At 41.2% G+C, this 105,587-nt stretch overlaps 1 protein-coding gene and 2 long non-coding RNA genes across 7 annotated transcripts; 1 reads left to right on the top strand and 2 right to left on the bottom strand.

Moving 5' to 3' along the window:
* The first annotated feature begins 1,990 nt into the window (after window positions 1-1,990).
* On the top strand, window positions 1,991-100,537 carry LOC119648103 (F-box/LRR-repeat protein 16). 5 transcript variants are annotated; one of them, XR_005249015.1, is made up of 7 exons: window positions 1,991-2,917; window positions 16,349-17,398; window positions 70,582-70,755; window positions 70,952-71,069; window positions 99,106-99,301; window positions 99,394-99,942; window positions 99,997-100,537. XR_005249015.1 is itself a non-coding variant. In XM_038049617.1 (6 exons), exons 2-6 carry the CDS (start codon window positions 16,478-16,480, stop codon window positions 99,689-99,691), a joined length of 1,707 nt encoding a protein of 568 aa, XP_037905545.1. In that variant the 5' UTR covers window positions 1,991-2,917; window positions 16,349-16,477; the 3' UTR covers window positions 99,692-100,537. The 5 variants fall into 5 exon arrangements, 4 of the variants coding, with proteins under 4 accessions (XP_037905545.1, XP_037905547.1, XP_037905548.1 ...); XM_038049617.1 differs by having other exon boundaries at window positions 99,394-100,537; XM_038049619.1 differs by having other exon boundaries at window positions 16,508-17,398; window positions 99,394-100,537.
* LOC119648104 lies at window positions 36,338-37,109 on the bottom strand. The gene is made up of 3 exons (XR_005249016.1): window positions 36,944-37,109; window positions 36,697-36,887; window positions 36,338-36,520 (listed from the first exon to the last, which is right to left on the bottom strand). It is a non-coding gene; the product is annotated as an uncharacterized LOC119648104 (long non-coding RNA).
* On the bottom strand, window positions 38,807-40,148 carry LOC119648105. The gene is made up of 3 exons (XR_005249017.1): window positions 39,547-40,148; window positions 39,379-39,489; window positions 38,807-39,303 (listed from the first exon to the last, which is right to left on the bottom strand). It is a non-coding gene; the product is annotated as an uncharacterized LOC119648105 (long non-coding RNA).
* Window positions 100,538-105,587: the final 5,050 nt, after the last annotated feature.

Consider the following 105,587-nt stretch of genomic DNA (forward strand, 5'->3'; position numbering starts at 1 on the left):
CGGCAAGCAATGGAAAAACTGTTAAAATATGGACAACAGTTGCACAATCTATTCATTGACTTTAAAGCCGCCTATGATAGCTTTGCCAGGGTAAAACTGTACACGGCCATGGGAGAATTCGTTATCCCGACGAAATTAATAAGACTGACTAGGCTGACTCTGACCGATGTGCGAGGTCAGATAAAAAGAGCAGGATCACTCTCAAGACCATTCGACATCAACAACGGTCTACGACAAGAAATGCCCAATCATGCGTCCTCTTTAACCTGGCTCACAAGAAAGTGATCCGTGATGCTGACGTAAATGCAAGACGTACGATCCTCTTTAAGTCCACCCAACTACTGGCCTATACTGACGATATCGACATCATGGGAAGAACCACCCGAGACTTACAAACTGCCTTGAATCCTGATTGAGCAGACGTCGCGAGATCTCGGGCTGCACATCAATGAAGGCAAGACAAAGTATATGGTGGCAACGTCAGCACCGAAAAACAACCAACTAACAACATCAAACCGCACTGGTCAAACGGGAAGAATAAAGATAGGAGAATACAACTTTGAGACCGTTGACAATTTCTCCTATCTAGGGTCGAAAATCACAACCGATAACAGCTACGATGATGAAATCCGCGCACGGTTGTTGGCAGCCAACATCGACTCGAAACGTCTCACCATAGGGTCAAAGCTCTTACTGTACAAGACTATGATCTTGCCAGTCCTTATGTATTCCCCGGAAACTTGGTTCTTAGCAAGAAAAATTGCGAACTCTTGGCCGCGTTCGAGAGAAGAATCCTCCGAACAATTTTTGGCCCCCTACATGAGGATCGACGATTCCGTAGCCTACACAATGACGAAATCTATGAGCGATACCATGATAGGTTACGGTGGGCGGGTCACTTAATCCGTATGGATGAGAATGACCCCACCCGGAAAGTCTATAAGGGCAATATCTATGGTAGAAAAAGAAGACGAGGCAGACCCTGCCTAAGATGGAGTAGGCCAGGACGCCAGACAACTTTTAGGGATGTCGAATTGGTGGACCTCGGCGCAAAACCGGGATGTCTGGAGTTCTGTATTAAGGCAGGCCTAGACCGGTTGTTGCGCCGTTGATGATGATGATAATCCTCAGACTATTGAGAAACTGATCGGAAGGAAAATCAAACAACACAATCGGTATGCCTATACAACACTATTTTCGCAGCAGAAGGAGGCAACCACCAGACGAATAAGTATCCCGTATTCCTACTTATTTAACAACATCAGGAATTGTATAAAAAAGTTCCAACTGGAAGTCGTAGGTTCGAATCGATCGCCCACCTTGCGGAATTTACTGGGAAGCGTCAAGGATCCTTTGCCAGTGGAGGAAAAAAGTGGGATCTACTGAATAACGTGCAGCGACTGTAATAAAATATACATAAGCCAGATTAAACGCCTGATAATTACTAAATTTACTGAACACATCAAGGAAGCGGTAATTAGTGTTCAGAAACAACCGTCGTGCATAAGATCATCAGTGGCAGCGCACATATTCGAAGCCCATACCATTCAACGGGATTGATTGGGGGTAAAATTGATTGATTTTGTAAAAAGATGAATGGCTACTCGAAGATAGCCTGAGCTTCGAGCAACGAAAGTGCATTTAAAAGCAACTTCTTGAACCCTTAGATTCCTGTAATAGAATAATCTAAATCCAAATCCTAAACCCACCTACATAACAGCAAGCAGAAATATGAACGCTCTCACCTCTGTCCGCTGGTCAACCACACATAGATTTCATTGCACCTGATTCCCACGTACATACATACCAACAACTGCACAAGGGGGAAAATAGTGGGAAGTTTATTTTTATATCTTCGCCACTGTTTACATGTTAGCCCGAGAGCGGAGTCGTTCCTGCGCGACGCCAGTTCGTCTACTCGTAGTTGGTGGCACCAAAAGCTTCCCCAAAATCATAAGAATTTATATGCACTCTCTTCAGATATCCCGAATAGATTGTAGATACATTCAGTCCGAATTTTATCATCGTACTGAAAATACTTCCTTCAGTCATCATCCCCGTCGCGGTTGGTGTCGTTACTTGGAACGTTGAAGGAAGAACGGTTCAACGCTGTATTCACTAAGTGAAGTGCTGGCAGGCGAATAATATGTAACACAAAATTCTGCAGTAAAATTTTTGAAGAATTTCGTTCTCCGCGTTGTATTCCTTGGGTTCATACATGGCAAAACACCATAGTTCCAGCACGGTAGATACAGACGAATGCTGTCTGCGACAGCACTTTCGGGGGTGTTAAAAATACTTTTCCGTTCGAGACCAAAATGTATTCGTTATCCTTTGCAGCCATCGACAAAGGCTTCGTCACCATGTTTTTGCAATGAATTCGATTTAAATCGATTTTTACCCGAAAAGAAAACGCGGAAAGGAATCAGTCGTTTAGCTTGAATACATACGTACTCATGGGGAGTCCTGTGCGCGATTAGTTCCAGTGTCGTTCGGCTGAGACTTGTAAGGATCCTTTTAACGTAAATGAAAGCCATAAAATCGAATTGAGTTACTTATTCCGTTCCCCCTTGCTCGTGAAACGGGGTTAAAGGATACATAAAAACCTTGCACCCTTAGTACATACTTACATATGTATGTAAATGCAAATGAAAGCCACTTTGGTCTAGTGAATATTTTCAGTGTGTGATGCAAAGGTGTGAGCCCAGCGCTGGCATCAGCAGAGAGAGTAGTGTTGATAGTAAAAACGGGGAATCACCCTTCAATTAATAGACACTTTGAAAATGAAACAAACAACATTAATTGCAAGGATGCAGGCGTATGCGTAAGGTCCCAGCATAGCGCGGTCGTGAATAGAATGCAAATGTGAAAAATCCTGTGCAATAACAATGTGTAATCAGCAATCGCTTTGTTCGAGGTAGAAAAGAGAATCATCGATTTTTCCCATAGAAATTTTTCGTTTGAACTTTCTCCATTTCTCCGTAGGAATAGTATCCTTTTTGTCTCGTCTATTGCTTTTCAATGCTATCGTTACAGCGTTTTATTTTGAATGTTCGGATTTCCTTTTTTTCCTTTTCTTGCATGAAATCCCTTTTATTGCTGAGGTAGTTATTGTGTTTCGTAAGATGAGAGGATGGAATGGCGAAAGGAATGGAAAGCTGAAAGCTAATTTTCCAGCAGTTTGACAGTGCCTTCTTCCACCGGAATGTGTGAAGAGTATGAGCTTGTTTCGTGGCAGAGAAAGAACAGAACTCTTGGAGGCCGCCTGAAAGGGAAAAGAGAGAAAGATTGAGAGGAATCTCGGCGAAAGTACCTCATCGTTGTGTTTATCTTCTGAATCAGATTTATACCTACATACAAATGTATAAATTTCTGCACCTCCATCTGCAATGAAGGAGTCTTTGTCGCATCTATGTCTGCATTCCTACAATTTAAAAATTTTATTCTTTCTTCAATGCTTTCTTTTGTTGTATTCTCTTTTAATCCCATTTTCCATTTCGCTCAGTGAATGTATACCAGGCGTTCCTTTGAAGCCTTTATGTCATCTTCGTCCTGAGCTTCTTCTGAATAAGTGATGTTTCCAGCGTATATAAAAAATATGGTAATGCAAGGTGAAATGTGATTCCATGCCATTATCACGAGCGCTACCATTATATTGAAGGATACGTTTTTATAGCAGCAAGTTTGGGTTTTTCCTCCATGAGATCCCAAAAACAAAATCGCAATTGGAGTTGAAACACATCAATATTGTGGGCGGACGATAGGAAAAGCAAGGAGGTGAAAGGCAAGGAAACACACCGTGATGGAGCGGGGAGAGAAGGAGGAGAGGAAGGCTTAGAGTATTATGTAGACAGGTTTCAAGAAGAAATCAGTTTACCTAGCTTTCAACATTTCGTTCGTCCTGGCCGAGTAACAACAAAAGCGCTAGAGGAGTCCACAATCTCGTCATTCAAACTTTAAAATGGTTCACTCAAGTTTAGTGTTTGCATTTAATTTAAAGCAACGGAAGGATTGGCCTATATTTTTCGTTCATCATCGCTCGGTGAACACGGACGAATAATAGTTTATTATTCCGTTTTAAAGAAAGTAGTAATTATTGTGACCCAAATTGGGAGCAGTGCAATGGAGTGCTGTGCTAATGTGGATTATGGAAAAATGAAACATTCAATACACGAACATGTTATTGCATAATATAAAGGGTGTGTAATGATATTCAGGAAAAATTTATGTAAGTCCTCAGGTCGTGCCGAGTACGAGTTGTAGTTTCGTTGAAAGTGTCGTTGAGTGTAAACATCGTGCGAGTTTACGTCTCCTAATATACCATCCATATTGATGTGTTGTGAATTAGCAATCGGTGCGTCCGTTTGTTGACTCTAATAGTAAGCACTTTTCGGTACCCTTGTGGACGCTTCTTTCCCGACATATTAGCCTGTTTCGTGCCTTATATTCCCACTTAAAAGTTCTTTCAATAGCTTCAACAACATTTCATCATTCAAGTATAGTCACTTTTGAAGTCTCCCGAGTATTTCCATTATTGGATACGTGTCTCAGTTTAGTTGATACACGTACTTAGTCTCCTTATGGATACTTCTTCATATTTAATTTTCGTTCATTTTCGCACGAACCGTTAGCATTGAAGGGGTTTTCCATCCTACACGAAACTTCAACGAACATATTAAGAATAGACCCCTGCCTTTTCCAAACAAACGTGGGTAAGTTGATGTTTACATTCCCAAGAAAATCGGGAAGAGTACCATTCTCCTGTTCCTTTGTATCTTGATTAGCCACATATTTATTTCTTTTACTTCCGCTATGTGCTATGGGAATTTCAGGGCGAGCTCTCTATGCTTATTTCCACTATACAGAACTGCTCATACCATGGCTATTAAAGAGTGTTTTCCGTTTCTTTATGAAAAACTTTAAAGAATACCAATAAAAAGCGCTTTTCTCAAAGAATTCTCCATTTGATGTTACAGATTTTCCTTCTTTCCCCAATTGGTGAATTCCGCCCCACAAAAAAGTTTGTTTTTTTAAGTGAATCAGCGAGGCATACATTTTTAATATAAGTATATCGTTGTCATTATCTCTTAAATGGGACATAGCGCGTCAACTCAACCTACGCAATGAAATGTGCTTCAACACTCTCCTGGTTCTTCTGAGAAACCTACACTTCTTCTCCTCTGTTCTTGCTCAGGTGTCTCTATTTTCCTGGTTCTATATGAAACAAAACCTTATTAACATCGTTGGCTGTCTTTTTTGTTGAAATTGAAGTTAAAAAAGTTTCAAAAGCAACCACTGACCCTTGCCAGACGGTTATATAGGATTCTTACCCATTAAAACCATCTCGTTCTCCTTTATGTTTTCCTGTGGGCCTTTCTCGTCCGTTTTTCTGACTGATCTGATCTCCCTTCCCTGTGTTCAGTGCGTCCTTTGCAACCTTCGAGCATTTTGGACAATGGTGAATTATTATCGTGAGAGGTAAGCTCGATAATCTTCCTGCCCGGTTGATAACTGCATGAGATGGAAGCCAACTTCGCCTTGGCGAAATATTCCCAATCAATCTGTGGGAGCAAAGGACTTTCTCTGATTCGTTCCACTCCCCTGTCTCTCAACGATAGTTTCACTTCGCATAATCTGCTGGTGGCGTCCAAAAGATCCTCCCATGATGATTGTCTTTGATTCATCAAAATATCAGTTGGGATCACCTTACCTGCGGCTTCCTTAGATATTGCTCGGCAAACACAGCATGTTCGGGACACAGTTCAATACATAGCTTCTATTTAATACGGATTTGTATAAAACAAAATTTTCCGTCCGTAGTTAGACCCTGGACCAGCCTCTAACGACGGCTCATTGTTGTTCTCTCTCTCCCTTTTTTGTTTTCTTCCGAATTGTTCATGCATATGCTGTTCCTGAATAGTTCACAACATATTTTTGACGTAGTTCCAAGGGTCCGTTAATACCAGCATGAATTCCACAATATTTTCAGGCATTACGCGCTTCGCAATCTTGTTCGGTACATAGTAAACCTGGGGCAATCAAATTCTATGTGCTCTATATCCTCAACCATGCTAAAGCATCCTGGATAGTATGGTGAATCATCAACGGGGCAACAGCCGTTGTAGGGTCTCGGTCTGCCTTAATAATGAACTCCAGACATCCTGGCTTTCCGCCGAGGTCGACCAAATTCGATGTGCCCAAAAGTTTCCCGATGCCCTGACCTACGCATCGCACCATCTGAGGCCGGATTTAATGCGTTTTCTGCCATTGATATTGCCCTTTTCGGGTTGAATCACCCACGTCCAAACGAATTAACTGACCCGTAACCGCAAACGACCATGGTGTCGTCCATAGATTTCATCGTTAAATAGCCTACGAAATCATCCATCCTCCGCGCGGCCAAGAGTTCGCAATTTTTCTTGCTAAAAACCCAATTCTCCGAGGGATACATGAGGACTGATAAGATCATCGTCTTGTACAGTAAGAGTTTTGACCCTATGGTGAAACGTTTCAAGCGGAACAGGCTCTGTTGGCTACCAACAACTGTGTGTCAATTTCATCGTCGTAGCGCTTGTGATTTTCTCCACTAGATAGGAGAAATTATTAACGATTTCAGAGTGACTATTTGATGCTGTTGCCTGTTTAGTTTTTGTGCTGACTTTGCCACCATATATTTTATCATTGATTTGCAGCCAAAGTTTTCGCGCCCCCTTTTCGATCTGGGTGAAGGAAGTTTGTACATCTCGGGTTGTTCTTCCCATGATGTCGATATGATGAACCCCGATGAATTGCATGGAATTTTACATCAGCCTGATAAGGTATTGGCTAGCTACTGGGCAGCATTTGATCAGTACAGAACACGTTCCACGGGTTCGTTCTTGCAAAATTCATCCATCCGGCTCCTTCCAATCCATCTTCAAATGTCTAACGAGCAGTTTATGACTCGTTCCGTCCCCGACTCTGCTGCCGACGAAATTTGCTAGACTCCATGATTGCATACGGTTTTATGGTAGAGACGTCAACCTTCATTCGCCTGGATGTCCATAGGAAGTTTCCCTGCTAATAGGTATGCACTTTCCCCCTGATGTTGTCCAGCTAGCACGCTATTGTTAGTTTCCTATAATAGTTTAGTTAGTTTAATTAACTGGGGGAGCCGCAGCCCCGAGCACTCAGGCCATTATTAGGCCCATTGTACTATCCCCGTAGTTGCCTATTCAATGGCTTCCCGCATACGGTGTTCGCAGCCTTTAGCGAATCTGAGAACATTCTCCAGAGGCAGAGAGTGTGCAGATTCTTCATTGAAGAAAACCTTGCCAAGGTGTCTTCGTCTAAGATCTGAGGATGCCGGGCAGTGGCATAAAAAGTGCAGGGCTGTCTCCTCCTCCTCCTCACATTGGCACACAGCCGAAACCACTACCCCAATCTTTTCCATATGGTAGTTTAAGGAGCAGTGTCCCGTCAAAAGCCCTACTAGGGTTTTCATGTCCGACTTCTTAAGAGACAACAAAAATGCCGCTCTAGTGGCCCTAGGCTCCTTCACAAGGATTTTCGCTTGCCGGCAAGAGTCCAAATTTTTCCACTCGGTTGCGTGAATCCTTGTAATTTCACTCTTCAGAGTAGACTTGACAGTAGATGGTCGGATTCCAAGAGCTGGTTCTGGCCCCACCATTGTGGATCCAGACCCTCGGCGAGCTAGTCTGTCAGCCTCCTCATTGCCGGCGATGTTAGAGTGCCCCGGCACCCACATCAGGAATGTTTCGTTCAGTCGGCCAAGTTTCAGCAGCACCTGATGACAACTCCACACCAACTTGCTTGATATGTTGTTGCCATTTAACGCTGATAATGCCGCCCGACCATTTCTGACGCAGACATTCTTCTGCTGCCAATGAAATGGCATATATCTCCGCCTGGAATATGGTCGTCATTTTTCAGCTCTATAATCGGATTCTCCGAGAACACCCCTGCACCTGATCCATCCTCCATGACTGACCCGTCGGTGAAGATTATTAGGTCTGTAATCTGAAAAGACTCATGGCCACTTGTCGACCATTTTTCTCTTTCGGTGATTACGACAGTATATGTCTTTTCAAAGACGAATCTGGAAACCATATGATCGGTCGGCATCAGGGCTACCGGATGTTTTTTAAGGAATTTCCAGATAGACGCATGCCCGTTGGATTGGCCGCCTTTCCACGCCCCGATGGTATCGAGCCTATATGCGTCGTTGGCCGCTTTCCGTTTCACCTCCAAGTGAATTGGGGGTAAATTTAGGATAGCTTCAAGTGCCGCAGTCGGCGTAGTGCTCATTGCTCCAGTAATACTTAGACAACCAAGTCTCTGAATCTGCGTTAGCAGCTTCCTGCTGTTAGCAAAGTTCAGTCTTGGCCACCAGACGATGCATGCATACATCAAAATGGGTTTTATTATGGATGTATACATCCAGTATATCCGTTTAGGTGAAAGTCCCCAGGTTTTACCTATCGCATTCCTACAGCACCAGAGCAATCTGCATAATTTCTGATATTGTTCCTGGATATGATGCTTCCACGTTAACGTGGAAATGTACTCCTAAGTACTTGACTGTTTGCGCCAGCTGGATTTCCGCCCCTGCTAAGGTGGGTAGCGTATAGCTACCCCACCTGACGTTCCTGGTGAACATAACTAGTCCAGTTTTCCTAGCGGGTTCATTACCCACATTTAGGATCTGCAAATCGGTTCCTACTAGATACTCCAGTAGTCTCGATCCTCTTGCATTGATGTTCGAACTTCCCCAGCATATGTGGTGAGCGTTGACATCACATCCTGCTATTACCCCCATGCCTCTACTTTTGGCATATTGGATTGCTCTGATGAATGTTCCACTGGGAACATCTTCTGCGTCGTAGGGGAAATATGCAGAGCACCATAGTATCTCTTTATTTCCCTGTTGACTTTTTACGGTTAGCTTAGCCGATGTGGTGTCGCCATCACATAGGTCGTTAACCAGGTAAGCCTGGAAGTCTTTGGAGACTACCATGCAGGAATGGGGTCGATCGCTTCCATTGGCATACCATAGGTAAGCATGTTGGAAGTTTAGGCCCCTGACTGCCCCACCAACAACCCACGGTTCTTGTATGAGGTATATAAATGTCTTGCAGCTATTGATCCGACGACTGATAAGTGCAGTCGCCGCTTTACAATGCTGCAAAGTTTCCTATAATACAATTTAATACGTTTTCCAGCACAGTTGCTCAAAATATAACTGCGTAGAGCAGCAAGGAATTAATTACCCTGGAAATAAGACGTCAGCTATGTAGAGCCCATCAACCCTCGAAATCGTTACAATGATGAAAGGTGCTCTATTTGCTGCACACTGAATGTGCCTTTTGAAGTTAAACCTTCTATCAACTTATTATTCCCAAGCATTTATGCGCTGGTTGCGAGTAAATTAGAAATTTGTATGTCGTCATCGTCGAGATTCTACAGGATGTCCTTTCTCCAATCATCTCGATCCATCGATCGCGCGCTCTAATTTTGAAATCAGAGCGGCAATGGACCGCTTTCGTTAACAGAATCTGCTTAGCCCTTGTAAGTTGGGGTTTAAGAATATACTCAAAGTCTACCCTGCTTGTCATCAAAGGTCACTAAAAGCAATAGAAATTTGTGGGCTAGCAACTGGCAAATGTTGAAGCTTTACTGCTACCAAAACATCAACAACACCTTGTCGTTGGTGGCACATGGTTCGGTCACAGAGCTTGTCATAAGATCAACTATGTTTCATTTGATCAACACCGTACGAACAATCAGATTGATCACTTTGCGATTAGCAGTAGGTTATTAGTATCAACTTATCACACTTAAATGATACAGTTGCCGTCCGATAGTGGGAGAGCTATCTTGTTGATCGGACGACAGATACACTGATTAACTCGCTTGAAAATATCAATGAACAATGGACTCCCATCAAAAATGTTTTTTTTTTTCAGGTGCTACATAGATCGTCACGGAAGCGGAAGATCCCGGAAAATGTAATAATGTTAGAAAAGTTTCCTGCATGTGCCGTAAACCTTTCAATGGTTCTGAGAAATAAGTTATCGATTCCTCATGACAAGCTCCTGATGAGGTGGAAAGAGTACTTCACCACGGTTCTTAACCGTGTCACATCCGGTCCAGGTCCTTCTCTTCTAGATGAAATGGACGTAACATGCGGATGTGGACTGTTCCTGCAAACAGAAGAGAAATCATTTTGACCATCAATGCGCTCAAACGGAGTATTTATCGCTACACATGCAGTTACTGCAGATCTGTTGCTTCTATTCGTACCCCAATCCTGTGAGTCCGAGTCTTTTCCCAGAAAGTGGAAAAAGGGGATAATCGTTCAGATTCCAAAGAAGGCCAAACGTTTTGAGTCAAATTGGACGAGTATCTGCGTGCTACTGCATGCGCAAATATAATGGCTAAAATAATCCTGGAACTCATTAAAGAATACCTCCAAAGCTGAATCGACAGAGAGTAGGCTGGTTTCCGCTGCACCTAGGTAAAATCTCAGAGGTATTTTAGGTCGAAGGCAAAATCCGCCAGGGTTGCATTTTATCGTCGACACTCTTTCTTCTTGTAATCGTTCTTCACTTTGCCTTATGTGGAGGATGTGAAGCAGTTGAACGAACTGTGACATTTTTCCTCAAGCACCTCGCTTATGTTGACAATATCTATTCGCTCTCTCACCGGGGATAGACCTTGACCAAATGGCTCTGGAGTTAAAAGGAACTGAAGATAAACACCAGCAAAACCAAGGTTAACGGTCTGACGGATTTTCGCAATTTTCTCTCTTCATCCTTGTGTTTGGCTTTATATATTCTCTGCATGATGCGATTTTTTTGTCAAGTATGTGTCTTCTTCACAGTCATCATTAAATCAATCAATCCTCCTGCGACGGGATTCATACCCAACCACTGTTATGCCACTGTTTTGATAGCGCGTATCAAGTGTTATCTATGGGCTTCCTCGTCAAATTCTGTAAAATTGGATTAAATCATTCTTCGAGTTTTCCCTTGTATTCTCCCGCTATTAAATCATTTTTTTTTGGTTTTCCTACCTCAAATTTTCGAAGTGGTTACTTTTTATTTGGCGGGTCGTTGAAATTCGGCCACAGACGCTCTTTACCATGTAGAGGTCGGTGTCACAAATTGCTCTTCGATATGATCCCACGTTGAGGAGGCTGGAAGACCACCTTTTGATAATGAGAATGTGGTCTATTTTGTTGAAGGTAGTGCCATCTGGGGACTCCCGTGCCCTTTTCTGAATATCCTTGTGTGAGAAGCAGGTCAATTTTATGTTTAAATTTCTGCTTCTTGCAAAGTCAATGAGGCTTCGGCACTGTCATTTGATATATAAAATGACCCTGAAAGTGTCTCCGCGTTCTCAGCCTTAACATTCAAATCACAGAGTTACATCTTGGCGTCATTCAGAGGTAATGTCACGTATAGTCTTTTCAGTCTAACGAAAAATTTCTCTTTGGCTTCGTCAGCTTTATCTTCAATTGTTGACAAGCCGTACATTAAAAAACTTTGATTTTATACGTATATAAATTTAAAGTCAATAACATTTGCCTATCGACAATAGAAGCGACTCCAAACTCATGTTCCTCTGAAGATTGTGTGCGACCTCAAGTCGCTTATTTTGCAACTATTCCAATTCGCTTCTTGGACTACTAGAATCATACTCATATTCATACATACTTGTAAGGAGTGTTGGAATGCGGGATGACCATGGAAAATCCCGATTGACCAGGATAAACCATGGGGGTTGAACTCGCCCAAAGAGTAAAGAAAATTACGAAATTAACCAAGCGGATGTATCACTACCTAAATATAGCTCCGCTGGAAGGTTCTGCCACCACACACCGGCGAACCAGTCTGTAGTAACTTTGTTAATGTCATATGAGGGGCGGAAATGTCAGAAGGCAACTTCTGGTTCATCTGCATCTCAGCAAAGATTCCTATCAATTAGAAATTCGGTAATAATACACAACTAGGAATTCAGCCCGGTCAGTTTCAGTAGGACCTCAAATATTTTATAGCATCTCATGCATTCTTCACGTCAAGTGTTGTCATTCCGCACCTCTCTTTAGCCACCAAGTAAACTGCGTCGATCATAAATGTGGTCATTCGAACTTCGAACTATTTTTGGGAGAAGTCACCTCCCTTTTCGACAATCATAAATAATCTTTTATGGATTATTCGTTCGAATAATTTGTCAGTATTACTACGGCTCACAAAAAGATTTATTTGGATTGAGAATGAGTACTAGCTTTTCCTTCTTACGTTATGTAGCAAATAGCCTATCTATAAGGCAAGTCGCTAATGCTGGGCTGAGCATATTTGGTGTTATCTTGGCTGTTTTCTTAAGAACTTAAGAACTTGATATTGAAGATATTGTGTTGATCAGGCGCCTTATTTTCGGCTATCTTCTCTGTTTTTGTTGTGTCCTCTTCAGTTCACATTAAAACATTAACGAGGTCTACCTGAACGATGGGAAGATTGCTAGTAGATTTTGCGGGAAAAGTTCCGTCACTATATAGGGCAAGTATTCAATGGAGAGCGGATTCTGTTTCCCTGGCTGCGTCTGTCTATTATCTGCCCATCTGCCGTTCTGTTTATCTATCTTGCTTTAAACTACTTTATTTATTCGAAAACGGATACCTCTATTGATAAGAAACTAGTGAGGATGAAGGCCAGGAATCCCCATACCTACGCAGGGAGTGAATAATTTTTCGCCCAATGTAACCACGTCGGATTTTGTGAATTCTGCTCCTCGAGTGCGTGTTATATTAATCAAATCAAGTGATAATCAGAAAGAGTCAATTCGAGTAATACGCTTCCCAGCCAAATGCTGTTAATGGATTTTTCACTTTAATTCTTTGCTGGATGTGAGGACTCATTGTCATCACCATCATGAAAGGCGCAAAAACCGGTATCCGGTCTGCCTTGGTAAGGACATGTAGACATATCGGTTTTGCGCTGCGGATAAACCAATTCGGTATCCTTAAAAGCTGTGTGGCTTCCCAGCGTACACGTCCCTCCATCTCAGGCAGGGTCTGCCTTGTCTCCTTTTCTACCATAGATATTTCCCTTATAGACTTTTCATGTGAGTGACTCACACTCCGTAACTTATTGAGCCGAATTGTCTCCACCAACAGACGGTCATGGTATCGCTTTCGACATGATGTAGGCTACGGAATCATTCACCCTCATGTATTCGTTGGGGGCCAAAATTTCTTCCTAAAAACCTAAGTGATTCCTTGAACACATGGGACTAACAATATCATTGTCTTGTGCAGGGAGGCTTTAATCCTATGGTGAGATGTTTAGAGTGGAACAGTTTTTATAACCCGAAATAGGCTCTGTTGTGGTTTTTGACTCTAGAAAAGAGAAATTATCAATGGCCTCAAAATTGTAGTCTCCTCCCTTTATTGTTCTTGTTTGGCCAGCCCCATTTGATGTTATTGCCTCCTTGGTTTTTGGTGCTGTCGTTTCCGCCATATATTTCGCCTTGATTTTGTTAGTGTGCGGCCCAAAAGCTTGCGGCGTCTGCTCGATCTGAATGAAGGCAGTTTGTAAATCTCAACAGGATGGTACCTCCCTCTTGCATTTACCTCAGCATCACGGATCACTTTTTCCAACGCCAAGTTAAAGTAGATGCATAATAGGACATCTCCTTGCGTTAGACCCTTGTTGATATTGAACGGTCTCGATAGTTATCCTGCTGCTTTTATTTGGACTCACGAATTGGTTGAATTCTCCTATGGCCTTTTATCATGGCTATGTTACCAGTCGATAAAAAGATGATGCAACTGATGCCCATATTCCAACAATTTTTCCATCGCTTACCCCACAGAGAAATTCTGATCTATTGCTAATTTGCCTCTTTGTTGATTCTCCCAAGCTCCCTTTTCCTGTCTGTTAAGTCGCTTCTCCGCTCGACGAAGTTCCTTATAGGGTTCTGTGAACTAGTGGTTTTGACTGTTTTTATGACTGGGGGCAAATATGTATGTGCCCGTATCGATGACAACGTTCTTCAAGTGTTTGTGAAGATCACTTACTGATGCTTCATCTCCAGGACCTGTGTTTACTGCGATTATTGTGGTATCCATTTCCCGGTATCCTCACTTTCACTTGATTCTCAGACGGGATGCTAGACAGTGTTACGATTCGAGCCCAGAGCACAATACCAAGGAGACTGGGGTCCGAGTCTATATTGGCGCCCCTATATGTTTTAACATTCATCAAAGCTGAGATGTGGTGGCATTTAAGCAATGCGTGGTCAAAAATGATCCCGCCTAGGGGAACCGACTTACCTCTCAGCAGGCCACATGAACATTTCATATTATTATTTTAGTTTTAGACATGTTGCTCGAGATGAACTTTGCTAGAAAACATGATAGTATCCAGGCAAGAACAAAGGATAAAGGCAAAAGAGCGCTTCCTTGATTAATACAAATAGAAACACAGAGAGATTTTCATATACCTATCACCCTTTAAATTTCACTCTGCGGATCACGGTAGGGCAGCCAACTCATGAGTTCCTTGGTACTAGGTATTGTGGCGATGCATACCAAATTAGTTTATGCGGCACACGGTCAAATGACTTCTTTGTCTTTCATATTCTCGTTGTATCTTTTCACAAACATATCATAGCGTTGTCAACTGGCTTTGCTTGAAAATCACGAAGGGAGTTCTAATGTCGATAGTTACCACGGCAACTCATCTAAAATTATCCAACATCCCTTGAAGTACGATTATGCATCTCCGTATTTCATGCTGCAAATGGATGTGCACAATTTCAGATTAATTGACGTTCAAGAACGAATTTCTCTCAAGGATAAAGGATAATCGGTTATCGGTGTATCGAGCAAGACCACAAATCATATTGCGGATGTACTCATTCGGAAATGCGTACACCCACTACTGAAGAGCACAAAGCACCGTAGCCTCTACATAAGTTTGCTTGCGGGGGTGAAAATACAATATAATGTGAAAATAGCGTGTCAATTGAATAAAGCTGCTGGTAACGTTTTTCAGTGAAAGCGGATTTAGAGAGGGAAGGACTTCATGGCATCGTTCAAGGCACGTGTACTTTGGCGTTGATTAAGTCACCCAACAAATTTAACAGCACACAATCGAACACTACGCAATTTTGTTTGGAAACTAAAGAATTGTAGTTGAATAGTCGCATTCATTGCTACCATACGACATGTCACCAATGCGAAATGGCTTTCACTTGCCCAGAGGGGCTAAGATGTGTACTTGTATGTATTGCGGTTAACCAACCATAATTTGGTCTATAATTAGGAAATTAGGCCATTTTCCTCAGAACAGCCCTTGTGGTGTTATTAATGTGTACTCAATTAACTGGAAATAATATACAATGCATACAACAGAATGTGGGGTAATCCACTTAGGTAATTTCACGTATAAATAAATCCTTCCAATTTTCACCTTCTTAACAATCATCCTGATAAGTATCATTGTTCGATGGCAACTTGAACTCTTTCTGGCTACATGCGAATACGAACCTCTAGGCGCAGTGTGTATCTAAGTCGCACAGGTGAATAACAACAGAAAAGACGTGTCCTTACATACATAATATTTCACCCACTAATGGAAGTCCTTTTCAGTTTATAAAGGAAAGCCGATTTTCGGTTTAATCCTTATTACCATGATAAGGGCTTCGCCTTATAAGAATAGTATTGAAGCTTTATTCGCGATTGATACACCTTGAACTACTTATCGGATTCACCTACGTGATCTTTGCAACATAAACATTGCGTAGGCAGCAAACTCAAGTATGCCCATATAGCGGGAAGATAAGTCGCACTCAAAATGAGATACTTCACCATATCTCACCTTTGAAAGGTAGCACGTCCCAAGATAATTGTATTAGGTTGAATATCAGCAAATATTTATGGAGTTCGAACTCTTGATGTGCAGTAAACTGTGAGCAAACACTTTTAAATGCTTCAGGACAATAAGACAAGAGGATTCTTCTGTTCAAATAACACTCAAAGCTTGTTGGATTTTGAAATATTAAGCTCGTTTTCTAACAAGAGTGCTTGAAACATTTTTGGCTCAATCAGCAAATAAATGCCAAAAGGATATCTTTTTCTTAACGGAAAACACGCTGTTGTGTTCGAAACTGTTCCTAAAATTAGTGGAAAATTTAAATTTCAGCCCAGTTGCGTTCAATCCTCTCATTTCCTTGTAATTTCTCGTTCTTTAATTCAGTTATGATGTGTTTATTCGACTTTTTATATTGACGCATTCTCTTTTCTTTCTCGAAAAAAGTTATCATTACATAATTATATTTCTAGCATGCAAAAGGATACAGCCAATGTGTTAACAATTCATATATAACGATCATTTGCATATATGTGTAATCATTTGAGAATAGTGACATACAAAATCTAACATAAATACTAAAGAATAAATCTTCATAATAAATGTTAAAAATGTCATCAATATCGGCCCAGGGTGTGGTCGAACGTGCCTCCGCAGAATTATCGAAACGGATCAATGGATTGGGATTGCGATCAAAGCACCATCACGGCAAGACGTCGGTTATGGAGCGAGTAACGAACGCACTATGCGGCGGAAGCAGTAGTAACCACAACAGTAATTCCGGCAATTCAATAACGAATTGTCCCGAGAAACCCTCCCGGGTTCCAGTTCCCACAAGTAGTGCGAGTGGCAGTGGTGCAGGTGCTAACAGTCCGATAGGAACTACAAGTAACCAATGTAGCATGTCTAGTGGAAATAGCAGCATTAGCACGTCGAGTAGTAAACAATTGTCTTCGAGTAATCAATCAGGAGCGAGTGGCGGCAGCACCAGCAAGAGCCAGGCCGGCACCCCACAACAAATGCGGAAACATCATCAAGGACATCATCATCACACGTCCACCCACTCGTACCAAGCCTTAGGAACCAATCCGATGATGTCGGCATCGCATGCACCCCCTCAACCACAACTACCCCCCGTTCTTACTCTCGACCAACTTTTCCAGGACGAACGATTCCTTAGCAAATTCTTTTTGTATTTTAACTCGTATGACCGACGTGTGCTCGCACAGGTGTGTACGAGGTGGCGTGATATCCTGTATCGGAGTCCGCGGTACTGGTCCGGACTTTTGCCAACTTTGCAATGCAGGGAACTTCGGCAGGTCCCTAGCCAGGATCGCGTGAAACTTTACAATTCATTAGTACGTCGCGGGTTTCATGCGTTGTGTTTGATTGGTGCGCAGGATGAGGATGCTTTGGATATTGTACATTCGTTCCCGTTAGCTTCAAAGCATATACACTCGTTAAGCTTGCGATGTTCGTCAATAAGCGATAGAGGACTGGAAGCGCTATTGGATCATTTGCAGGTAAGACTATCAAAAGAATTTATGTAATTATCCTTAACAATGTTCATATCCGTGCAAAATTTCTTTCTTCCTGGAGATAAGTAGAAATATAGAAAAGATACTTTAAATGAAGGTGTAAAAAATGGAAAGGGGATGAGATTGAGTGTGAATGGTAGTTTTGGGAAGTTAGATGGTAATTGAGTAATTAGAGTAGCAGAAGAAAAGATTCCTGACAGATAACAAAAAGACATGTATTGAGAGTAGATAGGTGTAATTAGATATTTACCTGGAACATTTGATCATCTAGGAAACTAAATAGTAGCTTGCATAGACATGAATTAGATTTTCTTGTCTGATAGATCTTGTACGTGAGCCCATGCTATCATCCAGAATCTAGGTAAGCTAAAGATGTCCTTCCACTGAAATATCAAATCTTGAGCTGAAAAGATCACTCAGTTGACTGCTTAGGACACTTAGTAAGTTGTAAGGCGATATTTTGAACCTTGAAGATAAGATATAATAATAGGAAAATAGCTACCAGAGGTGTACTTCGTTTTGGGTCCTCCTAAAATATTTCTTCTTATGTGTGTCTCCCGTTTACTCTATAAGACATCCACACAGTCTGTTTCTGGTTATGTTATTTTATTGCAATTGACTTTTGCTTCAGTTTCGTTATCATTGCACTTAGTCCTCTGTAAGTTATACGCCTTAATTCAACAGAGCAGCACAAAGATGAGAACAAACCTCCATGACGACAACGGCGACGTGATTGAGGGGTTGACATTTAATCGGTTCGGCCACCGTACCGTCACCTCCCTATAGGTAGAGGTAATATAATGACTTCCCTTTTTGTAGAGATGCTATCGTAAAGGCAAAAACTTTTATATGGTTTAGAGACTGTAATTTATGACTTCTAAGTAGTGCTTCGTTAATGAATTTGCTTTTCTTTAGATGGTGGGCTAAGTCTGACTGCTGGTCCAAAATTATAATTTACTTGTTTAGTCCATATTATACCCTTGCTTTCAGAGACTTCTTGTACCGATTCTAATCTTGAGTTGAGTTTGTTGTCGGAGCTCTACTAGGATGTGTCAGTCTTCCCTCTTTTGGTGAATTCGCATTTATAGTGTTACTCAATTCATTTTCGATTCTCTCATCTTCTTATGTTTCTTTAGCCTTTGTCCCGTTCACAAGTGGGGTCGGCTCGTCGTGATCGATTTCGCCATTTGGCTCTATAAAGTGCCTGATCTGGATATAATCGCGAGGCTTTCAAATCCCCATCCAGCGTATATAGCCACCATTGTTTCGACCGTCTTTTGGTTGCTTACCATTGATTTCGATGTTCAGACCAATATTGGTAAGTGAATTCTCGTTAGCACGAACGCCTCACTCGCAATTTTTCCACGATCGGTGCAACCCCATATAGATCGCGGATATCCTCATTTCGGATGTGATCAAAACGTGTCAGGTCACCAGTGCAATGCAACATCTTCGTCTCCATTACCGCAAGACGCCATTCACTGTCTTTTATAGTCGGCCAACACTCAGAACTATGATCGATATTGCAGTAAATTTTAGGTTCGAGACGTTCGTTGATACGTCGATCACAAAGAACGCCAGTTGTGGAATGTGACTTCCTCCAGATTGCATTAATGTGTAAAGCCATTTCATAGCGCAATTCTCCATTGGTTGATAGCATTGACTCAAGGCATTCAGATCGCTCAGTTCTGGGCAGGTCACTGTTGCTGATAATGATTATGCCTGTTCCATGGGGATGGGTCGTCAAAAATTCAGTTAAAAAATTCAGTTTTATTCAGATTTAATCTGAGACCGTGTTGCATGAGGCAATCATTCCTTTTTGGACAAATTGCTCTAGATCATTTTTGCTATTAGACGCTAGGAAAACATCATCCGCATAGAGCAGTGTATAGGGCACTGGACGTTGGATATCCCGTGAACCCAGCGCACGAGTTCTTCTGGCCCTAAGTGTTGTCGTACAGCATACCAGATGAGTTCGTGTGGCACATGGTCACATACTTTCTCTAGATCCAGAAATGCAATGTAAAGAGAGCTATACTTCTCACGGTGTTTCTCCATGAGTAACCGCGCAGCGTGTATTGCGTTAGTAGTTCCGAAGTGCTTGACAAATCCTTCTTGATTCACGGTTATTTCGACGATTTTGCGAATATGGTTATCAAGAATGAATTGAAAAATCTTTACCGTATAGGAAAGTAACCGGACCAGACGATAATTTGAACACTCTGCTGGACTAACTTTCTTTGTCCAAAATGGAACTGTGGTACTTTCTTCCCATTCAAATGGTGTTCCACCTTCCTGAATAATCCGATTAAAGAATTCACGATGTCGTCAGGTCCTGTTGCTTTTCCCGATTTCATTCGTTTTATTGCTTCCTCGACTTCAATTGCACTGATAATGTCGGCAATGATTGTGAAAGTGGGGGATGAACAAATTCTTCAGTTGAAAACTGCTCGAAATATTCTCGACATCTATCCGTCGCAGCTCGACGGTTTGTAAGTAAGTGTTCGACATTCTGTGTGCGTTCGTTTTGGCTTTTGGCAAGTCGATATAGATCTCTCTCGCCATCCCGAGTGTACAGTTTATCGTAAAGATTTTTGTAACGGGTAACAGAGATCGCTTTCTTTGCTTCACGGTTGACATTCTTATAAATTTACCAATTGGCGAGCGTTTTATCGTGGAGAAACTAGTGATAGACGCACTTCTCTTCACGGACCTTTATTTCAACATCGTCATTCCAAAGCCAAGTATCCCGCTTGATGAACCGCTTACCTGGCTTGGTGACCCCGATGGTTGCAGAGACCGCTTTGTGAATCATGCCTTTCATTTTCCAAGATTATTCTCCGTAATGGTTGGTAATCGCGCAAGTGAGATCATTTATTCTTTCTCCTTACGAAATCACCACCATTTAATGCGCCGCTGGCCAGTCCGTTCCTCACCCTGTTTTATCAGTGGCTTAATTCGCAGGACGACAATTAACGGCCGATTTTGAGGTGCGATGGTCTCATACGGAACGGCTTTGCAGTCAGTAACGATGGTAAGATGTCGGCGTCTTATGAGAATATAGTCGATTTGCGTTTTAGTTTTCCCACTATAAAATATAGGAAGATGAGACAATCGTTTGATGAACCATGTATTCATAAATACAATGTCATGGGTGTCTGCAAAATCGATTATACGCTCACCACCCTCATTACGCGCTCCAAACCCTATCCCCCATGGCACCTGTTAAAGTCTGCCTTTTCACTCACATGGCCATTGAGGTCACCGTCAATGATGATATAGTCATCAGCAGGCACGTTGCACGTATTTGCATCGAGAAGTTGTCAGAAGACATCTTTCTCGGCATTAGGTCGACCTGTCTGTGGTGCGTACGCGGTAAATAAGTGAATAATGCGATCACCTGATATAAAGTTGAGCTTCATCAGCTAATCATCAAATCGCTCCACTTTTTTAATTGCATCACGAAAACGCTCTGAGATGGCAATGCCAACACCGTATTGAGTGTGTGAGAATCCTTGCCTATTTCTCGACAGGACCGCATCGACTGAAGTGGCCGCTCTAGCATTTTTCCAAGGCTTGTTACTCGATCCTATCATCTTGTTTCTAACGACATTGGATGCAGTTTCTTGGTCGACCTATCGCGGGACCTGTCACCAAGAGACATCAGGTAGGATTTAGCATAGTGGAATAACTCCAACTATACTCTTTTTCCCTAGTCTCAGCATTTTATTTTTGTTTTACTGAGGAGAGTACAAAGTACGTTGCCTCAAACCCGCTTCCTCTACTTGGGCTTAGGATCAGAATGTTAATAGCACGATGGAGTTTTTTCGTATCTTTCATGCTAGCAGGGATCATATGAGTTGCTTTCTCAGCGTCCCCTTAGAGTGTTGTGCCTCTAAGGGATTGCAGCTCGGACACATACCATGTTATAAATCGACCAATCAGTTTTCCGAAGATTTCGAAATGAGGCAGCGGGACGTGATTACATGCAGATTACGAAATCTATGCGCCCGTGGGCTGATGAAATGATATCGTTTGATCTTTACCACTCTCTAACGGGAACCGCTATATTAGAGAATGCCGATTGATATCGATGACTTCCCGTCTAGTCGCATTAAGGAAGATGGGTCCATTATCAAAGCTGAGCTACAAATAGCTCCATTTCCACTAAATATTTCTACAGCTTAGATTCTCAGTGGTAATGTTACAATTCCGCTAAGAAGTGTGGTTGACTACTACCAGGTAGATAACTATTACCGTCATGGCCCGCCCTTGGCAGCTTTTATGAATGATCCACTACGCACTTCATCTTCTGATTAATTTGAACGTTCTTTATAGTCGTTCTATATAGTCGCCACAGATCCCTTTGTGGGACTCAACGCAAGAACCAATCCCTTGGTGCTATTGGCGACGATTTTTCGGAGTGCAGCCGCATTTTTTTCCTGCAAGTGATCAACGCCCTCTCAACTTTCCGGCATGTGTTTCCAGCATCCGTCTTCCAGAGTGGTCTAGTGTCTATTTTTCTTCTTCTTGAGACTTTGGCCCGTATAGAAGCAGGATCGGCTCGTCTTGATCGGCTGCGCCATTTCGTTCCATCAAAGGCTTGATCCGTGCAATTCATCGGCTTAAAAATCATAAGTCGCCAGGAGCCGATGGAATTACAACCGAAATGGTATAATATGGAGGCGACCAATTACATCAAGTGGTTCATCAGCTTGTACTCAAGGTGTGGCACAGCGAATCAATGCCTGATGATTGGCAAAGAGGCATTATGTGTCTCATACATAAAAAGGGAGATATCACACAGAGCAGCAATTATAGAGGTATCACGTTTCTGAGTACCATATATAAGATATTCTCCACTATCCTGCTAGGCCGGATAGCCCCATATACTCAGAACGTCATTGGCCCATACCAAAGAGGCTTCACTCCAGGCAAATCAGCAACAGAACAGATTTTCTCTCTTCGCCAAGCGATGGAAAACTATTGAAATATGGACATCAGTTGCACCATATTTTCATCGACTTTAAAGCCGCCTATGATAGCATAGTCAGGATAAAACTATACACGGCAATGAAAGATTTCGGTATCCCGACGAAATTGATAAGACTGACTAGACTGACCCTGACCAATGTGCGAGGTCAGATAAAAGCAGCAGGATCACTCTCAAGACTTTAGGGATATCGAATTGGTGGACCAAAACGGGATATCTGGAGTTCCTTATTAAGGCCGGCCTAGACCGGATACCGATTGTTGCGCCGTTGATGATGCTGAAAGGCCTGATCTAGATGCAATTACGAGGTATTTAGATCACCAAGAAACACTCAATTTTTTTGGTCTAGTGTAATTCGCAAATATTTGACCTCTGTTTCTCGTCTCACCTCCGTGTCATGCAAACTAAACGCTCTCAGGTGATTAAGTTGACGCTTCCTAGTGAATGGTGCTATGCTGGTTTTAGCTGCATAGCCCGGCCCTCATGCACCAGGCACTAGTAATTCTTAATGCAATTTGGATTCACATAGAGTATCCCCCCCCCCCCCCCCACAATGTCGTCAGCGTAACCTTGGGCTTGTATTTCAGTATTTGTTACTCCATATATGAGGTGATAATGCTTTGTGGACAACTTTGAGTGCCCATCCAGAAGGCCAGGGCGTTTCCCACTCCCTTGCAGATTAGAGCGTCTTGTATCTCCGTGTGCGATGTGTCATCGAACACTCCTTTGATGTGGAAAAAATTTACACAGTGCTACGTCTTTTGTTTCTATGGCATTCCGCAATAGATCCTTCAGCTGATATGAGGCTGTTTCAGATAGTCGTCCTGCCCGGTAAGTTCTGTCGAGAGTTCTGAAAAGCATATGTCCTCTGTCCTCCTCATTCTGTCTCATCTTCTTTCATCAGATAGAAGACAGTCTTTGGCTATAGCTTTGTATAGCCTGGTTGCTTCTGTGGTTTGTTCTAGCCCTTCACAGAATTTCCTGAAACTATTCCGTTTTGCTTGCCTGATCGCATTACTATACGCAGTCAGTGTATTTTTGTACTTCAGTCAGTCTTCGGTTTGTTTTCCTGGTTGAAGAGTTTTCCCACCTCTGTTCTCATTCTGGCTAGGTTTCCGTTCTACCACGATATATCCTTTTATGACTTTACTGTCTTAGTCGGACAGCTGGTCTCATATGCGGCAATGACAACTTTGTTGAAATTTTCTACCACTACTTCCAGTTCCAGTTCCAGTTCCTTACTAATATCGCCACCCCATTGTCGATGAACCACGTTGTTGCTCAGGTGCCTTGGATAGAAGTCCTAATTCGCTCTCCTGGGATTTCTTATTAATCATTTTATTTCGGAGTTGCCGTCAATGTCAAATGTGATTATTCTGTGATCCGACATAAAGGGCTCATTCGACACTCTCCAATTCGCGAACAGCCTTTTTATTGGAGTATTCCCTAGAGTTATGTTTAGTACCTTTTTTCCAGTGCTAATCACGATTGTTGGATTTTATTTCTAATTTATTGCTAAGAATAAATTCAAGAAGCTACTCATCCCTTCGATTAGTGTCGCTTCTTTCGCAGACTTCGGGGAGAAGTGGCAGCGCCTTCCTCTCGCAGAATTTCACCAGTCTAACGACTAACTCCGGTAGGATCCAGGTATCGTGCCCTGAGAAGTAGCCCGATACCACGACTGCCTCCCGAGTTCTCACTCCGGCTCCCAGTGGAACTTAGACAGCCACAAGGTTGATTTTTTGCAAAATAAGTCCCAAATTGCGTTCATATTTCCTCCTTGAGAACCACGAATCTACCGCCGGTAAACCCAGGGTTCTTGAGCCAGCACTATTCTATGTTGTTCTTGGAAATGGCCCCTGCAATCACTGCCGATGGCCCGTGCATGGAGATGGTTTACACGGGTTTCTTTAGTGCTCGACTTTAGCTCCGTTAGTTTTTGGAGTTCTTTGCCATTGCCGGAGTATCCTCCTTTTCCCACATGGCGCTTTCCTGCATATCGTTGTCCACCTGCAGTTTCTTCCCCTCAGCAGTTCTACTTCTCTGCCTGATCCAATCCTTTCAGCCTTTGTGCCCTCCAAGATTCCTTCGTAAGGTCAGGCTCAAACTAGAAAGCAGGTGCCAGTTGAACAAAAACAATTATCAGACCTGAATATTGTTGCGGATTCGAACTTGAGAATTTGACTTAGACTTTTGGAGTGGCAGGTACAACAGAGAGTTGTACGGTATATTATCTCTAAGGTGGTAAAATTATGAAAGTTCGAATGGTCTGGCGATGTTCAAAGAATGGAAGATTCTAGATTATCCAAAGGGGGATTCAAAGGGACACCGATGGCTCCAGAGTATTAGGAAAACCGACAACACTTCATAATTTGGTATAAGAAACAGGACGATTCGGTCACGATGCATTCGAGATGCGAAGTATCAAAACAAGCTGTAGAAATACAAAGAAAAAACTATAACATATTTGAAAAACTCACAAAATTTCTTGAAATAACCTGAAATATATGACACCTTTATTGATACTATCAATATATATTTTTTGAAATTTCACGGCGTCCGGTTTCATACTCCTTATTTAACTCTAGTAATTCAAGTAATTCTGGTGTGTTCCTCAATTTGAATGTGTGGCATATTTGAAGGCGTTTGTTTTGAACCCATCCACTGCACATCCTTGCTGGGCGAGTACTACCGCTAGATTACTCGACAGGCATCTAAAAAAGTTTATTTTTTTTCCAACTAGCTCTACTAAACAAATATGGTGTATATAATACGAACATAAAATCTGAATTTTCAGCATATTTATAACATTTCCTCCCCAATGTTAACTTGCTGTATACCATAAATTCCTAAACTCTTTGGAAAATTCCAAAATAATTCTATATAGCTGAGTCAAACTTACCCTCCCTCTCCATCCAAATGACTTCATTCTATCGATTTTTCACGAAGGAAGCCGGCATAATAGATTTTGCGTAATGAAATCCGTTCACAACGTCCTAAACCGATACGTATGTACGTATGCAACTTTCTTTTGGTGTTATTAGTCAGTTGCAACCCCTACATTCTTGCCCAGCCAAATGGGTAAAATCAACAGCTAAAGCTAAGAATAGGCTTAAGGGGAATCCTATAAAAAGATGAAAAAAGCCGCAAATGAAAGCGCCAGACGACCGTTGTCGTCACTCTGCCGAATCCAGAGAAAGTAGTAAGTTAAGGCATTTTTCAAGTTTCGTTTTGTAAATGAGTGTTGTAGATTAAGGGAAAGTGTGGCTAATGAGGTCGTTAGTAAAAATCAAAGCGTTAAGATTGCTTTTAGTAGCACGACGTCTGGAGTCATATCAAAAACCGGAAAGTTCTGTACGAAGCCGTTCATATAAAAAGCCAACCAGCGATGCAAATGTTTGATGAAATTAACTCGGAATACACGGGATCTTTTGAAGTGAGTTTCCTTACTATAAATCGAAATAACAACGAAAATGAAAAGGAACATTATCTTCAGCAATATGTATGTAGGCAGGTCTGCCGAGAAGGGGGTAGAAGATTGGGGGATTCCCTTAGGCTCAGAGTTTTCCGGGGCCTCGGAATAGAAATTTCAATGAAAAAGGGAATACATAATAAAGGGCCTTCACAACTTCCACCCCAGATCCGTATAAGTTTCATCCCGGGCACGTTTTTCCACGTAATTTTCACCCCGGGCCCGAATCTGTATGTATGTATTTAATCTCCCTAGTAACCCGATCTCATCCCTCTTGTTTTGTAACATTACCTCTGATATTAAACTACGAAGGATTAGGCATTGACTGACCACAAATCTAAAACTGAATCCACGACGATTTCTAAAATACCGACTACTACCAACATCCCCTATATCCATCAACGCCAAGAAGCCATAGATGAGAATTAAATGCCAAAGGGAGGATTAAGGTTTCTCCTTGTTTTTTCTTTGATTCGAATGTCTCTTTATTGCTTCCTATCTTTCCCCCATTCGTTGCCTCCAGTTGAATAGCTTCTATCCTACAACCAAATAGAAATGCTCCTTTTCGAAAAATCCGTATTCTTTTTATTTTGTTGAATTCTTCCACTGGTATTTATATTAAGATTATTCTGCCTAAAACCAAATTGCTATTAGATGAGAGAAGTAAATGTGTACATATATAACATACACTGGCATATGTATGGATGTTTATATTCAATTTATACGAAGGGCGGAGATTAGGAGTATTTACCCATTCAAGACTTTCTGGTTGATCCTAAACTGCAACTTAACTAACTAATGGAATTAGCGAAAAGCAACCAGCAAAGATTATACAAAGTAGATACATATAAATACCATTAGGGATCTACTGAAGATTAAACGGAGCGTGATGTGACGGCTATGAAATGATTTACTTAGAGATGTTAAGTTAAATATCCATCACTGACTGAATTATGAAAAGATCTAGATAAGCAACGTTATGGCTTTCCGAGAATGTCCTTCAGATTATGATTAATTGTCTTTTCTTTTTAGAACAGATGCAACGATTTAGTCTTATCTTCTTCTAAATCCGTCTAAAAAATATCAAACGAACATTTGATGAAAATAAATAAATAATATTGTCAAATGATGTCGCACTGCCTCCTAAAAGAATCCCTTTACTGGTTACAGTATACCTATAAATTATAGAATGTCGTTTAAGCCTACAACCGACAGTTAAGTTCCCTAATTCCAAATGTTTCAACCTTGCATCTTTTTTGGGCGTAGATGGAAGTGGCAAATGTTAGAAAGACACCTTGGTTATAGCTCCGCCACACCAACGCCGGAGGTGGAGCGAGTGTGTGTGAGATTCATCAGTCACAGCCCCGCAGGACCATCATTTAGATATTACTTCGCGGGGTGGATATGCCACTCGTTCTTCTCCTCTTCTGGGCTTTCATCCTTCAGCATCTCCTCCTGTATTTTCACGATTCCGGAGGAAACCGTAAGCCAGTCCCCCTTCCACCTCAGCGTATCCGCATCTAAGTACTCCGGGCTCGCTCTAGCAGTAAAACACCATATAGTCTGGATCCTCCAGTATACCACTGTATCTAGGAGAATTAGGCAAATTATCCAAACCAAAACGGTGCAGATATTCCTTGTAGCAACCACCGCGCCTCGTAAGAAATTGGGTGCTAGTTCGTCTCCCCATATTTACGCTCAAGCCACACCCTAATGCTGGGAACAGCCATCTGCGTTGCCAGAGATCATTCGACTCTGACTTTGCCGCATTCCTACGTTCCAAGTGCCTGTCCATATCATGCCTTTTGGCATACGTACTCGCGAAGGCACTGACTGCCTTTTGGCATACATACTCTAGATGTTCTCCAAAACTCAGTAACTCAGTAATTCGGTATCAATTATCACCCCCAAATATTTGATAGCCGGCTTTGACACGACCTTATATCCACCGACTTCCTCTTTCACAGTGTTCTTTTTCCTACGATTCGTTATTAAGATCGTTTAGTTTTTGCATCCCCCAAGGTCAACCCGGTTCTTTTTAGCCAGGACTTTACCGTTCTCACGGTCTCCGTCGTGTAGACTTCCACATCCTCAGGGTATTTTGCTGTAGCAATCACAGCTATATCATCTGCATAGAAGACAATCGTAGTCCACTTTGAGACGGGAAATATAAGCACCCCATTATACATGATATTCCACAATAGAGACCCCAGTACCGATCCCTGTGGTACCCCCGGTATGACAATGTACTCTTTGGGGCCCTCATCCGTCCCGTACCAGAGAGTTCTCTCTGAGAGGTAATTTTTATCCAGATTGGCTAAATATCCGAGAACATCTATATCAGCCAACGCCCCTTCAATTCTGTTCCAGATGGCCGAGTTAAATATACTTTAGACATTCAATGCTAACACGGTAGAGCAGTTGCCAGGAACTTGTGCGCCTTTTGCCAGATTTACAACTATATTTTCTGCAGCTTTTCCACAATTGCTGGAGGTATTATGCCTTCGTTGAGCTGGACAACCGTTTGCCTTCCCCTACTTTTGGGGTGAGGAAACAGAGCGATCTGTTTCAGGAAGTGCGAAGGTCACCGGGGGTAACCACCGCAGCCTTTTCATTACCACCTTGTAGGCCTCGCCCCAAGGCTTTTATCGGCGTGGTCACATAGCTGTTTGAGGCAGTTCTTTTTACTCCTCCGAATGACTTCTCTTAAGCGGCCATGCAGTTGCATGTGTGTCTCCTCTTGGCCGTCGCCACCGGGCTTTCCCATTAGCCTCTAGTAAGGCCTCCCTACCCGAAAACAGCGATTTGCAAACTTGTGATTTCGTTGTTCCACCAGCTGTTGGGCTGTCCCCTAAGGATCAATCGCCTTCAGGCAACCATCGGGTTATTATGTTGACTTTTTCTCTAGCCACACCATCCAGGAATATGTAGGTTTGGGTACCACGGAAAACATACCCTCCTCAAAAGCTTTCACCGGCTAGCTTAGCAATCCACCCAGCATTCTGCCTTTCAAATCGGTAGTATCTTCTTCTTTTTCTTCAGCCTTTGTCCCGTTCACAAGCGGGGTCGGCTCGTCGTGATCGGCTTCAAATCGGTAGTATGTGCTCCGTAAAGTCAGACTAACCATTGACGCCATCAAAATGGTTACTGGCTTGGTCGAAAATGCAATTCACGGAAGGGGTTGTATCAGCAAATATTGCGTGGTCGTGACCCTGAACGTGAGCAATGCACTCAATTCGGGCAATTGTAACCTTATCCGAAAGTCTCCGTCGATAGCTACTTGCGAGAGCGGACGCTCTGATATGATACCAATGATAGACTCAAGGAATACGTTGTCCCCGAGTGTTCCACAAGGCACTGTATTGGGGCCACTACTGTGGAACATCAAGTACAATGAAATACTTAACTTTCCGGTTCCAGAGAAGGCCGTGGTGGTGGATTACATTGTCGACATAGCATTGGTTGTGGCCGCAAATCATCTCGAAAATGCTGAGTTGTCTGAATAATTGAGCAATCAGTGCTGTTATGGCTTGGTTGGAGAGCGCTGGTAATAAAATACTTAGAAGTGATGATATATGTTAGTAAACTCAAAACATAATTTTACGCAGCACATAGAGTAAACTCGTGGAAAAGCATTCACCACGAGTATAGCTATAGCAAGAATGATGTCAAACGTAGGAGATCCGGGACATATTTGCAGGCTGCTCATAGTTGTTGTATGCAGTTCCAGTTTAGGAAATTGCGCTGCATGTTTTATTCAATGCACATAGACTGAGTGTGAACTACAGAAGGACAGGGGGCTTTAATGGTGTCCCTACCTTCAAAACCATCTCAGATCGTGTAGCATTTGTCATTTCCGGAATGATGCCAATTGATATCTTGCCAAACGAGAAGATGAACATATGTCACGCCAGATCAACCTCTTCTTTATCGCGGGCGAAAAACCACAAAAAAAAGAGATCTAAAAGCAGATGGCAACAACGGTGGGACCCGTCAAAAAATAGTCATTGGACTTGGAAGGGAGGAGGTCTGGGGAATGCCTGGCGGATGAAGTCAGGAAAGTCCGGTTACCATCACTGCGGATAGAAGACAGGAGACCTAGCTAGGGCGCCCCGTGATGCAATACCTAATGGTGGTTCCACGTAGTGGGTAATCCAACAATTTGGCGTGTCCATAACAGAGTCTTTTAGAGTTTTTCCATTTTTGGACGTTGTCTGCCTGCTTTCAAGGGTAAAGTCAGTGTTTCTGGACTAAGGTATGTTTGTGGAAACTGTTTAAATTACCAAACTCAAGGTCTTTTGCCCACCTCGAAATCGAAATAACCAACGTGCGAGATAAACCTGAAATTCATAAATAAAAATAACGGCTCGTTCGGGTGCGCGGAGTCGTAAAACTCCGGACACGACTGCCGCGATCGAACAGGAGGATCCACGACGGATCGCATTTGTGATGAAACAAAGATATTACGATAGTCAGCCTAAGTGGCCGCAGACGACCAAGAGGGGACAGCCATATCAAAACACCTAAAAGATGGCGAAACTGCCCGTGAAGGTCCGCCGCAAATATTGAAGCTCAATCGAAGTTCTCCGTCAACACGTGCTTGAACGCCAAGCTCGGGAATGTAGCGGTATCCTCCAATAAAGTAGCCTGAGGATGTCAAGGCAGGGAAGGAAACTCGAAAGCCGCGCCTCGTCATACATCTGAGGCAGAAGGGACATCGACCGAGGATGCGATTCGTCGTGGATCATCCCTTTCGGCCATGGCACTCGCATCTCTGTTATTTTTGTTCTTATTGTGTGATGCTGGATTTCCAGGCAATAATTTAATTGAAAGTATATTGCCTGAAGCCGATCAACAACTGAACCCTCCGGACGTAGTTGTTTTCTTTTTCCCTTTCTGTTTTCATACAATACTGTTTGTAACTCGGGATCGTCTGTACCCAAAGTCCGCCTTTTATAAACAAGTCTTTCCCTCCTCGATTTTATCATGGTAATAACAACTTGACTTGGGATTTGGTTCAGGCTTGAATTCGGATTTTATTATATTTTCCGTTAAACCGCTGCCCCACATACACGCCACTAATCCAAAGTGGATGATCGGGCTTGATCTGGACTCAACATTCAGCAGTCTCTTCCAGCTTTGCTTGTGATGCCAAAGGGTTTTAAAACCTGGCACCTGGACTCTACTCGAAACTTAGAGAGTCTTCTACTCAGTTCGGAAAACTCTCAAAATTCAAGCCATAGAAAGGATGACCTTCAGCGTTCTCAATCTTCATTTCATTCATTATCTTCTTCATTCATTCATCTTCATTATCTTCATATCTAAAGATATTCTCCCTGAATTAACTTCCTTCGCACTTAGAGTTTAAAATAAATCTCATTCTTCTCAAAAAGTTCAGTGAGTTCACAATTATTTGTGTCTAAAAATGTAACAGGGTCATATGATATTTTCTGATTTTCTTTCTTTTTTGCAAAAGAAAGCTCCACAAATTAACAGCAAACTGTCTCCTAAGAAAATTGGAAAACTCAAATTTTGTATGGAAACTATATCAAATTTCCATACGACATACTTTGTGTATTCATTCTATTAAGTATTTGCTTTGAACCTGTTTGCTCAAGTATAACACGGAGCCATTCATGTGGAGAAAGTCTACCGTCATCTTCTTGTGTGTTCTCACCACTCCAATAAAGTTAATCGATAATCCACTGTATCAGGAGTATCAAGAAGAGAAATGTGGTATTGGTAAGTGCCTCTTGGCAATTCCAGCGGTATTTAGGGGAACTGCGTAAATATTAAGATGGTAAGATAAACTTAAATGTAATATTGCTTATTTATAGCTTTTAAATTGGATAATTGTAGACTTGCGTTTTAGATTTGAATGCCAGTGTCCTTTGTTTCAATTGAAATATGAGAGCACCTGAAATCCATAAATATATTCCTGAAATATCAAATCAGTGAAGAAAATCAAACAGGTAGACGGAAATATCCAATTTCAGAAAAGATTTGTCAATAATGTTGAAATTTGAAATAATGGCGACATAAATAGATTGGCGGAAATTTTTTGAATAAAAAGGTTGCACACACTATACTCCTTGTTGGGTAAAGGGTATTTCCAATAGTTTTTTTTTGTCCATATGCTTACTACATGCTACTACATTTTGTTTTATTATCCTTCATTCAACCCTGCCCTCCCCCCCCCCCTCCCCTGGTCTATCGATAACTTACAAGAATTTCCACCAAACCTTAATAACTTCAAGATCTACGAAGACGAAAAAAGAGTGGGAAGCCTACTGGTCTGGAATTGGTCAGCGCAGGGAAGGAATGCGAACAGGAACAGTTGGGTAGTTAGAATAGGTTTTGCCATATATGGAACTGATGCAGCTAGATCGGCTGCGCCCTCCAGCTGTGATCAAAAATGAAGAGAGCAATAATCACAGATTCAAAAAAGCCTGCACTCTTCTGGAGAAGCAAGACACCAGATATTCCATCCCATTGTCTGGGAAATAATTGACGCAATTGGGAGTTCTAACTTCGAGGAGATATATTTATGGTGCCCAGCAAGTGAAATTATGTTGAACAAGATGGCGCACTCAGCAGCAGATGCAGCCTTAAACAGCGGAAGCACCATGGTTTCGTCCTTTGCAGCTGAGGATGTACTATGGGTGGTGCTTACTATTGAGGTTTGCTTGATTTCTTGTGTTTACAATGTGTTCTATCAATGTAGTTATTTTGGTGATGCTGAAAATGAACTCTCTGATGAACATTCGTCAAGCGATGAAGAGGATATAGTGATGACAGATCGTGCAGCTTCAGACGAAACCGAAGAGGAGTCTTCTGATGATGAGGATGAAACGGAATACGTTTTGAATATTGTGAAAGGTAAGAATGGCCATAAATGGTCACTATCACCATCTAAACGACCCAGAACACAGGCTTGCAACCTTGTAAAAATACCAAAAGCAAAGACGACTTTGAAGGTTTCATCCAAACTTAGTTTTCTAAGCTTGCTTATTGTCCAAACCATCATTGAAATAATTGTTCAGTACACAAACATTGAAATAGGTATTCGGGCTGCAAAGTATTCCGGCCATCGATTCGTTCATGAAATAGATGAAATTAAAATAAAGTCTCTTATTGGAATATTGTACTTAGCTGGGCACTGAAGAAATGTGGTCAGGATCCTTTGAATATAGACTTGTCATGAGCGAAATGCCATTCAAATTTTTGGTTGTTTGTTTTAGATTTGATGACAGAAATACACGGGACAAGTCTGACAAGTTTGCACCCATTCGCGCATTGTGGTCTGTTTTTATTGATAATTGTCGCAAGAACTATACCCCTCACATGCATTTGACGATTGATGAACAATTCCTTGGGGAAGGAAATATTCTTTCAAGGTGTATATATAGCCTCTAAACCTGACAAATACGGCCAGATGTCATTCTATGATGTCATTGGATGATGTCATTGGAAAGGGGAATCGCAACACAACGAATAGTCCTCCTTCCTACTATGTAAAAACCCTAGCAGAAACTGTGCGAAGAAGCAACCGGAACATAACTTGTGACAACTGGTTCACTTCGGTTCAATTGGCAGAAGAAGAGCTAAAAAAATTTTGTCTGACACTTGTTGGAACAATGGGCAAAAATAAGCGAGAAATTCCACCTTCTTTTCTTCCGAACAAAAATAAACCAGTCCTGTCAGCTCAGTTCGATTTTGATGGGAGGACTACCATTGACTCTTTCACCCTTAAAAAGAACAAACCTGTTATTTTGATCTCTGCAATGCATGACCAGAAAGATGAAAATGAGGTCACCAAGAAGCCAAAGATATTTACTTTTACAATTCTACCAAAGGTGGTGTAGAAACTTTCGACAAAATGGTTCATGCATATAGTGTCTCAAAATGTACTAGGCACTGGGGTCTTCGCATGATGTACGGTATTTTTGATCAGGCAGGCATAAATGCGTTAATTCTGTACAAACTTGCGGATCCTGAGGAAAAAATAACAGGAAAGAATTTTTTTAAAAGTTTAGCTCAGGAGCTTTTCAAACCTCATGTTGAACGACGTCTCAACAAGAACTTGCCTCGTAAACTCACTGAAGATATTACACAGTATTTCGGCAAGAAACGGCCACTAGAAGAAGCAGAAACGCAGAACTTCTCTGCAAAATTGCAAAAAACAGTCCAGATGCCATATTTGTTCCAGAAATCAAGATAGAAAAGTCAAAACTGCCTGCACAAAATGCGGGAAACCTGCGTGCAGTGATCATCGCAAAGAGGTGTGCACAAACTGCTTCAGCAATTAAGACTTTTACTTAAACAACACGTATTAATCATGTTTTCATAATTTAAATGATGTTTTAACTGTAAATAAACGCATAAACAAAAAGAAGAAACTACTTAATAACTCCTTGGAGTGAGGCATCACCCTATGTTACCTACCCTAGTTACAAAAATCATGTTGCCAGCGGAAGGTTAAGAAGGACTGGCAAGTAGAATACCAGGCAACGTAGAGATTAAAAGGCAAAGATTTCCCGGTAGTCTTTCCGGAACTCAACAATCTCAACAAATAATGCAATAATTGTAAAAACTTTCAATATACTTTACACAAACCATGTCTACAGAAAACATTTCCTTCGGAAGATTGGCAAAATCAACAATGACAATTGTCGAAAGTGTGGCGTGCAGGAAATAATAGACTACCTTATTTTTGAGTGTAAGACAAAGTGTCACTAAGAATTCAGCTGGAAAGAGTCTTTCAAATCCCCAAGAGTTTTTTTTAAAGAAGGAAACCAACTCCAGATTGAGGAGTTGATCAGCTTTCTAAAATAATCAAGCTTTAAGACTATGCCTCCACACTCACGTTTTATTTCATATTTCTTTTACCTTGCTTTTTGTGAGAAAATGTGAATATCGGAAGCCACAAGACATTTACTATCCTAGAGGAACCTTCTTAGTTCATTCCACCCATCCATATATCCCTTATTTCATCTTCCTGCGTCTTATTATTACACGCTGACATAATAACAAAACGTGAAGTTGCAAATAATACAAAATCTAAAACAAGTAATATGTTGTATAATACAATACAAAATTATATAAAAACATTAGCTGTGTCTCAACTTGTAAAACGTGTCCTGCCTGTTTGGACAGGCTCCGGCACAATTGTTCTTGCAAGTGTTGACACAAAACGTATTGAAACATACGTGGGTTACCTAACCTACAACGAGCGTGACCAAATTTCATCATTACGTACGACCGTCGTGGACCGGACCAGTGAACTTAGCTCTATTAGCCTACCGGGACGTCGTGGGATAACTAAAACCTACAACAACAACAAGTTTCATTATCATCAGCATTACCATTATCAACGGCGTAACAACCGGTATCCAGTCTAGGCTTGCCTTAGTAAGGAACTCTAAACATCCCAGTTCTGTGGCGAGGTCCAGCAATTCGATATCCCTAAAAGCTGCCTGGCGTCCTGGCCTACGTCATTGCTCCGTCTCAGACGGGTTTCCCACTTCTTTCTTTGTTTCTACCATAAGTATTGTCCTTGGCTTTCCGGGCAAAATTACAGACGATACAGACGAAAATGTTTATTTCTTGCTTCTCCTGCTTCATCGGAAAATTGACCAGTTGGTAGTAAGCCTGTTCGATTTCGATTGCATCATAAACAAGAATTTTTTGTACTGTTGGAGACATCGGATGCAATGGATGCAAGTGAACATGCAGTTTGGCACTTTCCATGGTGTATTCGGAAAACTTTTTACAGTCAATTTTATGGTCAGAAGATACAGTTTCTAATATTATTTTAAAACAATGCATGACATGTTGACCAATACCTAATAATTCGGACGCAATCATTGGGTCATGGAAAACCTTCCACTGGTGTTTCCAGCAGTGGTATTACCAAATCCGGGATTTTTTCTAAAGCCGTTCTGAATTTGTTGTTTCCTTTGTTTGATAGTAAGGTTTATTAATACTCCGGACGATTTCATAAGATTTCATAAGACCACCCTCAACTATGATAGATAGAGCCTGCATTAACTTTCAGCGAATATGGATTCCTATATTTTTTGGTTTACTGGGAGAACTGGTTAAATTCTCCATTACTTAAGACACATTTTTTTGCCTTCTCCGTCTAACTGATTTTTGTAGCATAAGTTCCTTAACTCTTCAGTCTTCTTTGGTTCGCGCACTTAACTCGTTAGAGCTTATAGTAGATCGACTTGCAGGTTGTTTACCGTCAACATCAATGATTTCTCTTAACAAATAAATTACTTTTCTTTTGTACCTCTAACCATCTTCATTTGAATTCTGACTTCAAATACGAAAATTTTTATTTTATTTCTTTCATATCTTCCTTTTCAAAATTATCATAATTTAATAAATAATATTGCATAAATTCTAAATTTTCGTCAAAACTTCCTAAATTTTGACGCTCCATTATTCTAAATAATTGTAAGCGGGTAAATGTCTTCACTCTCGGTGAATCAAACAGAAATAGAATAAACTAACACTAAAAATGAAAAGCTTAACTTTTCAAATTTATGTAGTGTCTCTCAAATGGTACCAAAACTGATAAGATTGTGGATATGCGTGGCCGCTCTTTATTGGATGGTCATCCATGAATCCTAGTCTTTAAATTGCAACCAAAATAATTGCAGGGAAATACCCTGAAGTATAACAGAAACCTTGGCACTTTTTGACTTTCTCAAAAATAAGACGATAAAACCTCACAATTATAAACGAAGTTTAACTCGGTTAACAGTTATCATATAAGAAAATTAAAACATGAATTAAATGCACACTTACCTGTTCTTAAGCGAACCATAATTCATTTTGAGGTATTCTTGGTTGAATAAATATTTAAGACCCTAACAACTATCACCTATGGTTGATCAAATATCGCAAATCAGACTTATTTTGTCAACTACTTCAGATGTGTGCCCTTCATTCCAATGTTGAAAAGGGGTCTACATTGATACATATTACTTCTAAGGGACCTAGAAACGTAAATGCACATGCTTTTTAAGAAAACAATAAGTTTTTCAGAGCTTACTTTTGGCCAGCTAAATTGATGAAACAACACACTATGCGTCGCCTGCTCGATCTGGATGAAAGTAGATTGTTCGTCTCTAGTTATTGTTCCCACAATGTCAATATCGTACGTATTGGCCAGTAGTTAGGTGGACTTGAAGAGGATAGCACCTCCCGCATTAGCGCCAGCATGACGGATCACTTTTCCCAGGCCCAGGTTGAAGAGGATGCATGACAGGGCATCCCCTTGTCTTAAACCGTTGTGGATGTTAAATGGTCTCGAGATTGACTCCGCTGCTTTTATCTGGCCTCGAACATTGGTCAGCATGAACCTAGTTAGTCTTATCCATTTCATCGGGATACTGAATTCTCTCATGGCCGTGTACAGTTTCACCTTGACTATGCTATCATAGGGGATTTTGAAGCCGATGAAAAGATGGTGCAACTGGTGGCCATATTCCAACAGTTTTGCCATCTGATCTATCCCGCCTAGTTTTACTGCGTGATATCCCCATTTTCCTTATATATAGAACAGAAAATGCTTATTTGCCAGTCGTCAGGCATTGCTTGGCTGTCCCACACCTTCAGCATAAGTTGATGGGCCGCTTGGTGTAGTGGTCACCTCCATATTCAACCAATTCGACTATAATTCCATCGGCTCCTGGCGACTTATAATTCTGAAACCGATTAATTGCACGGACTGTTTCTTCGTGTTTGCTCCAGCTCTCCGATATTCTGGTTATTGAGTAGTTCACCAAATTATTCAACCCATCGTTCCAATATGCTCATACTTTTGGAAATCAGATCTCGGCACAATGATCACCTAGATGTATAAGGCTTCATCCTGTCTTATTGGCTGCTTCCTGTACTTCTCGAGTTCACAGACCCTGGGAGTTTGGTCCCATAGAGTGCAGCATTTCCTGGTATGTAGTACTCTTCCGTTCCGCTGCTAGCTTACATTCATCGTCGAATCATCCGTTGCGACTTTCTTGCGACTGAAGTCAAATCTATTTGTGACCATATCGATGATAACGTTCCTTAGGTGGTTGTGAAGATCATTTGTCCATGATTCATCTTCAAACCGCGACAATTGCGGTATTCATTTCTCCTTATAGCTTTTACGGAGGGCTTCGTTATGGATGACTTTAATAGTCACTCTCATCTGATTGTCAGAGGAGATTCTAGGCAGTGTTGTAATTCGTGCCCGAAGCACTATGTCAACGAAATAGTAATCCATATTCCTGGCTGTTAAAATCTTGAAGTATAATTTTGATCTCATACCTGGGATAAGCTTCGAAGGTCTGCTCTATTGCCTCGAAGAAGGTATACGAGTATTTCTAAATTTCCCTCGCAAACGCAGAGTAAATAGCATTTCGCTTATATTTTCAAAGTTGATAACAGCAGTATCATTTTTTGGCTAACTTAGAGACCTACTCCGATCACATGGATGACCAGTATAATATATAATATATGGTATATATAATACATATTATAGTAGCCTTTCTCCAGGAAACCGATCCCTATCCAGCGCGTCTCTTGCAACGCTGTTATATTGGCCTTATATTGGAACAGGGTATCGAGGCCCATTCTCTGAGAGAATGCGCAAATCGTTAGTCAATTTTGGTTGCCGGGTTCGTCGTCCATCCAGTCTGGGCTCCTTTTGTGGTTTCGTAGTGTTCTCAGCCGTAGCTAACCCCCAACCTCGAGGACCAGTTGGTACAAATTGTCTGTTATTAGGCGCGGGATATTCGTCTCACTCTTTTCCGTTTGCAGCTTCTCGTTAGAAAAAAACTGCCTGCGATCACCACGTCGAGGTGGAGATAGATTTTGGTAGTAGAGTTATTGGAGTTGGTTCAGCAGGCGTTTCCAAGGCTTTCCGCTCCATCATGAGTAACAATCCACGTTTTCGTTCTGGGACCTATACTACCTTTTGACTACCATAAAAATTGCGGAACTTTAAGCCACCAAACGCGAATATTGAATTAGTTAACATATGCATCAAAATGAGGTTGTATGAAATGCATACTTTCGCCTAATTGAACTTACTACTTCGTATTATTATCAAATTGAACATAACGTAACTGCGAAGACATCCCGTAAGTATTATTTGAGATGAACACGACGCAATTCTTCGGGGTTTTTGAGTATTCGAGTGTAGCATCCACGTTAGTGAGAAATTCGGCGCGTGGTAAAAAGGGGATCTTCAAAGGCCATATTTAGGTAATTTTTTGGATCATTCTATTGCTCTACCATTCCTTCGTGGTCAGCAATGTTACGCCGCATGACCAAACCTCGAACTCATGGTTAAGGTGGAACTTACGCAACAGACTGAGTGCAAATAGTGAAAGAGTCGCCTATGGTTTCGGCAGTCCTTATCAAATACTAGAAACCATTCGAGTATACAAATTATGATGAAGAGATTTTAGAAATTATGCATTTTATACAGAAAACAAATACCGTCAATTTGGTCCTCCGATTGTAGCATATGCTCCTCCAGGAAGAGCACTCGGAATGTTGGTTCTCCACGACGCGAAGCGAATACAAAAGGATACAGCTTGCATCTTCCTCCTGCTCGTATAGTTATTTACGGTAACCATCATGGTCATATGATTGGAATTAACTTACGTATTCACCGGACTTTCGCTGAGTTATTCCATTGGGTCTACCATTTCACTATCAATGTTGTCCTTTCCCGTTCTTGATTAGTCGGTCTTATATGGACAGTAGATTTCATTGCTTTCTTCGTAATAGCATCAGGTCCTCGTGTGTACTTGTCGCTTATTTTCTTACATAATGTAAGCGGTTCACCTTCTGTGATACTTAGTATGTTCTTAGAATTGAGTCCTCTGATTGTTTCAATCATTGCGTTCGATCATCGTAATGGGAGCAATGCCTTTACTACTGGTGTCAACAATGTGGGACTATTTGCTTCTTCTTGATTTTCGACATCATCACCCTGTAGGTAAAGATGAAATGAGCTCTCACAGCTTATGGGCCCTGTAGGCGGACCTTTGCCGCACCATGGGGACTTAGGCCCCAGGCAGGATTTATATTGCTTTCGTTAGGCGGATGTGCCGTATGTATCCGTAGTGTGGTGGGTTAAGGTGAAACATTGGAACAATCATTGGGATAAATCGAGTTTTCGCAATGCCTTCCGATTCCTGGATCTCTACATATCTGTTTAGTACAAGATAAGAAGTTAGCTTTAAATGTAGGGAAAACTTGGATGAACCAGAAGAATGCATGACAAGGTATATCAAGGTATAGGTCAGAACCATATAGAACGACAAGACGGACGACATTACAATAAATTTTAGATTTGAAACCTTTGTTGATACGTCAATCACAAACACCATGGAACACCATTTCATCCAAGTTGCGTTACGCGTGAAGCAATTTCATAACGCAATTCTCAATTGGCTGATAGCGTTGACCTGAGGTATTTAAATCGCTCAGCATGACAATTGATGCCATTTTCTGTTAAACGTAAGGGGGGGCGGGAGGTTCCTCAAACATGAGAAAGGGTTGCCTACATTTTCTTTCGCAGAATATGGTCATGTGGGGTATCAAATAAAAGGGCTTGATTAGTACTGAAAGTGGACTTACTTCTAATATTGGGTGAATCATAGGGAAGTGAGGGCTCAAAATGCATGCCCCAAACAGTATAACAGGTCTGGTTCTCAGAACTTATCCAACCAAAATATCTGAAAACCATCACAATGGTGCATCTATACAAAGTCTAGGCCTCTAAATTCATCCGACTGCAAAACACGTATGACGTGTGAAGGGCGGATTTGGAGGAATATTTTGAATTTTTAGCGATGTACGAATGGAAAAACGAGCCTAGAATCTCACAGAAGATGAATACAAAGCCTTCATACCCGAAGCGTCCAGCTTCTGGCATTTCAACTTGTTTTAAATAGCATTGAGCCATGGTATTTCTTTTCATTATTCACTTCTGCGTCACTTTCGTCCATAGTCCAGCCGTTTCTAACTTATGTATAACGTTTGCTTGCCTAACTGCATTGTCCCTTTTCACCTTCCGTGTCATTTCCTGCTTATGTTTAGAATTTGAGGAGTCTCCATTCCGGGTATGCTTTCTCTTGAGCACGGAGATTTTAACTCCTTATTTTATAAATATTTATAAATATAAATATTTATAAATAGTTCTAATGCTCTCAATTGCATTTCTCATTTGTTGGCGAAAAAAAGGTCTCTCGTCCTCAAGCTTCTCGACGGAATTCCTAATCTGCTCACCAAGATTATGGTAGATAAGAGGAATGGAAAGGACGTTACTCTTCGATATGTCCTGATCTAAAATATATTTCTGACGTCATTGAGGTAGATATGCTGATACATACCTCATGTTATTTTTTTTTAATTCAGCATCCCTTTTGCGGCAAAAAGTATCTTTCTATATCAAGTTCACTTTAAATTCAAAATATTTCGTGACTTGTTTACAGTGAAATGTTGCGAATACTTTTTATGTAGATAATATCTACTTCACGAGAATACATACATATGTGCATGTTATGTGTGCACGCGTGTGTGAATACATTCAGCTTCTTTTATAAGAAATATTATTTTGGAAGAACAATCTTTCATTTCATCAAAATGAACCCTTGTCATAACTCGCCATGTCCCACTGAATATCTTTCTTTATCACGAGTGGCTTTCGGATATTGTTATATTATTAAGGACTTGAGGTTCTCTTTACATTCAGGATATAATCCCAACGATAATTCCAGTCGAGATGGAGTATAGACTTCATATCAAAATTTGCCAAATAGGCCAAAGCATCAAGCATTCTGGTGTCGACAGTTTGTTAACTTGGATATAAAAGGAATACAGACACTTGACGCTATTTACGAATATATACAGCATACACACGTGCATACATGCAATGTAAATATTCAATATTTATGTTTATATCTATAACCATTCCATACGTATATAAAGTGACGTATTTGATATATGGATGGCCATACTTATATTGTTTATTGATAAAGCCAACCATGTTCTGCTGCATATGATAAGGAAGGAAGGAAAACAGGAAGGCAGGAAGGATATAATAATGGATTTCATATGCGATATTATGTATGTGAACATGTCATGTGTGTGATGTCAAGGGCTATTTGTTCTGGTTGTGAATTATGATAAAGATAGAATAATGGCGAGGAAAATTTATCGTATGTTTGGAGCAAATCAAGTGGGTGATGTTTTCACCAGACTTTATTATTGCACTATATTGAGGTTGGTGCTTAATCTTTTTTACAATGAATATAATGAAAACTGTATATTAAACTCTCGATTGTATCTTCATAAGATTTTGCGTGAAACCTTATTAAAATCAATTCAATTTCTATCTGTTTGTTTGTTTGTCTGTCTGTCTGTCTGTCTGTCACACTCGATTTACTAAGAGACGGCTGAACCGATTGTCACAAAATTTGGTGAGAACATGTGGTCTGTGTGTCCCTTCACATGCGGCGAGTGACATCATTTGGGAGGAAGATTGGGGGATCCCCATATATGCGAAAGGGGGTATAAAATATTTTCACAGAATATAGTCAAGTGGACTATCAAATGAAAGGGCTCGACTAGTATTTTTTGAAAATGTGCGTATTTCTGATATTCGGAGGAAAATATGGAAGTGAGGGCTCAAAATTTATGCTCCAACAAATGAGACGGGCCTGGAAAAAATCACTGTAATGTTTCTATACGAAATCTAAGCTTCAAAATACATTCCGTTCTGATATCTGTACAAATAAATTAAATAATAGTATATTACCATATTTTTGAAATTTACGTGAAAATTCCCCTTACGTGCAACATTTTGGCATCAGAATATAATATAAGCCATAATTTTGGAAGGTTTGAAGGCAAATTATAGAAGTTGTAGAAGGTCAAAGTTTTGCATTTCACATAAATTTTTTGCACCCTAAGACGTATATGACGTCGTCATTATACATGGTGTCCTGTTAATGATGGTGTCAATTTTAATGATGGATGGTACCACTTGTTTGAGGAAAATTGGTCCATGGAATGGGTACTCTATTTTCTACTGTTACAAAGTTATAGCATTTTTCGTAAATAGTGCCAAAAAGCTTGATCTTCCCAAAAAAATCACAGTTTCCCACTCCCTCAATAATCTAATCTTAGATTTGATATCATTTTCGAAAAATGCAGAAAATTTCTTATAAATGGATAATTTTCAATTGCTAAGATCATCATCACTTTAAAGATATAACTGTTCAAATTTGCATTTTTGGAAGGATACTTTAATCTTACAAATCTGTAAATTTAATAAAAATTGCCTCATTGCCACTATGACATATAAAGGTGATGGGCTTAATTATGGAAAATTTTGGAATATTATGCCGTGCCGTGTTTCGGTAGCAGAACTTCAAAGCGTCGTTCGAGATCTCGTCCAATCCAGAAACCTTGCTATCCCAAATTCGTTGACAGATCTTTCATAGTTAGTGAGAAGACGTACCTTTGGAACCTTTGGCTGAGATTAATTTTCTCCCTATTCTGGGAAAAAGATTGCGATTATTTTGAGTCGCGGCCACATCATGATGTTCGTTCACCAATCTTGTTCACTACAACCTTCTAAGCAGCACCCCACGGGTTTGTATTTGCCTGAAGGCACAACTGCTTGTAGCAATTTTGCTTACTTTTCCGTATAGCCTTCTTAAGGCTCCTGCGAAGATCACGATATTCATTTTCCGATTACCGATATTCAGGCTTTCCTCTTCTCCTTTGACAAAGCCTCCTCGCTCACAAACAGGATGCTCTCAACAGCGCAATTTCTTGGTTTCACCAGTAGTTTGGTTGCCTACTATGAAGGAACTTCCGTCGCGGCATTGTACAGTATCATACCTTAGTTACCCACTGACATCGCTGGCTCACTTCCCCTTCGGACTGTGACTCCTTTCTAAAGCCAGGAACATCAACTATCAGCTATCCTGTTTTTTCCACTTCTGTTTCTGATGTCGAAAAAGATAGCCTGGTGGTCACTTTGGGTGTAGTATTCACTCACCCGCCAGACCATCCCTCTCGCCAACGAGTTACTGAGGTAGGTCAGATCGGCGATTCCCTTGGCAGGTAGGCACTTATCCAACGTTGGCTAATAGGATGTCCAGTGGCGCTTCGGGTTCGTCTTTACCCTTGCTTATCAGTATAAATCTCACAACCTTTCAGCGGAAGGGAAAAACGTCCATCGACAAGACCGCCTCCTTTAATTCCTTTCCTCCTGGAAAGTTGGCATTCCTCGGTACTCACTTCCTCATTGACAGCGTCAGCTCAGATATAGTGGATAGAAAAAAAGGGGGCACCTTACCGATGGCCATCGAGTTTTTTGATAACTAACGTAGGAGGAGGACCCATGGCTCTCTGTTGACGTCGTTGATTAACACCTGTCAGCAGCGTGCCTTCTGTCTATTGCTTTCTTGGCGGAGTTCCTTTTCCTCTCTTATATTCTGCGGATCGTCTTGACCTTTTGCACCCTGAGCAATCCGCTCAAGTCGGAGGCAGTTCCTCCTGCAAGTACACAGGTAATTTCCTGGGAATCAGTTTCCTTTCAGGAGCGATGCATTACAAGCTACTATGACAAGGCTCACTGTTGGATTTACTGGCGATTTAGTCACAGTTCTTCTGCCTGCGCCTGAGTATTTTCGCCTTGTCGTGGGACTCTTGAGAAAGTTTCGACAAACTTTCCGAAGTCAATTTTTGCAATATTCCACTCGGAGGGGTGGCCGTGAAATCTTCTCGTATCTTCTATCGATGGACCACTGACACTAAGAGCTCCGTAGCAAAGATTATGTCAAGGATAGTGTCCTTGCAACCAGGGAGTCGGAATATCGGAGTGCGATGTTTAGGACAATATAGTAAGTCCTGTCCTGGCAGCCATCTCCAGAATCTGTGTGTCTCGAGAATCTGCTTGTGGCATGCCCCACTCAGGGGTTCTGACGTTAAAATCTCCTCCGACCAGAAAAATCCCTTCCGTGTTTCTAATCTCGCCCTCCAAGGCAGCGAGCCTATTCCAAAAAGCGAACATATATTCGTTCGATGCGAGGTAAAAGCTGAAAAACGTCACTTCCGCACGATAAACCCAAATGAAGCCCCTTTCACGATGGTCCCGTGCATGTAAGTTAACCGAATCTCTCCAGCACTCCAGCACTCCAGCAGTGCCAGACATATCATATCATGTGGATCGTGGTGCTTGGCTTGTGATTTTCTGCAGAGGACACAGCATTTTGCCGACTCACAAGTCTTCGCTTTGTGCCCGGGTTCACCACACTTGTAACACAAACGTTTCTGTCTTGCCCCTTGCAAATCCCTTCTATATCACTTAATTCAAGCGTGCACTTGGGTTCTAGTGGTGAAATCACTGCTTTTGTACCTATCATGCCCTGGAATGTCTCCCAGGGCTACTTTTCTTATCCGCTTTCAACTCAAGCACAACAAGCATATCGCCGCTTTTGGTCCGCAGTCCCAAGTGTCTTCTGCTTTGCGCTTGTCGAAAACTTTTTGAAGAGCTTCTGCGAACTATCTCCCTTGGTTTGGCTTAAAGAGAATGGTCTCTGGCCGTTACTATCCAACTTAGGTTGTTGTTGTTGTTGACTTTTCTCCTGCTTGGTCCGTTTGATTATCCTCTCGTGGAATCCTTCTTGCTGCGTTCTTATCGGCAAATCCATGCTGTCTTCTCCTCGTCTTCTTTTGTCGATTGTTTGTTCCCCTTTTGTGTTTTTTCTTCAGCTCCTCATCGGCTGTTTTCCAAGAGTTTCGTTGATGTGCAATAAGGTTCAGCAGTTCTTCCATTTTCGTTGTACTATTTTTGACATCCATCGAGATGTTTCACTGGACGATTGTAGCAGCCGTCATTTTCTATAAGACCACCGCGCATTTCTTAAGTAGCCGTTTCTTCGGCTACCTTTGTCTTTGGAATGAGGTCCATCCTCTTCGGAGAGATGCATTCCCGTCTGTTCGGGAGTTTGTCTCCCTTTTTTTCCGATAAAGTTGTGTCACGCAGTTTGGAGTTTGCCTTCTTTTCTCATGACCCCTTTTCCGAACTGTAATTAGATGGCGTTTTTCCTTTTCGGCCGCCAGGACGCTTAGCCTCTAAGCTGCGATTTTCCACTACCAGTTGGGACAGTAGGCCTTTCCACTTTTTCAGTAGGTGAACTCCTAAAAATTTCGACTATTGAAAGTTGTGTATGTTGATCTTGGTTTTGTCATTTTCTTTTGTACCAGCTGCAGCCTGCTGAGAATTAGAAACAAAAGATCTTTCCATTATTAGCCTTAAATGGTTATCTATGACGTGCTCTAGGGTTTGGAACCAAAGGTTGTGAGTCTAATTCGTTTAAAATCATTCACAATTTCATGACCATATCTGTCTATTCTCGGATTAAAAACTCCAAAAGCAAAACCCCGGATTCTAGCTGCGTACCCATACCTGCAACCTATACCCATTCAGACAAATCTATACCAATCACGAATAAACGCCTAGACCAGGAAACTTATATGCTGAGAAGCTATTATTGATTAGTTGCTTTTTGCCTTTTACCAACCAGCTCCTCCCTTGTAGAGAAAGCGTCAAGGTCTCACCGGAAGATTCCGCCCGCGACACCTCAGATTTTTTCAGAAAAGGTGGGTTCCAATGTTAATTTACAAGAATATTTATGAATCTGAATATTAAAAGAAATAATATTTTACGTAGTTCAACTATGACTTTCTCTTCGCAATCCTGAGGCCTTCTTGTTTATCTTCAAATAGTCCTTATATATCGTACTACTACTCTACTTCCATTACCAATACTATAATCTGCAGATCGTTTATAATCGGAAAGCTAGCATTAGGGAAAGTTTAATATGTGTGATCTGAACTTAGCAAGCAGGAGGTATGTGGCCCGTAGATGCTTATAAGTCAAAACCGACCCCGTTCTCTGAGCTAGCCCAGAGGTTGGCATATATGGATATGATGATGAAAGTAAAGGAATGTTGCTCTTCTGTCCTTTCCAATCGGACAAAAGTCCGGTAAATTGAGGAAAAATATGGAGTTACTTTGCTAGAACCTAAGCGAGATCATAGTTAGAATACAGGTTTCGGAACCATCCGGGTCAATACATTTTACGGTATAGAATAAATTATACTCTCTGCATTGAAGCCGTTTTACAGTCAAATCTCCAATTCGGGAAACCTGTATTACCGTAACATCGATGTTCCCTCACTGAGGAAGACCATCAGATTAACCGACATGCAATTTCATTGGTTCTGGTGAAGTTTCATTATAATTTCTTTCAGTAACTTTTTAATTTATGCAATGCCATCTTTGTAGAATATTGAAAGCTTTCTGTTACTTATTATTGAGAAAGACTCCAATGGATGTCAGTTCTCCTATGGTTTTCATTCTCCACAAATGATGCTTTCCTGGTATTTGTTTGACCGGTACTGACTACAATGATTTTGACACATTTGGTTTCCGGGCTTGAAACCTTCCTGATTCACCTTGGATCACCATTTCTCGCAACGTCATGTTTAGTTCAAAAATAAGTTAAGTTAAGTTGGTCGAGTTTGTTGGGAAAGAAGTTCATCCTAGCGCAGCCACGCTACCCTCGACAGGAAAACAATCCTCGCGCTGTTGATCAGGTAATCCATCTTTCGATTTATTTTACCCAGCAGTGTGAGTAGCAACTAAATAGATCTAGGCAGATGAGCATACTTCTAACTCAGCCCATTATGCATATGGTCGAGGCCACCACTCAAATTTTTTGCATGTGGTAGTTTAAGGAGCAGTGCCTTGTTAAAAGCCCTACTAGAGTTTTCATGTTCCATTCTTAAGGGTCAACAAAAATGCCACTCTCTCTTTTCGCCTGCCGGCAGAAGATCAAATTTCTCCATTTGGTTGCATGAATCTTTATAATTTCCCACCTCAGAGTGGACTTGGCAGTAAACAGCCGGATGCACGAAGCTCGTTCTGGCCCCACCATTCTAGATCCAGAACCTTGGCATACCAGTTTGACAGCCTCCTCATTACCAGCGATGTTTGAGTGTCCTGCCACCTACCTCAGGAATATTTCATTCAGTCGGCCAAGTTCCAGCAGCACCTGATGACAACTTCACACCAACTGGCTTAACATATCGTTGCAGTTTAATGTTGATAATGCTGCCCAACTGTCGGAGTAGATTCGAATGGTGCGACCCCTCCATTTTTGTCGCAAACATTCTTCTGCTGTCAATGAAATGCCAATCCGCCTGGAATATGGTCCTCATTTTTCCGAGAGATCGAGCCAGTTCCATTATCGGATTTCCCGAAAACACCCTTGCACCCGATCCGTTTTTCATGACTGATCCGTCGATACAGATTATTAAGTTTGTAATCCCAAAAGACTCGTGGCCATCTGTCGACCGTTCTTCTCTATGAGTGATTACGATGGAGTATGCCTTTTCAAAGATAAACCATATCATCACTGGACATCAGAGCCACCTGACGTTTGCCAAGAAATTTCTAGATGGTCGCACGATCATATGATTGGCCGGCTTTCCACGCGCCAATAGTATCTAGCCTAGAAGCATCGTTGGCTGCTTTCCTTTTCACCTCCAAACGGATTGGGGGGTAAATTTAGAATAGCTTTGAATGCCGCAGTCGGCGTACTATTCCCTAATAATAATAATCGTTGGCGCAACAATCCATATTAGGTCTTGAAGTCAGAGCACTTCATTTAAGACCACAACGGCGCACTACAGTACACTGGAGGAGGCAATTTGGTCAGCACTGCGCTCGCCCGAGATTATTACCCTGATTTGAGTCAGGTACTCACAGCTGGGTCGATTGGTACCCGACATCCAATCACGATTACAAATCCCTCTGGCCCCAGTGAGATTTGAACCGCGACCATCTACTACGATAGCCTAGCGCTCTAACTAGTTAAGCAATCCGGACATTGTTCATTGCTCCAGTAATACTTAGGCAACCGAACTTCTGTTAACAAAGTTCAGTTTGTCCCAGCGTTCACCGTGAGTCTATTGTGGAGACACCAACTGTGGATTACATGCAGTGTTGAATTCAGGCGGTCACATACTATACCCACCAACTTGCCGATAATTATTACGGATAGATCGTCCACAAATGTGTGAAGACCTTTGTGTCCTTCAGGAGCCATAGCAAGATGTCCATAACAGAGAAGAGAGAAGACCTCCCTGCGGGCAACCCCTAAGACACTCTGACTTCTGTCCGAACAATATGTGCATCTTTCTCCACTCTAGCATGTGAAGGATCTAACTGATTAACAACGGATCGATTCCATGTTGTTTTGCCTGTTACAAATCGCCATAAATGAGTGATAATTGAAGGCATCTTAGATGTCCCTGAATGCCTTCAATGCGTATTCTTTATAGGACATCGCTTTTTCAATTTTTGCCGTTAGTTCATGGAGTGCTGTCTCTGTGGATTTGCCAAGACCCGAATGTGTAGACCCACGGCATCCATTCTTTCTATTACTAGAACAGGAATAATGCCTTCCGGACCCGCAGACTTGTATCTATGGAACGAGTCCATTTCCGAAATGGAGTGGGTGAAGGTGGATCTATGCCCATTATGAAATCAATATGCCTGTGATCCGAGAGCATAATATCGTCCACTCGCCGACAAGAGCCGCAATGTCAAGGGACGCCACCGTGATGTCGATGACCTCTTACCTGACCACGTGAAAGAAAGTGAGTTCATTATCCAAACTGAGGGTCTGCAATTCGGTTCCTACCAGATAGATACTCCAGTAATCTCAATCTTCTCGCGTTGATGTTGAAACTTCCATAGCATATTTTATAGGCTTTAACATCACATCCTGTTATTATTGCATGCCTTTACTTTTGGCATATTGGTTAACTCTGATGAATGTTCCACGTCTTAAGGGAAATAAGCAGGGCACCATAGAATCTCCTTATCTCCCTGTTGGCTTCTTATAGTCAATTTGATTGGTGTGGTGTCGCCAGGTCGTTAATCAAGATAGCTTGGAGGTCTTTTAAAACTACCATGTAGGAGCGGGGTCTATCACTTCCATTGGCATACAACAAGTTAGCATGTCAGAAGTTTAAGCCCCTAAGTTCCCCACCAACAACCCATTGTTCTTGTATGAGGTATATAAATGTCTTGCAGCTGTTGATCCGACGACTGGTAATTGTAGACGCTGCTTTACGATGCTGTAAATTTATTTGGGAAATATGGCACCTCGCCTATGATTCAAATGAAGATGCCGAGGACTGCTAGTCCCCGTCGATGGTTTTAGGAGCCGACACTTGTACTGTGACTGTCCCAAGTGTGTAGTAGACACAGGAGCTCTTTTGTTCCCGAGCCTTCGTAATAGCCGGTTCAGGAGCCCCGATAGTGAGAAAACTTCCCAGCCTATCGGCTCTTTCTCCTGCTTACCTGCCTAATTGCATCCAGATGGAGATGTTGACATTATTTTAGACTCAAAGTTGTTCCAGGACTTAAGCACTATTACACTTCTCTTGTGGAAGCCAGAGAAACCACTATCGTTTAAAGGTGTCCTGTTGGTAGCTCGCAACCCTCTTCAGGTTCAGTCGCGCACCCTCCTACACAGGAAGGAAGAAGGAGCAATACTATCCGAGCCACTCGTTCGTGCTTTCGTCGGCAAAGTTTATCCGCGACATTTTACAGTATACACCCACCGACTCAAAGCGTAATATAATCCTTTGCAAGGAATTTCCTCCAAAGCTACTTGCACTGCACCGGAAGGATTGATGTCGTCATACAAGACCCATACATCGGCTTCGATAGCCTTGAATGAAGACTTGGCGGTTACTGGCCAAACCTTCTTTGCAGTCATTTGAGCCGAAGAGTTTGGATCATCAAAAGATCGCTGCTGCTTTGGTTTGTTTTTAGCCGCAGATGCCACAGACGATCCTTTCCCCTTCAACAATGGCACAACCCTGAGGTTGTGCTTTACTGGGAGGCGGGTTGTCCGAAAGCGGTTTGCCCAGAGGTGGTTGCCTGGAGGTGGTTTGCCCGAAAGCTTTTTGCCCGAAGACCCTTTGCCCAGAGGCTGCTACGTTTTTATTAGATTTGCTTTTCTCCCTTCTTCTACTACAGAAGGGTTTGTCAGAATACAGAATAAGCTATTTATATACTTCCTCACTCCTTCTAGGACAATTTTGAATTGAACTTTTGTCCTTCTTATGATATTCGCTTCTTGTCTTAAGCAAAGAACCATATTTCCCTCGTTACTTATCTTTTCATCAATAATGTAGAACATATTATTACGCCTTATGCAGTGGCAACAAAGCACCTAAAAATAAAGAATCTTGTAAAACAACAGAATTACGCATATTCTTTGTTTCACAATTGTAGAGCAATTAATAAACATCTTCATTTAAAAAAACTCAATTAAAATCGAGGATAAATGTATCTGTTCCGTATTTTGACAAACTCCTTTCTTAAGATTTTAACGACTTAAAAACTCTCGCTCATCTAGATGGACCACATATGCTGTTCCTCTTAAATATTTCTTTCTTTCCATATTATCAGTCCATTCAAAATTTTTAAGATCGCCATAAAAAATTTCAAAATAAACACAGGAAAAAGAATGTAATTTAAATCTTTTGCTTCTCTGAAAGCAATTCCATCCTGTCCCTGACTTTTCTTTTCGGAAAAGGTGTAAAATATTATTTTTGAGTGGTGGGTGAATATATGATGACCAGCAGGAATGCAGATACAGTACTGCATAGTAAAATTCGTACAGAAGATAATTTTCCATTATAGAGTAATGGAAATCTTTTGCGGCCAATTCAAAGCAATTCATACTGTTCTTTCACAATTATTGAAAACTGTCTGCAAAATCTAATGAACGGAAAATATGCTTTCATGTCTGCCGTAAATGATTGAGGTGATGATGATGATGATGGTGATGACGATAGATGGGATGATTCACTTAGAAAATAAATTTTCAGATATTTACCAAAAGGTATTAATTTTATTTCGAGATTTCTATTTTTAAACAATCAGTTTTGCTCTATTTTACGTGCTAAAGAAATTCCTTTGGAAATTTCGGTGATTTTTTCGCTTTTTAATTCGAAGTGGCTACCGCGTGCGCTTTGTCCGTGTACTGTGTTTTGTTTACAAATAACAATGATATCGGCAGTTTTTATTTAGGCAAAAAACATGTGGAAGCTGTCCCAGGAAAAACGAGCACTTACATACTTGGGGGCAATGATTGAAAGTTATTTTTAGCGGATATTTTAGAAAGAAATGTGAAATACACGTGACTAATTATATTTAGTGGACGCAGGTATGGAAGAAGAACTATTACCAAGTTGCCTTTTAAAATTTTTATGAGTTGAGTTTTTTTAAAGTTGCTACGAAATACTTGAAAAAAGTTTGTGGCTTTATCTGGAAAAAAATAATGACACATAATTTTGTTTATTATAAGTATTCACTGCTGAGGTCAATTGGAAAACACCCAGAAAAGTCAGGGTACACGTTATCCTCTACATAAAAAAGCCCACTTCATTTAGAGGAAGGGATAATTTTAACATTCAATAACCTTGCCCTAAAGTTTTGGGCTCATTACCTCCGTTGCCTATCTCCCACCCACAATACGTGGCTCGAGAGAGTCTAAATCAAATGTAAACAAATAGCAGATTACAAGAAAGCAAGGGAGGTCCTCGAGCGAATGAAGGCTCCTTACTTCACCTACACACCAAAGGGAGAGAATGTGCAAACCTTCGTTCTGAAAGGTTTGGATGCGGAGAAAGAGCCCGATGAGGTGTTCAAAATGCTCCGGGAGACGCCAACTGAGGTCAAGTTCCTCTCAGTGAGGAGATCCCTTTTGGGAAAAACGAATTCTACCGCACTTCCTCATGCAAATAAGCCCGGAGAGCCGGGGAAGCTATCTGCTTGGTAATTCGTTTCGAACACCTGCTGAACGGCGAAATTGTACAGTGCCGGAGATGCCAGCGCTATGGTCACTCGGCGGTAAACTGAAGCAGAGGACAAGGAAACATCCTCCTGTTTCAAATGCGGAAATGGAGGGCATCTGGTTTCGTACCGTGCATGCCCTGCATAACGCAATATTAAGGTAACAAGGTAGCAGGCCCCGAGATCGGCCCAAAGGACGAAGGTATCAACGGTGTTGAACGGTACCGTCCCTTCGGCATCAATTGTCCCGAGGATCCTGTTTGCAGAAGTAGTCTCATAAGGGGGAGCCCCAATAAGATGCAAGTGGCACTAAACATGTGAAAACATGCAGTGTGCGCTAAACGTTCATAACACAAAGGCAAACAGTATAACAGATTATTTACGTAAACAGCATGGTCTGTAATCACAACGGCACTCCTGGATGGTCCACGGATCATCGCGGTTAATGCAAATTCCATCGTATGAATACACCGAAGAGCGGATATCCTTCCATTCAAAAGCCTAACATTGTCTTGATTTCAGAAACCCACCCAAGTCCAACGCATTCGGTAACATTGAAGGATTTTGAATTCGTGGGGAACGACTATCAGCCTATGCAGTGGAAAACAATCGAACCAGGTTCAAGGAGGAATTTCATTCTCCATTTACGATACTCGAACTGAACAGGCTGTAGAATTATTATATTATAGCCGGCGACTCGGGGCTAAACGCTACAAACAATCCCGGACGGGTATTCCTCAAATTTTGGATAGTGCAATACCAGACTGAGTGTAAATGCGAATTATACGGGTCAGATAGTCCAACCTGGACCAGGGCAAATTCCTATCTGGATTTGTGCATTGTTGACGTGCGCCTGAACTTAATTTTAGGAACCCTCAACGGAATCTACAGACTCTTCCTTACGATGGCGACCATAATCCTATTCTTATTGAGGTTCTGTTTGATGGACGAAGAATTCGGCTTCTGCCAATGGACAACGGCGTCCACAGGCTGAGCTTGAATGGAAGAAATTCCAAGAGAGGTTTATTCGGGGATATCGAGAGGAATGCGCCAGGTGACAGGAACTTGAACAACGAGCGAATACTTCAACGTCTTCTCAAACTGGAGAACTTAACGTTGGATACAATTGAACAAGTCATTCCTAAGATTAAACCTCGCAATAATATGGAAGGATATGAAAATCCAGCCATAAAATGGCTCAAAAAAGCGAAAAGCCTTCTGCTTACTCACGTCAACAAAATCTTTCGGAGATATGGAGACTATCATCATCCCATATTGGTTGAGTTGAAATCACTCCTTAAAATCACGCGGGATCTTATCCAGCAATACTACATAAATGGAGTGAACTCCCAATGGCGGGAGAAATTAAAGGGTATTTCACCAATCGATTTAGATGCCATGTTTACAAAGACAAATACATTATTCCCAAAATAACTGTGCCAAGAATCAAAGTCGGTAATAGCGAAATACAACACCTTATTGACTGAGGTATAAAAACTAATAGTGTAGTTGCTGATGCGCAAGGCAATTACATTGTGATGGATAATGTTCTTACCATAACTTCGAGCTTACTTTGAGTCGGCCTTAGGGCCAATGCGACACTACAGTGCTCTAGTTCAGTCCTGCGATGCAGGCTGATCCCATGTCGAGTGATAATCTCCCTGATTGGTTTGTCTCTTGCGGAGAATTAACCTCCATATTTAGACGGGTATACAATAAGAGATCATCTGGTATAGATGACATTCCCAACCCTTAAGAGCTACCGCCCAATCAGTTTGCTGCCTAAAATCACAAATCACAATAACGAAGGTAACGTCTGATATTTGTTGGCGGATTAACAGTGATGCGCGCATAAGTTCTTGCCTTATAGACATGAAGAACGCTGATACCGTATGGTTGGATGCCCGTATGATCTTCAGGCTCGAGTTTACCAATCCCCTCGTAGCGATGATATGTGGCATGCTGTAAGGCAAATGCTTTGCCATCACAGATGGAAATCTCACTACTAATAGGGAATTTCATGGTCTGAATAGATTGCAGCAAGGGACAATGACTGCGCCTACATTTTTTTCGAGTATTTACCGGGCGAATTAATTAATTTGTTTGAGTTCAATAAATCTCCGGAAAGGTCGTTGGTTGCCTTGGTTGACGATTCGATAGCCTACACGGCACATAAGAAGGTGCAAGTTGAACTGTGTGGTTTTAACCACACAACCGACAACGAAACTTACTAACATGATGCTTTATATTGTGATTTACATTGTTACCAAAATTTGTACTTCAAGTTGGGACATAAATCCCCATAAATTTACAACATTTCGCGTCATTATATGCTGCTCTGATAATAGCTGTCAGTTTCTCTGGAATACCCCTCCTGCGTAGAGCATGCCAGAAACATTCCATGTTCACGACATCGAAAGCTTTCTCAAAATCTATGAAGAGCAGGTGAAGCAAAGATCTGATCTCCGCGCACTGTTGCAAAATGATCTTTAGGGTTTTGATTCCATCGATAAAACTTTCGAGATGTTCTTTGATGCGGTGCAGTATTATTTTAGCTATTATCTTTATGGCAGCAGGGAGCGTGTAGATACCCCTCTCAAAACGGGTGCCTTTCTTTGGCATCTTGAAGATCTTCTTCCTTTCTGTGGAAAAGGTCTCGGATTCCCAAGATTTCCATACGAGTGGGAGTAGCAGATCTGCAGTAACTACAGGTGCTGCGACAAATAACTCTATGGGGAGACCGTCAAGCCAGCGACCTTACTTCGTTTGAGTGCATTGATGGCTGAAATGATTTCTCTTATGCTTGGAGAAACAATCCATACTCGCATGTTATGTTGACCACAAGAGGCAAATGTGATCCGGCTAAAAGCCGTGGTGAAGCATCCCTTCCACCTCGTCAAGGTCTTCTCATGGCCGAAGAAAAATTGTTCACGTCCTTCACAGGGCTATCAAAAGATTTACGCCAACGTGGAAACCCATCCGTGATGTGGTAAACACTTCTGAAATCATTGCCTTTTGCAGCATATTCGACTTCCCTGACTAGAGCAATGCCAAATTATCTCTTGTGAAATTATAGAGAAGCGACAATTGCATTGCTGGCTACGCCATACAGTGGAGTCCGTTCTCCCAAGATGGCCGACGGGTGGGTCGTCCCAAGGACACTTGGCGCAGAACAGTAGAGGACGAGTGCGAGCGTCTCGGAAAGTCGTGGGGCAGCTGACGATGACGCATAGTTGGGGTTAACGCACTATACCTCACCAAGGGGTAAATGGCATCCACATGTATGTATACATATATATATCCACATGTATATATATATATCTTAATTTAAGTGGCCTATTTGCACCTACCTCCACTTCTCACATTGCTTCGATGTCAAAACTGAAATCGATGTCTACTGGAAATCGAAATATTAATAATGAAATTATCGTAAGTTAAATTGCTGAACTCTGCCTACAGTTTCTTGAGAATTTTTCCAACGGTTTATTGAATTTCGTTTAATCTGGAGCTATACATAATTGAAATAGGTGAAAATGATGAAAGGTGCTGAACTGGAGGCTTCTGAAGCGTCACTAAGTCCTGGCTAGTACGCACACACCTATGCGAAATGGGAGTTTACTAAATTGTACTTTTTCTGATTTAAAAGTTGTTTTGTTTCGACCCAATTCCGAACTTTTTTTTAGGAAGTGCTGACTTTACAACCATGAACGATTATTTACAGAACTTTTTGGTTCATATTTCGTAGATATTTTGAAATATCCTCGCCCCTTACCAATGTCTACACGTCAATTTGATTTCTTTTATTCCATTGTATCCCATGGTATTCCATGGTCTGGTGTTGAATTTCTGTAAAAATTGGGCTCGTAATTGCCCTGTCAGATACAGTTACTATTTTCGAATCAAAGGAGTCCAGATTAAAAATTGCCTTTATCAAATTTTTACCTTTCAGTTCATATGTATCTAAAACTTTCTCCTTTATTTCCGGCTTTTACGCAAAAGTTTAGCCTTTTCCTTTCAAAGGTCACAACCAAAAACATCAGGAACCCTATTATCTTTTATACACCTTATAAATATCTAACCCTCTGGAATTCCTGATAGAAATCTTTCTATGGTTTCCGTTCAAGATTCAAATTCCGGTTTCCGTCTGCTTTTACGTAATTCGCCTGTCCGCTTGAAGCAAATATCATTATAATATTAAACACAAAAACCTTAACGTCGTCATCCTTAAATTCAATTTATTAACCCTCTCTAGTAATAGGTTTCGCCCTCTTTCATGTACAGTGGAAATTGATATATTTAAAAATTCGATTACCCAAAGCTGTAAAAATGGAAAACCACCTTTCGAGTTTATGTGCACTTGCATACAGGTACATGCTTTAAAAAACATTCATTACCCATTAAATTCAGAAAAATAAAAGGACATTAATGTAAATAATTTTAAGAATTGTTGGTTACATCAGAAACAAGCCTCCTTCCCACCTTTGACTCTATCCAATAAAACCTTCCAAAATTATATGCAGACCCAGTCGATTCAAATTTCACTGAAGAAGAAATTTCGCGAAACATAAATAACTTGGTGCGATACCATCACCAGGCAAACAATGTCCTGTAATTTAGCGCAACCTATGTTCATACATGAAAATCAATACCATGCATACATACCATACATGTTCGCACACCGGCCATCAAGGACATGTGAAGGCCATTTAGGCGACGGAATGACTCCTTGGTAATTTAAAAGTTGGAACATCGACAAATGTACGAATTTGAGCCATTGGTTGATGTAAAAGCGGCCATACAAAATGTCATTTGGGATATATACGTATGTACATATCCTTTCATGGAGATGGGATGGTTATGCAACAGAACTATGAAAATTGAAAATGGCACTTTGGACATGTTTTCTGCCCATCGTTCATTCATCCGAAAATAAAAGTTGGCTGCTTGGTTGATTAAGTGAATCAATATGCAATTTCGAATTGAAAATGATTCCCCCAATCGATTACTGAATTGAAAATTTGTTTGTCAGGTTATTCCTGATTGAGCCATAACCTACCATTCTTCCTCCGAACAAATGGGGTCACTAAGTCCATTCTGACTTATTCTGATAATATTTCATGGAAAAAGAAGAGGAATGTGGTTTCTGGGATTTTCTGAAGGACGAAACCCTGCTAAATTGGATCTAATGAAAGTCTGTCTATCCATCGATTCTCTTCAAAGACACAAAGCGAAATTTGATAGGATGCCAGGTAATTATTACATTCTATTTTTAAGAACAAGAAATGCACTATATATGGACAAAGGGATATGTAAAATTTGTTTTTTTATATATTTTGCAACTGATTCCACTTTTAAATTTGATTAAGTCAAAGGAATGACTGAACCTAAAGTACTTCAAAATGGCTGCGAAGCTAGACATCATCATCAACGGCGCAACAACCGGTATCCGGTCTAGGCCTGCCTTAATAAGGAACTCCAGACATCCCGGTTTTGCGCCGAGGTCCACCAATTCGATATCCCTAAAAGCTGTCTGGCGTCCTGACCCACGCCATCGCTCCATCTTAGGCAGGGTCTGCCTCGTCTTCTTTTTCTACCATAGATATTGCCCTTATAGACTTTCCGGGTGGGATCATCTTCATCCATACGGATTAAGTGACCCGCCCACCGTAACCTATTAAGCCGGATTTTATCCACAACCGGACGTCATGGTATCGCTCATAGATTTCGTTATTGTGTAGGCTACGGAATCGTCCATCCTCATGTAGGGGGCCAACAATTCTTCGGAGAATTCTTCTCTCGAACGCGGCCAAGAGTTCGCAATTTTTCTTGCTAAGAACCCAAGTTTCCGAGGAATACATGAGGACTGGCAAGATCAAAGTCTTGTACAGTAAGAGCTTTGACCCTATGATGAGACGTTTCGAGCGGAACAGTTTTTGTAAGCTGAAATAGGCTCTGTTGGCTGACAACAACCGTGCGCGGATTTCATCATCGTAGTTGTCATCGGTTGTGATTTTCGACCCTAGATAGGAGAAATTGTCAACGGTCTCAAAGTTGTATTCTCCTATCTTTATTCTTCTTCGTGTTTGTGTTTGACCAGTGCAGTTTGATGTTGTTGGTTGATTCGTCTTCGGTGCTGACGTTGCCACCATATATTTTGTCTTGCATTCATTGATGTACAGCCCAAGATCTCGCGCCGCCTGCTCGATCTGGATGAAGGCAGTTTGTACGTCTCGGGTGGTTCTTCCCTTGATGTCGATATCGTCAGCATAGGCCAGTAGTTGGGTGGACTTGAAGAGGATCGTACCTCTTGCATTTACCTCGGCATCACGGATCACTTTCTCGAGGGCCAGGTTAAAGAGGACGCATGATAGCGCATCCCCTTCTCGCAGACCGTTGTTGATGTTGAATGGTCTTGAGAGTGATCGTGCTGCTTTTATCTGGCCTCGCACATTGGTCAGGGTTTGCCTAGTCAGTCTTATTAATTTCGTCGGGATACCGAATTCTCTCATAGCCGTGTACAGTTTTACCCTGGCTATGCTATCATAGGCGGCTTTAAAGTCGATGAATAGATGGTGCAACTGTTGTCCATATTCCAACAGTTTTTCCATCGCCTGCCGCAGAGAGAAAATCTGATCTGTTGCTGATTTGCCTGGAGTGAAGCCTCTTTGGTATGGGCCAATGATGTTCTGGGCGTATGAGGCTATGCAGCCTAGCAAGATAGTGGAGAATATCTTATAGATGGTACTCAGCAACGTGATACCTCTATAATTGCTGCACTGTGTGATATCTCCCTTTTTATGTATGAGACAGATTATGCCTCGTTGCCAATCGTCAGGCATTGATTCGCTGTCCCATACCTTGAGCACAAGTTGATGAACCACTTGGTGTAACTGGTCGCCTTCATATTTAACCAATTCGGCTGTAATTCCATCCGCTCCTGGCGACTTATGATTTTTTAGCCAATGAATTGCACGGACTGTTTCTACTAAACTTGGTGGTGGCAGTATTTGTCCGTCGTCTTCAGTTGGCGGGACCTCCAACTCGCCGATATTCTGGTTGTTCAGCAGCTCATCAAAGTACTCAACCCATCGCTCTAATATGCCCATTCTGTCGGAGATCAGATTTCCCTCTTTGTCTCGGCAGGATGAGCATCGAGGTGTATGAGGCTTCATCCTGCTGACTTGTTGGTAAAACTTGCGCGCCTGGTGCGGTTGCTCCCTGTACTTTTCTAGTTCACAGACTTGTTGGTTCTCCCAGGCTTCCTTTTTCCGTCTGTGAAGTCGCTTCTCCGCTCGTCGGAGTTCGTGATAAGTCTCTGCGCGTGCCCGCGTTCTTTGAGAATGCAACATTACTCGGTATGCGGCATTCTTCCGTTCCGTTGCTAGCTTACATTCATCGTCAAACCAGCCGTTCCGACTCCTTTTGCGGCTGGGGCCAAGTATATTTGTGGCCGTATCCATGATAACGTTCTTCAGGTGGTTGTGAAGATCATTTGTTGATGCTTCATCTCCAGGTCCTCTGTTGACTGCAGTTATTGCGGCATCCATTTCCCTCTTATAGGTGTCGCGGAGGGTTGTGTTGTGGATGGCTTCAGTGTTCCCTCTCACCTGATTGTCAGAGGGGATTCTAGGTGGTATTGTTATTCGAGCTCGGAGCACCATGCCAACGAGATAGTGATCCGAGTCTATATTGGCCCCCCTATATGTTCTGACATTCATCAAGGGTGAGAGGTGGCGGCGTTTGATCAACACGTGGTCAATTTGGTTGAAAGTGGTCCCATCTGGAGAGGCCCACGTATGTTTGTGGACCGCTTTCCGCGCAAACCAGGTACCTCCAACAACCATTTCGTGTGACCCTGCTAATTGAATAGTCCGCAGTCCGTTATCATTTGTTTTTTCGTGTAAGCTATGGGAGCCAACGTATCGCCTGAATACGGGCTCCTTCCCTACTTGGCTGTTAAAATACCCAAGTATGATTTTGAGATCATATCTGGGACAGGCTTCGAGGGTTCGTTCTACTGCCTCGCAGTCTCCTCTGTAGGGGCGTGAACGTTTATGAGGCTTATATTTCTAAACTTGCCTCGCAAGCGCAGAATGCATAGCCGTTCGCTTATGTTTTCAAAGCCGATAACAGCAGGTTTCATTTTTTGGCTGACTAAGAAACCTACTCCGAGCACATGGTTTACTGGATGACCGCTATAATATATGGTGTAGTGGCTCTTCTCCAGGAAACCGGTCCCTGTCCATCGCATCTCTTGCAACGGTGTTATATCAGCCCTATATTGGGACAGGGTATCGGCTAGCTGCTTATCCGTCCTATCCGAGGCTCCTGTTGTGGCTTCGTAAGAAGTTGTTTTCCGTGTAGGGTTGTCAGCCCTACCCAACCCCCAACCTGGAGGACCAGTTGGTACAATTTGTCCCGTTTTTAGGCGCGGGAGACTCGCCTTCATCCTTCTCCGTGTGCAGCTTTTCGTCAAGAAAGAGCTCCCAGCGGTCACCACGTGGAGGTGGAGATAGGGTTTGGTAGCAGAGCTGTTGGTGTTGGTTCAGCAGGCATTTCCCAGGTTTTATGCTCCATCGTGGGTACCAATCCACGTTTCGCCCCGGGACCTATACTACCCTTTGACCTCCTAGCTAGACAATGATTCGCAATTCAAGTGCAAAATTTGAGGATCGAAACAGAATCGCGCATATAACTTTGCTTGCCAAAAACACTACTGATGAGTCAGAAGTGGAAAAGTTAGTTAGTTTTCACCTCGAATTTTCGTCGAGTCATTCATTCATAACTTTAAATTTTATCTCTGCGGTTCTGGTGTCGCGCCTCTACCGCTTCGAATCTTTAATATTCGTTTTTGCACTCTATGTAATATGGACTTGATTTAAGCTTGTGTGATTTTTGTGAATTCCCCATGACCTTATTTTTTCTTTAAACTTCGTTAATTTTGTCCAGGTAGGTCGGTTTTTTAATTACAAATACCTAGACAATCCCTACTAGAAAAACTACGACACTTTAAATACAAGTCATACGACCTTGTATCTGAAGATTGATCCAATACTGAGAGGATACAAGCATTGCGACTTTCCAACCAGAGAGGAAGATAGCTTTTGCCATGCGTATGCCGAGTATGCTTAGCAACAGATCCGTTGACAAAGTCCAGCTTTACCACCACGCTGAGATATGCGATGGAGGTTTTCTGTCCTTAACCCACCACCATCAATGACATCAACTCGGAGAAGGTAGGCTGGAGTTATCTCTTCTAGTATTGTTACGTCTTTATAAGCTTACTTTTGAGTCTCTATGGGACCTTAGCTCATGTTCATCGTCTTGATTGCTTTGTGTCCTTACATTTCACTAGCTCTGTTGGAAATTTTAGGATAGATTGGCAACTAGGGTTATAGAGAGAAACTCCGGACTCGAAGTGCAAACTATACAGGATCAAATGCAATTCCAAAGTCCATCTAATTATATTGACGTCTCTATTATCAGCCATGGGCTAATTTTTAGTCCTCCATTTTTTTTAGTTCTTGATTTTCGAGAAGTTCCTTGATTTTTCCCCGAGACGCAACTGAGCGCTCATTTATATTTTGTAAAGTTAACAAGTTTGTGATACTTATCACAAAGTTTACCACATCTCAATGTTCCCCTTATATTACCTGCTACACTATTTTTTGTCCATAAGGCCTACCCTACAAGGTCAGTTTTTCATCAGTTTGCCATAAATCAATCCACCAAACATTAGCTGATGAACAACTGATAGACTGACGTTTTTAGTATAAACAATACGGCAAAAGAGTATAGTTTTTGTCGTATATATTTAAATATCAGAACCATTTTGAAGCCAACTAGCAGAATTGTAAAAGCTGCACTGTCATCGGTCCAACCAGACTGACAAATTTTATTTAAAATTTTAAATATTCATCAGCCTTTCAGTCATTGACCTACCATACATGACCAATATTCCTTCAGTTTGTCGTCCATCAGAAAGAACAAAATATAGGAAACTGATCATTTCAGTGAGAATGATGATGACCTATCTGCAGTTCTTTGCGTTCTTACCCAGACTTCGGTATGAAGACCACCTTAATCTCCAAAGGATAGACACGTAGCCTGAAGCAAGACATCCTCGAAAAATATTTCTAAGCAATCGCTCTAAGTTCTCTATATCTACCTTTACCATCGCTGAATAGATGCTATTTCTACCAGAAGCTCTGAAGTGTTCAAAGGACAGCTCCCATTTTTTCATTCATAACAATCGCTCTCGCAGTCTCCCAATTCCCCTTGTAGTACTTTCGTGTTGAAAAGTTTGTGCAAATCGGCAACTCTTTCCCTCCCACTTCTTAGAGAGTCCGTACTGCTTCATCTCTGGAGTTCATGAAAGTTCCATTTAGTTTTCTTTTAAAAGTTCAACTTGGCCGACTTATCTCTTTTAAAAACTCTGCACAGCCTTGAAAAGTCTCTTTCGGCTTCTAGTTCTTCATAGTATGTTCTAAAGAAGTCTCAATTTGAGGAGGAGGACGAGCTTTCTAATTATTTTTACAAGCAAGGTTCAGAGGTCGTCCTGTTGATTTATGCAGTTCTCGCTTCTACCAGAGAACCGGTTTACGGCTTTTACCTCAAGTTCAAAGCACTCAAAAAGTATACAGTTCAGAGTCCGCAATTGATCCTCTAGCGCCAAATTAGTCCTTATTCGCCTAAGGATCCCAAGAAATTCATTGAACTTTGTTCAATTTATTTTCCAAAGATTCCGCCTTTGTGCTATAGTCTATTCGGCTGCAATAGTCAGATTGAATTCTAATACCGGTCGTCTGGTACTGGGACTTCGTGTAGCACCCGCTAGTCTCTAATCAACTCTAAAATCTTTGAAGTGCAGATTGTACGGTCAATTACTTCACTTCTTCTTGGCCTTTGTGCTCACGTCATCAGACCAACTGAAGTGATAAAATCAAACAACTTCTCTCCTCTAGGATTGCATTTACTGCTATTAAGGCCACATGACTCTGCCCACAGTTCGTGAATCGACGGAGGACACAAAGGATCACAGGGTAAGTAAGCTGAGGTAACCATAACGTTTCTCCTCTTACTATTAACCCGGTACTGTAACTTGACCGCAACTAGGTCATGGGAACAAAACTGTCTTAGGATGATTGTTTCTAACAATTTTGACATCAGGGCGCAGGCTTTCGGTCTTGAAAATCTCTCATTGAAGAAGATCTTAGCCAACTTTACACGACCCTTAATAATATCATAATAATAATCGTTGGCGCAACAATCAAATTGGATATGTGTTAGTGCACTTCATTCAAGACCGTCACAGTACACTACAGCACCATGTTGCACTGTAGGAGGCAATGTGGTCAGCATTGCGCTCGCCCGAGATTATTTCCCTAATTTGACTCAGGTACTCATTCACAGCCGAGTCGACACTTGAGCCATCCGGACACTTACAACATGAAAATATAGGCGTAGTCTTACATCTTTATCAAACTCGCTGCCAGCAGATAAGAGGGGGCTTTAACAGGCTGCTGGTTAATTTGATCAAAGTTTTTCGACATAAGCTTAGTCTAATATGTAATAGAACAGTATGCCATGTTCGATTTGCCTCACATCGTACCGTCAAAGACTCGGTCCGCTCATGGTTGATTTCTTTGTGAATGTCCGCATTTGAAGAAACAGCAGCACCCATGTCCTCATCCACAAAGGGTCTCATTTCTTAACGCAGAACCTTTTCTGATTCGCAATTTGGGTGGCACAGATCTGATTCCACAAACTGACATCAAACCAGGTCCGTTCACGTCTCTGGCCTCCCTTTCTTCCGCTTGTTCCTTTGAAGGTGTAGAAGAAGTTACTAACAGGTAGGATTTACCCTGCAGTCTTTTGGCTAACACATACCCTATACGGGGGTTCCGTCACTGTATGCATTATCTTCCGCGCGCAGTTCCCTTCTGAAGAAGCCCACCGAAGATGTTACAATTTGATCGATTTTATATGAGTCGAGGACTATCAAAAGAAATATTTTGCTCTATTGTTTCCTGATATATTTAATATCCAATGCTTACAATGTTCAGGTTCTCTTCGCTTTGCCTTCCTTCGAGGGCGAGGTATTTCACCATCCAACATGTTCCGACCTGCAGAGCTAGATATTGACAATTGTGAACCTAGGCGACCGCTAAAAGTCACAGTTGTGATTACGTACTAGACCCAACTTAAAGCAGCCTTATCAGTGTACTCTAAATGAAGATGCGTATCGCAAAATCCTTGATTATTAAATTTTAGCTCCGTTCCAGGTTCCAACATTTTTTTCGCAAGGATTCTCGGAGGATGATAAATTGTCAATGACATTTTGCCATCCTTGAAGGGAACTTCCACGCTGCCGGTCAGAAATGAAGCTATAACTTACTGGTCATATTCCTCTAGGAGAGACCGCTCGACATCGATTCTAATTCCCCAGGAAGCGTGAACGTAAAACATAGTGCGGAGCAGAACAAAACATTGCCACCAATGTGTTGGTCTTATGCTTCTTGATTCAGCTGTGTCCAGTCGGGGTCTCACCGTGGTTACCTCACCTTCCGCCGAAGATTCCGCTTCCTTGCGTCTGATTTCTCTGGACATTTCCACGCCTCGTGAAGCATGCATATCTGGAGGGCATTATTAAAACTAGATGGGCCGCTTTTTCTGAAATTTTGCGATAACTTGTTGAGTTCAATGATGCTTGAGTAGTTTTCTGTGCAAGTTACATTTTGTTACCTTGGCCACGATGACTCTGAATTTCTCTCGTAGTCCACGAATTAGCAGACAAATATCGCTAATTGACGGAAATAGTATGATAGAGTAGAGTACTATGTATTTACGGAGGACAAGTAAAAAAAGTTTTCGTTATCAAAAAACAACTTCGAAGCCTCAAACAAATGGTTGGCCAATGGAGCATTCTTTTACGAGACAAAAACAATACTCACATCGAATAAGGACCCTTCACTCTCAACAACGAATTACAAGCAGTATATTCTTCATAACTTTTTAACTGTAATCTCTGCAGCTGTGTAAGATGCCGAGAAATATCTCGTGAATCAAAAGCTATAACATCATCTGCAAAATTTTCCATCAAAACTCAACGATGGAGTATGACTAACGGGCAAACTTCCACTCTCATTATAAATATACTCAAGAGAAGAAAGCAGTAGGAATTTTAGTGATTGATTGGATGAAACTAATGTCGGAGCATATAATTAGAACCAACCATATTGCTGACCATAATAAGGCCGATCTAGTTTTGATTCTCGACGAAGAACGAGGATCCTTTAGGAACAATGTTGAAAAACAACAAAAAAACCGAACTACGATCCTTTTTAGGGTTAAGGTGGATGCATCCGTTGACACACTGAGTGTTGGGCTCACAAGACGATAAATCGTCGAAATACCAGCTTAATGCCTCCCCGTTATCACAAAACTGTTCGACAGCTTGTTTCGGACTTGCCCTCGCCTTCTCCCACTTTAGTAAACCTTCGAGTCAGGAAATTGGTTTCATCAATAGAAAGGAGGGAAATTCTTAATTCAAAGCATCCTCTATTATCCGGTCCTTCCGCCGGGCGACCTCACTTCTTCGGAAGAAGAAGAATCCAAAGGTGATGTGCAATGCGGCTCCATTTGTCAATGGTCCGGAGAAAACTCCCCTGTGTTGTACAGAGTTGCTTATGAATCCCATTCTACTTTTCAGAAGCAAAATCGCAGTCAACCAATCAGACGCGAAACGTTCCAGATATTGGGCCCTAAGACGAATCCCTGAGCTACCACCGACGTGATCTTTATTTTCCATTGGCCCTCCAACATTTCATTCAGCGAAAAACAATCTCTCAGAAAATCCCTCAAAAGGAAGCCCAATGCGAGTGTGAGAGAATAATGTGCTAGTATGTCCTGCAGATCTTCCCGTGCTAAGAAATTACAAGTTGGACTAAATGCAAAGATCGACGGCTATACGTCTCAACTCGACGCAACGCATTCACAACTTCCATGATAGCGGTGGAACTCCATGGTGCTTCTGCTTCCGGCATAAATCGTCGGCAGCCCGTGTCGCTTCGGCCAATTTAATACTAATCAGTTTTTCGAACGCTTTCTCAGCTGTGTCAAGCATACAGAGTGTTCGATATACAGGCAGCAGCTCAATGTCTCTCTGCCTCTGCTAATCAGTACGAGCTGTGCCACCTCCCAGCGGCAGGCAGAAAAAAAAGCCTCCATTTGATACCGGCTGAATAAATTTTGCAATAGGACCGGCCGATGGCAAAACACCACTTTATCTTTCTTAACTTTCCTTTGCCTTGATAGCATCGGGCCCTGGTTTAAAAAGGAACCAGGGCTCTTCATAGAGAATACCGCCTTTTCAAGCTCTTTGATAGTGAAATACTCCCTGTCTTCCACGCAATTGACATCAATCCCAACAGAATGCACATGGACTAATGCTCTTACGATGCTGTCCATCAGTACAGCATTATGTGAATAGGTTTTAGAACAGTCCCGATTTTATGATCAATTTATAACTAAGCTCCAATGGATCTCCATCCAGGTAGCTGCTGGGAAAATATAACTTTTCTTGCCGTCATTCTAATGCATGTGTCCACCTAGTCACTTGAACGGTGTACCAAACAAAGGAACCCATGACATCCACTTCCCTTAAGAATTTCCGTGTGCCATTAATATATAAAAGGTGTGTCACGCAGGTGATAAGGACATCGGTTCATAACTGAATTTACGACAGCTTCACCTGCAGCCACTCGACCCGTGAAGTATCTTCCAACGCATCTCTTCGTATCTCAAGAGCTTTGACAAATCTCCGAGTATTCACCTTCACAACATTCTACGCGCAAGAAAACAGGGAAGGCAGTGAGTATGTCTTCCACGCAATTGACATCAACCCCAACGAAATGCACCTGGACCAATGCTCTTACGATGCTGTTCATCATTTCCGCATTAAGTGCATAGGTTTTCTGCAAAGTCGCAATTTTTCGTGTGTTCAATTTATGTCTAAGTCCCAATGAATCTCCATCCACTTCGTCAACTAGCTGCAGCCAAAATCGAACTTTTTATTCTGTTATTCTGATGCATGTCTCCTCTCAGTCACTTCGATGGTGTACCAAACGAAGGATCCCATAACCTCCCCTTCCATATCTCAACGATTTCCGTATTGAATAGCAAATAGAAGCCGATTAGAACTGGTTTCCTTCCTGAGCATAGAAACCCCGCAAGGGATAAGGACGTCGATTCATAACTAAATTTACGGCAGCTTCACTTGCAGGCACTCGACCCCCCGAAGTATCTTTCAACGCATATCTACGTATCCCAAGAACTTCGACAAATCTCCGAATATTTACCTTCGCCCAGGGCAGTTATGTTCATCCGTAGCGTGATCATTTTAAAGTGGTTGAATATTTCAAGAGTCTTTTTGAATGAAGAACGCAAAACAATTCATACCAGGATCTAAAGCGCTGTTGTGGTCAACAGTCTGACGTGGTACGTTGCTACATACTTGTATCTTCCGTGAAACAGCAAAATAGCAAAATACTGGCTCTTCTTGAAAAACGCGTGTGACTTAGCCATTTCGTTCCAAATTTGCTTGAGCCGAAACTAATTGCCTCTACGAATCCAGTTGGCCAATTAGATGCTGCAATAGAAGACATATAATGCCAGATTATCTATCTTTTCTGCTTAACAAGAAAAATTTGCGTCAATTCTTAATGAGACAGTTAAAATAACCAACATCAAATAACGACTACACCTACATTGTAACCCCTGCCACGTGCCGCATTCCATATAAATGCCTCAGTCCCCTACATTTCCAACAATTCAGATGCGAACGATACCTAAGAGTATCCAAGTTATTAATAATAAAGTTTCCTTGCTCTTAACTCGCTTTAAAATGAAACTGAGCAAATGTTAATAGCCCTCATCTTTGTATCTAATGCAATTGCGGTAAGAAATCAGAAATTGAGAAGATACCTTGTGTCACCAGTTAATCGATTTTAATATAAAATAACCTTGCACTCAATAAAGATGGATCCAATTTTACCTCATCTATCAACAAAAACATTCCGTGCCTGTGCACATAAAATCCTCGCCCTCAAATTTACCTTTGTCCCTACCCTAAAGCCTAACTTTCCTCCTCCCAACTTTTAACGAACTCAAATCGAAAGACCTTAATTGAGAGCGCAATGAAATTTAAAACTCATCATATTCATCATGTCTCCGCCAGAAACATAATAACGAACCCTTTCAGCGAAGATTGATCGAATTATTTTGATATCATTGATATCAAGTATGAGTTTGCGTACAAGTGAGTGTTGACTCCGAATAGCACAAGCACATCAGCTTGCAGAACATTTGTCTCTTCAAACTTTAGCACTCACCCTTCCGTCAGTTCTGAGACAAACTTCTGGTAGTGAAATTAGCCACTATCAGCTTTCATCCTTAATTGTGATTCCCTGCCACTGACGGGAAGTCGCCCGTACCCTTGAAGTGTCCTTTTTGTTGAAATCAAAACCATTTTGCATGCAGGAAGTTTACAGTCATTAACTCTGGTAGTTAAAAATAATCCCTTCTACAATTTGTATTCACATCAAATGAGATGTATATTTTTAGGATGTCCCGGAACCGTGTAATCCAGCATGGAACAGAGAAAAGTAATTTGGGGAAGATTAGGTGGATTGGTAATTATTTGTTGGAAGAGTTAGGGATCTGGAAGTCAGTTCGCCACGCTCTGGAAAGCTGTGGTGGCTATAAAATTTACCGATTTTTGATTCTGCGTAGAGGCCCTCCTCAGTGTCACTTTTTTTCGTCATGGTACACACTCATTTCCATCCCTAAACAATTGAGGTCATACAGAAACTAACCAGAACTTCCTTCACAAAGTTATATGCAAATATCTTCTCGTCGAAGTCGCAAACTAGATCCGCTTTTATCGTTGACCTAAATGTTTAAATACGTTCGTATAAGTACCTCTTTAAGGCAATTATTTAATGTTGGCATACATGAAATTACAGTACTTAGTGCTGGGACAAAAATAGAGGTAAATAAATTAAGGGTAAATCGGAGCAGTCATGTCTCATAAGTGCTCACATAATCGGCCTAGGTAGGAGCTGTATCTAAAGAACTAGACAACTTAGATTCTATGCAAATGAAAGTCATTCAGGCTAGTCTGAAGATTATTTTGAATCCTCTCCATATAGTGAAGAATTTAAACTAGAAAGTCTGGGTTAGTTGAGGATTACAATAGAAAACCAGGAAAGAAGATGTTCCTGCATTATGCATGTGCTACAGAGCACACGTAGGGCATTAACCTTGTTTATGCACCGTTGGTATATTCAGTGTAGAAAATAAGATTTCTTATTCAGACATAGCGAATACCTCACTATTACTTGATACTTTACATACATAACCCACACGGCATGCATTACATGTAAGGGATATCATTCATCAAGTCAGCTTTCTAAGCAAGGATCTCCTGGGAGCAGTCTCATCCATTGTCGAGATTGATTAGTGTGACTATGTCCCCGAAGTAAATGGAAATGAATGAATTCATATTAGTGTAGGCGAAGGTTCACTACGAACCGAATCCTTAAGTCGAGCAATCAAACAGATTTAACCTAAGCAGGGTCAATGGATACGAGTAAACACAAAAACTCGAATTTTGTATCCTTGAGAGGAATACCCAACAATAATTTACTTTTTCTTATTTATCTTTTCCAGTCTCTCTTCGAATTAGAATTGGCTGGGTGTAATGAAGTTACGGAGGCTGGCCTCTGGGCATGTCTTACACCGCGAATAGTATCATTATCTCTTGCCGACTGTATAAATATCGCTGATGAAGCCGTAGGAGCTGTTGCACAATTACTTCCATCATTATACGAATTTTCATTGCAGGTAAGATGATACAGATTACATAAGCATTCATTTAATTTGATTTTTGACCCTTACTTCTGTTGAAGGGGCGTTACATCTATTTTTAGAAAATCATTACTTATTTTTATGCAGGACTTTCGCTTCCTAAAGCGACTAGGGTTAATTAGCTCTAAATGTGAATTCATTATTACATGTCATGAAATGAATTTCTTTTCAGGCCTATCATGTTACGGATGCCGCCTTAGGATATTTTTCACCTAAACAAAGTCATAGCCTCAGTATACTGCGGCTCCAATCCTGCTGGGAGCTTACAAATCACGGAATCGTAAATATTGGTAAGTTGACTATATTTTGAAAAATTGACCTTTTCTTTGGGATCAACGTCGACGTATTTGTGTAGAATGTTCAGGAAGTCAATTTTTATGGGGCTTTCTTATGATATACGGGAAGGATAGATATAACTCCAAAGCTCGTGAATGAACTTGGATCAAAAATCATTGAAACCCCCCAGGAAACTTAATAGCGTACTGGATTTACGTAGGCTTTCAATGTGAATTCATGAAAACACCCTTAATCACGACATAAGTCTAAATGTCATACTTAGAAATTCAAGTAGGGAGGGCGAGGGTGTCAAATTGAAAAAAATAGTTTTCTGATTTTATATTATAAATACATATGTATGTACGTAAAACCACAAAGCTGTGTTTAGGCAATTCTGAGAAGTTTCTCCTGAAATATGAAAGCTTTCCATTAAGGATTATCCTTCTTTAGAGCTCTTCAGAGGGGGGTGCACTGTTGACTAAGATGGTGGCCTATCAGAATAGCAATACTTCCCTCCTAATGCCGCTCCATTGAAATCCATCATGGATACGTATCTGGAATCTAAGACACGCATGCCGGACTCTTACCGACTAAAACCTCCCATATTTTCCCCACACTCTCCCCGCGGGACCATCGTTTCGGTATTGCTTCAAGGGGCTGTTCAGTTCTTAGCTGTTCACTCTAAACGAGTTGCTACCGCTTTGCGTGGCGTTAATTGTAGTAGCTTCCCTTCTATGTCTCCGCTGTACTTCTGCTGCTTTTAGTTGCTGGTGGATCCGTTTCACCATTGCAACTACCGCGTCCCATGTTGTATTTGATTGCACCATGTACCTTATCAGATTTTCCACCGTTAAACGGGTATTTAGCTGTTGCAAGCTTTGTCCTTGAGCCTTTAAATCTGGCGTAGGCGAAGAAGACATTTTCTACATTTTCGGCTGTAGCTTCACAGGTAGGACAATCGGGCGATTCATCTAGGCCGAACCTATAGAGGTAACTCCTGTATCCGCCGTGTCCGGTTAAGAACTAATTCAGATCGTAACTCTTCTCACCGTGGTTCCGCATAGTCCACATGCTTATGTCTAGGATAAGTCTGTGTGTCCACCGGCCATCCTCCGCTTGGTCCCATGCTGTTTACCATGCAGTGACCACAAATGCTCACTTTGCTTGTTTAGGCTCGCTTCCTGATTTTCGTACAGATGACTTGCCTCATCGGTTAGAATATCTACCGGGATAATCCCCGCAATCACGGATGCTGCCTCACAAGATGTTGTTCGTTCGAACATGTTACGCAACATGTTCACGATTTTCTCCGATTTTTGTCGCCAACGCCCACACTGGTGCCGCGTAAGTACGGAGCTGACCACTCGCGATAAGAGTAATCGTCGACTGCGCTTCGGGCAGTCTACATTTGGAAGCATCCTTGCCAGTGTTGAGCTGATAGTCGCCACTTTCTGCCCAGTAAGCTTTAAGTGGGGTTTAAAGCTCATCTTGGAGTCGAATATTTCTCCCACGTATTTCAGTGATGGCTGAGAGCTAACAACATGCGCCTCGATGCAAATTCCGCCTCTTTGTAAAAAGCATCAACTCCGTCTTGTGTTCGCCAAGCTCCAGCCCGTGGTCTCTAAGCCAAGACTTGATCGTCCGTATAGTCTCGTTCGCATATATTTGTACTTCGTCAGGGTAATTGGATGTTATGACCACTCCAACATCATCTGCGAATACGACGACACCGGCTTGTTTAGCTACTGGAAGCCGCAAACCGCCATTATATATTAAGTTCCATAGCAGAGGGCCCAGAACAGACCCCTGCAGCCCTCTTGCCGTTATTGCATACATCTTCGACCCTTCGTCTGTATCATAAATTAGCTTCCGCTGTCGGAAGTAATCGAAGATTATATTTAATATGTATGTTGGTGTTTGTGCCGCGATGAGCGCTTCAATAATATGATTCCATGTGGCAGAAATGAACGCATTCTTGATGTCAAGAGTCAGTGCGCGCAATATTTTCCTTCGTCGTAGGCTTTTCTAGCTTGTTCAAAAACCAGTTTGGTAGCATCAACCGCTGACCGAGCCTTCCGGAAGCCAATCTGCCTATTCGGTAAATAACCTCCACTATCAATTAATACATATAACCGGTTATAGATTAGCCCCTCGAGCAGCTTGCCTATTGTATTCAGAAGACAGATAGGTCTATAGGATGTTGGTTCACCTATCGGCTTACATGTCTTGGGATCAATACAAGTTTTTGTATTTTCCACTCTGTGGGGAAGAACCCTTCTTTTTGGCAGTCTGTAAATACCCGTGCAAATATGCTTGATGCCATTCTCATTGCCAATTTCAACGCTTTGTTGGGGATTCGATTCATGCCGGCTGCTGCGGCATCCAGGACCCTTTTCACTGCATCCAAGACTTCGTCTGTGGTTACTAGAGGTATGTCTTCGGCGCTCATTGGTATTATTGGGAAGATTGTTTTCGGATGCTGGGGGAACAATGTCGAAACTATCTCCCTCAATAATCTAGGGCACGTAATAGGAGCAAACCTTTTGCCTTTTATTGCTGATATAACGGACTTGTACGCTCCCCATGGACCTAAGTCTGCCTCATCACAGAGTCGCCTGAAGCAATCATTTTTACTTTTCGTGATGGCCCATTGCAACTATTTTCGTGTCTGTTTATATTCGAGGTACCGTTGTTCATACTCTGGGATGTTTCTTCGGCGTTGACTCCGTCTTCTGGCCTTCAAGCATTGGATGTCTGGCCTTCAAGCATGTCTGTCTGTCACACCCGATTTATTCGGAAACGGCTTGACCGATTGTCACGAAAATTAGTAAGAGTGTGATCTGTTGTTCCCTTTACATACAGCAAGTGGCGCCATTTTGTGTTAAGTTTAAAGGGGGGCTCCCCATACATGTGAATGGAGGATACAAAACTTTTTTTCATAAAATGTGGCCATGTGGGGTAGCAAATGAAAGGTCTCAATTAGTATTTTTCGAAATTGGCTCCATATTTGATACTGGGAGAAGCATAAGGGAGGTATATGACCCATAAAAAGTGTAGCAGATCTTGTTCTCAGAACCTACCCAACCGAAAAATCTGAAAAAATCACAGTGCAGCATCTCCAAGAAATCTAGGCCTCAAAATACATTCGGTTCCGATATTTGCACAAATAAAGTTAATAATTGTATATTTCCACATTTTGGAAATTTGGAAATGTATCTGGCAACCCCCCTTATGTTCCAAGTTCTCTCTTGTTAGCACTGATGAAGGGAACAAGTGGTTTCCGAAATATCGGTATTTGCAAGAATAAATATCTACACTAACGAAAAAGAAACAACAAGTTTTTTATTATTTCAGATGGATTTGATGTTATATATGTTCGTCGTCTGATCTTCCAAGATGCCAATTGGTACCATTCCTAAGATAACGAATATCGCATCGTATGAAATGGTCCGGAAAACAGAAAACCTGTAGACCGCGCTCAGTTTATGTGACCTAGATAAGATATGCAGGACTGATCCCCAAACTTGGGCAGCATACAGCAAGGTGAAACTCGCCACCCTGGCTCCAATTAGCCTACAAATATGTCGCGGCCCTCCTACATTCGGCATCATTCTTGCTGAAGCCATACTGGCAGATGCTTTTTCGCAAATGTACTTCATGCTGGCTTGGAAGTGATGTTATGACTCCCAATCCTGTTGCGAGCGAAATTTTTCGCTTAGTGATGTGGTCATTCCAAAGCGTCCGCTCTCGCAAGTAGCTGTCCACAATGGCAGAAAATTATGTGGGAACACACATCTTGGCAAGATACGGCTCCATTTGACCGAATTGAATGCATTTTTCACGTCCAGGGTTACTGCTACGCAAAATTTTGGTACTACCCCTCTTTCCATGAATTGCATTTTCGGCTAAACCAATAAACAATTTGACGGTGTCAATAGTTGATTTAACTTTACACAACCCATACCATCAATCCGACCTCTCATATGGTTACCCGCTCCAGCATTTTTCCCATAGTTTCTAGAAGACATATGGACCTATAGAGGAATGGCTCACCTGGTGGTTTACTAGCCTTAGGCAATAGTACTAACTTCTGCCGCTTCCTTGCTCTAGGGAATATCTCCTTGGTCATGCACGCTTCAAATAACTCGGCGAACATGTCCAGTCTAGATATCAAGGCGAGCTTAAAGGCCCAATTCGGTGTTCCATCCAGGCCCAGCGTTTTGTTATCACATATTCTGCCACAAATATCTATCAGCTGCTCACTTAGGACGGCAACTTCCATCACAGACTCGTGGGGGGTTTGGTCGAGTAAATCCTTAGCGACTCTGCAATAATTGCAATGCAAAACTCATTTTTGCTATCAATGGGGTCCCTACTGCATTTCTTGGCAATAAGCCTTTTTCCCGGCACCTTCTGCATCTCTGTCTGTCTGTTCTGTCCATCTGTCTGCCTGTTGGTCATACATACACTTTTCTCAGAAGCTGTTACACCTATTGACACGAAATACGGTAGAAAGGTTGAAATTATGAATTTCACACATGTGGTCAACTACATTGCTACACATTGAAGATTCACCTACACTTCTAGATAGCTTCAAGAAGGAGTAGATTTATCCGGTGTAGAAATCACACCCAACACTCGTAATGTCGAAACTAGATGAATAAACTGCGAAAGCAGCTACAAATGAGAACAATTCTTCGACTTCCGGATTCGTCTAACTAACCTGAGAAATGATTTTTATTCTGTTCTTTCCCTGTGCTGCTTTAATAAATCATAATATTCGAAATTACATGAAAACTTTCTGTTTTACGGACACTTAATCTCATCAGGCATCCATCCAAAATTTCAACAAATAAACGCTTGTATTCGAAGTGATTGAAACTTATTTTCCTGACTCACTTTTTCATGATGTCTATACAAATAGAGCTTATAAATCTAAGCATATAAAACATTTGTGCCATACTACGTACCATGTAGAATAAATTAACTGTAGACACTTACATACGTAGTCATGCTACTTAGAAAATTCGTCATGGGTTAGAACATAATGCGCTGAAAATATAGGCCCTGCATCTAAAAGACGGCGATGACAATCTTATTGGCAACGAATCAAAAATCTTGAACTGCATGACTTGTGCAGGATTGCTGAAAAATTCGCACAATGGCCCTACGATGTCATACGTTCAGCATCTTTTGACTAGGATCTTCCGAGACGTACACAATTACACTTGCAGAAGGTATATGTATGCACATGCGCATAATATTTAATATATGTACCTACAGTCAATGAAGCGATCCATGCCCCGAAACTCTCATTATTGAATCAATATAGTCGCACAATGGTGCTGCTAATGCAGTTATGTCATAAGGAAGAATAATTTTAATTTATTGCCAGCATCTTAGGGGAATAGGGTCTGACGATGGGAAAGAAAGTCTAAAAATAGGTTAAAGTTAAGGCTTTCACAACGTTAGTATGTTAGATCATATAGAGAAATGAAATACGACTCCGACCACCACCTGGCGAAAACCACAGACAGGTGTCGTTTTCCAAAGATATACGGAGAAAGCGCACTCCATAAATTCTAAATACGAAGGGTGCAAAACGAGACAGTAACCGAAGAGTACAGTAGCCAACTGACTTTTCATCGTTTTCCACAGTTTTCGAAAAGTTCACGCCTTTACATTTGCTTCTAGTCACTCCTGCCCTATAAACTCATGATTACAAATCAAGCTCCATATCTTCGAATTCTCAATGCTAAATGATATATCAAGGTTTAAAGCTGCCACAAACTGTTTTTCTGCTTTCCTTAATTTTCGCCTGTTTCACCCAACAGTCTATACACTTGCTCCAGCCACTCCTACCCTGTAAAGCAGTGATCAAAAATGAGGTTCCAGTTCATTGAATTCAGCGAGTTATCAACGTCTAAAGCTTCCAAAAAGGACTTTCTAGGTTTTCCGCAGTTTTCACCGCTTTCACATAACAACCTATACCATTGCTTCCTGCCCCTTCTGCCCAATAGGCTGGTGATCACAAATCAAGTTCGGTTTCATCGAATTCTGAATGCAAAGCGAGTTATCAGCATCTGAAGCTTTCAAAAAAGACTTTCCAGGTTTCTTTTCACCACCTTTCCCCGCGACGACCTTTGGTTTTCGAAAACGGACTATAATTGATTTCTGGAATTTACGCAAGCTCCTCGAGAACGGAAGCGATGGTCTTCACAATGCTCGCTTTCATCAACTTTAGCGGGAATTTCAACGATATAAACTGGACATTTTGGACCAAAGCGAAGTAAAATGGTGGAACTCTGGAGAATACTCCTCTCTCTTGCCACAATGATGGTAACGTGCTTTTCTACTCTAGAAAGCCAAGTGGTGGTAGACGCAAATCCGGCGTGGTGGTGCTTTTGACGGCTGCAGAAAGGCGCGGCTGTTCCTCCAAGAAGAAGAGAAATCATTTCGGGAATCAACACACTCAAACGAAGTAAAGCCGGTGGGATTGCCGATCTCCCCGCAGAGTTATTTATCGCTACACCTGTAGTTACTGCAGATTTGTTGCTTCCACTCTTACAAAAATCCTTGGAAACCGAAACTTTTTCCAGAAAGTAAAAGAAGGGAATGGTCGCTAAGATTCCAAAAATAGCGTGCCCCCTGCCATCATAAAGATAATAGCTAAAATAATCGAACGGAACGCATCAAAGGACATCTCGAAAGCTTGACCGACAGAGAGCACGCTGGTTTCCGCTCCGGATCTTCCTACATCGACCACATCAACACCCTACGGATCATTTTGGAACAATGCGTGGAATTTAGATCTTCGCTGCACCCGCTCTTCATCGATTTTGAAAAAGTTTGCAATAGCGTGAGGAAGGAGAGCATCTGGAGTGTTCTACGTGGGAAGAGCATTCCGGAAAAACTATTATCAGAGTGACATATGATGGCGCAAAATGTCACCTGCTGCACCGAGGTAAAATCTCGGAGGATTTTGAGATCCAAAGCGGAGTCCGCCAGAGTTGCATCCTGTCACCGATATTATTTCTTCTTGTTATCGGTGACGTTTTTCATGCTGCCCTGTCCGAAAGACGTGGAGGAATTCATTCCTCAAACACCTCCACTACGCTAATGACATCTGTTTGCTCTCTCACCAGGTAATGGACCTTGGCCAAAAGACACTGGATTTGGAAAGAGAGGCAAGTAGAGTTAGGCTGAAGAAAAACACCAATAAAATCAAGGCTCTCAGTCTGACGGATCAACGCACTCTCACTATCCCCCCCTCCTGCCCCTAAACTATTACTCACAAATCACCTTCCATTTCATCGAATTCTAAATACAGTGAGATATCAACATTTAAAATTCTCACGAAGGATTTTTCAGAGCCAATACACTTGCCTCCAGCCCTTTCTGCCCAAAAACTGGTGTTCACAAAACAGGTTCCATTTCATTGAATTCTCAATACTAAATGAATTATCAACGTCTGAAGTTTTCAAAAGAGGCTTTTCATGTTTCCCACGTTTTTGCCACTTTCACCCCACAGTATATATACTTGCCTCCAGTCCCTTCTGCATTAATAAACTTGTAATCACAATTCAGCTTCCATTTAATCGAATTCTTCATATTAACTGAGTTATAACTGTCTCAAGCTTTTAAAAAATACTTTTCAGGTTTGCCCCAATTTTCGCCGCTTCCCCCATGCATCTCATCCAATTGCCTCTACTTCATCGATTTGTCAACATTAAATGAGATATCAACGTTAAAGCACTTAGGAAAGATTTTTTGACTTTTCCTCAGTTTTCGCCACCTTCAGCCAATATAGAGTTGCCTCCAGCCCGTCCTACCCTGTAAACTGGTGATCGAATTGTCAATAATAAGTAAGTTCACTGTCTGAAGCTTTCAAAAAAGACTTTTCAGCAGAAGTTGAACAATTGCGGCTGCATTGCTATGCAAGCATAGGAAGCCCCAATCTAATCCGATTGCTTAGATATTTGGTACAGAATATCTTCAAACCTCCTTAACTCAGTAACAACAGAAACCGGAAGCTGGACCCTTCAAGCATGAAAGGTTTTGTGTATTTCACGTATAAATGCGTTTGATATATACATGTATTATATGGAATTTATATCGTAATTTGTCGTCGGATACCAGTCGACTCAGCTGTGAATGAGTGAATGAGAATGAGTCTCGGTCGAGCGCAATGCTGACTACATTGTCTCCTACAGGCTATTCTGCAGTGTACCGTTACGGTCTTGAATGGAGTGCTCTAGCACACTTCAAGACCCTGATCCAATATAGATTGTTGCACCAACGATTATTATTATTATTACCGAGTTATCACAATCTCGGCAGATGCCGGATTTTGCCTAATACTAGCACTAAGTGACAAGAATTTAGACTCGGACGATCCTACCTACTTAAAAACTAAAGGGGCGCTGGTGGTGGTGGCCGGTGGTAGGTTGATGGGAGAATCCGTCGAGAATTCCCCGCAACATCGAGCACGTATGGTGTACTTCTTTGAACCAGAGAGTTTGAACCAGACTGTGCGAAAGTCCCAGGACATCAAGGGAAGCCGTGAGGGATTTAGGTACAATACCTGTAGCTGACAATATTATGGGAACTACAACCACCCACTCGAGACTCCAAATTTCTTTAATTTCCCGAGCCAATGGCTCATAGTTCACCTTCTTCTCCATGTATTTCCGTTCAATGTTGCCATTATGGAGGATAGCAACATCAATAATATACGCGGAGCGACCAAAATGTCATTATCATTATAATTACACACCGACATTCAAAGTCTTGAATTTGCACAGAACCGACAACTTGAACTTAAGGGGAGTTTTGCAGCCAATTACTAAAAATTATAGTAACATACAATTATTAACTTTATTTAAATAAATATCGGTATGGAGGCTATTTCAGAGCCTAGGTACCATTTAGTAGCAGCGCCTGATTTTTTTCAAATATTTCGATTGGGTAGTTTCTGAGAATGGGTACGTTAAAGTAATGATCACCTTCAACCCCCTGCACTCCCCACCTTTCCAAAACTAAGACCGGATTGGGAAAGTACTAACTGAGACCTTTAATTTGACACGCCACATGACTATATTTGGTAAAAAAATTACACCCCTCTTTTGCATGTATGGGACCCCCTTCTCAAATTCAACGTAAAATGATGTAACTCACTGCATGCGCGAACGATCACAGTTTTCACCTTTCCGACAAATTTGGTGTGAATCGCTACAACTGTTTCCGAGAAAAATCCGTGTGACAGACAGACGGTAAACTGATTTTAATAAGGTTTTGTTTTATTAGAGAGAAAGCATCTCCAACTTTTGCAATCATCCGCATATCTGCTTTGAATTCTATTACATGGCAATATTGTCACCCTGCGAATTACTGCAGAGCAGACGTGGAGGTCTCCACTTTAACTGATCTTCGTCGACTTCAAAAAAGCTTTCGACAACGTCAACAGGGAGTATTCTTAGAGAGGCCCCCGGAAGAGAAGCAAAATAATAACAGCTATTACCAGGACTACATATAACAATACAAAAGGCTACGTCCTGCATCAAGGTGAAAATTCAGACGAATTTAAAGTAGATTCGGCGAAGGTTCCATTCTGCCACCGATATTATTTCTTCACGTTGTCAGCGACGGAGGATATAGAAGCATCAACGGACTAGGATGACATTGCTTATTTTCTCACTTAGTCATTAGGTTCAGTCGACTGATTCTCAAAGTGGAGAAAAAGGCAAGGAAAGTTGGACTGAAAATGAATACCAATAAATCAATAAATCAGGGTTTCAAGTGACGGCCACTATTACTTGAAAACTTCAGGCTTTCATCACCTCATCTATGCGTCTTGTTATCGGGGTACTCTGCCCTGAGACAATAGCAAATAAAAAACTTCGCCTGCCTACGAGCGAGATGTCCATGGACGTGTTGACGAGAAGGCGGGAGTAAAAGTGGATAGATCACATTGAGAAAAGACGACAACTCCATTGAGGGTTATTCCATGTACTACAACCCACTATCTCAGGACCACCCTGAAAGTACGTGGCGTAAAACACTGCAGGAAGAGTACATGCTTCTCGAAATATTGTGGAATGAGTTGAAGTACATCACCAAGAACCAATAACGATGGCACGTAGGTGCGGTTGGCGTACTCAGCCCCACATAGGGGCTTATGGCAACCAGCTACGTTTAAAACCATCATACAATTCTTTAAACAAGTTGCCCGCATTAACTAACGTTTGCAAAGTTTAAACCGTTTTTTTTTTGCAAATTATTCACCTGAAATTATCTGAGTTCCCACAAGGTAGAATGGATCCTGAAAGCGAGATTCCGCAGATATTATTGTCGTGATACATATGGTGGCCACATCGTTCATAAATCTCTAAGTAAAAGTAGGATTTTTGAAAAAGACTACCTTAGTGCAATTATGACATAAGATGGTGATTTGAGTAACTTACATCGGTTAGAGTACCCTCCGAGGTAGACGGCCAATTTTATGGAAACTGAACCTGTCTTCAATAGGCTGTGGAAAAAAATGGGGAAGAGGTATTAACTAACATACTGAAAAATCGCCAAAGAAGCTGGGGTTATATGTTCAGGCTGAAATTATAACGTAAAACACTCAATTTTGAGAGTTATGCTGATGAGGGCACTCTCCCTTGACACTATACTAATATTCATTAGAGTATTGCCCATTTTCCTTTAAATATTTCATCCCCTACGTGAATAACGAGTATGCACATACTGAAAGTGCTTCCACTTTGAATGATGTGCACATTCGAGTGCCAGAAAATTGTCATGAGCAGTTACAACCATCTAATCAAGTTTGGCATTAATGATTTGCGAATTCTTAGCGGAACTTTGCGTAGAAATTAACAACATTATGTAGAGCATGTGTGGCGGCATAAATTCGCTGGTGAGCCACTTAGAATCATATGAACAAGTACCTCTGACGATTTGAGCACTATCGCATGTATGCCGAGATATTTTTGGATGCTGCTACGCGGAATGACTAAAATAGAATCAGAAGATTATGGCCACTTTCACTATTATATTTCGAATATTTATTGGGCACTGAATCGGAAGAGCATCATTTGTGATTGAAAAATGGACAGAATCTCAAATAATTGCCAGATAGAACTGTAATATAGTGTAAGCAACTTTCATCCACAAACCAAGAAAAGCCAACAAGAATTATCTCAATGAACCCCAAATCTGCTACAAAGGAATTGTTATTCAATTAAAATAGCTGACATATTCCAAATCACCTGGTATTTATCATCTTGTACACGAAATTTTCGAATCATCCCATTCTTCTTGCAAGCATGTTTATTTATACCTTGAAATCATCGAAATGACGTGATGTTCGTAAAACAAAATGTAAATTGATCCAATTTAATTGATTGTTATGTTGTTTTCTTGTTATTCTAAATTATTTCCTCCTAAACATCTTTCTCTGTCGCAACTTGGCTAGATACCAAGTGAGGTGGCTTTGTTGCGGATGCCACGTTCAGATTTGATACTTTAATTAAATTTTACGGATTTTAAAGGTGGAGATCTGGAAGGGAGGAGAGTTTCTCTGACTATCCAATTATATTTAATTGAGTATCCTGACGATCGGAGTAACCTTGATATTGCAATTTGTGTGTCAATAAGATAAGAGACTGAATTAGAGTTATTTAGTACCTGAGCTGCTGCGAGATTTGCACTGTTCGGTATTTGTTGGTAGTTCATTGCCAGTGATTAGATGATTGTGCCAAGTGATTGATCGACACTTGAGATAAATTTAGAGGTGCAACGACAAAATGCATATTCTAGCAGGCAGGCATCTATTTTTAACTTTTAAACGCATTTAAAATATTTTGAAGACTAACTTATATTCTGCTGCCAAACTATATTTACAAATACATTCACAACTGCTACAGAATCCATAATACTGGCTTCTTTAGTTTTCGCCGAAATCTCCACAGTACTTGATGTATAAACGTAATCCCATGGTCCACTCCAGTAAAGAACTAACTTTGTTATATTAATCTGAACACCATATGGTCGGAAGCGGGATAGCGTTCCTTCGTTCAGTCCTAATGCCTTGCAGGTGTGATGATTACGATGGTAGGGGATGACCAAAATTATGACCCGAATTGGCTATGGCAAATCACAAGGGCAGAACTGCCTGAAAAACCGAAAACTTTTAAGTGCATCGCCATTGAAATGATTGACCTTAGTCAATTCGGATGATCGTTAAAGGCATCTCCAATCACGATAGTCTTCACAAATGTACCCAAAGTTTGGCCAAATATTCACTAGGTTTGACAGTAGTGTCTACTCCGATTAAACTCCACTACATTTGCTCGGCTTTAAGTTAAATCCCATTTTCTTATGGCGTTTGTGTTTCCCTTCCTTCGGTAGAATGCCCCAAAAGCTTGTCATTATAGTGTTTTTGTTTTTTGGGAGAATTTGCGGTCTTATTAGCAGTCGCTTTCAGAAGTCTCTATATTCCGATGAGTATTGCCTCACGTTGCACTGTCTGCAAATGAATCCGAACAAAACAGAATTTTCGACGACCGCCCCAATAAAATAGATACTATCTCTTTTAGTGACAGCGACCAGTCGAGAACTCAGTGATTTGACAATTTAAGGTCCGTTCTCTTAACAATGGAATTGCTTCACGCATCAGTGAAACCACCAACCAGGAAGTGGCGTTCCACAACTGTGGTCCTTTGTAATCAACGCATCAACAATCGCCTCAAACCTAAAACCAACCCCAATGTCGTTCGCCCTATTGTCCTTTACAGTTTGGGGGGCAAAGACAATTACTGCCGCCTCGCGATAATGGAGATGAAAATGCAGCTTTCGATAAGTGGCATAAAACGCTATGATCACGTCCAAAATTAGAGCATCCACAGTCAATAAATACGAAAGAGACATTTCCGATGATATGGCCATGTAATCCTTGATGATAAGAATTCACTAGGTAAGATTTTCCTAAATATTTAAGTCGACAGAAAACGACCACCCAAACAATGATGGATTAATACGCTAGATAATGATTTGAAAGCCTTTCGTCTCTACCTGAACTAAGCTAAAGAAAGAGAAAACTTCTCCTTCTTCCTCAGCCTTTGTCCGGTTCAAAAACGAGGTCGGCTCATTTTGATCGGATGCGCCATTTTTTTCTGTCTCTGTCTGAATGCAGTCGCGGGGCGAGTGCCGTTCTTGATAAACCTAGCACGATTCACGGTTATTTGAAGGATATCGGGAATACGATTGTCAAAAATCCGTTCAAAAATCTTCATGAATTGGGACAGTGGCCGGATCAGACGATATTTGAACATTCTGTCGGGCTAGAAAAAAAGGTTGTTTTCCATATTGGAATGATTGTGCTCTATCAGTCACCCCCGAGTCACAGTGTTGGATCCGAACTCTTTGCTTTCGAGAGCTCAGATGCAATGTCATCAGGTCCTGTTGATTTCCCCAATTTCATTTCTTTGATTACTTCTTCAACTTCAGTTGCGCTGTTAGTTACGTCTCTATGGTTTTGGTGGGTACCTGTCTCGGAGACTTAATCCCACGGACTTCTTAAGACACGGATTGATTTTGTGACCACTATCAGAGCCCCGCTGCGGCAAGCTACAGCGATACCAGCCCATACCAAGTGCATGGCTCAGCATTCATGCTGGTGGAATCTCCACCGAACTAAGGAGTACGGCTCCCGTGTTGAAACGCAACACCACCTCGAGTCCCAAAGATCTTTGTTCGCTTGAATGTAACGAACAACCCCCATAAAGCTCCCATTAAGGGGTCAACTGCAACCACCGAGCTGAACGCACATGCTGCAGGAATTCTCCTGAAGTATGTGAATTAAGGCGCTATCCTGGTTTCCATGGTACCAATATAGCCCTGATAAAGTTTCGTGACCTATTGCCACTTCAGATGAATCCCGGATCTGATTGCCCTAATTAGGCGTTGCATCACGCCGGCACACCAATGTAATACAGCTTCTCCTGGTGCCACCACTATGGAGTATCTCCTCGGACACTTTGGTTCTGCCAACAACGTTGCTGCCCCGTCTTCCTCACCGCCACCTCTGAGCACCAGTTGCGCTGACAGGTGGAACTGCTCCAAATGTCGCCCGAGTAACAACGATCGCTTTCTTTCCCAATTTTTGTAAATTTGCCAATTGGCCAGCTTCCTCACGTTGTTTTACAGGTAGCTTGATTGGCAAGACAGCAATCAACGGCCAATGTTGAGATGCGATAGTTTCATAAAGAGCTGCTTTGCAACCAGTAATGGTGAAATGAATGAGAATATAGCCGACTTGCATTTTGCTGTTCTCACTATAATAAATAGGAAGATGAGACATCAAACGATGAATCATGTATTGCCAATACCAGGTCGTGAATGTTCGCAAAATCGACTTTTAGCGCGCCACCCTCATTGCGTGCTCCAAACTCTTTTTCCCCATGGCACTAGTTGCCGTCTATCTTTTCACCCACATGACCATTAAGGTCGCCTGGACAATATAGTCAACAGCAGGTACGTTACAGGGTTTTGTGTCGAGAAGTTGCCAGAAGGCATCTCTCTCGGCGTCAGATTGACACGTTTGTGGTACGTATGCAGTGAAGAAGCGAATCGTACAATCGGCTGATATAATTAAGAGTTTCATAGACCAGTCATTACCTCGTTCAACTTTCTTAATGACATCATGAAAGCCCTCAGCGATGGCAATTCCAACTCAATATTGAGTGTTTGTGCTATCAAAATAGAGAAGTTAATAACCATGTTTCTGGGCTCACGTTCTACTGGCTGTAAAACACAAGACTTGAGCACCACGATCGAGAGGGAAGTTCCACGAAGGATCACATCTTCAGTGAATGCCTTTCCTGCCTTAGATATTCAAAGCGCGGCCTTTGAGGTAACCACCCTGCCTTGGCATTCTCAAGCCGTAAAACTGTAGGATACCCCTTGACAGGATGGGAACCCCAAAAACCGAACGTTGGACGCCATTTGTAATGACAAATATGGGACAAGCGGTGGTCTTAGAACACCGCTTAATAGTCATTACAAAACATGGTCAAAATAACTACTAAATATCTGGGGATCGACGCCGAACCAAGGTTTAAGGAATACCTGAAATATATCGGTCAGGTGAAGAATCCCACCACAGCACCTGCAAGAATATTGCGAATATCAGATCCTAGCTCGTGTGATGCTCGCGCGTGTAGGCTAAAGCGCTGAGAGAGTGGAGGGATATTGATTTCGAGTTATTGACTCATTGATCAAATTTTCTTTAGAGAAGATTCATGTGAGGCAGCCCTAGTTATAGCAGGCACGATCCCTATATATTTGCATGGAAAATATTTCAAGTCAGAGAAAATTAGAGATAAGAATTGGAAAAAAAACACAAGAATACTTTTGGAAATAAGCGAATGCGGGGGAAGCTAAAAATTTTATTCCCTCGTCAAGGAATAAAATGAAGGTAAGGTTGAATAAATTCAAATGACGAATCCGCCCTTAGTACGACTTCATCCCAGTATGCTCAAACTCCTCCAAGACAAGTCTGAAATCTGCCTTACAAATAGCCCTACTCAATGGGCTTACCTCTTTCTTACTGTTAAAATAAGTGCAAACCTCATCGAGTTTGTAGTGGTATCATGTATGTACGTCAGTGAGGGCATAGCGAAGACGTTCATTCAAACTAATCTTGCTGCTTGTTGCTTTCTTAGAAACGGCTATACCGATTGACACGAAATTTGGTGTAAAATTGGGAACTGTGAACACACCCACATGCAGTAAGTTACATCTTTTTGTGTTGAATTTAACGGGGGTCTTCATACATGCAAAAGGGGGGTGTACATTTTTTTCACCGAATGTAGTCGTGTTGGGTATCAAATGAAAGGTCTCGATTAGTACTTTTTAGAAACTACACAACCGAAAAATCTGAAAAAAATCATGAAGCTACCTCTTTGTGATATCCAGGCCTCAAAATGCTCTTCATATCGATACCTGTTCAAATCAAGTTAATAATATTATAGTATAGTACTATATTTTTGGGGAAATTGACAAGAACCCCCCTTATGTTTATTGTAGAATTATAAAAGGTAAATAATATAAACTGCAATATGGAGTATGATATCCTTAAATTTGATCAAAATCATACTATTACTGATAAAGTTACAGTAGTTCAAAATTGTATTTTCTGTGTAAATTTACTGCAACCCTAAATACTAAATATCAATATCACATTAAAGTGAATAATCTGGCGTCTTAAATATACATATAGATTACGGGCTACATGCAAATGGGGTAGTTCTGCACTCAAATATAATTACATAAGAAACAAACAAAACCTTTTATACCTCAATGAAGAGCGCCTTCGAAATAGTAACTGCAAAGAAATACCGTGAAACTAACGTTAAGCAACTGAAGAAATGGGGTCCGAATATGAGGACGCGTCATTCGCGGACTCGGTCGCGACCACGGATGGGTAGTCTGACGCAAACCACGACTCGAACGGCACGGCTAAAGGCGGTGCAATAAACGTGAACTATGAATTAGTTTCCCTCAGGAAGCAGAATTACTAGAGGAGGCCCTAAGCAAAAACAAGACCCTAGAGGAGCCTGCAATTGGCAGCTGCCTTGCCCGATGCTACAATTAAATCATCATATGGTGGTCGTAGCTAAAAACAAAGCAACTGCTTGCCAACAGCGCCGCAAAAACGGGCATCCTAAGGATCTAAGAATCCCAATGCATCTCCAGCACGCTGTCCTTCAAACCTTCCGACATCTCTAAAGCGAAGCAAAAACGCCGTAAACTGAGTCTGTGGCCACTCACCCTTGACGCTTACTTCGAGACCGACGATGTCATTCCAGTTAAGGCGATAAACGGCACTTTGGTTAAATTCGAGCGGATTATGAAGAAACAAATACCACAGTGCAAAAACTGCCAGCAGGTCGGTCATCCGGTACCGAACTGCGAAGTATTGCTGCGTTAAGTAGGGCGGCACGCACGGGCCAGGCAAGTGCCCCAAGACGCCTGACAAAAGTTTCAAGTCCGTAAACTGTGAGATAAGCGACCACCTTGCCAACTATCATAAGTGCCCCAACTTCTAATAGCATCACCGTAATTCCAAATCCAAAAACCATCCCATTCTTTGAAACCATCCCTGCATCAGTGACCACGATGTCATCATCGTTGAATTCCAATCGCGCCATTCGTCCATCGCTTTCCACTACCGCAGATTGCAAACCCGCCCACTGACGGCTTATAAACCAATCCCTGAAAGGCAAATTATCCCAGATCTAGCTTCCACAGAACCAGAACGTTTCCAACATACGGTTCGTCAATATGCTGTAGCTATTCAGGAGATATGTAACGAATTCGTTCCAAGCCTTTCCCTTCAATTTCCGTAACCTTATTTCTCTCCGACACGATATCCTACAAAACATCTACCGCAAGAAAACCCTACCGCGGAAATTATTTAAAAATAGATATTCTCTACAGCTCTCCTTCCTAAAGAACGGAATCCATGATTCCGATACCTCAATCCGTGGACCTTACCTTTGACCTGGCCTCAATAACCGTCTATCCAATATAAAGCTAAACCCATGTAGGGAGCTCAGGCAAATATCCACGCGACCTGGCAAAACTCTCAACTGTGGTGACATCCTTCCACAAAACACAGCAGAGAAAGCAAACGTCCTTGCTAACCATTTCATGAAAGCCCAACACTCCACACTCTACATGCTTGACCAATGCTACGAAGCTGAAGTCGCATCAATTAATTCCCTTCGACCCTAACCGTCCTACTCTCGAATAGCTAGCCAGACAGGACCGTTCCAGTGTTCTCTCTTCCCAAACAGATATTCTGGTTCAATCCCGCAAATCAACTTCGTCAAACCCAAATGGTTGCATTACTCATGAAACAAAGCAGAAGTAAAAAGTCGACTGGACAAAATTTCCTTCATAATTCTCAATATTGAACGCCCATTTCCTTTCGAGCTGGAAGTGTGCTTAGATCACACCCTGGACTTCTAGTTTGCCAACGGGTTATTCGGTTGATCATGGCCTCCTAGTCCTGAAAACCGACGTCCAAGATACGTATAATAGGCTACCTCCTGGACATTAGAAAGCTCATCACTTCATATGGAAATACAGACTGGTTTATAAGCTAAACACCATCCTTCAGAAAAAGTTCAGCTGCAACTGTTCTCCCCTTACACCAATCCAGCTGGAGTCCCACAAGGTTCTATCCTCTTTGCAACCCTTTTCTTACTCTTTACCGTAGATATCCCGAAGCTCGCCTCCACACCTGACTCAGCCAAGATCCTTCAATATGCCCCATCACTACCACAAAAGATATAGAAGGTGGCAGCGCACGTCTGAATTCATATTTATATTAACTCTAGCACTACTTTATCAAGTGGAAACTAGCCTACAATCCGCAATAATGCCAAAAAACATCCTTAAAGGAAAATGAAGATGATACTGAAATGGTTTCAGAAATCAGAAAAACTTTCCTTAAGAATCTATACGTCTCCCATCCCAACAGTGAATCAAGTTGTCTACCTTGGCGCTACTATCAACTCAAACATATCCAATATTCCCATATCAATAAAGCTGTAAACCGTCCCAACAGTGCCTTCATACCATTTTCCCCCATTCTCCGCTTTAATAAGCCCACTCCACCCAAAGTCAAGATTTTCTGTTATAAGCAGTTAATCCGACCTCTAAACACTTTCGGTTTCATCTTCCTTCTCTCCTTATTACATGGAGAGGCTCCGCCTGAAGGAAAGGCAGATCCTCCGTCGCTGTACCGGCATATTCAAAAATGACGATAGTTCAAAATACCACACGTTGATGCCTTTCTGGCCACATAAACGGTTAAATTCCTTGAGAAGTGCCTGTCACACCGTAACTTTACAACTTCTCCTTTCCTACTTTCTACAAAGTTGATAACCGTCTTTCAACCGAGAAGGTAGCGTAAACTTTTACACAGGTCGATACTCCCACGCCCAATACGTTCCTTCATCCAAACAAAACGGCTCACGCCGGTCATAAATCACCCTGCCTCCAAAATCCCTCTCCTTTCCTTATCCTTATACCTCCCTTTCCACCCCTTTTTTGAATATATCAACAATAATGATTGGAAGTTAGGTTAGGCATCTTTTAAACTGTGATGTCCACATGTTATTTTCAAAAACAAGAATTACATAGTGGTCGTATTTGGTGGCAGCATGATTACCCACTATGGGTAATATACTTAAAATTGTTTCGAACATATGTATGGAAGCACTGAGTATGTGATTTAAAATTTAACTGATTACCCCAAGTAAGGAACTTCCTTTGAACATGAAGAAGAAATGAACGTATTCATTATTCTATCCTTACGCCTTTTTCTAAAGAACTAATTGACTTCAAGTCAAAGATAGATATATTGAACTGTAACAACGTTACTCCATCCCTTATGCAAAAAATGTACACAGATTATGACCAACATGAAAATTGATAATAATTCGATTACTAAAAACCTTTACTCGAAGAGACTACTTGAAAGAGTAAAATCCCGGCAACGGAATATATATATATATTTCCGTACACCGAAGACTGAAGAAGAAGTCCTTCTTTGTCTTATTCCTCCGTGGCCTCACCAAATAAATCTCGCGAAATTATTTAACTTAGGAATAGTAAATTGAGTCAATACTTTATACTTTTTTGCTTCACTTACTTCCAAATGAAGGTATTAAAAATAGGAATTTAATTTTGTATTTCACTATTAAATAATTTATTTAAATGAATATATACAAAATACCAAAAAGTTTAGTTTGTGGAACGTGTAGAATGTAGACGAATTCACTGTCTTTATCTTTTGGAAAAAGTTCGTTGTATTTCACTACAATTTCGGTGATTGTGATCGCAAAAACGAGTAGATAATCAATAATTAGTTTTTATATCTAAGAAACTACCCGTTAGTGTCGGTCACAAAAAGAAACTGTAATACTTCATTACTCCATAAATTAATGATACAAATTTAAATTTATTGCACTTTCAAAACTATGGCACTAATAACATTATGTTTTTTATCCAATGGATTAGATCTACTAACTTCAACTGTCGATCTGTAATTGACTCAAAAATTAATCATGGAACTGATTAATAGTTTGAACAAAGTTATGATCTAGTATTATGAAAAATGTATAATGGGGGATACAACAGTTATTCATCTTTGCGTCGATTCATTTGTAATTTTATATCTAATAAGTTAAAAACTACATTCTTCCTTACAACAAACAGTATAGAAAACAAGCGTTCATGCCGGTTATTATAACAAGGGATTACTATCTGAAATACTCACCTATGCGATAATAACCGAATATTCATATCTCTGCCTAGATAATATGATGAATATTCAGTCAATTTGGCGATTTGGTCCTGCAGGACTTTTAAAAATTACCAGCAACCTTCAATTAAAAAGCAATATTTTAAATAATTTAAACATGAAACTGAAATAAAATTGTATCTGATCACTGTAAATACAAGTTGTCTAGTTTGCGGTTAATCTTTTGCAATTGTGGCCGATATTTAATATTATTTTTCTTGACAATTATGACTGCAGCTTCGTCGATTTACATAGTTTAGTTTGTTTTGTGTAATGAAACTACTAGAACAATCACAAATGAAATATGCACATTCATTCTGTTTCCTATACCCCGGACATTTCTAGGGTTTGGTCTTAAAATTCTTAAAGTGACTGACGGTGATAGAATCGAGAATATCTATACATAAGCATACACGTAGAAGGAAGATTTTTATCGTACTCATAGTATACTGATAGCAATGGTAATTCAATTCATAAATTCGCGGTTTTGTAATAATATGTGTTATGTAGATATAGACATATCGGTTACATGTTTACATACATATTTCGTCATATAATTATTCCATCAGATTCATATTCTTACGTATATCCATATTTTCCAACTTATTTCATTTTGGAGAAAGGAGAAGGCTTAAAACCCTAAAAATTCAAAAAGATGCCTTAGTGTTAACTACTGTCAAGAGGAACCATAAGCCATACAAACGAGTGGTCAAACTTCAAATGGAAGACATTGCCTCGGAGGTAGTGACCTATTTTTAAATCCTTCATATCAAAGAGCAAAAAATAAACATTAGATAAAATTCAATGTTTATACCCGCAAGAGAGATTGAATTTCATGACGCCAAAAAATAGTATAACTACCATACTAAAAAGAAATAGATCTCCGGAAAAGGAAATAAAACGTCTCTCACCGAAAGCCAAGGCCATGGTTCCAAAAAATCGTACAAAGTATACAAATCGAAGATTTTTCTCCCAATCAATTATGTTCCAGAAGAGAACAGACTCCCCGCCTTATTTTCACTAACGACGGAAATCACTTCTATGGTACTCTCTCAAAGACCGTTTTTGAAAAAAAAAATGTTTTTGAAATTATCAACATTTTAAATTTCAACCAAATTCAAACAGACTGAAAAGCACGAGCCATGTCATGCGACGTCACAACTCGAGCCAAGAAACTTCAGTAGCCCGGTAACTGGCAGCTACTCATAAAAATATAAAACTGTCAGTATTAATTTCCCGCTTGAAATGCTAAGAAGGAGACCCCGGGGAAGGCTTTTTTGGCGGTACCGAAAGGAGATTTTCAGAAGAAATGGATCGCCATTGTCCGACGGAATCCAGTCTCTTTGGAGTCAGGTTTAAATTGGAAGGATCATTTCAATGTGAAATTGATAGACCAGTAGCTTACTCCAAACTACAATTTTATTTTATTATGTATATATATATTTCGGGAGCAACTTACTCCCTTCATCAGTACAAAGCTACTGTATGTGAGCTAACATTTTTTAAATTTTAACTCCTTGCGGTCTGTGAATCTTTCTTTTATCGCCGTTCTAGTAAAAATGTTGGAATTTGCTGTGGAGTTTGTACCATTACTGCCGAAATCTGAAGTCACTTGAAGAATTGTCCATTCACGCATCTCACTTTCCTGTATCCCCGTATCTAGACATAGTGTAGAATATATGAGCAAAGTGATTTTTTGATATTCGAAGTCGTTAAACACGTGATAAGTCACATGCCAGATTTATGTCGATCGCCGTAATAAAGCTCGTATTTATCGGTTCGAATGACTTCGCTAAAAGGACAAGAATTGAAGCCAAGCCTGTAGATGTGTTTCTTGAAGAAACCTAAGGTTTATGGACTAGGCATAGCATTTGTACCTTTATCCAGTTCTTAATATGGGGGGCTTTGTGTAGGATTGGGTTTTGATGCTACGTACTGCAGCCTATTGGCTTATTGTGTGTCGTACCAAAGTGCATTTATGTGAAAAGGCTAACGAAATAATTGACTAGGTGTAACTGATCGAACGCTTTTTCAGAAAAGCGTCCGGAGAAGAAGGATCTCATCAGACCCTGCCTCACCTCTGACCTGTCAGCAACGTGACCGAAAGTAACTCCTGATGGTAATCACTCTCTTATTAAGGTTTTGTGTAAACACAAAACCTTATTAAAATCGGTTTACTGTCTGTCTGTCTGTCTGTCCGTCACACGCATTTTTCTCGGAGATGGTTATAGCGATTGACACCAAATTTGGTAGAAAGGTGGGAATTGTGAACGCTCATGCATATAGTGAGTTACATCCTTTTACGACGAATTTAAGGGGGGGTCCCCATACATGCAAAAGGGCGTGTACATTTGTTTTTCATCAAATATAGTCATGTGGGGTATCAAATTAAAAGTCTCGGTTAGTACTTTTCGAAGCCGGTCTTAGTTTTGACTTTTGTTGAAAAGGTGGGGAGTGCGGGGGGTTGGAAATGGTCATTTTTTTAACTAACCCATTCTCAGGATCTACTCAACCGAAAAATCTGAAAAAAAATCAGGGGGCTGCCACTATATGGTGCCTAGACTTCGAAATACTTCCATACCGATACCTGTTCAAATAAAGTTAATGATAGTATATTAATATAATTTTTAGTAATTGACAGGAAAACCCACCTTAAGTTCACCTTAGAATCACAAATTTTTGCAACAATGTAGGCTACAGTATGGAGCATGATCCTGCCAGATTTGGTGAAAATCGCACTATTACTAACAAAATTACACTAGGTCAAAACTTTCGCTCCTCTGCAAATTCATACCTGAAGCGTCTAGCTTCCGGTTTCCCGACTTGTATATAATAGCAAACAGGGTTAAGTATGAATTACATTCAGCATGAAAACTGCCCTTTTTCAGATTTAAATTTTGGCGAACCAAATTTTTGGATAAGGGTTGAGGGAGTCCTTTTCCAGAGATAGTTATTGCCCAGGTGGCATATATCCACCCCGAGAGCTCGGGCAGTTCATGGCTTCGTCTTCTCCATTCCGCAGTGTGCGTAATGACTCCTCATAATAGATCCTCATCATGTGGTCCCGTCTGGAGAGGCCCACGTTTGTTTGTGGACCACTTTCCGTGCAAACCAGGCACTTCTAATAACCATTTCGTGTGACACTGCTAATTGAATAATCCGCAGTCCGTTATCATTTGTATTTTGATGTAAGCTATGGGAGCCAACGTATCGCCTGATTACGGGCTCCGTCCTCAATTGGCTATTAAAATCCCACAGTATGATTTTGATATCATATCTGGGACAGGCTTCGAGGGTTCTTTCTCCTCGTAGAAGGTATCCTTATCCGACTCTTCAGCCTCCTCTGTAGGGATGTGAACGTTAATGAGACTTACATTTCTAAATTCGCCTCGCAAGCGCAGAGTGCATAACCGTTCATTTATGTTTTCAAAGCCGATAACAGCAGGTTTACTTTTTTGGATGACTAAAAAACCTACTCCGAGCACATGGTTTACTGGATGGCCACTATAATATATGGTGTACTGACTCTTCTCCAAGGAAATCGGTCCCTATCTAATCCATCTCCTGCAACGCTTTTACATCAGCCCTATATTGGGCTAGTTGCTTGGCAGCTCCATCCTGTTGAAAAAATACTTTCAACGAAAGAAGAATAACTTTCACCGTACTGCCATCTCTGAGCGCACTTCCAATTGGTAGCCTAAACCTAACAGTTCCTGTTTTGAAGTGCTGAATTTCAAAAATTTATATTCACCCACGCGAATGTTTTAAAAAGCAACCATAATGAAAATTTTATAATAATAGGTATATAAGTATAGTTGCCACTTATAAAACCAGCAACATTTGGAGATTTATTTCAACTTTAATTTTTTTGACCCAGAAAAATATAGAAAACCGTTTGGTAAAGTAAAATTTCCGCCTTATATAGTTATATAGCCATGAGATAAATGTGTAGTTGCCTGTAGGATCATCATCTCAAATGAAGGGCACAATTAATCCCGTTCGGAGCTGGTAATATCTATTGAAACTTGAAAAACTTAACGAATCAAAAAGCAAGCAACCTAGAGTGAAGCCGATTTCATTTTGAGATCCTATGTAACTAGAAAAACCTGGAAATAATCATGATAATGCACCTATGTAAAATGTAGACCGCAAATTACATCCCATCATTGTATCTCTCTCTTCTAAGTGCATTGAAGCGATACGAAATCAGGATGAGGCCTATTCGTTAATTTGAAATGATAAATACTTGCTTTTTCTCTTCGATAGTATTATTTATTGGTTTTGCAAATACCGATATTTCGGGAATCACTTGTCCCTTCATCGTCTAGACTTGTTAGCACTGATGAAGGGAACAAATGGTTGCTGAAATGCAAGACCAATAAATAACGCTAGCGAATAGAAAAAGTAAGTTTTTATTATTTGAAATAATTTAATCGCTACAAATACCGAGTAATTTCACTCAGACTATTTGTTAAGTTTTTTTTTGGGAAAGTGTGATCATTAAATAAGCATAAATTGAGCTGAGGCCTTTTTCCTCTGACGTCCCCCAGAAAGCGCCAACCATCCCATATGCTTAGGGTTCGCTCCATTATACTTGAAGCGACATGGAGCGAACAATTAGGTTGGGGTGGTTAGCCACATAGCCACCATGTCATCGGGCCCCCATGAAAAAGGAATGAAGACCACACGTCGCGTAGGGGCTAATTCTTCCCCGTCGATCCCTCTGCACGTTAGTTCTTTTTTGATTCTATCCCCTCCTTTGTTAGGCCTTTAGGTAGTTTATCTTCCTTGGGAAAGAAAATTTAACCTTTAAACCTTAACTTAGAGTAATCTAAGTAGAATAGGGATGATTTGAGCTACCTATCCTTAGCCACTCCTTAGAACACCACGTTTAGCTCGATTATTGATATCAGGATGAAGAAATGACCGCTCTACATTTCATGTGACACTGTCCGGCTTCCGTAGAACTTAGACTTGATGTTTCGAGGATCGTCACTTTTACGTTTGTTGTACTCTCTTAGGTGCTCCTCGAATCGAGTTGTCACTAGTCTTTTAGTCTGCCCAATGTATACTTTTTCACATTCTGGGAAGTTAACCTTATAGATTCCGCTAATCTCTTCCTCTTTCAATTTATCTTTGGTTGAACCTAGCTTAGTCCTCAGTTGTTGTAAGGAATACGCTCTCAAAACACAACATCGAAACAGTAAGCACAAGCGCTAACAGACAATTGAGGGCCAAGCTAGGTTCAACCAAAGATAAATTGAAAGAAGAAGAGATTAGTGGAATTTATAAGGTCAACTTCCCAGAATGTGAAAAAGTATACATTGGGCAGACTAAAAGACTAGTGACAACTCGATTCGAAGAGCACCTAAGAGAGTACAACAAACGAAAAAGCGACGATCCTCGAAACATCAAGTCTATGGTTGCAAGGCATATGGTGGAAGAGGGACATGCCCTAACGATAGACAATGTGGATGTTATAAAGCGGGTGCGGAAACCCCATCTCTTAGATGCAGCAGAAAGCATATACATCATCAACGAAGGGAGCCAGGTAACCCTAAACCACGACGAAGGAAACTGTGCATTGACCCTGGTGCCGCAGGTAACAAATATAAAAAATAGGAAGATGTGGGAAATATGGGTAGGATTTGAGGGAACAGATGAGTTCTTCGACTATCGCGACCTGTATGGCCTGGAAGATAAGTGGGTTTGTATGGGATAGGCATTTGTCGAGGAATTTGAGAGCATGACGGGTTAGGACGGCGTCGATGCGGGGCATTTGACAGGAATCGTAGAGGATCTGGTTGGAGATGTATTTGCAGCGGTCTTCGTTCTTTTGCGGGTTTAGGGATAGGTTCCAGCGGGTGAAATACGATGGAGGGGATTTTGTCAAGCCCATTTTATTTTTTGTTTTTGGAGGCGGCAATAGCCGCCCTGAGGAAGTTTGGACTGACAAAGTGAATGAGGAGGATATTCTCGCTGACTTGGATCGGCGAGAGTGTGGGTGAAGAGATTTTGTGTGCATTAGGGAATGAGGTAGGAGGGGTTGGCTAGGAGTTAGGAGATCTTTCGGCTTATCTCGTTGTCGAAACTTGGTTCACGGAAGTGGAGGGTGCAGTGGTGGGCTCGGAGGAAGTGGTGAAAGAGGACGTTCACTTTTTCTGTGGGTGGGATGTTTTGGGATAGGATCTCGTTTTGTTGGACTGATTTGCCTAAACGCGGTTGTGGAGATATTGGGTGTATAGGGTGAGGATTCTCTCACGGATGGGCCTGACCTGTCCAGTTCACGAATTTCAGAGAGGAGGTGAGTGGATTGCGGAGAGTATCTATTTCTAAATAGGGTGATTAGGTTACGGTAGTTCAAGGGTCAATGTTGGGAACTGTACAGTTGGATGGGAGCAGCGGATGTTGAAGTTTGGTTTTGAGGGCCCAGTTGATGTGTTTCCAGTTTGTGTGCTGGAAGTCGGGAATTGAAGGTGGGATGAATCGAACGACTCTGTCCGGGAGTTTGATGCGGAGGATTATGGCATCATGATCGCTGTTGCCGGGGACCGTTTCAAGGAAGGGGAAGGTGGTTGGGTTGGGAATAACAGTCAGGTTACTGCTAATCAGGAAGTGATCTAGGTAGGAATGGTGGTGCGATCTGTTATAGGTTGGAAGGGCCGGGCTGAAATGGGCTAGGTTGATGGTGGGATTTGAGGTTGTGAGGAAAAGGTAGAGCTGGTCCCCGTTCTGATTCGTCCGTGCATGGAACCAGGACGGGAGCCTGGCATTGAGGTCTCCACCCATAACCAGGAACCATTGTTTATCGTTAGGACGGTGTTGAGAAACGCAGAGGGAATTTTTATCTACTAGACCTATCCTCTGCCTATATAGCCACTTCTAAAAGGTGGTGAAAGTATCTGGAATCTTTCCAAGTGTTATCATAGCACCAACATTTGATGGTCCAAACGCTTATAATAAAAATCCGCAGGATTATAAGTTTTTATGTTGGTTTAATTACTATAATGTTATTCATTGGTTTTTAATCTAGATGCATTCACCAAATAAATTAATCCTAGATGAGCAAATTATAGCCTATTAGTCTATACCAAAATTACAGCAGCGAGGTGGGTTCTATACTCGGGAAACTCTTTTCCCATACCATGATTAGTCGTCAAAATACAACAATACAACCCGCCTCCTCAACTTGATTGTATAAAATTTATCATATTTACTGGTGAATTACTCATGCTCTGATTGTTATAGATTTTTACCTAAGCTAATTATCGCCAGTAATACAAATGTAATACGGCTACATACATAGGAGTGATATTTTTATGAACTGAAACCTGGTGTGATATATTTTTCCTGCGGTTAACACAAATCGAAAGAGTCTTTTTTTCCCAACAAAAACTCAACGTATCTTGGCAAATGCGTTATTTTATCGAAAGTAGGTCCACCTTATTAAATGTCTGAGGTTTTAGAATCAAAGTCACACTGAAGCCATTCAAGGGAGATAAATGCCTCTGAAATGAAGGAGGAATAATTGTAGAATTTTGCATTCGCTTGCAAGGCATTTGGTTACCAGCGACCAATACCAGTATTCCTTGCTGCATTTACTTCTAGACTTATTGATTTCTGTAGGGTTCTATGTTACTCATGGCTTTTTTCAATGGATCTATTTGCAGTACATTCACTTCCACATTTAACCGTATTAAGCTTATCGGGTTGCAGTAAGGTGACCGACGACGGCGTTGAATTGATAGCTGAAAATTTACAAAAGCTACGCGCATTAGATTTATCATGGTGTCCACGTATTACTGATGCTTCGCTAGAATATATTGCCTGTGATTTAAATCAATTGGAGGAGTTAACTCTGGATCGGTGAGTATTGGTGTGGGTGGTGCCTTATATAGTAAAATTTAAAATTCAGTCCTTACATTTCGAGGATTTCTCTAATCTTTTACTCGTTGCAGATGCGTCCACATAACCGACATTGGTGTCGGGTATATTTCAACAATGCTCTCATTAACCGCCCTATTCCTGCGTTGGTGTTCACAAGTTCGGGATTTCGGTCTACAGCATCTGTGCTCAATGCGTAACCTTCAAGTTCTATCATTAGCCGGTTGCCCACTGCTGACCTCGTCTGGTCTGTCCAGTTTAATTCAATTACGACACCTACAAGAGTTAGAACTAACAAATTGCCCAGGAGCTAGTCAAGAACTATTCGAGTATTTACATGAACACTTGCCGAGATGTTTGATTATCGAATAATACTTAGTAACGTTAATGACTACTGCAATTTTATAGATTTTTTGGGATTACTTTACCTGAGCAGCGGGTTTTTATCGTTATACTCTATAGAATTTAATAAAGAGCTGTTTGAACAAAACATTCAGAAAACAAACAAAAAATGCTTTAGTGGCAGCGGATAGATAACATAAGAAAATATTGAAGGGACAGCGATGGCGGGCGTTAAGCTACAACATAATATCGCTTTCTGATAGACTCTAAATGCTATACTTGTAAGTACTACACCATCAGTTATTTTGACGTAGAGACATTTTCTATTTTTTCAGTTTCGATATGTTCGTTTTTTATGGTCAATGTAAAAGGCACCGATTTTAGGATAAAAACAGTATTAATGTAACCTTCTATGAAGAATTTTTCTGTTAAATTACGTTTAGTAATCGTTTAGAAATATTTTTGAAATTTCAAGTGCGGCTTTATACTTGGATTATGTATGGACTGTTCAAATTTAAATCAAATTACCGAAAAAATAGGATTTTTGCAATAATTTAGATGATTATTTCCGAATATTAAATCAGAAAAAATTAGTTGTAAACAAATTTAAAAAAATGTTTCATGATATTGAAAAGTCTTTCAAATCAAAATCTTCATTCATACAATATATTTTTAAGAAGAACTCGAATACCTAACTACACATATATTGTATGAAGATATATGACTAAAATAAGATAGCTACCGGGGAAAGAAAGAAATATTAACTAAAAGACAAGCAAAATTAAATAAAAATTAAATTTTACTGTGACTTCTTATAAGGATATATTTGAAACAAAAAAAAACTTATAAGGATCTATTTGAAAAAAAAATCTAAAACTAAACTATGAAGAGAATAAAATCTTGTTTGATATTTCAAAGCTAAATGAAAAAGGCAAAAATGATATAACAAAATTAAGATAAAAACAAAATCTTAATATGGAATAATATAAAAAAGTAAACTTGTTATCTAATCTGTTAGTTCAGCACGAAATGCAATTTACTATTGTATTATATAATGCAAGAAAAAGAAAGAACTATTATTATAATTTAAAATAAAAAAAAAAGCGAATGAAAATGAACATAACTGATTTAACTATTTCCACATTGTGCTTCATTTGCCCATAAAACATGAACTTCGATCCCTCCAAGAAAACTGAATTTGGGAGAAGCAAATCAATTGGCTAAACGGCACGGAATGTCATTACGTACCCGTAAGGTAAGGACGAGGTAGGTCAAGAACGATGTGGTTATCCTATTGGTTGTCGAACCTTAAAAATAACCATAAAACTCCGGACCCGAGTGATCTACGGCGAATCGCATCCTTAATCGATGCTTCTCCTGCCTCAGATATGTAATGGGACGCTGCCTTGCACATCTGAGGCAAGAAAAGCATCGATTAGCGATCACCTCCTTTTGTTAGGACACCCAAGATTTCATTTTCTTCTAAGCCTTGGTGATCAAATCACAAGAATATATCCACTGTATTGATATTGTATATGCATAGCGATTCAACGTGTTCTACATTCCTGACTAACTTTTAAAGTGATCTAGTGATTACTCAATGCTCACAAGGCCGATTCGCTATTTCTGAAAATTGCGATAGACCTACCTTTTAGTAACTTGTCATCCACTTAGTAACTTGTCGGTCTTAGGATCGCTATGTTTCAGCCTGAAATATCGTTGTACGTTATTTCAAAGAAAAAGACCATCTCTGGTTTGTTTCCTAAAGGTAGATTCTACTCCAGGACTTGGCTTTTTTTTTGTGCATTCGGCCGGCCCAGAAAGTCTATAGACTTTCCGGGCTTCATCGTCTTGTACAGTAAGAGCTTTGACCTTATGGTGAGACGTTTCGAGCGGAACAGTTTTTGTAAGCTGAAATAGGCTCTGTTGGCTGACAACAACCGTGCGCGGATTTCATCATCGTAGTTGTTATCGGTTATGATTTTCGACCCTAGATGGGAGAAATTATCAACGGTTTCAAAGTTGTATTCTCCTACCTTTATTCTTCTCGTTTGACTAGTGCGGTTTGACGTTGTTGATTGGTTGGTTTTCGATGCTTACATTGCCACCATATACTTTGTCTTGCCTTCTCGCTGCTCGATCTGGATGAAGGCAGTTTGTACGTCTCGGGTGGTTCTTCCCATGATGTCGATATCGTCAACATAGACCAGTAGTTGAGTGGACTTAAAGAGGATGGTACCTCTTGCATTTACCTCGGCATCACGGATCACTTTTTCCAGGGCCAGGTTAAAGAGGACGCGTGATATGGCATCCCCTTTTCGTAGACCGTTGTTAATGTCAAATGGTTTTGAATGTGATCCTGCTGCCTTTATCTGGCCTCGCATATTAGTCAGGGTCAGCCTGGTCAGTCTTATCAGTTTCGTCAGGATACCGAATTCTCTCATGGCCGTGTACAGTTTTACCCTGGCTATGCTATCATAGGCGGCTTTAAAGTCGATGAATAGATGATGCAACTGGTATCCATATTCCAACAGTTTTTGCATCGCTTGCCGCAAAGAGAAAATCTGATCTGTTGCTGTTTTGCCTGGAGTAAAGCCTCTTTGGTATGGGCCAATGATGTTCTGGGCGTATGGGGCTATCCGGCCTAGCAAGATAGCGGAGAATACCTTATAGATGGTACTCAGCAACGTGATACCTCTATAATTGCTGCACTGTGTGATATCTCCCTTTTTATGTATGAGACAGATAATGCCTCGTTGCCAATCGTCAGACATTGATTCGCTGTCCCATACCTTGGAGCATCAGTTAATAAACCACTTGGTGTAACTGGTCGCCTCTATATTTATCCAATTCGACTGTAATTCCATCGGCTCCTGGCGACTTATGTTTTTTAGTCGATGAATTGCACGGACTGTTTCTCCTATACTTGGTGATGGCAGTACTTGTCCGTCGTCTTCAGTTAGCGGGACCTCCAACTCGCCGATGCTCTGGTTGTTCAGTAGCTCATCAAAGTACTCAACCCATCGCTCCAATATGCTTATCTAGAATAACTCCCAGATATTCCTCGCAGTTGAAAAGTTATTCACCTCCCTTTTGGAAGGCAAACACCATTCAGATTCTTCCTTTTTGTAAATAATACTTTTGTGGTTTTATTTGAATATGCTGAGAGCTCATGTCTGAGGCACCAAACTTGAGTCAAACCCACGGTGTATGATATTTTTCTAGACACCACCTCATCCACATATGTTTCGAAGTGTTTACTTAGTAATTTGTTGTAATTTGCATAGAAGTGAGTGGATAAGTATAATATATTCACAAGAAGCAATGATGGCATACCTTCTTAGCAGTAGCCTTTCTTTGCTTTAGTCGTCGAGTACCGATCGACACTATAGATCTACATTACTTAACTTATCAGTGCCATCCTCTCTAGCAACATTACAATGTTTTTGAAGAACACACGGTCAAAAGCCCATTCAAAGTCCACGGACACCCCCGCTGCGTACTCGCCTTTCATAGTTAAGTTCTCTGGCTTGAAAGCCAAGGAACAGAGAGCAGATTCATAGAACTTTCCACACCAACAACAATATTTGTTTTCACCCAGAGTGTCAAGTCCAGATTGACTAACTCATTCCATTTAAAGACCATATATAGCCTTGAAGTCTGTCTTTTGCCTTTCGGTTGCTCACAGCATATTTAAAAGCAGTCTTGCTTAGAACTTCTTACAAATCTCCTATATTTAGTTCAATCAGTCTTCATTGTTATCGCTTTTCCAAAAACGATTCAAAAATCATTTGGTGGATATCCTGATTTTTTGCAGTTCTCTCTCTTTTGAAGCTGGTTTACCTTATTTACTCCGGCTAATAAGACAAGCTAATTCAAAGCACGCTATAAGTGTGTGATTCAAAGTTTCCAGCTTTGCTTCTATAGCAAAAGAGTCCTTAATCGTCTAGGTAACTCCATTCACTACCCAGAAGCTCCTTGCATTTTGCCTAATCTATTTTCTTTGTATTCTGTGTTTGGGTTATATGTAGTTTATCCACCTGTAATAGTCAAACTGAATTCGTTACATTTACATAACGTTGGCCTGGCAGTGAGAGTTCGTTTAGCCCCAGCTAGTACGTAATCCCCTCAAATATCTTTGAACTATACATTGTTCGGCCAGTTACTCCACCTCTCTTTGTCTCGATGAAATAGTTCTCTAAGCTCTCGTCATCCGTGCATCCTTCAATGATTCATCCTTAATTTTTTTATAATTGCGGAAATATGACTTGACTCCGAATTTAGTACGCATCTAGCAGCTTTTGCCTCATGTGGAAAATTTCTAAACCTACTGCTTCGCTGCCATAATGTCACCCTTTGAAATTGCTGAAACTCCCTGAGGCTTCAGTTTAATGGTAACTTGTTACCTAACTTGTTACCTACTCCTTCTCTTGCTTTCTCCTTACGTTACATACTTCCAGAATTACGTGCAAGTTGCGACCTCTAAACTTCGCCTGTACAAAGATAGCAGACTCCTAAGCCTAAGCCTAATACTTCTATCGGTGCCGGTCTGCTTTATAGCACAATTGGAAACCGTTGATGACAAGGTGACTCGAATCATTCGTACGTTTCTCCTATTCAAACAAAATCTATACCTATATACCTTTTCCATTGCAGTCCTGTCCGGATGTTTATCGGTCATAAGGGCGATGTCTCACATTCCAATTGACAGCTCACTGAGCATTCTACAAGCATTCATCTTATCTCTCGTCTCATCTTTGATTTGCATGCAGATTGCTTAGAGGTCACTATGGGTATAAATCTCACTATCATACCAAGCCACTCTCTCTACCAATGCGGCAGATTTCTTCCTCAGAAAGTATTTAAGATATGTTCCAACATTCGCGAGTACTACATCCCAATTCACAAATACTTTAAAAAAGATACATGTTCGACTGTTTCATTCATGAGCTTAAGCATTATAATTCCCGACTATATTTTTTTGGTTGTATTCTCCCGCTTAATATCTCCTCATATTTAGCGAGTATGGTATTGCACTAGGTGAACCGTAGAAGCTGTAGATGTGGATTTCGATCACCATCGCCTTCATGGATTCGACCTATGTATATTCTCTGACTCCCCAAAAAGTCATTTTTCCGCACATCTTATTTGCTATAAAATTCACTAAATGTGGTCATATTCCTTCTTTCTTTCGAATGATCTGCAAGAGAAGTGTGATAGAGGGCAGGGATTGATATCTGCATCAAACGTGCCTACAATTTTTATTGAAACTCTTCCTCTATTCTCAGCATTTTTCACTTCTCCATATCCCATCGGGGATATTATGTAGGGCTTTTATCGCCGATTCCTCCAATCCTGTTAGCCCGAGTTCCCTTTCTAAGACTTTGCGGATTTCTTCCTCTATCCCCCATGTGTTATCTTAGAAGTCCACTTTCAATTATAAGCGCTGGCTCTTCGCCAGAAACTTAAGCTGCTCCTTTCGCCTGTTATGGTTTCTTGGGAACGGAACCATATTGCCGTTCAATTGTTCGTTGTCCGTTTCCGCAACCACTTTACAGATTCCCGCAGCATTTTCCAGGTTCCTACAACCTTTTCCGAATTTTTCCTTTTCCAGTTTCATGTTTTCAAGAAACACGACTAGCGTCACGTAGCTCAAATTTCTCCCCAATGCTTTTATACTTCTTTCAACCTAGGCTTTTCCATAGATCATCTCGATACCTCTTCGTCCGTATATTCAGGACATCGTTCTTCCGCTCCTCGATGAATTCACAGAGCATTAATATTTTCTCGCCAAACGAAGTAAAAGCTGTTTCCGATTAATTATTTTGTTCTAAATTGCCAGAATATTCAGGCGTTGAAATGAGGCGCTTTCGGTTTCATTTCATTATCCTATCATCTCTCTGAAGAGTGTTTTAAAGAAAGATGG

The sequence above is a fragment of the Hermetia illucens genome, chromosome 2 (assembly GCF_905115235.1).
Source record: "Hermetia illucens chromosome 2, iHerIll2.2.curated.20191125, whole genome shotgun sequence".
NCBI lineage: Eukaryota > Metazoa > Arthropoda > Insecta > Diptera > Stratiomyidae > Hermetia > Hermetia illucens.

What these genes read in the sequence shown, in the direction of transcription:
- LOC119648103 (XM_038049617.1), top strand. Translation starts at nt 16,478, where the DNA reads ATGTTAAAAATGTCATCAATATCGGCCCAGGGTGTGGTCGAACGTGCC. An exon ending in CGCTATTGGATCATTTGCAG is followed by an intron (nt 17,399 to 70,581) that starts GTAAGACTATCA and finishes TATCTTTTCCAG; the next exon opens with TCTCTCTTCGAATTAGAATT. An exon ending in GAGGAGTTAACTCTGGATCG is followed by an intron (nt 99,302 to 99,393) that starts GTGAGTATTGGT and finishes TACTCGTTGCAG; the next exon opens with ATGCGTCCACATAACCGACA.